General features: G+C 38.7%; 1 protein-coding gene across 2 annotated transcripts; it reads right to left on the reverse strand.

Moving 5' to 3' along the window:
- Nucleotides 1–13314: 13314 nt before the first annotated feature.
- LOC149150970 (FtsJ-like methyltransferase family protein) lies at nt 13315–75955 on the reverse strand. Of its 2 annotated transcripts, none has more exons than XM_089438936.1 (6): nt 75581–75955; nt 75386–75463; nt 74452–74514; nt 74200–74301; nt 14098–14362; nt 13315–14004 (listed from the first exon to the last, which is right to left on the reverse strand). In XM_089438936.1, the coding sequence occupies exons 1-6, from the start codon at nt 75656–75658 to the stop codon at nt 13850–13852; spliced, it is 741 nt and encodes a 246-aa protein (XP_089295062.1). In that variant the 5' UTR covers nt 75659–75955; the 3' UTR covers nt 13315–13849. The 2 variants fall into 2 exon arrangements, with proteins under 2 accessions (XP_089295062.1, XP_089295061.1); XM_089438935.1 differs by having other exon boundaries at nt 75386–75472; nt 75581–75954.
- Nucleotides 75956–144179: the final 68224 nt, after the last annotated feature.

Below are 144179 nucleotides of genomic sequence, written 5' to 3' on the forward strand. Positions count from 1 at the left end.
TCCAGAGAATCCCATACTAGCTCTTGGAAGAATTTAATTTGGTCAAAGAAAAACATTATTTTTTATTAGAAACCCACATGTGCACAAAAGTACAAGTCGGTATGGGCAAGCTAATTCGACCTTCTAAGACATATACATAGGCCACATGTCACATCACTTTGGAGCATCATCACACAAGTCATTCTTTCTTGGATTGGTTCACAAATCTCTAAAATTGCAAGTTCATCTTCACATGTGCGAAGGGGAGGGAGAGGAAATTTTGTTGACCGAGTTTGACTTCTATTTTGGCCCTTTGACCAGCATTGACTTGGCATGCTTTGACTTGGTTTGACTGGATTTGGATCTGTTTTGGGAGGCCAATTTCAGGGATAGTTTGACCAAATTTTTCTGGGTTGTTTGACCAACATTGATCGCAGACCTACAATTAGGGTTTCCACATGTCAAAGGTTAACTTTGACCAAATTTTTATGGGAATTTTTTTTTTTAACCAATTTTCACTAGAGAAAAGAGACCAAATCTTTTGGCATGTTAACCGAATCATTTGTATTGTTGACCATTGATCATTAACAAGTTAGGGTTGTTGCTAATACTGACGACTTTAACCAAATTGCATATTTGACTTATTGACCAAATTTGACTTTTGGGATCATCATTGGATTGGATGCTGGTTAGTTGATTCTTGGATAGTCAAAGGTTTAACTTTGACTCATGGTTGATGAATTTGAACATTGTATCTCTTTGTTGAACATTTGATGACAATCTAATAGAAGAAGAATTTTGAAAGTGTTTTACCCCTTATGGGGTTTCTCCCTGGTCTTCGACCAAATAACATGTCTCTCTTGTTCTTGGATATTTTCTATGGTGCATTGGATTTACCATTATATCTACAATTTCCTGTTGTTACTAGAAGACTGAATTATATTTGATAAATTGATTGTTGTTTGAAGGTGAATTGGAATAAGTGATTGTGTTAAGCATAGAACACTGGAAAATTAACATGGTATTAGAGTTGAGGTGAAGGCAAGCCCAAGGAGATAAGCGACAAGCAATCACCTTTGGAAAGATTTGAAAAAACTTATTTGACTTAGTCAAGATGTCTACCTCTTACTTCAAGGAAGGAGAGAGGCTCAATGACTCATCAATTTTTGCTACTTGGAAGATCAAGTTGGAAGTGACCTGGGATGAGAACGATGTCTTGGAATATGTGGAAGCAAAAGTACCTGAGCCTCCATAAAATGTGTATGTTGTTATCAAGGCGAAATACAAGAAAGGTGAGCTCAAAGATAAGAAGAATATTGTTGATTCATTGAAACATCATTTGGTTATTTATATTCAAAATTGAAGAAGTCCAAGGAAATGTATGATAAGCTAGTTGGGATGTATGAGGTCATCAATTTGAACCATATTCTCACCTTGAAAAATCAAATCAAGGACATAAAGATGAACAAAGGAGAGATTGTGCAATCATACTTCACATCACAACTCAGGGATCAATTGTTGTTTGCTAGAGAATCTGCTTGATAGAGAGCTGGTACCCGTTGCACTTCAAGGTCTTCCTCCAATTTGGGAGAAACTGATTACTAATATAAGCAACAATTACAAATTCCCGACATTTAATGTGTTGGTTGGAAAGTCCACTCAAGAAGAGACCATGATGATTTCTAGAGGGGGATTCAAAAGCATGAAGAAGGAGAACCTTTGCATTTGTTACTCAAGACAACAAGATGAAAGGAAGAGGAAGACCATCTAATTCAAGAAAGTATGCCCATGAATCAAAAGACTCCAATAGAAGAGTAAGGTGAATTGGATGTTTCAATTGCCACAAGTATGGTCACTATGCCCAAGATTGTCAGGAAAAGGGAGATGCTCCAAGGTCCAACTACAACAATAATTGTGGCTACAACAAGAAGTTCAATATTAGAAGAAGGAAAGATGATTTCAATAGAAGAGATGCTCTTGATGATCATGAAGGTCATCGTCCTCAAAAGAGATCAAGAAATTCAAGGTATGGAAATAATGCAACTGCTACTCAATCTGAATATTTTCTTATTTCTACTCTTTCTAGTTCCTCACCCCCAAATTCGTATGATAGTTGGTTGGTATATAGTGGGGCCTCTAGACACTTCACTAGGTATTGTGAAATCCTCTCAAACCTAGTTGAGAGTGAGACTAATTTGAAGATAATTCTTAGGGACAATTCTACTTATCATGTGAACGATTTTGGTTCTATTTCATTTCATTTGGACTGGTGAAATCGTACATCTACATGATGTTATGTATGTTTTGGGATTGATATGTATGTTTTGGGATTGAAGAATAATCTTGTATCTATATCTACCTTGGAAGACAAAGGGATGAGAGTTGCCTTCATAAAAGGTAAGGTCCTCACCTAGCCTAAGGAATCTCACATGAAGGATGCATTTACTTTGGAATAAAGAATGGAAGGAATCTATATAGTCAATGGAAGAACAATCCAAGTATTAGTACATGATAGGAATCATAAGTGATCTATGGCACCGAAATTTTTCCCATCTTTACTATGAAGTCTTGCCTAAAGTAAGAAGGATTGTTTCTAGAATGCGTGAGGTTTAAGCTAATCATGATGGGATATTTCTGAGATGTGACAGTGGAAATAATTGAAGGGACCATTCGCTTCTAGTAGGAGCAGGACTAGTGATATTCTACAACTCATACATTCTGACTTATGTGGACCCATGCCAATGAAATCTCTTGGTGGCTATCTATAATATATAACCTTTATGGATGATTTCTCACGAAAGACATGGATATTCTTCTTAAAGCACAAGGATGAGGCATTTGATATGTTCAAGGACTTCAAGGCACTAATAGAGAATCAAATGGGGAAGAGAATCAAGGTCTTCAGGTCTAATAATGGTGGAGAATTCACTTTGAATGAGTTCGTTGACTTTTGCAAGAAAGTTGGGATCAAAAAGGAAACCATCATACGTTACAATCCTCAACAAAATGGAGTGGTTGAAGAGAATAGTACCATCATGGAAGTTTCCCGAGTCATTCTGCATGATCAAAAGTTATCGAAGTTTTGATGGGATGAAGCTACAAACACTGTGTTGAAATATGTAACTAGGTTTGATCTTCATAATGACATATGCAATCATGATTTTACGTATTTGATATAAAAAGAAAAATAAATTTATTTTCATTCTTGAGGCATGGGTTTCATGCTCAAGGTTATTTCATTTATAGTTCAAGCACCCATTGAGTGCTTTTGGGATTTGTCATTGAGTCAACAAGTCAATCGAGTCATTGTCATTTATGGAAGACCCATTTTGGCATCATGTATAAAGTAAAAGAAATGTATAGTAAAGTCAAAGTGTCACAAGACCTCCTCCAAGACAAGTCAACCTTCAAAAGAGATGTCGACCTACTAGAAGGGACAAGTTGACTTCAAGACATGGCTATTTGACCATCGTAGAAGACTATAAATAAGTAGCATTCATCCTCATTTGAACACACTAATCAAGTTCGATCAAGATAAGACAAGAAGACCTAAGAAGGGAGCGAAAGACAAAAAGAAGAAATCACACCAAAATTTGAAGTCTCCGGGCTACAATTCCTTCCACACGTGCAAAAGATTAGGGCTTCATTTTGTTGTAGGTAGACCGAATTGAAGTCACTCCAAGAAGTTAAGTTTTGAAGTAATTTCTAACTAGAGTACAAGTTGAATTGTTGGAGAAGGAACTTTTGTCCAAGTGAAGAAGAAAAGAGATCATCTTCACCATACTCTTGTCACACATGCGAATTAGGGTTGTTGTAGGATGGCCGAGAATCACAGTCGAAAGTACAAGTCTGAAATTGATGTCGAAGAGGAAGCAAGTAGTTATTGAAGGCTAGTTTGACTGAAGTTGACTTTGTGGAAGAGAAGTTCATCAAGGAAAGGTTTGACTTGGTCTTGGAGGGGTCTTGGTTAAGGGTCATAGATCTTGGAATTTTTCATTTGAAGTTCTATAAGAAGAGAAGAGTTCTTATGGATTTTCCTCTCAAGAGGAGAGGTTTTGGCCCTGGCTAATAGCCTATATCTTGTGTCATCTTGTCTCATTTTTCTTTATTGTTTGGTAGTTGTTTGATAAGAACACTGATTATAATCAAATGAAAGAAGAAACTAATCAAGTTAAATAAAAATATATCACAAGAAGTTAGCAAAGTAAGAGAAATCTCCTAATATGTTGCCCCTAGATTTCTCAACATGGTATCAAAGCTAAGGTGACAAAACAAGGAAAGGAAGCTTGAAGAAGGACCATCAAAAGGAATATCAAGAAATTCAAGACACCAAAGAGCACACCAAACCATCAAGAAGGATCTAAGGAGCATGAAGGAAGATCATACCATCTAGAAGCAACATCAAGAAGAAGACCACAAAGACTCCAATTTCAAGAAGGACCGTACCTCCAAAGGACTACACAATAGAAGCATACTGAAGTTTCCATATTCTACACTTCTACATCCCAAGGAAGCTAAAAGAAGCATGTTCATCATCACAAAAGGAATCAAGGTGGTCTCCCTGTCTTTGAAGAAAGGATCACATCACAAATTTGAAGAAAGACGTCTCTAGAAGAAGAAGTATTGTCATCAAAATCAAGAAAGGCATCAAGTTGAAGATATTATCATTAAAGAAGCATCTTCAGTTGAAAAGTAAGTACGATTATATCTATGTCTGATTCTACTATCAAAATGGCTTTCATTCTGCAAGGAAAGCAATAAATTGGTTGGGTCATCAAATTTCCTTGCATGGAAGAAGAGGACGGATTTGATCCTCATAGAGAATGAATTTAATGGACATGTTAAGGGTTCAATTGCCAAACCACCACAAGAAGAATCTCATGCTCTATCGAAATGTATGAAAGGGGAAATAAGGGCTCAAAGAATCCTTATAGAATCAATCAAGGATTTTGTCATCCCTTATGTAGCAAAGTTAGAGAAATCAAAAGAAATATATGATAAGATGGTAGAATTGTTCTCAGTAAGCATTGTAAGAGAAGTTATATCTTTGAGAACCGATTTATACAAGATGAAGGTATCAAAGGAAGAAGGGGTAGTCTCATACCTTATGAGGGTATCACAAATAAGATACCAACTACAAGAGTTAAGGGAAATAATGTCCAACAAAGAAATGACCATCGTTGTGCTCAATGCACTACCTGATGAATGGGGCAACTTTGTATCAAGCATCTATGGAAAGAAGGAAGTCACTCCATTCAGTGAACTTTGGTCATTATGTAAGATTGAAGAAACTAGGTTAAAGGAAAAAATGATGTGGGATCAAATGAACAAGTTCAAGCATTTGCTGCCATGGCTAGGAGAAAAGGAAAGTTTGGGAAGTTTGGTCCTCAGAAAAAGAAGAAGATCGATATGTCAAAGATCCAATTCTATGGATGTTAAGAATATGGGCATTTCAAGAGAGATTGTCCTAAACTCAAGAAGAGAAAAGAAAGGAATGAAGCCCACATCAATGAAGAAGTAGAAGAACCTGATAAGAAGAAATCCAAAAAGGACGGGACAGATCTTCATTATTAAGGTCTTTCATGTACATAGCAAGGAGAATTAGGAGGTGACAAGACCTCTATTATGGTTAATAGATTGCAGTCATGATTAGAAGAATTGTAAGTATGATAGAATGCATCGTATTAGAAGATGACGTCATATTGGAAGCATACGAATGAAGAAGATAAGAGCTCATGGCATCATTATAGAAGCTTGAAAGGATAGTTGAAGTAGAAGTATACATGGTTGTAGAAGCCATCATGATAGAAAGGAAGTAGCTCATGGTAACCTCATTGAAAGCATGAAAAATAGAAATAGTAGTATATATGGTTGGAAGAAAGTCATCTAGCATGATAGAAGATAGAAAGGTCATCATACATCATCATTGTTAAGGAGCATTTGCAGAATGAGGATCATCGAGATCCTTCACTAGAATCTTTATAAGAAGATTCACCTCTACTTGGAAGAAGCAAGTGTCTCGTTGATAGTCTACATTCCACCTTGTGTGGGATCCATTGTTTAGAAGGATGATGGTATGGTGACAAAGGAGTGCAGCATGTCAAGATGGTTGAAGTACTTTCAAGCAAGGAAAGGAAGTTGTCAAAGGAAGTCTAGATGACCAAAAGGAGAAAAGAGGTATGTATATATTTGATAGATTAAGTCATGTCATCATATAGTTGTTGATAGCATGGTTGAATGCTCTATCTCATGAGCATGATCGAAGAAGAAGGATCTCTTCCTTTGGAAAGATGCATGAAGGCATATGCCTTGAACTAGTTCACATATTGACAAGATGAAATCAACATATTATAACATCATATGGAATATGAGGTGGTTGACAAGATGAAGGAATTATGTATAGAAATTATTGGTGAAACAATATGAGAAGAGTTCGTGAAAGATGCAACTATAGTCACGTAAGATAAGATAAGAGATCAACATCTGATAACTTGAAGAATTAGCTATAACGTCCCCATAGAGAAGATATGAAGAACTTGATAAAGTTTGTAAAGGAAGGAGACCCTTGACATTTAAAGTCTTGGAGATGTGTTTATGAATGTGCAAGATGTTGATGTTGCAAGCAAGCAGATGTCATGATGAAAGGCCATCATAAAAGGTAACTTTGATTTGATGTTCATTTTGATTTTTGAACATCATCTGGTTGGGTTAATACAAGGCTACCGAAAGAGAGTTGTAGATATCACCTACAACTAGTACTCATGAGAATGGATGGAAGATCCTGAAAGAAACATGACTTGAAAGAGGTAGTTGTATGAAGAAAAGCCAAATGTGGACTAGAAGATCGTTTTCCAATGAATATGACATGAATATTGGTTCAACACTATGGTTCTTTGAAAAGAAATTGATGATTGGTAGATGCCCTACGAAGAAGATCTAAAAAGATGAAGGCTCCATGATGAAGAAGTTGAAGTTCATGACATCAAAAGAAGGAGCCCTACTAGCAACTGATAATATCATGATCACCATCAAAGAGAAAATAGTGGAATCAAGTCCCTAATTCAAAGAGGGTTTGGGCAAATCCCTGGTTAAGAGAGAGCTTGAGTATATTCCTTTATAGGAATGAGTATATCCTCCCTAGTGGAGAGGGAGAGATAGACATATCATTCTTATCTTCATGTTATGAAGAAAGAATCGAGGATTGGGTAAGCATCTAAGATTGATTATGATACTCTTTCAGGATGTGGTAGGGCATCCAATAGGAGTAGTTGAAGAGGAAATTCCTTGAGGATGTGTTATTCCAAGATATGAATTGTTCTAAAAGGACATACCTTTTGAACACTCGGGTGGGGTATGTGCTTTGAGAGACAATGATGATGGTGTCTATCAATGATTGATCTCGCCAACATTGTGCGTTGATATTGTGCAGATAGAGTTGTTAGTCAAGGTCTTGTTATGTGACAATGTTGGTTGGTATAATGAGCTGCTTTGGTAGAGGTTGATAAGATAGCTTATGATATCGTTTACCAATCCGACTCTTCTTATGAGAATTCTTCAGTTTGAGAATGTCCAAGTACCATATATGAATTATGAATACCTCCCTAGTTAAGAGGGAGCATTGAAATATGTAACTAGGTTTGGTCTTCATAATGACATATGTAATCATGATTTTATGTATTTGATGTAAAGATAAAAATAAATTTATTGTCATTCTTGAGGCATGGATTTCATGCTCAAGTTTATTTCATTTATAGGTCAAGCACTCATCGAGTACTTCTAGGGATTGTCATTGAGTCAACAAGTCAATTGAGTTATTGTCATGTATGGAAGACCCATTTGGGAATCATCTATAAAGTCAAAGAAATGTATTGTAAAGTCAAAGTGTCACAAGACCTCCTCCAAGACAAGTCAACCTTCAAAAGAGATGTCGGCCTACTAGAAGGGACAAGTCGGCTTCAAGACAGGGTTATTCAACCACCATAGAAGACTATAAATAAGTAGCACTCGACCTCATTTGAAGACACCAATCAAGTTCGATCAAGATAAGACAAGAAAACCTAAGGGAATGAAAAACAAAAAGAAGAAATAACACTAAAATATGAAGTCTCTGGGCTACAATTCCTTCCACACGTGCGAAATATTAGGGCTTCATTTTGTTGCAGGTAGATCGAATTGCAATCACTCCAAGAAGTTAAGTTTTGAAGTAATATTTATCTAGAATACAAGCCAAATTGTTGGAGAAAGAACTGTTGTCCAAGCAAAGAAGAAAAGAGACCATCTTCACCATATTCTTGTCACACATGCGGGTTTCTACAAGAGGGCCAATAATCACAGTCAAAAGTACAAGTCTGAAATTGATGTCGAAGAGAAAGCAAGTAGTTGTTGAAGGCTAGTTTGACTGAAGTTGACTTTGTGGAAGAGAAGTTCATCAAGGAAAGGTTTGACTTGGTCTTGGAGGAGCCTTGGTCAAGGGTCATAGGTCTTGGAATTCGTCATTTGAAGTTATATAAGAAGACAAGAGTTCTTGTGGGTTTTCCTCTCAAGAGGAGAGGATTTGGCCCTAGCTGATAGCCTATATCTTTTATCCTCTTGTCTTATTGTTCGTTATTATTTGGTAGTTGTTTAATAATAAGAACACTAATTATAATCAAATGAAAGAAGAAGTTGATCAAGTTAAGTAAAAATACATCACAAGTAGTTATCAAAGTAAGAGAAATCACCTAATTTGTTGCCCCTATATTTCTCAACACACTGCAGTCTATGCTAAAAACAAGACCCCTCATCAAGCCTTGGGTGACAAGAATCGCGAAAAAAAATTCACAGGTGTGAAGCCCGATGTTGGGCATTGAAGGATCTTTGGCTACCCCGTGTACTTTCATGAGCCGAATGACAAGAGGAACAAGTTGGAAGCCACTAGAAAGAAAGGTACGTTTGTTAGATATTGTGAAATTTCTAAAGCTTTTAGAATATATGTGTTTGGTCAAAGGAATATCAAGTTTCAATGAAGATGTTGCCCTTAGAAAAGCAAGAGGCATTCATCCTCCTTTTGTTGAGAAGGATGATGACATAGACCTACTAGATGGTCCTTCTACGCCTGAACCTAAGACAGATGTTGTTGATGATCCCTTGGATCCTCCTCCATGTGATCCTCCTACCAGAAAGAGACCATTATGGCTACGTGATACTTTACAAGATGTTGAAATACATGTCGTTGCCAGAGGAACCTTTAGAGAAAGTAAGAAGCCATGTTGATACTAGGCTTATGTCGTAGTTATTAGAATCAATGTAACATGCTGAGCCTCCCACCTTTGAAGAAGCAATGACAAATCGAGTTTGGAAAGATGTTATGGTCGAAGAATATGAATCTATTAAGAAAAATGATGTGTGGGAAGTGGTTCTGAGACCCAAAGGGAAGTCTATTGTGATTTCTAAATGGTTGTATAAGATCAAGCATGGAGCAAACGAAAGCATCGAAAAATATAAGGTGAGATTTGTGGCTAGAGGTTTCTCCCATAAAGAGGGAGAAGATTATGATGACATATTTGCATTAGTTGCCCATTACACTATCATTAGTTCTATTGTGGTTCTCGCTGCTAGCCAAGGATGGACTCTTCATCAGATGGATGTGAAGACCACATTTCTTCATGGCATACGCTAGGAAAAAGTATATGATGAGCAACCACAGGAATTTGAAGTACAGGATAAGAAGACTCATGTGTGTCGGTTGAAGAAGACTCTATGGATTGAAGCAAGCCCCTAGGGCTTGGTATGCCCGTATTGATAGCTACTTGATGAAGCTTGGATTCACAAGAAGCAATGTCGACCCAAACTTCTACTTCAAAGTTGTACAAGTTATGCCCCTGGTTTTTGTTCTATGTGTTGATGACTTATTCTTGTCAGGTGGTGAGCCTCTAATGCTTGAGTGTATGAGGGAGTTGGCCTCTGAAATTGAAATGAGAAACCTCAGCTTGATGCACTATTTCCTAGGCTTAGAGATGTAGCAGAGACCTAGTGAGATTTTTCTTTTACGAGGAAAATATGTGGTGAAATTGTTGGAAAGGTTTGAAATGGTAGAATGCAAGTCCATGGCCACACCGATGGAGATGAACGTCAAGAAACTAGTGGAGAAGTTGCAAGACCTGACTTGGCAAATACCTCTGAGTATTGATAGTTGATTGGGGCGTTAATGTTCCTTGTGAACACTCAACCGAACATATGTTTTGTTGTCAACACTTTAAGCCAATTTATCACTGAGCCTCTACATGCACACTGGGTCATTGTTAAGCGTGTATTGAGATATTCACATGGGACTATTAATCTTGTTCTAAGATATATTGTCAGAGATGTGAGACTTCACGGTTACTCCGATATTGACTGGGCTGAAAATGTTATTGACGGGAAGAGCACATCTGGTTGTTGTTTTAGTTTGGGTTCTACCATGATATCTTGGATGAGCAAGAAATAGAAGTATGTTGCTTTAAGCAAGACTGAGGCATAATACATTGTTGCTAGCATGGCTAGTTGTGAGGCAATATAGTTGAGGAAGCTCTTTGGAGAGTTGTTTAAGCAGTTTCTGGACACAACAGTGATATATTGCGACAACAAGAGTGAGATTTGTCTGACAGATATTCTTGTGTTCCACGACAAGTCCAAGCATATTGAAATTAGGGATCACTATATTCGAGACATGGTGCATAGAGTTATAAGACTCCACATTTCGACTGATGAGCATAAAGGGAAGGAAAGTTCTTGATCTTTAAAGAGCAACTTGGACTAATGGATATGACCCTCCCAAGTAAGGGTCACGGTTAATCAAGGACACTAAGTTATGCTCTTCCCCCTGTTTGAGCTCACAGGGAGAGGAATTGAGTCGAAGAGATCCTCGGGTTGAAGATCTCTGGACAATAGGATAGGATGTGATCAAGTCATTGTAGGGTGTGTGTGATCCTTGTCATTTATGACAAGTGGGTATCTCCCCCTACCATCGAGTCTGGGATTTGACAAAGTATACCCCAATTGGCATCCTACCCACAAGTTGGGTTTGTTGCAATTGTTCCTCCCTATATGGCCATGTTGCAATTGTTCCTCCCTATATGGCCAATGGGTGATGTGACTTGGGTCTGTGTGTGATCCTTACCATTTATGGTAAGTGTGTATCTCCCCCAAGCTGATGGATGCAGGTGTTCTACCACTTGACTCTTGAGGGTCATGATGGGAAGATCAGCGAACAATAGGATAGAGTGTGATCCTTACCTATCATGGTAAGTGTACTCGCCTATTGTCATAGGTCAATAAGATAGAGTGTGATCCTTACCTTCCAAGATAAGTAGTATCTCGCTTATTGTCCTTGGATATAGGGTGCAAGTCGGAGCTCCCCTGTGATGATTCTTCTTATTTAGATTCAAGAATGTTTAGTAAATGAGCATAGATGAACAAAGACGAGATATGATGTGATGATGATGATAAGACATTTGAGATGGGAATTAATATTTCATAATGTGATTTATGCGGAAAAATATCTCATAATTTATGATGCAATCGGAAATTTCTCTCTAGTTGAGAGGGAGTGTTAGTTTGACAACTCAAGGATAAATTCCCTCCATTGGGAAGCCTTCCTCATCCAGAGAAGTCCCTACTAGCCCTTTGAAGAATTTAATTTAGTTAAGGAAAAACATTATTTTTTATGAGAAACCCACATGGTCACAAAAGTACAAGTCAGCCTGGGCAAGCTAATTTGACCCCCTAAGACACATAAATAGACCACATGTCACATCACTTTCGAGCATCATCACACAAGTCATTTTTCTCTTGGATTGGTTCGTACAGCGCTGAAATTGCAGGTTCATCTTCACACATGTGAAGGAAAGAGGAAATTGAGATGACCAAGTTTGACTTATGTTTTGGCACCTTTGACCAGTGTTGACTTAGCCTGTTTTGACTTGGTTTCACTGGATTTGGATATGTTTTGGGAGGCCAAGTTCAGAGATAGTTTGACCAAACTTTTTTGGGTTGTTTGACTACCGTTGACTACAAACCTACAACTAGGGTTTCTGCAAGTCAAAGGTTAACTTTGAACGAATTTGTATGAGCATAATTTTGATTGTTTTGACCCACCTTAACTAGAGAAAAGAGTTCGCATCTTTTGGCAGGTTGACTGAATCTTTTGGAGGATTGTTAACCATTGATCGTTGACTGGTTAGGTCTATTGTTTTTGTTGTTGACTTTGACCATAATTGCAAATTTGAATTGTTGACCAAATCTAATTTTTGGGCTCATCGTTGGATTGGATATTGCTTAGTTGATTCTTGGATTGTTGAAGGTTTGGTTTTGACTCAATGTTGATGAATTGGAGCATTGTATAACTTTGTTGAATATTTGATGACAATCTAATAGAAGAAAAATTTTGAAAGGGTTTCCCCCTTGTGGGGTTTATCCTTGGTCTTCGACCAAATATTGTGTCTCTCTTGTTCTTAGTTGTCTTCTATTGTGCGTTGGATTTACTGCTTTATCTAAAATTGCTTATTGTTACTGGGAAGATTGAATTATATTGGATATATTGATTGTTGATTGAAAGCGAATTGAAATAAGTGATTGTGTTAAGCATAGAACACTGGAAAATTAACAGCTTCTAGTTTTTGTTGAAAATTAATTATGTTGTCAAATAACATTTTTTCTGAAGTAATCAAAATAAATGATGTAACACAAAATGTTGTAGATGCACTGAACAGACAGATAGACATACACAAAAGACATTACACAACTTGTGGTACAAAAAGTATCGATTTTGATGTATCATTTTTATTTGCCATCCACCGCATCATATATTCCAGTGTTTTCTCCATATTTATGTGTCAATGTGTTTATCTGATGTTGTTGTTGCTTTATATGTTTAAAATTTTGAAATAAATGAATATATTTTGTATTTTTTAATGTTTGCGATGGTTTTCTGATTTTTGCATATTTTTTCATCAATGTTTTCAAGAAGATGTTTTCTGGACCCTCACCGATTTTTTGCCAATACCAATGTTATCAACATTGTGACAAACTACAACACAGCTTGTCAGGTTGTTTTCATGACTCTTTTCACAAGACATTAGTCTTTGCTTTGATAGAATTATAGGGTTGATTGTATTAGTGCCCACAGTAACTGCCTTTTATTGTTTCCTGAATCTTGACTCAAGGTGGTGTTGTTCCAAATAGAGAAACCCTCATCCAAAATCCATATAGAATATAGATACGCAATATACTTGGTGAGAAGGGAGAAATGCATTCAACCTTACCCATCTTGCATATTTTATACATAATAGAATCAGGAAATCACAATTTTAAAACTGATTGAAAAGTCGGGATAAAATCGAGACAAATTAAATAAAATATCAGACGATGGAAAAAACAAAAGTCAATTTTAACCCAACATAATCCCTTCAACCCAGGATATACCCATGCTCACGTAGTGTTTGTTCCTATTGATCTACTCCAAAAGACGCAATTTTTAAACTTTCATGAAAGTTTGAACCCATCTGTGTCATCCCATTGCTACATCTGTGAAGCAAGCAACTGGCATAGTTTTCAAAGCACAATTCATAGAAATGCTTTGCTAACAAAAAAAGACAGGTGAAACAGGTGAAAATTGGCAGACAATTGATGCCCGTCTCCAGAAAACCTTACTCCCACATGCATTATACTGCAAATATTTCATGCAAAATCTCAAGTACTTAACCATTCAACTCAAGACACTTTGACTTGTTGGGCGTATTGTACTTCTATGAGCAGGTAGGCAAGGAGCATATAAATGAAATGTAACTCTTCAATAATACATGGTCCTCTTTCCATGTCACTGACTTCAAAAACCTACTATCAATATCATTCATCAATTTCCTTGTGGAACACTAAAAGTTCTGTTGCGTGGAAGAGGTCGTCTAAAATCTTGACAAATCAAGTAGATCTCTCGGGAGGAAGAACGTGTTGCTTTAGGCCTTAACCAAGATATTTTTCTAAAATGTCTTTTGCAAATTTTGGGAAATCCTGCATAAATTTACAAGGAATTAAGCACAGTCACTAATGCAAATGAAAATTTATCAAAATGCACATTATTTCTAGAAATATGAGAGCAAATACCTTGGCTTTCTTCGCATTCAAGAAACTTGATGACAAGATTTCCCCGTGACTGAAGCATGCCCTCACAAGCATCACATTGCACATGACCATGTGCTGTTTCATCTTTTAAAGTACTGGATGCAATATTTGCATCTTCCAAATCGATTTCACCCAACGCCAAGGTAAGTGCACGAGTCCCCAGTTCACAGGATAAAGCTGTATCCTTTGTGTGTATTCCAGAAACTGGAGGACACATATCTGATAAAATTACTGAATAACCTTTTCCCTGCAAATATAGAAAAATTAAAACAACACTTTTAGTTCATTCGCTAATGGAATCATGAACGACATTCAGAGATTATGTGCAGTTTTGATAAGGAAGTAACGTTGAAAGGGTGATAACCTAAAAATAAAGAAAATTCATCAGTGTCAATTTCCCAAATTTGGTTTGAACTAACTACAGATTGTAAAATAAACTACCGAGTATTTGCTCAAATTTGGTCATTCTTGACTGAAGTGAAGCCTACTTTCTCTAATATCCAACCTGTCAAAAACATGTACATTCCACTACTTGCATTCATTTGCTCTTGGAATTTCCCATTCATAAATCCAAATGTCCATGTCTTACCTCTCTAGTAGGAAAACCACTGTTACTGTCCCGCCTTCATCAACTTATGGCTGAAAAACATGAGGGCAAACAGTTTGAACTTTGGTATTGCAGGATTAGCATGGTTGCAAACCTACTCAGGCATGACATGTATATCAGGATCTATTTGGCTGCTCACCCAATCTAGTAATGTTGTGGCACCAATGGCAAGTAGGAAGACGAACTGAGTCAGAAATGAGGAACACTACACTTTAGGTGGGCCAATACAATCCAACAAATGCCTTCTTGCCAAGAAAATGATCTTAATAAAGGTCATTGCATAGTAGGGGAAATCATTATGATAGTTCAACTCAAAAGCTTGCATTAGCTGTTCATAAATATCAAACAGATTAACATGGAAGAAAATCATTGCAGCTAGAAGAGGGGTGTTGGACTCCTGTACTCCTTGTTACCCCTCATAGTACATGAGAGGCTTCAGCATTTTCCAGTTGCAGTTACCAGGTACATCATGGTGGCACAAGTAACTCAGTGTTTAGATTCAGTGAGGGGTTATTTTACCTTGCATTACCCTTATGGTAATTTAAAATTTTATTTACCAACCACTTCCTCAGCTGTGGGCATGTTGTCTAAAGGAAAATGATTAGTGAAAAATGTATGTTTCTACCCCTAGAGGCTATCGTAAGTGTATTGATAGATGGATTCAAAGCAATGTTGCACGAAGCAGGGACGTTTTTTGGAAGCGAAGCGTCAGAAGCGTCATTTTCCAAAAATTTAGGAAGCGAAGCATCTCGGAAGCATCTACTATATATATATATATATATATATAGATATATATATTTGCATTTATATTAAAAAAACATCCAAAATACCAAATTAGTTGTATAAGATATGAAAACATGCATATTTGTACATAAATCAAGATAGATATGGCATCCATTGTACATCAATGATTAATTATTTGAGCATCAACCATCTAGAATCTAGATTCTTCTCCTCTTGTCTAGCCTTTGCCTCTACCTCGATTGTCTAGGGATATTAGTCAACATTGCCCAATTTTGATCAAACTGCCTAATCCAAGTCTTAAAATATGGTAGAAAAAGCTTAACATGCTTGATCAATGATTTGGACTTGATTGAAAGGTAATTTTTCGCTAAGGCCATGACAAAGGAGTTCAACAATTAACACCACCAACACTAGGGTACATATAAGGCTTGGTGCTCTTTATTAAATGCCAATCACATACCCTCATACATGATATAATCTAATGAAATGCCACAATCCCATTGATCCTGAATTCCTGAAAACTGTTAAGTCTGCTGAATTTTGAATAGGATATGAAATTCTATTTTCTCCATATGAAGTCCAATGAGGCTAGAACCACTCTCAAACATCCCGAGTCATTTCATGGTAATGTTAAAAATTTAAGCAAAAGTGACATTCTCTTTTATCTTTCATTTTCATCCTTTACTTTAAGAATTTAACATTACCATGAGGGAGCATCTAGGAAGCATCTAAGGAGATCAAGGGAGCACCTTGGGAGTGTATGGGAAGCCCCAACCCAACTTAAGTCAAAGAAAACATGTTTAAAAATTTGGAAATCGGGCCCCTGCAAAAACACACAACTCCCTCCGGATCCGCCTGCGATTTGTGCCCGAGCCTCCACGGATCCGCGGATTGGGCCCACACGGTTCCGGATTTCTAAGAATCACCTCAAAAAAGTGAAACCGCAGATCCGATTTTCAGATCCGTAGTTCCACCAAAGGATCGCCCAAGGATCCATATGGAATGTGGTTCTGGCATTGGATCCTTTGGGGGGGAGGGAGATGGGGAAGGATCGCAAAACATTGATTCTAAGACTACGGAGTTATTGTGATCGTATTTAGTGTCATTATTTTATTGGACATAAGGATCATTCATTTATATGGTTTGCCATATTTCGGGGATGGGGTGTTGATCATAGATGATTGTTAATGGTATAATTCCAGAACACGGTTCCTAGGTTTTTATCATGGTTGTGTATCTTTTGGAGATCTAGTATAAGCGCAATATATACTTTGGAGTTTCATGACATCTCCGACACTTTATTGTGATGTTGAGAATCCCCTTTCATGGAGCGCTACCCTTGATGCTCACTTCAAGGATGATTTAACTATTCGCTCATTTTTCAATAGACCACGTGGAGGCTCTCTCCTAGAGAGCTTTTGTCTTTGGGTGTTGTTTAACGTTCACATTTAGTTTGTTTGATCATTATTGGAGGGGGTTTCATTAGCGTGCTCTTATGGTTAGCACATATGTCATTGCACATTATCATTTCACAGATATTTTATCAATTAGATAGGGTTGTCCCCTCCCTTTAAGAGTTTGTCGAGTCTTTTATAACTTAGCATCATGACTTACATTATTTTATCGAAGGATTGCTTTGCCATCACATTGGATATCCCACTTATCTTTATAGAGGAGATTAGATGCACTTAAGTGGAGGAGCACTCACTTTGACCCTTTGATTTCTCTCACACATATGGATGCAACCTAAGAATGCACACTTTTATAATAATTATACTTGTTTTATTCATTTTTGGGGGAATTTTTTAGGAGAATCCATGGGAAGGATTAATTTACGGTTTATTGGACTTGTTGACTCATTCCCCTTGCTTGAGTTGAGGAGGGCATTTGAGTTTAGGGTACACTTCTTATCAGTGAAGCACGACCTTATAAGACCCTTCGAGACTCGCGAGTCTTGACAAGTCATATGTCAAAACGAGTCACTCTCATAGAACCCGCGCATAAGACCCTTACCCATGCTAACTCGCATAAGACTCGTGTTTGTTGAAGAATCTAGGGCAAAGTAGCGTAGTGATGATTCTTCGTAACTTGATAACTAATTGTGGAGTCTTTTTACTTTTCTTGTTAGCTTATGCTTCTTCTTCTTATTATTAGTGCATATGTGTGTACTTCATCAAACTGCTACCAAAGCAAAATAACAAGAACACAAATTTTGGCTCTCTGCCAGGGACAAAACCTCTCCACTCTTGAGAGGAAAACCCTTGGTAAGTTTTCTCTTATTGAAGCTTCTTATTTGAACAATTGCCAAACCTTAGACCCTTGACTAGGATATCCCCAAGCACAAGTCAAATCCTTCCTCTTTCTACACTATAACTTCTAGCACATGGACTTCTGTCTTCCAACGCTTTGATCTTCTTTCAGCACTTCGCTCTTCCTTCTATAGCAAGTAGATCTTCTAGGAGAGATACCCCTTACTTAGTGATATCCTTCACCTAAGGATATTCACTCTTTTTCTAGATCATCCGAGTTCCTTTTGATGTATGGTAGTAGGCTGAGTGTGACAGCACTGCAGCCCTAATCTTCGCACGTGTGAAGGTACTTGTTGTAGATATAGGGCTCCTTCTAACTTCACTTGAGGTCCTTCTCTCTACGCTTGGATAGGAGGCCTAGTAAGCCTAGTTTGAAGCCCAAACAATGATATATGTGAGACTGTTATATTACTGCTATTGTGACTGCAGAGATGGCTTTGTTCCTCGCACGTGTGACTGGTTTTCACCTTAAAAATAGTTCCTTTGGCTTCTTCTCCTTCACTGCACGAGAGGCTCCTCAAACCTGTCTTCTCTCCACTTTTACTCGACTATCCTTCTTCGCTAATTTCAGAGCTTGATGAAGCGTTGTATGAGGAGTGGGCAGCCTCTATTCACCTTTTATTTGTTATGCAGCTGCTTGGAGACTTCGCTGACGCTAGGAGAGGATTTGACTTGCCTTGGAGGTGTTCCCATGACCTTGTATGTTGACTTACATGATGTAACATGCCTTTAAAGGGTCTCATCATAATTACATTTTGACTTTGACTCTCTAGAAGCACTTCAAAATGTGCTTGACCTATTTTCAATTAGCAAGAAACTCATTGACAAATAATATCAAAATAATTTCTCTTTTCTTGAATAAGTACAAATATCAAAATTACATTTATGAAGACCAAACCTAGTTACATTTCCTTCAACACTCCCTCTTAACTAGGGAGGTATTCATACAACATTACAAGGTGTTTGGCAATTTTCAATCTTGAAGAATTCACATAAGAGAAATCGGATTTGCAATCCATTTGTTATAGCATCATATTCATCAGCATTGTCATAGTGCAAGGCCTTGACTAACAGCTCCATCTCTTTACGAGACCATGAGCTACAATGTTGGCGAGACCAATGATTTATAGACACCTTCATCATTGTCTCTCAAGGTACATACCCACCCGGGTGTTCTCCGAGTATGACCTTCTAGGACTATTCTTATCTTGGGTTCCCAGCCCTCAAAGAATATCGGTCCTCTTGCCTACTCTTATCTTGGATGCCCTACACATCCTCAAAGAGTACCAGATGCCAGATGATTACCTAATCCTCCCATTCTTTCTTCCCAAATGAAGACAAGAATGTTGTGTCTATCTTGTGTCTACATTTCCATTCATGGCCTTCATCTAGACTTACAATTGTTAGTCCTGGTCTAGTGCATGACCCATGAAATGGAAAACACAATTGTCACTCCTTTGTAATCAGGGGTGATTCAAAACTCCCTCTTGATCAGGGACCTATCAGAGCTCCCTCTTAACTGGGGACTCTTTCCTTCATCAACAGCTTCTTCTTTGTGGGTCCTTCAGCTGCTTGATCTCCTTCCTTTCTTGATGTCATGAAGTCTTTGTTCGAACTTCTTCTAGGTAGGGCACAATCCATTGATCACTTTCCTTCTTGGTTCGTCATGACATTGCTTTGTGGAAAGTGACTATCAAGTTTTTTCTTGTCATCTTGGCTACTCTTTTGTCATCTTGTCCATGCTTTGGAATACTCTTCTCATGGATGCTTCATTGTACTTGCTTGATTACATGTTTTGACCTAGCAGACCATCATGACTTCATCCTGATATTGTTTCAACATTGTCTTTTCTTTTGTTGGATGGCTTCATCACGACATCTCTGTAGAGTAGAATTAGTTATCTACACCTTTATATCTCCAAGTCCTTCATAGGTGTCAAGGGTCCTTTCTTCCTTTATCAGAGTTGTCCTGCCTTCTTTTGGGAGATATCTTCAAGGCATTTTGTTAGATAGTGATCATGGTTTTCTTCACATGCTTGATCTCTTTCTTCATTTTCTTTTTCTCATATAGATAGGTCAACCATCTAATGCTTCTTGTGAGATCATTCCTTCATTGCTTGTTTTCTGGACTTGTCAGTGTTTCTTCTTGCTTCTTAGTCAGCAATCTTATGCTCCTTATGTGAACATATTCTTTTGTTTGACCTTCATTGCATCGTGGTACATGCCTTCGAGCATTTTCTTGGTGAAAGAGATTTATTCATGCTTGATCATGTTATATAACTATACCCATGACTCAATAATATACAAATGATAACATGACTTAAACTTTGATGCATACATACCTCATCTTGATTCTCCTTTGATCATCCTTTGGTGTGGCCCTTCTTGCTTCATCTTAGCTTGCCTGCATATCATTCTTTTCTTGAAACCCATGAATGGGATTCCCAATGAGACATCTGCTTTGGTCCATGAACCTTCTTTTGAAGATTCCATCATAGGATCTTAAAGATCCTTGCCTTGCAAATGTTTCCTTTCTTTTGATGATGTAGGTCTTCTAAGATTCTTATTATGATCAATTTTCTTTCATCATGTATGAGGTCCTATACTAGGTATGCTTCTTCTACATGAATATCTTGAGCTATATCTGCCATGCTCCTATATTCTAGAAGATATTTCTACTTATGCATTTTTGTTCTTATCATAAATGCTACATCTTCATGAGTATCTAGAACTCTATGTACATCATGTTGCTAGATTCTAGAGGATGTTTCTAGCCATGCAATTTTAATTTATTCCTACATGCTCCTATCTACTCAAAACTTTGAAAGAAGTCTAGAAGTAAAGAGTTTGACCTAGTCATAGTAGAGATCTGGAGGATCTTCCTTCTTTTGCTTCTTTCCTTCTTCTTTCATCTCTTGAGTTTTGTGAGCTTCTTCCCTCTTTCTTTTGATGTTGTTGTCCTTTTTAACCTTAGGACAGACATTTTTGTAATTTCCATATTCTTGGCATCCAAAACATTGGATCTTGGACATGTCTTTGTTGTTTGTTCTTCATGGACCAAACTTGCCAAATTTACCCTGTCTTTTGGCCATGGTAGCAAATGCTTGCTCCTTTGATCCCACATTTTCTTTTGCCTTAAGTCTGGTTTCCTCTGTTCTACATAGACACCACATTTCACTGAGAGTGGTTGCTTCCTTCTTGGCATATATGCTACATGTGAAGTTTCCCCACTCCTCAGGTAAGCATTGAGTACTACAATTGTCATCTCTCTATCAGACATGACTTCCCCAAGCACTTGAAGTTGATCTCTCATTTCAGATATTTTCATCAAGTAGGGAGCTATTCCTTCCTTTCTTATCTTCATCTTGTATAATTCGTTCCTCAGAGATATTACTTCTTCGGTTGTGGATACCGAGAATAGCTCTACTAGCTTATCATAAATTTCTTTTGATATCTCAAACTTGGAGACATAATGAATGAGAGTCTTTGATTGATTTTATAAGAATCCTTTGAGCTCTTGTCTCATCCTTATTGTACTTGGCTAAGGCTTGAGTCTGTTCCTTAGCAGGGATAGTGATATTCCCTTTGACATGCTCTAGGAGTTCTTATCGTAAATGCTACATCTTCATGAGTATCTAGAACTCTATGTACATCATGTTGCTAGATTCTAGAGGATGTTTCTAGCCATGCAATTTTAATTTATTCCTACATGCTCCTATCTACTCAAAACTTTGAAAGAAGTCTAGAAGTAAAGAGTTTGACCTAGCCATAGTAGAGATCCGAAGGATATTCCTTCTTTTCCTTCTTCTTTCATCTCTAGAGTTTTGTGAGCTTCTTCCCTCTTTCTTTTGATGTTTTTGTCCTTTTTAATCTTAGGACAAACCCTTTTGTAATGTCCATATTCTTGGCATCTAAAACATTGGATCTTGGATATGTCTTTGTTGTTTGTTCTTTGTGAACCAAACTTGCCAAATTTACCCTTTCTTTTGGCCATGGTAGCAAATGCTTGCTCCTTTGATCCCACATCTTCTTTTGCCTTAAGTCTGGTTTCCTATGTTCTACATAAAGACCACATTTCACTGAGATTGGTTGCTTCCTTTTTGGCATATATGCTAGATGTGAAGTTTTCCCACTCCTCAGGTAGAGCATTGAGTACTACAGTTGTCATCTCTCTATCAGACATGACTTCCCAAGCTCTTGAAGTTGATCTCTCATTTCAGATATTTTCATGAAGTAGGGAGCTATTCCTTCCTTTGTTATCTCCATCTTGTATAATTCATTCCTCAGAGATATTACTTCTCCGGTTGTGGCTACCGAGAATAGCTCTACTAGCTTATCATAAATTTCTTTTGATATCTCAAGCTTGGAGACATAAGGAATGAGAGTCTTTGATTGATTCTATTAGAATCCTTTGAGCTCTTGTCTCATCCTTATTGTACTTGGCTAAAGCTTGAGTCTGTTCCTTAGCAGGGATAGCGATATTCCCTTTGACATGCCCTAGGAGTTCATTCTCCTTGAGTAGTAGATCAGTCCTCTTCTTCCATGCAAGAAAGTTATTGGTACCTACCAATTTATCACTTTCTTTGCAAAAAGACATTGATGTATATTTAGAAGGGGACATGTACTTACTTTATAGATTTTGAAATGTAATGGAATTGCTTCCTCCTTGAAGGCTTGATGGCTTGTCTTCCCTGGATCCTGATGCTCTTCAAGTTGTATGGTCCAAGTGGACTTGCTTGATGAGATTTGCTTGAAGACTTGTAGCTTGATGTAGGTCCTACTTCAATCTATTCTTCTTTGTAGGTGCCTTTATGTAAGGCTCTTCTTCTAGCTTTGTAGACCTCCTTGGTGAATGATGGATTGTAGACCCTTCTTGTCCTTGAAGTGATTGAGACTTCTAGGCTTGATGCTTCAACTTTATAGATGCTTATTTTCTTGAGTGTACTTGAGTTTCCCTTTTCCTTGATGTGTCACCTTTGCTCTGATACCATGTTGAAGAATCTAGGGCAAAGTAGTGTAGTGATGATTCTTCGTTACTTGATAACAATTTGTGGAGTCTTTTTACTTTTCTTGTTAGCTTATGCTTCTTCTTCTTATTATTAGTGCATATGTGTGTACTTCATCAAACTGCTACCAAAACAAAATAACAAGAACACAAAGTTTGGCTCTCTGCAAGGGACAAAACCCCTCCATTCTTGACAGGAAAACCCTTGGTAAGTTTTCTCTTTTTGAAGCTTCTTATTTGAACAACTGCCAAACCCTAGACCCTTGACTAGGATATCCCCAAGCACAAGTCAAATCCTTCCTCTTTCTACACTATAACTTCCAGCACATGGACTTCTGTCTTCCGACACTTTGACCTTCTTCCGGCACTTCGTTCTTCCTTCTATAGCAAGTAGATCTTCTAGGAGAGATACCCTTTACTTAGTGATATCTTCACCTAAGGATATTCACTCTTTTTCTAGATCATCAGAGTTCCTTTTGATGTATGGTAGTAGGCTGAGTGTGACAGCTCTACAGCCCTAATCTTCGCACGTGTGAGGGTACTTGCTGTAGATATAGGGCTCCTTCTAACTTCGCTTGAGGTCCTTCTCTCTACGCTTGGATAGGAGGCCTAGTAAGCCTAGTTTGAAGCCCAAACAATGATACATGTGAGACTGTTATATCACTATTGTTGTGACTGCGGAGATGGCTTTGTTCCTCGCACGTGCCACTGGTTTTCACCTTAAAAACAGTTCCTTTGACTGCGGCTTTGACTTCTTCTCCTTCACTGCACTAGAGGCTCCTCAAACTTGTCTTCTCTCCACTTTTACTCGGCTATCCTTCTTCGCTAATTTCAAAGCTTGATGATGCATTGTATGAGGAGTGGACAGCCTCTATTCACCTTTTATTCGTTATGCAGTTGCTTGGAGACTTCGTTGATGCTAGGAGAGGATTTGACTTGCCTTGGAGGTGTTCCCATGACCTTGTATGTTGACTTACATGATGTAACATGCCCTTAAAGGGTCTCATCATAATTACATTTTGACTTTGACTCTCTAGAAGCACTTCAAAATGTGCTTGACATATTTTCAATGAGCAAGAAACTCATTGACAAATAATATCAAAATAATTTCTCTTTTCTTGAATAGGCACAAATATCAAAATTACATTTATGAAGATCAAACCTAGTTACATTTCCTTCAACAGTGTTGACTTGACTTGCATATGACTCGTATCAAACTCATATAAGACTCGTCCCTGGGAACAAATTTCGAATTTTTTTATTTTTATTTTTATTTTTTCCGATTTTTTTCTGTATTCTGCCGAGTCTTATATGAGTCTTATACGAGTTGTTCTCGATTCTTATATGAGTCGACGAGTCTTATACAAGTACGATTCATGCAACATTCCTTCTTATGATGCTAAAGAGGGTGCACCACTTGTTTGGGCTCATATTCATTGAGATGTATACATGTGACCACTTTATTACTATTTTATGCATTATTGACCACATCTACTCAAATCAGTTGAGAAATATTGTTTGTTTATGCATTCCTAGATTAGATCTAGGGTTTTTGCTCAGATATTATTATTTCTTATTGGAGTTTTGAGCCAAAGAACATTATAGAAACAAGGTTCCTCCACTTATAATTGTTGTTGAAGGAATACATAGTAATCTCTTGGTATAGTTGTTTTATTGCTATTGGTGCTTTGTGGATGTTTAATTGTACTGCACTCCTAGATGGATTTCTTCCATATCTTTATGCTCTCTTGTGCTAAGGAGGTTATCTTGATGATTTCTATGGATGCTAAATCGGGTAATACAACTCTCTTTATTTGGTACTTTCCATTGGATATTTTTATGTTGATGTATGTTCCTCTATGTTTGATTGCATGCATGAATAAACAATCCTTGATAAATGCAAAACCAATAGTTTTTGGAGATCATCTTCACTAGTGATCTCACTTGTTAATTTTCTTAAGCATAGGACAGGAAGGAAAGATTGGATTTGAACTTAAAATCTGTAATTTTTCCATCATTATTTCTTCATTAAGACATACTCCCATTAGTCCTCCATGTTAATTTGTCCACTTCTCTATGCTATATCACTTACTTTAGCCCAATTCAATTCCTCAATAAGCAATCTTTTCAATAACAATTACTTCTTCCAGTAATCTACAGCAATTGAAGATAGAAAAGTAAACACAATGACAATAAGAGACAATCAAGAGCATTAACAAGAGACACCAATTTGGTCAAAGACCAGGGTAAAACGCCACAAGGGGAAAAACCCTTTGAAAATTCTTCTTCTATTATATTGTCTTCAAATGTTTAGCAGAGAGTACAATGAGTCAAATCCATAAACAAGAGTCAAATTCAAGGATTTGACTTATCCAACAAATCAACCATCCAAGATCCAATAAGCTAATGATGAAAAAGTCAAATCTGGTCAACTGTCATAAAGTTTGGAAATTTGGTCAACAGCAGCCAACGTGCCCTAACCAATCCACAATTTTGTGGTCAAAGTGCTCCAACCATACTCAATCAAAGGTAAAACAGTGCAACCTCAAGTGTTGGTCAAATAGAAGCAAAAACAATCCAAAATCATGCAGTCAAACCCAATCAACAGAGAGAGATCCTGCGGTCAACGCAGGTCAAAGTGCTCCAATCACCTCGGTTTCTATGCCAAATAATGAGGCATAGTGAGACAAAGATACCCCAGAAAAATCGAACAAGAAAGATGCCAAATGACCCTTGGTCAACACTGGTCAAAGTGTAGACGAACTTCAGATTTTCGGCCACCTGAAATTGTCATTCCTCCTACTCACACGTGTGAATAAAATATTTGCCTTAGACCTGTACGAACCAAATCAGATTGAGAGAGAGAAGATGAGATAATTTTTTTGATGTCCAAATGAGGTTGAGGTCACTTGTATTTATATGTGTTGGAGGAGGGGTCATTTAGCTTCTAAGCCAACTTGAACAAATGTGCCATTGTGGGCTTGATTTCAAAAGTACACTTGTCCTTATCCAAATTCAATGCTTCAAAGGTCAATTTTGGTCCTCATGGAAAGAGAAATCTAGTCCAATGATTGGAATTTGTCACTAAGTTGCCAAATTAACACTCCCTCTCAGCTAGTGAGAAATTCCAACTGCATCATGTGATCATCACAAATATCTCATCATCAAATCATGTTCCATCTCTAATCATCTCAACTCAACTCTATCTGTTGAAACATTCTTGAATCTAAAGAAGAAGAATCATAGGGGAGCTACAACTACCACCCTCTATCGAGCAATAGGCGAGATACAACTTACCAAGCAAGGATCACAACCATCCCATTGTGCAATCAATGGGTGAGATACCACTTGCTATAAGAGGTAAGGATCACATCCATCCTATTGCCTACCAATCTTCCCAGCAATGACCCTTAAGAGTCATGTGGTAGAACACCTGCATCATAATCCGAGCTTAGGTGAGATACCTGATTTACCAAAGGGATCACACGCCCCAAGCCTCCTCAACCCATTGGCCAGATGGGGAGGGACAATCCCAACAAGCCCGGCTTGTGGGTATGATGCCAACTGGGGTATACTCTACTAGACCAAGATAGGGGGAGATACCCAACTTGTCATAAAGGACAAGGATCACACACACCCTATGGGTGACAATAGGGGAGATACCCAACCTACTATAAGAGTAGGGATCACACACACCTATTCTCCAGAGATCCCTCAACCCTAGGAGCTCTCAATACTCCATTCCCACCTTGGGAGCTCTACCAAGGGGGAAGATCTATGCTTAGTGTTCTTTATCAGTGAAGACCCTTATCCAAAGGGGTCAAATCCATCAGTCCAAGTTGTTCTCTAAAGACCAAGAACTTCCCTTTTGGCAAAGTCTTCATGAGAATATCTGCTATTTGCTCATCTGTCGATATGTGGTGGAGTCTCACAGCTTCTCTCTGCACCATGTCTCGAATGTAATGATACTTGATCTCTATATGCTTGGACTTGTATGAAATACGACATTTTTATTAATTTGGCAGCTCAGTGACAAATTCCAACCATGGGACTAGATTCCTCTTTTCAAGAGGACCAATTTTGACTATTGAAGCACTCATTTTGGTTAAGGGAAAGTGTACTTATGAAGAAAAGCCCACATATGCACATTTGACAAGTCGGCCCTAACAACAAATTGGACACCCTTGGAAACCTAGAAATACAAGTGACCTCAAGCTCATTTGGACATCACCAAGCATATTCTTCTTCTCTTCTTCATTGATTGGTTTGCACAGGTTTTGTTGAGAATTCAATAGGGCAATGAATATGTTAATTCTCTTTAACTTGATAACTGTTTGTGTTTCCTTTTTCTTTATTAGCTTTGTTCCTTGTTATTATAACATTAGATACATCAAACAGCGACCAAAACAATAAGAACAGTGACATAGTATATAGTATATAGTCTGCAAGCCAGGGCTAAAACCCCTCCTCTTGAGGGGAAAATCCTTAAATCTCTTCTCTTCTTATAGATCCTTCAATTGACGAATACCAAAACAATAAGAACAGTGACATAGTATATAGTCTGCAAGCCAGGGCCAAAACCCCTCCTCTTGAGGGGAAAACCCTTAAATCTCTTCTCTTCTTATAGATCTTTCAATTGACGAATACCATGACCTAGTGACTCAGACAAATACCCTCCAAGATCAAGATTGACTCGGCTCCTACTGCAAGAACTCCGACCTCCTACTACAAATCTGAAATTTTGACTGCCCAACAACTGTTACAACCACTGTTGCCCCACTAGAAGACTTTGATCTTCTTCTTAGAGCCTCTTCTTCCCTTCGCTTGCCTTTCCTTGAGACTTAGGGCTAGAGATATACCCTAAGTGACCTTCGCTTGACTTCTTTCTTCTCCTCCTTCCAAGATCGAACTAGAGATGACCCTTGTGCAGAAACCCTAGCTTCGTCTTGCAAGTGGGAGAGAGAACTAGCCCAAACACTTTGACTTCCTTCAACCTCCTCTTCGTCCTCTCCTTCAACCTTTTCTTCGTCCTCTTCTTCGCATAAAATGAGAGATGAGTGAGTGATCCTTTGGAGGATGACTTCCTCCCTTTATATAGGCCTCTTCAAGGGTAGACGTAGCTCTTCATTTAGGCCGACTTGATCTTGGAGGGCATTTCGACACTTAAATGACAAAAATAATTTTTCTTTACAAGATGCAATGTTACCATTGGGGTCTTCAATATATGACAATGACTCTTAAACCTAGGACAAACCCTAGAATCACTCAATGGGTACTTGACTTATAAAATAAAAGAACTTGAGCATGAAACCCATGCTCCAATAATAATAATTTCTTTTCATTTTATAATTTACAAGAATACATTTCATACTTATGAAGACCGAACCTAGTTACACATTTTTCGACAAGTCTGAGGCTGGATCGAGGAAATTGTTTCGCACAGGTCTGAGATTATAAGGTTCGAAGCTCACATGTGTTTATAAGGTTTTGGGTCACAGTGGCAGGCTTGTCAAAGGCAATTTTCGACTATAGCCGCATGTTTGCAAGCTCAAGGTAGCGACTGGAAGCTCTCAATTGCACGCATACCTCTTCCTCCCTACTATTGGAAATTGGGGCTAGAATTTGACATTTGACTGCAGTTGACTGCAGACAGGAAAAGTTGTCTCTGATCTATATTGATGCCAGAAACATATTTTTGAATGTTGTTGGGATCATTTTTGTTGGATGATATTGTATTGGGCTCATTGTATTCTTTGTTGAACATTTTATGACAATCTAATAGAAGAAGAATTTCAACAAGTTTTCCTCCTTGTGGCGATTTTCCCTGGTCTTTGATCAAACCTAGTGTCTCTTGTTGATGTGTTGATTGTCTCCTTTGTCATTGCATTTACTATTCTATCTTCAATTACTGTTGATGATCGGAAACATTAATTCTTATTGAAAAGATTGCTAATTGAAGAATTGAATTGGGCTACAGTAATTGAAACAGCATAGAACAATCTGAAAATTAACATGTTATCAGAGCTAAGGTGAAGGACAAGCCCAAAAGGAGACAAGCATTGAAGCAATCATCTTTGGAAAGTTGAAGGAGCCTATCTAGTCAAGTCAAGATGTTTTCCTCTTTCTTTAAGGAACATGAGAAGTTGGGTGACTCATCTAACTTTGTTGCATGGAAAATCGGGTTGGAGATCATAGTTGATAACAATGATGTTTTGGAATATATTTAAGGAAAAGTACCTGAGCCTCTAGAGAATGCTTCTGCTACCGCCAAGAACAAGTACAAGAAAGGTGAGTTAAAAGCAAAGCAAATTATAGTTGATGGTTTACAAGATAGTTTACTTGCATATGTTGGAAATTTGAGGAAGTCTAAGGACATGTATGATAAGATAGTTGGCATGTATGAAGTCAACAATTTGAATGAAATCATCTCCTTGAAAGATCAACTCAAAGATATGAATATGAACAAAGGAGAGTCTGTGCAATCCTACATTATGAGGATATCTCATCTTAGAGATCAATTGCAAAGAGTTGGAGAAATTGTGCCTGATAAGGAATTGGTGATTGTTACTCTTAGAGGTCTCCCTCCTATTTGGGAAACCTTCATTACCACTATAAGCAACAACAATGTTTTTCCGTCATTTGATGAGATTGTTGGAAAGCTCACTCAAGAAGAATCAAGGATGGTTTCTAGAGGCAGGATACAAAAGCATGAAGAAGGAGAGCTTGTTGCATTCATCACTCATGACAAGAAGAAGAAGAAGAAAGGAAAAGGAGGTCCATCAAATTCAAGAAAGCCTCCTCCTCGAACTTCAAATAGAAGGTTTGGAAGATCCAAGGAATCATTGCACATTGAATGCTTCAATTGTCATAAGAGAGGCCACTATGCTCGAGATTGCCCCGAGAAGAACAATGGTCCACACTACAACACTAGAAGCAACAACAACAGGTTTGATGATCGAAGAAGAAGAGATGACCAAAGGAATGATCGCAATGGAAGAGATGAAAGAAGAAGAGATGCTCCAAGTGATCATGAAGAAGATCGTCGTCCTCAAAAGAAGTCAAGATTCTCCAAGTATGAAAGTAATGTTGCCAAACAATTTGAATACATTTTTATTTCTGCCCATACTAGTTCCTCTCCTCCGGATTTGTGGAATAGTTGGTTTGCTGATAGTGGGGTCACTCATCATTTCTTTGGGTATAAGGATGTTCTCTCTAATTTGGTAGAGAGGGAGTCAAATTTGAAAATTATTCTTGGAGACAACTCCACTCATCTCGTCAAAGGCTTTGGGTCCGTCAAATTTCTTTTAGATTTCGAGGAATCTATTTTGCTCCATGATGTGATGTATGTGCCAAGATTGAAGAAGAATTTGGCACCAATATCCGCTTTGGAAAGACAAAGGGATGAGGGTTGCCTTCATCAAGGGAAAGGTTCTTGTTTAACCTGTTGGATCACCTATGAGAGATGCATTCACATCGGAATCGAGATTGGAAGGACTCTATAGAGTCACTGGTAGACCTCTTCTAGCATTGGTCCATGATATTAATCATCTAAGCAAGCTATGGCACCAAAGACTGGCCCATCTAGATTATGATTCTCTTCCAAAATTGAAGAAAATGGTCTTTGGTATTTCCGATGTCAAACCCAACATGATGGAGTATGTCAAGGTTGTGCCAATGGAAAGAAGACAAGGGGACCATTCCCCTCTAGCGAGAACAAGTCAAATGACATCCTCCATTTCATTCATCCTGACATATGTGGTCTAATGCCCATGCATTCTATTGGTGGCCATCTCTACTACATCACCTTCATTGATGATTTCTCAAGAAAGACGTGGATATATTATTTGAAGCACAAGGATGAAACCTTTGAAATGTTCAAGGAGTTCAAAGCTTTGGTCGAAAATCAAACAAGGAAGAAAATCAAGATATTCAGGTCTCACAATGGTGGAGAGTACAATATCAAAGGAGTTCATTGATTTTTGCAAGAAGGAAGGTATCAAGAAAGACGATTGTGCCCTATACTCTCGAACAAAATGGAGTAGCTGAAAGAAAGAATAGGTCTATTGTAGAAGCCACTCGTGCCATGCTCCATGATCAAAAGTTGTCGAAGTTCCTTTGGGGAGAAGCAACAAATGTTGTCGTATATGTTCAAAACAGGGTACCTCATGAAGCATTGCACAACAAGACCCCTGAAGAAGTGTTCACAAGTGTCAAGCCCGATGTTAGCCACTCTTGTATCTTTGGTGGCCTCATATATTTCCATGTGCCGAAGGATAAAAGAAACAAGCTAGAAGCTACGGGAAGAAAAGGTACGTTTGTTGGATATTGTGAAAATTCTAAAGCATTTAGAATATATATTCTTGGTCAAAGGAAGGTTGAAATTAGCAAGGATGTAACGTTCAATGAAGATGTTTCCCTTGGGAAAGCAAGGGACCTTCCTCTGCCTCCTCCTCTTGAGAAGAGGAATGATGATATGGATATTTTAGATGGTCCTTCCGTGCCCAAATCCGAGATAGACATTGTTGATGATCCCATGGAGCCTATGGATCCCTTAGATCCTCCTCCAAGTGATCCTCTTACTAGGAAGAGGCCACTTTGGCTTCGTGACACATTACAGGATGATGAGAGACGAGTTCTTGTCCAAAGATCATTTAGAGAAAGGAAGAAGTAATGTAGGTGCCAGGGAAATGTTGTAGCCAGGAGCACTCTGATTCAAGCCGAACCTCCCACCTTTGAAGAAGTCATGAAAGAACAAGTTGGAAGGATGCTATAGCCGAAGAATATGAATCAAATATGAAGAATGACATATTGGATGTTGTGCCAAGATCGAAGGGGAAATCCACAATTACTTCAAAGTTGTTATTCAAGATCAAACATGGAGTTGATGGCAGCATTGAGAAATACAAAGCAAGGTTTGTGGCCCTAGGATTCTCCCAAAATAGGGAGAAGATTATGAAAATATATTTGCGCCTGTGGCTCGACATAAAACCATTCGTTCGATAGTTTCTCTTGCCCAAAGTCAAGGATGGACCCTTCATTAGATGGACATGAAGACAGCATTCCTCCATGGTATGTTACAATAAGAAGTGTACGTTGAACAACCATAGGGATTTGAAGTAGAGGATCGAAAGACACATGTTTGCAAGTTGAAGGCATTGTATGGCTTGAAGCAAGCCCCCAAAGCATGGTGAGCCCACATCGACAGTTATTTGGTGCAGTTGGGATTCACAAGAAGCAATGTCGATCCCAACCTCTACTTCAAGGTAGTCCAAGGTATGCCATTGATTTTGGTTTTATATGTTGACGATCTATTCTTCACAAGTAGTGAGCCCCAGATGATCAAGTGTAAGAAGAAGTTAGCCTCTGAATTCAAGATAAAGGACCTTGGACTCATACACTACTTTCTAGGACTTGAGGTGTGGCAAAGGCGCGGTGAGATTTTCCTTTCACAAGGAAAATATGTCGTGAAGTTGTTGGATGTTGAGAAATCTTGGGGCAGTAAGTGTAGGTGATTTCTCTTCTTTGATAAATGTTTGTGGAGTATTTTTACTTTTCTTGTTTAGCTTCTTTCATTTGATTATTATTATTATTCTCTTCATCAAACAGCTACCAAACCATAAAGAATAATAAGACAAGGACACAAGATATAGGCGATCAGCCAGGGCCAAAACCTCTCCAATCTGAGAGGAAAACCCACAAGAAATCTTTTTCTTATTTCTTATAGAATCTTCAATTGACAAATTCCAAGACCGAGACCCTTGACAAAGACTTCTAGTCAAAGACACCTCCAAGACCAAGTCCAATTTCTTTCTTGTAAGAGTTTCTTCTCACAATGTCAACCCAAGTCAAACTTGTCCTTTAACTTTCGGACCTGCAATGAAGGCTGTAACTTCGGCCCTCCAAGTCTGCAATTCTCTACTGTCTGCAACTATTGCAATTCTCGCACGTGTGAGTGAATTATGGTTAGATTGATCCCTTATTCCCTTTGCTTGGTGGTCCCCCTTCTCTTCATCAATTCATCCTTCAAATCAGGTTATAAAGAGCCCATCTTTTACTGTAATTTGTGATCTTTCTGCAATTCTGTGAATCCCTAATTACCTCGCACGTGTGGAGGAGAATAACCCCAAAAACAGACTTGCAAGTGCTTTGATCTTCCTCCATCTATGTATTCTTGTCTTAATTGGAATTAGGTTCTCTTTTTCCTCCTTGATCAAACTCTTTCTTGGTCGACTGAATGCCTCCTTGAGTGAGGAGTCCTCCTTTATATAGGCATTTTGTCCCATTCATTAGGACGACTTGTAGCTATCTCTAGGCCGACTTGATGTTTCATGAGGCCAACTTGATGCTTGCTTCTTTGAAACTTTTGACTTTATTTGACTCAAACAAATTTTCTTTTACAATATGTGATATGCCCAAATTGGTCTTCAATACATAGATATGACAATGATTTATTTGACTTGTAAACTAAATGCCAAGCCCCAGAAGCTCTCAATGGGAGCTTGACCTAAAATAAAATTCCTTGCGCATGAAACCCATGCTTCAAACATAACAAGAACAATTTTATTTTTCTTCTTTACATCAATTACATAAAATCATGATTACATATCTCATTATGAAGAATGAACCTAGTTACACATTTCAACACTCCCTCTTAACTAGGGAGGCATTCATAATTCATACAAGGTATTTGGACATTCTCAATCTAAAGAATTCTCATAAGAAGAGTTGGATTGGTGACTCATCAATATAGCATCATATCAACCAGCATTGTCACATAACAAGGCCTTGACTAACAGCTCTATCTCTCCACAAGATCAGAGCACAATGTTGGCGAGACCAATGATTTATAGACACCTTCATCATTGTCTCTCAAGGAACATACCCCACCCGGGTGTTCACAAGGTATGTCCTCCCAAGACTATTCTTATCTTGGATTCCCAATCCTCAAAGAATATTGGTCCTTTATGACTACTCTTATCTTGGATTCCCTACCACATCCTCAAAGAGTATCGGATGCCAAATGCTTACCCAATCCTCCATTCTTTCTTCCCAAGTGAAGACAAGAATGATGTGTCTATCTCTCCCTCTTAACTAGGGAGGATATACCCATTCCTATGAAGGAATGTACCCATTCCTATAAAAGGAATGTACCCAAGCTCCCTCTTAACCAAGGACTTGTCCAAGCTCCCTCTTAGTTAGGTACTTGCTTTCCAAGTTCTTTCTTAACCAAAAACTTGCCTCTAGGCTCCCTCTTAACTAGGGACCAGTTTTCAGTAGCAGTTATTTCTTCTTTGGTGGAGATCATGGGACCTTCAACTGCTTGTAGAGCTCCTCCATTCGATTTCATGAATTCTATTTTCAATATTATGGAGCCTTCATCTTTTTGGGACTTCTTTGTAGGGCATCAGCCATCCATCACTTTCCTTCTTGAATTATGTCAATCATATCATTCTTCCTTTCATCGGAAAGTGATTCATTAAACCATATCTAGCTTTCCCTCATACAGCTACCTTTTTCACATTATGTATCCTTCAAGATCTTCCATCCTTCCATATGAGTACCAATTGTAGATGACATCCACACCTCTCTTTAGGTAGCGTTGTATTAGCCCATCCAGATATATTTCAAAAACCAGAAATGAGTATCAAATCAAAAATTACCTTTTGTGATGGCCCTTTATCATGACATATGCTTGTTGCAACATCACGATCTTGCATGCATATTGACACATCCCCAAGATATTCAATGTCAAGGGTCTTCTTTCAAGGTCTTCATACCTTTCTTATGGAGATATCATGGCCAATTCTTCTAGTCATCGGATGTTGATTGCCTTTTCTATGTGACCATGATTGCATCTTTCACAATCTCTTCTTTTCTTTATTCACATATTGCTTCCTAGGAAATTCCAATCATAGTTCCTTCATCTTTGTCAACCACCTCATATTTACTATGAGGACATATTATGTTGATTTCATCTAGTCAATATGTGAACCATACCTTCAATGCATCTTTCTGATAAGAAGAAAACCCTTTCTTTCTATCATACTCGTGAGGTAGAGTATCTTTCCCATTTATCTACAACTATATGATGACCTAACTTATCAAACATATGCATACACACCTCTTTCCTTCTTTTAGTCATCTAGGCTTCCTTCAGCAACTTCCTTTCCTTGATTGAGAGTATTTCAACCAGCTTGACATGCTACATTCCTTTGACATCATGTCATCATTCTTTCAAATAGTGAATCCCATCCAAGGTGGTATTCTCAGCGAGACACTTGCTTCTTCCGAGAGATGAATCTTATAATGAAGATTCCAATAGAGGATCCTGATTATCCTCATCTGCAAATGCTCCTTTCCAATGATGATGATGAGTTTTATACTAGATGACTTTCTTCTACTCATAAGTACTACTTATGTTTTTCAATGAGGTTTGTAAGAGCTACTTCCTTTTAATGATGATTGTCATAGACTTCTACTTCAGCTATCTTTCAAGCTTCTCTTGCTTTAATGGTATGTAATAATGATGCCATCTTCTAAATGATGCATCCCGCCATAATGCTTTTCTTCTTGACTATCATGGTCAAGGCCTTTTTCACCCTTCTCTCCATCTTGTTTCTTATAACAAAGGTTTAGCCCATCCATCTTTACTTCTTGTACCTGCAATATTTATTGACAAGCACCCCAAGCAAAGTATACGATACCAAAACATGATGCCAAGATTTCTAGGATTTTCATGCAATCAAGAGATCATCCTAGGGATTCTAAAGTTCAAACCATAGATCAGATTCTATTCCCTCTTTATGTCATGCTAGGGTTTATTCCTTCCCTGGATTTCTAATAAACCTTGGAATTACATTTTCAACCCTAAAACATAAAATTTATACCATAAATACCTTATGGTTGCTTACCTTTGTTGTGACGACTTGCAATTCAGGATGTCATCTTCATTAATGTGAGATATTCTTAATTGTACTCATTTGTTCCTTCGTTCAAGTATTTGATTGCCACAGAACCCTTGATCAATGACCAAACTACTTCACAGGTCTTTATACAAGTGATATCTATAAGCATATCAATTTTTTCTCTCTGGAGATGATATAGTTTCAACATTTGCTTGATGACTAGATTGCTTTAGGTTTGCTTCCTCGGATCTTTCAAACTTCATTACAGTGATCAAATATATATGAGATTGGTGACTGCCACATGTACTCGATCACCACAGGATTTGAACTTGTAAGTAGAGTAGAGTAGTGATGTCACAAAGATCTATGTTATCACAGAGATAGAGAGATATGTGTTTCAAACTTTTAACAGGTTTGAACTTTTTGAATATGTATCTTTGGAGGGTGATATGGTCTTCGAATCTGAATTTTACTGAGATGAATATCAGGTCTACGTATGCCCAGAAGAGGATCAGATCTTGGGATCTTTTTGACACAATAAATTTTGATTGTAGCTTCCTTTTGGAGTTTCCTTTATCAACTTTTTGCTAGGAGACTTTAGCTCTTGAATGGAGACTTCAATTATATTTACCTCAGAATCTTGGATCTGTGGTTGTTGTTGTAGGTTTGACTTCATGGTATGGTGCAAACAATCCAAACTTTCGCTCTTCCTTGCAATGAATTTGGTCTTCAAAAGATCTTGATGGTAGACTTCTCTGGTCTTCAAATCAACGCTTGAGATATTTATACTTCTTCGTTGCTTTTGTTCTGAATATAGTAACTAGGGCTTGAAATAATTGAGCCCAGAATTTGATCAAGTCTTCTAGGAGATGTCTTTGAAATCAGCCTTGAGTAGCTCTTCTTGGGGATTCGATGTTCTCCTTGACGTCTTGTCCTTTCTTTGATTATTCTTTTAGTGCTTTAATCCTTGAGTGTCCTTTACCAAGTTGCCTTTCCTTTCCTTGTCCTTTTAGCTATGTTCAGAAATTTTGGGGCAGTAAGTGTAGGTGATTTCTCTTCTTTGATAATTGTTTGTGGAGTATTTTTACTTTTCTTGTTTAGCTTCTTCTTTCATTTGATTATTATTATTCTCTTCATCAAACAGCTACCAAACCATAAAGAATAATAAGACAAAGGACACAAGATATAGGCGATCAGCAAAGGCCAAAACCTCTCTAATCTGATAGGAAAAACCACATGAAATCTTCTTCTTATAGAATCATCAATTGACGAATTGCAAGACCTAGACCCTTGACAAATACTTCTAGTCAAAGACACCTCCAAGACCAAGTCCAAGTCCAATTTCTTTCTTGTAGAAGTTTCTTCTCACAATGTCAACCCAAGTCAAACTTGTCCTTTAAGCCTTCGAACCTGCAATGAAGACTGTAACTTCGGCCCTCCAAGTCTGCAATTCTCGACCTGTCCGCAACTACTGCAATTCTCGCACGTGTGAGTGAATTATAGTTAGATTGATCTCTTATTCCCTTCGCTTGGTGGTCTCCCTTCTCTTCATCAATTCAGCCTTCAAATTTGATTATAAAGAACCCAATATTTTACTGTAATTTGTGATCTTTTTGCAATTGTGTGAAGCCCTAATTATCTCGCACGGGTGGAGGAGAATAACCCAGAAAACAGACCTGCTAGTGCTTCCATCTTCCTCCATATATGTCTTCTTGTCTTCACTGGAATTAGGCTCTCTTTTTCCTCCTTGATCAAACTCTTTCTTGGTCGAATGAATGCCTCATTGGGTGAGGTCGAGTCCTCCTTTATATGGGCATTATGTCCCATTCATTAGGTTCGCTTGTAGTTGTCTCTAGGCCAACTTGATGCTTGTTTCTTTGACAAGGTCTTGGAGGGTCTTCTGACTCTATTTGACTCAAATAAATTTTCTTTACAATATGTGATATGCCCAAATGGGTCTTCAATACATGACAATGACTTATTTGACTTGTAGACCAAATGTCAAGCCCTAGAAGCTCTCAATGGGAGCTTGACCTAAAATAAAATTCCTTGAGCATGAAACCCATGCCTCAAACATAACAAGAATAATTTTATTTTTCTTCTTTACATCAATTACATAAAATCATGATTACATATGTCATTATGAAGACCGAACCTAGTTACACATTTCAACATTGGAGAGATTTAGAATGGTAGAATGCAAGTCCCTATCCACACTAATGGAAATGAATTTCAAGAAGTTGTGTGGAGAAGTTGCAGGACTTAATTTGGCGAATCCATCCGAGTATAGACAGTTGATTGGGGCTCTGATGTTCTTAGTGAACACCCGTCCAGACATATGCTATGTAGTGAACACGTTGAGTCAATTCATGACCGAGCCTCTCCATGCACATTAGATCGCTGCCAAACACATTTTGAGATACTTGCATTGGATGATCACCCTTGGTCTGAGATATTCTGTCGGAGATGTCCGACTTCATGGATATACTCTAAGTCACCAGGTTCGAGTTCGAGTTCGAGTTCGGCGACCATGAAATTCGAATAAAGTTCGGCAACTAAAATTTTGTCGATAAAATTCGACATATAGAAATTCGAAAAAAAATGTATATTAAACATAGATATGCATATGAGAAATGGTATGGCAGCAAGTCCTGTGAGCAACCATTCATAACTGTTTTTTAAAGATAGATTGGCATAAAAAAATATACAAAAACAGTTTTAAAGAATTTTCATTGTCCAATATGGGTGATACATCATACAACTGGATTCAATCAATAACTCAAACTTATAAAACGAAGTTTAGGCTAAGGTTAAAGATAACAGTGAGCACAACACAAAATGAGATAGGGACGACCTCAGGTATTGGGTGAAGGACATTAATCTAAGTGTGCAGGTTATAGAGGAGGGATGATTGCAAGCAGAAAAATTGCAGCAGGAGAGACCAGCCCCTCACACAGTTGTACAGCAAGTTTTGTTGATGAAAGGACCCCCATGTAGACCATACAAAGAAGCAGCATGGTTTGCAGCAGCAAACAACACTCACACGTGAGGATCACATGTGAGGGAGCAGCCTGACAGGAGCGAACCAGGGAGCAGCATTAGCATATGGGCCATACTGTAGGCAGCATAAGCAGGCCATACAGCAGACTTCCGATAGTCTGTACAGGATGTACAGCAGATCAGCAAGCTGGAGGGTTGTTCTGGGAGTTTCTGAGGGCCATACAGACCATACAGGTGCCCAATAGATTTTTAGAACATTGATGTAGCTTGAATTTTTCCTCAGAAGGCCATTTTCCCAGTAGGGGACCCCTTGTATGCTAAGATATTTAATTAATGAACAGCAGATATGAAGGGCAGAAATTTCTTTGTGTGCATGCATAAGATTGGCTCAATTTGTTTCTGTTGTTCTATATTTTATAAACAAGGTTTCCAAACTCAAATTAAAAAAAAAAGCTAAGAGTTAACACACAACAATGAGCAATTTCCATATGACACATGACACATGAATACAATTATACATCCACTAACACATACAAATATATATTCTTTTGGCAGTTCAATGAAAAACTCTGCATTATAATTTATAAGATACAAAGACAGTTTAAACTTTAAACTTTAAAGTAGCTTGGCAGTTTTAGAAAATTGTTCATGCAAAAACTAAACTAGAAATCTAAAACAGGAACACAAGTTTTATTCTTGATGTTCCTGTTGCCCACTTGTTATATCAAAAAGTTCTATGTCATCAAGAGCAGTATGAGATGTGAATCCGCTAGATGCTTCAGCACCAGATTCATCAGTGAATTCCCTGTCAGTGTTTATGTCACTATCAATGTACAAATCAGCATCATCCATTGTTGCATTTGGAACAGGATCGATCCACGGAGTAGAAGAATTGGATGACTCTTTAGCCACATTCTTCAATGCCAACTGCAAGTTACTACGAACATAAACAAGATCTTCTAATTTTCCAGATGACAGTCTATTTCTTTTTTTGGAATGAATGTGGTCAAAGGAACTCCAATTCCTTTCACATGCTGATGCACTTGTTCCCTGGCTTAAGATACGAATTGCAAAAGTTTGCAATTCTGGTGCCCCTGAACCATAAAATTCCCACCATAGTGCTGGATCACTTCTGCTCCTATCATACTTTGCTGATTTTGTTCCAAATAATCCTTCTTCTAACCTGTATGCTCTCAACTGACTTCTGATCAAACCTGCAATCTGGATCTGGATTTAGCTTCTCGATAGATTGGATAAGTCCATTCATGATTTCTTCGTCCCTATGTCTTGGTAACCCAAACAATCTAGGGTCCAAATAGCATGTTGCTGCGTGTAATGGACTATGCATCATCTTCCATCTATGATCAATTAAATCCCATATCTCCTTGTAATCAGTTTCCACATTATCAAAAGCAGTTGCAATGGCCTCTTTGCAACGATCAAGGCTTTCATAAACAAAACCCATACAAGGTTTGTCACCATCAACCATGCGGAGCACATTAACAATTAGGCCACAAATTTTTAAAACCTTGTTTGCATTTTCCCAAAAGCCATTATTGAGCACTATTTGTTCAACATTTTTCCCCTTAGTTTCTTTTGAGAGGGTAGATCTCTCCCACTCAGTGTTGCAAAAAACAGCTCTTAGACTCGCTTTTTCCTCAACAACTCTTTTCAGAGTAATATAAAAAGTGGCAAACCTTGTATCACAAGGCCTCAACAACTCTTTTGATGCATTCTTCCTGTATATGCTCAAAGTGAGACGATGGTTGATGATGAAGTTTGAAATTGATTTGGCTCTTCGGATTGTTTCATTGACCCAAGGAAATTTGGCTAAGTCATGCAACATTAAATCCAAGCAATGAGCTGCACAAGGGGTCCAATAAATATGCTCATATTTTTCCATAATCAGCTTCCCTGCACCAACACAATTTGATGCATTATCTGTAACAACATGGACAACATTTTCCACCCCAACCTCTTGAATCGCTTCATCCAAAATTCCAAAAATAAATTCTGATGTCTTCACTTGATCCATTGCATTCACTGCCTTCAAGAAAAGTACCCCTTGAGGACAATAAACAAGCACATTGATCAATGGGTGATGACACAAATCTGACCAACACTCACTCAAAATTGTGCATCCTGTAAGCTTCCAGGACTCTTTGATATCAGCCAACTTTTCTGTCACTCTGTCTTTCGCTCTCTTTAGCAAAGTTGTCCTTAAAGCTTCAGATCCAGGAGGAACATAGCCCTTCCCAAAATCAATGGCCTTTTTAATTACATTTTTAAAATATGGACTCCTCGCCACATTAAAGGGAATTGCACATGCATAAAAATACTCAGCAACAGCATCATCAACTTCCTGTTTCTCAACAGGTTTCCAGAATTGATTTAATGTTTTCGGCCCACCTGTTTTTGCTTGAGGAGCTGTAGAACTTGATCCACCAATGTTTGAAATTGAATTAATGGTGTTGGAGGAAGACATGGCAATCTCCCTCTCAATTCGCTGCCTCTTATTCACCCTTTTCTGCTTTTGCATCTGTGAACTGGAATGGTCTTTCTCCACTTTGGCTTTTTGTTCATTAGTGATCTTAGTGCAGGCTTCAACACCACCTCCACTTCCATTGCTAATACCGAGAAGGTGATCCACTGCTCTAGTCAAAGTGCCAGTAAATTTATGTCCACACAGCTGACATGAAAGATTAAAACCATCTTTTTGGATAAAATTCCAAGCTACAGCAGTTGATTTTGGGGGTGCCATTGGAATTTAGAAGTCTGAAATGTCTGGCACTGCAATGTCTGAAATGCCTGCAATTTTTTTTGAAATTACATTTTCGTTAGTTAGAATTTAGAAAAAGGAAAAGTGATTAAAAACACTATGCAGTTTGCTATGGACGTGAATGTGGCTCACAAAAAGGCTGTTATGAGTCATGACCTGCTTCATGTTCATTCTGAAATGGTGTACAAAATTATCAATCATCAAATTATCAATTAGGGTACATGGGCATCTAATGCATGAGAACTCCTTTATTTGGTTGTAAACTTGTAACTTACAGACTACAGTTGTACTGTTGTGTTTCTTGATGGTTCTGATTCTTCTATTTTTCTTGTAATTCTAAAAATATTTTTATATGTTTTTGTACCCTGCCATTTACCCACCGTGTTCAGATTCTGGCTTTTCAAAAATTTGGCAGATCTGTATTTTGATCTGGTAATATAGAGGAAAGGTTGTCTGGTTTTCAATATGAGTAATAAAGAGTGGAAATGAATCGGCACCTTGAGAGTAAGCATTCAATTTGTGCACACATGTTTGCAGACAGGCAATGGTTGTAAACTTGTAAAGCAAATGTTCATGATCAAACTGTGACAGGCTGACAGCAAACATATTGCAAGATTAACAAGTCACTTCTACACAGAAATTATAAAAATGAATGAGATAAATGGCTTCATTGCATATGAATCTATGATTAGGCTGTTACACCCTTAGGATGAACTCAGATTAGAAGTTAGAACTCAGATCATGGATATAAGAAAGGCATTATTATTTATAATTTAATATATTTAAAGATCAGAGCTTACGTGTAGGCTGTAGCCTGTAGCCTACAGTATTTCCGCATGGATGGGGTTTATAGCCAACTATGGATGTCAAAATTAGAGGAACAATTATATACTTGCTTTAGGCTCATCCTCTACATAAGAGTCAAGACCACAGCAAAGATACGACTCAAAGATATAGCCCGAAATGTCTCATAACCTCAGAGAAACCGAACCACCTCAGATAAAGAAATGGCAGCCTATATTTTTGTTTTAAATCGAAAGTTGTCTATGTGATACAAACAGGTCCTGAATTTGAATAAGATCGCAGAAGTCAGAACCATTGGAGGATGACTTATTCACAAGAATAATTTTTAAGCATAACTTTTGTAATGTTTTTACACTGACATACTAGGCCAACAATATCATTTGATTGTGCATAAGATTTACTTTTTGAAATATGGAAGGCCCTATACATAAAGGAAGGGATTAGACTTATTTGAAGATCCGTTATATTTGAAGCACATCGTTTCCATGCAAACCACGTTATAATGATGAATTGCTCAAGGACAAGTATGAGGTTGCCAAAGTCTAAAGTTTTACGATTAAAATGTAAGTTATGTTCCATCAATCTCGTTTGGAATCAAAGGTTTACATTGGCAACATTCTTATAAGTTATAGACCTCAACATACGGTGTGATGCTTTCAAGTTTCAACAGGGATAGACTCAGTAGTGGGAAACTTAAGAAATGTTTTGTTTTGAACGAGTCCTGACTCCTACCTGAAGGCTGTAGACTCACGCGGCACGCCTGCAGTTTTGTCGGCCTGCAGTTTTGCACCCTCGGGCCTCCAGCACTTGCCCGGACTCCGCACCAAAGGCTCTGCCCTTTAGACTGTTAGCCCAGACCAGCGCACCAAAGGCTCTGCCCTTTAGACTGTTAGCCCAGACCAGCCCTTTACGTGTCACTGCAGTTCAAAGCCCTTACGTATCGGTATAAGAATGTTGTGACTCGTGACTGGAGACTGGAGTATGGAGTCTGGTGAGTCTGGACCGCCGGCGCCAATGAAATGAAACCCAAACAATGGAACAATAAAACCCGCGGGCCGCAACCTAACGCGCGAAAAAAAAAAAATAATAATAATAATAAAATAAAAAATAAAATAAAATAAAACCGAATTTAATGGAACAATAGGCGAATTTCATGCGATTTTGTTCGAAAAAAATCGAATTCGACTTGAAATTCGAGTTTGCCATTAAATTCGGCGAACTCGAACGAATATGTTCGTTTGCCATTGAAAATCGCCGAATTTCGAATTTAATGCTTGAAATGCGGCGAATCTGGTGACTAAGGATATACTGATGCTGACTGGGCAGGAAACGTTGTCAACAGGAAGAGTACATTTGGATGTTATTTTAGCCTTGGATCTGCCATGATATCTTGGATGAGCAAGAAGCAGAAGTCCATACCATTGAGTACCGCTGAGGCAGAATACATTTTCACTAGCATGGATAGCTGCAAAGCAGTTTCGTTGAGAAATCTCTTTGGAGAGCTATTTGTTTAGCGCAGGTCCTAAACACTACAGTGATATATTGTGACAACAATAGTGGGATCCATCTAGCAGAGAATCATGTATTTCACGACAAGTCCAAGCACATAGAGATTTGATATCATCACATTCAAGACATGGTGCAGAGAGGAGCTATTAGACTCCATCATATATTGACAAATGAGCAGATTGTAGATATTCTCACCAAGGATTTGATGTGAAAGGCAAGTTCTTGGTCTTCATAGAGCAGCTTGGACTGACAAATGTGACCCCTCCTGATAAAGGGCATCGTTGATCGAGAACATTGAGCATAGCTCTTCCCCCTTGGTTGAGCTCCCAAGGTGGGAATGGAGCATTAAGGGCTCCTAGGGTTGAGGGAACTCTAAACAATAGGTGTGCGTGATCCCTCCTTGTGCAGTAGGTTAGGTATCTCCCCTACTGTTACCCATAGGGTGTGTGTGATCCTTGTCCATTTTGACAAGTCGGATATCTCCCCTTATCTTGGTCTTTGCAGAGTATACCCTAGTTGGCATCATACCCACAAGTTGGCTTGTTGGGATTGTCCCTCCCCATCTGGCCAACGGGTTGAGGAGGCTTGGGGGTGTGTGATCCTTACCTTTGGTAAGTCGGGTATCTCACCCAAGCTCGAATTATGATGCAAGTGTTCTACCACATGACTCTTGAGGGTCATTGTTGGGAAGATCAGTGGGCAATAGGATGGGTTGAGATGTGCTCCCCTATATCACCTATTGCTCAATATGGGGTTGAAGATGTTTAGCTCCCCCATGAGATTCCAAGTTGAGATGTGCTCCCCGATGTAGTTTCAGATTGAGATGTGCTCCTTGATGTAGTTTCAGGTTGAGATGTACTCCCTGATATTGTTTCGGATGTACTCTCCAACGTTATAGAGGGTAGTAGCTAATGCTCCTCAATGATTCTTCTTCTTTAGATTTGAGAATGTTTCAACAAATAGAGTTGAGCAGAGATGGGACATGATATGATGACAAGATACACATGATTATTACATGATGCAGTTGGAATTTCTCCCTAGCTAAGAGGGAGTGTTAATTTGGCAGCTCAGTGACAAATTCCAACCATGGGACTAGATTCCTCTTTTTGAGAGGACCAATTTTGACTATTGAAGCACTCAATTTGGTTAAGGGAAAGTGTACTTATGAAGAGCCCACATATGCACATTTGGACAGGTTGGCCCTAACAGCAAATTGGACACCCTTGGAAGCCTATAAATACAAGTGACCTCAAGCTCATTTGGACATCACCAAGCATCTTATTCTTCTCTTCTTCATTGATTGGTTCGCACAGGTCTGAGGTTGGGTCGAGGAAATTGTTTCGCACAGGTCCAAGATTACAAGGTCCGAAGCTCGCACGTGTTTCTAGGGTTTTGGGTCACAGTCGTAGGCTTGTCAAAGGAAATTTTTTATTGTAGCCACAGGCTTGCAAGCTCAAGGTAGCAAGTGGAAGCTCTCAATCGCACGCATACCTCTTCCTCTCTACAACTGGAAAGTAGGGATAAAATTTGACATTTGACCGTAGTTGACCGCAAACAGGAAAAGTTGTCTCTGATCTATATTAATGCCAGAAACATATTTCTGAATGTTGTTGGGATAATTTTTGCTAGATGATATTGTATTGGGTTCATTGTACTCTCTATTGAACATTTTATGACAATCTAATAGAAGAAGAATTTCAAAGGGTTTTCCTGCTTGTGGGGTTTTTCCTTGGTCTTTGACCAAACCTAGTGTCTCTTGTTGATGTATTGATTGTCTCATTTGTCATTGCATTTATTGTTCTATCTTCAATTACTATTGATGATTGGAAACATTAATTGTTATTGAAAAGATTGCTAATTAAAGAATTGAATTGGACTAAGGTAATTGAAACAACATAAAACAATCTGAAAATTAACAATTTTCTGCCAATCGGATCCCACTTTTGTTGTCCAATATATCACTATAGTGTCCATGACCTGCTCAAACACCTCTCTAAAGAGCTTCCTCAACCAAACCGCCTCACAGCTAGCCATACTAGCGGAAATATACTCTACCTCGGCGGTCCTCAAAGTTACGGACTTTTGTTTCCTACTCATCCAAGATATCATGGCAAATCCAAGGCTAAAACAACATCCTGAAGTGTTATTCCTATGAACCTCGTTTCTTGCCTAGTCAACATCAGCATATCCATGAAGTCTCACATTTCCGGTAGTATATCTCAAACCAAGCGTAATTGTCCCATGCAAATATCTCACAATATGTTTGGCAACAACCCATTGAGCATGGAGGGGCTCGGTCATGAATTGACTCAGTGTGTTTACTACAAAGCATATATCCGGACAGGTGTTCACTAAGAACATCAGAGCCCCAATCAACTGTCTATACTCGGATGGCTTCACCAAATCGAGTCCTGCAACTTCTCTACATAGCTTCTTGAAATTCATTTCCATCAGTGTGGCCAGGGACTTGGAATCTGTCATTCCAAATCTCTCCAACAACTTCACAACTTATTTTCCCTGTGAAAGAAAAATCTCACCGAGACTTTGCCACACCTCAAGGCCTAGAAAGTAGTGTATGAGTCCAAGGTCCTTCATCTCGAATTCAGAGGCCAGCTCCCTCTTACACTCGATCATCAGGGGCTCGCTACCTGTCAAGAATAAATCATCAACATATAGAACCAAAATCAAAGGCATACCTTGGACCACCTTGAAGTATAGGTTGGGATTGGCATTGCTCCTCGTGAATCCAAGCTTTACCAAGTAACTATCTATATGAGTATACCATGTTCTAGGGGCTTGCTTCAAGCCATATAATGCCTTCTTCAACCTGTAAACATGTGTCTTTCAGTCCTTTACTTCAAATCCATGTGGTTGTTCAACATATACTTCTTCTTGTAACATGCCATGAAGGAATGTAGTCTTCATATCCATCTAGTGCAAGATCCATCCTTGACTTGCAGCAAGGGCAACTATTGAATGAATGGTAGTATATTGGGCCACAGGAGCAAAGATATCATAATAATCTTCTCCCTCTTTCTAGAGAATCCTCTTGCCACGAACCTTGCCTTATATTTCTCAATGCTTCCATCATCTCCATGCTTGATCTTGAATAGCCATTTTGAATTCACCATTGATTTCCCCTTTAGTCTCGGAATGACATCCCATACATCATTTTTCATAATTGATTTGTATTATTCGGCAATAGCATCCTCCCAGAATTGTTCTTTCACGGCTTCTTCAAAGGTGGGAGGCTCAGCTTGAATCATATTACTCATTGCTACAACATATCCCTAGTACCTGCATGGCTTCTTGCTTTCTCTAAAGGTTCCACGGGCAGCAGCATGTCTTTCAGCATCTTGTAATGTGTCACGAAGCCAAAGTGGCCTCTTCCTAGCAGGGGGATCACATGGAGGAGGATCCAAGGGGTCCATGGGCTCCATGGGATCATCAACAATGTTTCCCCAAGATTCAGGTATGGAAGGACCTTCTAGAATATCCATATCATCATTTTTCTTCTCAAGAGGAGGAGGCAGAGGAAGGTCCATTACTTTTCCAAGGGCGGCATCTTCATCAAATGTTACATCCCGTCTAATCTCAACCTTCCTTTGACCGAGAAAATATATTCTAAATGATTTAGAATTTTCACAATACCCAACAAACACACCTTTTCTTCTAGTGGCTTCCAACTTGTTCCTATTGTCATTCAGCGCATGGAAATATATGGGGCAGCCAAATATACTGAGATGACTAATGTTGGGTGTGAACCTGTGAATACTTCTTCAGGAGTTTTATTGTCCAATGCTTGATGAGGAACCCTATTTTGAACATATACTGACGTATTTGTTGCTTCACCCCAAAGGAACTTCAGCAACTTTTGATCATGGAGCATAGATCGGGAAGCTTCCACAATAGACCCATTCTTTCTCTCAGCCACTCCATTTTGTTCGGGATTATAGAGCACAATAGTCTCCTTCTTGATACCTTCCTTCTTGCAAAAGTCTATGAACTCATTCGAAATGTACTCTCCACCATTGTCAGACCTGAAGACCTTAATTTTCTTCCTTATTTGATTTTCGATCAAAGCCTTGAAGTCCTTGAACATATCAAAGGCCTCATCCTTATGCTTCAAGTAATATGTCCATGTCTTGAGAAATCATCGATGAAAGTTATGTAGTAGAGATGGCCACCAAGAGAATGCACGAGTATTGAACCACATAGGTCAAAATGAATGAGTTGGAGGATGTCATTAGTTCCCACTGGCACGTCTTAGACATACTCCACCATGTTGGGCTTGAACATCAGGGATCCCAGAGACCAATTTCTTCAATTTCAAAAGAGCTTCATAATGTAGATGTGCCAATCTTCGATGCCACAGCTCACTTTGATGATTAATGTCGTGAACCATTGCTAGAAGAGGTCTTCCAATGACTATATAGTCCTTCCACTCTAGATCCGAATGTAAAGGCATCTTTCATTCATAATTTCTTTGGCCAGGAGAGGACGTTTCCATTGATGAAGGTTACTCTCATTCCTTTGTCTTCCAAGGCAGAAATAAATACCAGGTTCTTCTTTAGTTCCAGAACATACACCACTTCATGAAGAATAATGAATTCCCCAAATGTCAAATCACATTTGACAGAGCCAAAGCCTTTTATAGGATATTCAGAATTGTCTCCAAAAAAAATCTTTAAACTTGTCTCCCTCTCAACCAGGTTTGAGAGGACCTCCTTATACCCGGAGAAATGACGAGAGGCCCCACTATCTACTAGCCAACTATCATATGAATCTGGAGGAGAAGAACTAGAGAGGGTAGAAATAAGAATATACTCAAATTGACTTGTAGCAACATTATTTTATACCTGGAATTTCTTGACTTCTTTTGAGGACAGTGGTCTTGTTACCCACCACCTGTGGGTAGTATATAGAGGAGAGTTTTTTCTCTTGTATGGTCCTCAACCGACAATCAGCAGCTCCTCGCAACCACAAATAGCTCGATGTGCCAACTTTTCTACCACTTGAACCAACGATGTGGTCCCCCGCCCATCTGTTATGAATGTATGTTTCAAGGTAGGCCTTCCGACCCCAAAGTAAGACTTTTCAATGGTATAGTTGAGTAGTTTTCCTTACTTGTCATGGGCACTTTTGGGCATGAATTGGTGGAGGGATTCGACGGAAAGAGTGGGTTAGGTTTGTATTCTTGTCTCCATTGTCTGATTTCGTGGTTACCCTTGTATCCTAGTCCCGTGGGATTTCCTTTATTGGCCATTAGCTTTAGGGCTAGCACTACATGGGGAAATCTCAATTTTGGTTGCGTGATCCCGCTTCCCAAGACAACCTATGTTACTCTCTCTCCACTTATTTGAGTCCCATTCATCTCTTTTCCCTTTAGGGTCCACATGTGTCCACTGGGTCCACATAGGGTTAGCCTCCCCCTCCCCTTCTCCAAACTTTGGGTCGGGCCTGGAACAATGCCCCAAGAGGTTGATGTAGCTAAAAAGAAAGTAAAAAGCATAATTTGGCCACGCCACTCTCAACAGGAAATGTACCACAAAATGATAAAAATGGCCTGGACATACAAATTTAGCACATGGGCATGGCTATCACCCTGGTTCCTATAAGCCCTAGATGTGCCCCCTCCATCATTAAGGAATCCATAATTGTCCCATCCCCTAGTGGGCAATGAACTACCCCACCTCAAGGGGGTATCCACTGCTACATATTACGTGTCATGCTCTCCATCCCCTGGATCCCCAAGCAGTTATAAAGAAAAATCAATCAAAGGTAAAAGGAATATGAAGAAGGGTGGAAAAACAAAGGTCGAGGTAACTCATGTACCACGATTTTCCCCTTCCTACATTCATATACCCAGGTGTGGGCTACCCTTCTTATAGCTACCCAATGTACCTAGACATGTGGTTTGGATGTTTCCCCTGATCCCCACTCCACTCCATCATTATATCATTTGCCACCTACCTCTTAAAGGATGTACTATGGACATGACATCCCCTTTACAGGTTGAAACCACCTAATAGGATCCTTGGTTAACCCCCTTTTGAGCTTAGAGACACTTGTACTTGCCAAAGTCCACTATGGAAGGGCATGCCACTATAAAGTGCCCCATTAATCCCATAACTAATAAGCATTATTACTTAATTATTCTAATGATTTGTTGTATTGAAAGGCAAGGGGACGCAATAGATCTTATGCAGGATTGCAGAGGGTTCTTCAATTAGGGCTTTGTGTCCCTATACGAGGTCCTAGTCCTCCACAGGGCCACATTGGCACTTGTAGGGTGAGCGTTGAGAGCCATGGGCCTCCACCATAGCAAATAGCACTTCATGGATCCCCAACAGTGTTCATTGATTGCTCGTGTTCTACCTTTTGGATGAGGATGATGCAGCGGGTCCACCATGCCCAACTGCCTCCACATTTGCACCATAAACTTGGCAGATGCTCCAGGATGTCTCCCGCTATAGATGGATGGTTTATGTGATCACTCCAGCCCTTACAAATGGTCTACAAGGAAATCTGATCCATTTGAAGACCCATGAGGATGCCCTTGTGCCCCCACACCCACTTGGGAGCACCACAGGTTCTTAATTGGATTACAAGGGAACAACCCTTTGTCTGTTATGCTTGGAGTCCTTTTCTTCATCATGGCACCCCTTGGACCTCACCAGGCCTCCTCAAAGGCCCAACGACTTACTTTGTTGATCATTCAACACTCTTGAGAGGCTTATCTTTACATTATTGAGCTATTTGGTGGGCTTGTCGCCAAAAGTTTTGTTATTTTGCACATTAGTGTATTTTAGGGCCTAAATTAGGCCTAATTAGCTAAATCGAATTATTAGGAAGTGTATAAATAGACGAAAGGTGTTCATTCTCTTATCATCACTCGGATTAGATCATATTCTCTTGTGAGATTTTCGCTATTCTCTTTGGAGGACGAAATTGGATGGATGGATGAATTTTGATGTTTGGATCCCCTCATTTTTGTCTTGGAGCTTCTATATGGGCATATGATGATAATTGGATATACCTGTTCTCACATGTCAGTTCTCTTTTAATGATATTTTATCATTTTCTTATGTCACATGCATGTTGCTAGGGAATTTCGCTATACTAGGCTGAAATTCGCTACTTTTCTTGTGTGAAATGGTGGAAATTTGTCTTTTTATAGCGTTGCATCATGTCATGGGCCATGTTTGAATAAGCGAATGTTCCTAGAGATATTTTTATCTTGCTAATTCATCACATATTGCACATCGAAGTATAAAGACCTTGAGCAATTGTCTCGTGCCCTAATTTCCATGCGAAATTGTTTTAAAGGTCTCCTTGATGAAGTGAAACCATCCCAAACATTGGAATCTTCTTGAATCCATTTCTCCCAAAGGATTAGGCATTGGTCCTCCATAGGTGATCACCCTAAAGCATACTTTTCTCATCTTTCTATATTTCTTTCTAGGTCTAGCCTACATAGGTCACCAAGGGCATCCATTATCTCACAATCTAGCCATCCAAACACCTCAATTTTTGGCCCACAACTACATTGGAGTTTTCTCTAGAGGCCCTTCAAATTTGAAGCAAATCAAACAATGGGATCTCGAAATATTGCAAGCCCTAGCTCGAGGATTGTTTCCTGCCCTAGGTTTCCCTTAGCTAGTGACCTCATTTGGATCATTGCATTCTATTCCAAGAAGATTTGTCCATTGATCCTCTTCTCTTCCACAATTAGGTCAAGCCCCTCCTTGAGTGACCAATCCCTCTTACTTGACCTAATTTTGGGTCCACTTGGTCTCGTGTGGTCCCATAACTTTTCGAAGATAATCTCACAAAGACCATTTGGAAACCAAGTCTTCACAAGGGTTTTTAGGACTAGGTCCCTCCTTTACAAAGCTTATTTGCAAAACCTAGCCCTTGAAACTCCCTTGGCCCTTCTTAGAGAGCCTTACACCTTGCTTCCCAAGCAAGCAAACCATACAATTGAGTCTCTCTCATGAATAGGCCTTAGGAATCACTCCTTATCTCTTCATTGATTCATCTTTCTAGTGATTCCCTTTATATTGGGCATCCTCCCATCGGTGAAAGTCCGTAAAGAGTAGGGAGCTTTAGCTGAGGTGACAGTGGGTTATTGCTCCATTGTTGCCCTTGACCTAGTAGTTGCCCTTTAGGATCCCCTTTTGGGACCCCTGCTAGTTTGAGCAGTAACATTTTGGCGTCATTGTCGGGGACACGAGATTTCTGTTTTGTTCCCCATACGACATATTGACATATCATTATTGGCGACTCCATTGGAAGAACAAAGCCCTAGTTCTTCATTGAACTTTAAGGTCGATGTTTGTAGGGTGAAGCAAGCAATTTTCTAGGCATCTTTAAATTCACCCTGGCGACTCCTACATATTTTACATGTATATCTCAAATAGGGTGTCTTTCTTTGATGATTTTCCTGCTTTGGACATCACCAACGTCCCTGAGCACCCTAATCATGTCGCAGGAAGGATGGTACGTGGGGTGCCCGTGTTTGATGGTGATCCACTCTCCGCAATTGACCATTGATGCAGGAGCACGAGACTTGGAGGGAAAAATATTCAAACTTATTCCAAAAAAACAAAAAAATCTACAAGCAAAGGAGTGGGATCCTTTAGCCATCAAGTTCCATGTCTTCTAGTTAAGCATAGGGATAGAATCTAGGAATAAATCATGATGTAATAAGTGTTGGATTAGTTAAGTTGTAGTGGAGGTTCTAGAGGAGAATACCTCGCAGAACAGATAGGATTAGTTAGCGTAGTGGAGATTCTCGAGGAGAATGCCTCACAGAACTGATAGCAGTAATAAATTTTAGCCTCTGTTTTAGGATCTGGTTGTTAAAACGAACCAGTATATATGTAACTTTTATGCTATTGTAAAGGGATTTTGACCGAGTGGGTTTATCTCGTATTGTTGAAGGAAAAGTTGAACATCTCTATGTATTGGTCGATCCCAGAGGCGTTGTGACCTCCGAAACCTTTTTTATGCATCTGAACACTTGTTTGTCTGTTAAATCTGGTATTTATGCGTATCTTTGGCTTCACACAGCGTTTTTCTTTTAAGTCTTTACAACAGTGGTTCGGCCTGGTTTCCCAGTTAATACTTTGATTGAAGTCAATTTGAATGTGTTTCCTTCATATTGGCGTGCTCTGTTTCCATTTTATGTGTCGTTTAGTCCCGCAAGCTAAATTATGGTTTACACTAAGAACCAACGAAAAACTTAGTCTAAATTGAGAATATGGACTTGAAATCTTATTAAGTGTGGTTGATACCCATATCGGGTCCGCAAGCATTATCGCATCGCAGCGCTTGAGTGGAGAGGGACTGGCCTTTTGAACCGCCGAAATCTGAAGTTGCGACACATTCGGATCCGAAATATTATAGAGGAGGACTTATAGTCTATCGGGTCCGCGAAGCGTTATCACATCGCAAGTTTTAAGCGGAAAGAGCATGGCGAGGGAACGTTGAAGCTGCTGATTGCGATCGCCGATAATACTACAGTGTTATCACATCAAGAAAGGGCCGTTAGCGGAGTGCAATAGTGTTGTTCCATTTCTCGTGGAATCGCCGATAGCGACCCGCCGATAGTGTTATTTCATTTCTTATGGAATAAACCCCGCCGATAGTGTATTTTACGCATATTTGTGTTATTGCCATTCTAAACAGCGTCGATAGTGAATTATGTGATTCCTATGGAATTACAACTCCGATAGTGAGGAAAAGGGGCTTTGTTATGAAAATTGTTCCTGATACAAGGGTTGGGGCGATTAATAGAAAAGGATTGGTGATAGTGGCCAAAAAGGGAAAAATTTATAAAACAGTCAATCTAGAATAGATGACTGATACTCCGATTGGGATTGAAGAAGAGAGTCAGCCAGAATTAGAGGAAATTGTATCAGGGTTTGAACGTTTGTCCATATCGCCTGCACCCAGGCCACCATTAGTGGTATCAGAGCAACCTGTTGACACTGAATTGAATCTCAGAAGCAAGAGAAGGAAATTTAATATGGCTTTCAGAGTTGGAAGAGGACGAGGATGTGGTAGGAGAGGACGGCTAGTTGCAAATGCTGAGGTGATGGAAGTTATGCACCAGATGCAGGCTAGATTAGAAGCATTAACAGCAGGGAGAAATATAGATGATGGGGATGTTAGTGAGCCTAAGGTTGAAGCTGAAGGAGAGGAGGAAACTATAGCAGTTACTCCTGAGATGAGGTTCTTCCAATCAGTGTTGAGATCCACAGCTAGGCCAAAGACTGAGGTTTCAATATATGAAGGAGGATTGAATCCAGAAGAATTGATAGACTAGATTAATGGCATGGAGAAATTCTTTGATTATGAAGAAACAGAAGATGAGAAGAAAGTAAAGTTTGTTGTCACCAAGCTAAAAGGACATGCAGCGCTTTGGTGGGATGGAGTGCAGGCAGAAAGAAAGAGACTTGGCAAGCAACCTATCAAAAATTGGAGTAGGATGGTAGCAAAGCTAAGAGGTAAGTTTCTACCAAGTAATTATCAGCAAACCTTGTTCAGACAGATGCAGAATCTTAGACAGAGGTCTATGACAGTGAAAGAATACACAGAGGAATTCTATAAGGTAAGCATAAGAGCTGGACAAACTCAGGATACAGATGAGAAGGTGGCTAGATATGTGAATGGTCTTAGGATGGACCTTCAAGATGAGATAAGTATACTATCTCCTAAAACAGTAGAAGAAGCTTATCAGATGGTACTGAAAGCTGAAGAAAAACTCATAAGGAAGCAGTCTGCCAGAGGAAGAGGTACTTTCCGAGGAAAAGGAAGTCAAGGTGGTAGAGGAAGATCTACAGCACCTAAAGATGGAGCTAGCAGCAGCTCAAACCAGCATGCACCCACAGGAGGTGATGCAAGTGGCAGAGGGAGTTTTTCTAGAGGAAGAGGAGGCAGAGGAAGAGGAAGAGAAGTAAGATGTTACAGGTGTAACAAACTGGGACACAGAGCTTTTGAGTGCCTAGAGAATGCAGGAACAAGTCAGAGGAATGCAATTGTTGCTCAAGTTGAGGAAGAAGCAGCAGTAGTGACAGAAGAAGAAAATATACCAGAGAGAGGAGAATCTTTGGTAGTCAATAAAGTTTTGCTCAAGCCAGCAAAGGAGATAGTTGAACCATCACAAAGAAAGACTTTGTTCAGAACAGTGTGTAAGGTTCAAGGGAAATGTTGTCAGATGATCATTGATAGTGGCAGCACTGATAATTTGGTCTCTACAGAAGTGGTGGAGAAATTGAAGCTGAAGACAATGAAACATCCAACACCTTACAAGGTGTCATGGTTACAAAAGGAACATCAGTTGTTAGTGAATGAACATTGTGAAGTGGAGTTGCAGTTAGGCAAATATAAGGACAAAATTACTTGTGATGTGATGCCCATGGATGTGTGTCACATATTGCTTGGAAGACCTTGGCAATATGACAGAGGAGCTATGCATGATGGGAAAAGAAACACCTACAAGTTTGGTAAGGATGGTGTCAATCATACATTGCTGCCTATGGGAGAAGAGGATGCATCAGGAAAGAAGACTGATCCAAAAACTCTATTGCTAGGAGGAAAGAAATACTTGCAGCAGATTGAAGAGAATGAGGTAAATTTTGCTGTAATTTGCAAGCCCAAGGTAATAATGACTTCTACTAAAGTTTCTGATTTACCCATTGAAATTCAAGAAATGTTGGACAACTATCGTGATATCATTGTTGATGATTTGCCTAATGAGTTACCATCCATTAGAAGAATTAGCCATCATATAGATTTGATTCCTGGAGCAAATCTACCTAACAAAGCAGCTTACAGAATGACTCCCACAGAAAACGAAGAGGTTAGGAAGCAGGTTTAGGAATTGCTTGAAAAAGCACTGATCAGAGAAAGTTTGAGTCCTTGTGCAGTACCAACAGTGTTGAGTCCAAAGAAAGATGGAGGCTGGAGAATGTGTACTGATTCAAGAGCCATTAATAAAATCACAATCATGTGCAGATTTCCTTTACCTAAAATTGAAGATTTGATGGATTGTTTGAGTGGAGCAAAGTATTTTACAAAACTAGATCTTAAGAGTGGGTATCATCAGATAAGGATAAGAGAAGGGGATGAGTGGAAAATTGCTTTTAAGACAAATGAAGGATTGTATGAGTGGAGAGTAATGCCTTTTGGGTTGTCAAATGCACCAAGTACGTTTATGAGACTCATGAATGAAGTTCTTAAAGAGTTTATTGGTAAATTTGTAATAGTATATATGGACGATATATTAGTTTACAGCGGGTCTAAGGAGGAGCACATGAGACATCTAAATTATGTCTTACGAAGGTTACAGCAAGAGAAATTATTGCTGAATTTGAAGAAATATTCATTCATGAAAGAGGAATTAGTGTATTTGGGTTTTGTTGTTTTTTTTGAAGGATTGAAGATGGATCCAAAGAAGACCAAAGCAATCATGGAGTGGCCTTCACCTAAAAGTGTTTTTGAGGTAAGAAGTTTTCATGGTCTTACTAGTTTTTATAGGAAATTCATAAGGAATTTTAGTAAGATCAATGTTCCTATTATTGAGACCATAAAGAAAGATAAGCAACCAATTAGATGGACTGCTGAAGCAGAAAAGAATTTTCAACTGTTGAAGAAGATCACTGAAAAACCTATTTTGGTTCTACCTGATTTTAGTAAACCTTTCCAAGTAAAATGTGATGCCAGTGGAGAAGCTATTGGAGGTGTTTTAAGTCAAGAAGACAAACCTATAGCTTATTTTAGTGAAAAGCTGAATGATTCAAAGAAGAAGTATTCTTCTTATGATAAAGAGTTTTATGCAGTTATGCAGTCATTGAAGAAGTGGAGACATTATCTAAGGTAAAAGGAGTTCATACTTTATTCAGATAACCATGCACTGCAATATATTATGCAGCAGCCAAAGCTTAACCAGAAACATGCTAAATGGGTAGAGTATCTTCAAGGTTTCTGTTTTGTCTTGAAGCACATAAATGGCCAATCAAACAAAGTTGCAGATGCCTTAAGTAGGAGAAATGTATTACTTCATGTTAAAATTGGCAACTAGGGCCAAACTCCATGTGAGTCATCTTATTTATGGCAGCTGATATTTTTATTGGATCCCTCTCATCGAGAGGTGTAGGATTGATCTAAAGATCATCTGATTTCGATAAGTATTTATGAAGTTATGAATTTATTTATGTTATAAAATAAATTGTCAAGTCAGCCAGAAACTTGAGTAGGCTCAGAAGCCCAATAGACGTGTCTATTCATCATCTACGTTTTTAGTATAAATAAGTGAGAACTTGAAGTCATTTGTACATACATTCTTGATGTGATCTCCTCCTCACCACGTCTTGGGTTTTTGGTGAAGGAGAGACACAAAAGTAGATACGTTGAGCCAAGTATGATGCCCTAGCTTATACGTTGTTCAAGAAGCCCTAACACATCTGAACGCAGTCCTGTAATGGAGTCACCTAGCCGCAGTAAGGGAAGACATTCTTACGTTGTTCATGGAGATCTATACACAGTTCATGATGAGGATTTACACGCTGTCCATGATGGATTACACGTTGTTCATGATGAGGATTCTACGCAGACATGGAGACATTTATACGCTGTCATGTATACGCAGTCATAACGTAGTCATGGAAACTCATGCTAACATATACGCTGTCATACGCAGCAACTCTATACACGATGTACGCATAACATATACACTGTCATACGCAGAATCTCTATACATGATGTATGCGTAACAGACTGATATACGCATCATGGTATATGCACAGCATGGATACTATACATGATATACGTGCAGACATAAAGACCCTAATCCGTTGTCAAAGGTGACTGATATATGCACTATCGTATAAGCACAGCATGGAGACTCTATACATGATATACACATGGAGAATACAACATAAGGCCACTGTCAATGCATGAAGCCGCAGTCAATGCATGACGCTGCAAAGAGCCGCAGTCAAGCAAATTACTATCTTGCTATGACTCCGATGATGAGATAAGGATTCGATGAGGAGATCCTTGGCTTATGTATCATCAACATATTCTTGTGGCAAAGAAGATCTATGAAATCCTTCAGCAGCATTATCATGATCATGGGCAGCATAATGATGAATGAGATCATGAGCAGCATGATGATGAATGAGATCAAGAGCATGAGCAGCATGATGATGAATGAGATCAAGAGCATGAGCAGCATAATGATGCATGATGATATGAGCATGGGCAGCATGATGATGAATGAGATCATGAGCATGGGCAGCTTGATGATGAATAAGACCATGAAAGATGCAGCATGATGAACAGCATGAAGATGAGAGCAGCTCAGTCATCAAGGCTCAACACATGTGACAGTATAGCAAGGTGTCACACGGTAATGTGCAACAAATGAACGAGACGCAGCACTACAATAGGTGAAGCCATCACCTTGGAGAATCAGTTGAAGCAAAATGTTTTCAACTGATCTCATCGTTATAGGAAATGATCTATGCTCAGATCTATATAAGTCAAAGTGTGACTTCTATTGTAAATGTACTCTCTCTCACTTTCTCTGCTAAACTTTGAAGAACATAAAAGAAGAATTGATCAAGGGTTTCCCTACATTGTGGGGTTTGTCCCTGGCTAGCGCCACATCTTGTGTCCTCTTGTCTTGGCTTGTCTTCTGTGATTTATATTCATGTTCTATCTGCAGTTTACTTTAATGTTGATGTGATTGCTGATATGGAAAAGATATTGAGCTAACTATGAAAATTGAAATAAATTGCTCTAGCATAGAACATACCTAAAATTAACACTTCAAGAGAGTCAAATTCAAGTGTTGGGTTTTGATTTTCTTAAAGAATTGTATGAGACAGATTCAGATTTTAAAGAGGCATTTGAAGCTTGTAAGAATCCTGTTTTGATGGATAGAAATAAATGGTCGGATTATTTCTTACAAGATGGACTGTTGTTTAAGAGAAATCAGTTGTGCATACCAAACTATTCTATGAGGGAGAACTTAATCAAAGAGAAACATAGTGGTGGACTTGCAGGACATTTGGGTAAAGAGAAGACTTATGAACAGTTGAACAGATTTTACTTCTGGCTGAAAATGAGGTCTGAAGTGGAAAAGTATGTGAAAACTTGCAAAATATGTCAATATGCAAAGGGAAGAAGCCAAAACACAGGTTTGTATGTTCGATTACCAATTCCAAATAAGCCTTGGGATATGGTAAGTATGGATTTTGTTTTGGGCTTACCAAAGACTCAAAGAGGAAATGATTCAATTTTTGTTGTAGTGGACAGATTTTCAAAAATGGCACATTTTATTCCATGTTATAAAACTAGTGATGCTACTCACATTGCTAATTTTTTTTTCAAGGAGATTGTAAGATTGCATGGGTTTCCTAAGAGTATTGTCTCAGACAGGGATTCCAAATTTGTTGGACATTTCTAGAGAACATTATGGAAGAAGTTAGGAACTAAACTAAGTTTCAGTTCAGCCTATCATCCACAAACTGATGGACAAACTGAAGTTGTGAACAGGAGTTTGGGCAATCTTTTAAGAAGTCTTACTGCAGAAAATCCAAAACAATGGGATCAAGTATTGGCACAAGCTGAATATGCATATAATGACTCACCTAACAGGAGTACAGGGCAGAGTCCATTCCATATAGTTTATGGAATGCATTCAAGAGGAGTATCTGAGTTAAGAAACTTGGGAAACGATGAGATGAGAAGTGCAGAGGGAGAAGATTTTGCTTTAGAAATGCAAGCAATACATGAACAAGTGAAACAACAACTGCAAGATAGCAACATCAAATACAAAAACAGAGCAGACATGAGAAGAAGAAAGGTGAACTTTGAAGTTGGAAACTTGGTTTTAGCACACCTAAGGAAGGAAAGATTTCCAAAGAGGGAGTATAACAAATTGAAGTTCAAGAAAATTTGTCCATGCAGAGTATTAAGGAAATATTCTGCAAATGCATATGAAATTGAATTACCCCCTGATGTTGGAATATCTCCAATTTTCAATGTTGTTGACCTGTACAAATATGAAGGTGAAACTGCAGATGATACAGAAAAGGATCAGGAGACACAGGAAATTGACTGGATAAAACAGTTACCTACAGCAAAGGAATTACAGCCAGAAAGGATTTTGGACAAGAAAGTGTTCAAGAAAACCAGAGGACAGGAGTACTTTCAGTATTTGGTCAAATGGAAGGATCAGCCAATTGCTGAAGCTACTTGGGTAACAGAAAACATGCTACAGAAGCTGGGTAGTTCTGTAGAAGAACTCATGGACAGGAGCCCATGAAGAATTTTGTCCTCAGGAGTCTGATGCAGGAGCATGAGACTTGGAGGGAAAAATCTTCAAACTTATTCCAAAAAAAAAAAAATCTACAAGCAAAGGAGTGGGATCCTTTAGCCATCAATTTCCATGTTTTCTAGTTAAGCATAGGGATAGAATCCAGCAATAAAATCATGATGTAATAAGTGTTGATTAGTTAAGTTGTAGTGGAGGTTCTCGAGGAGAATACCTCGCAAAACAGATAGGATTAGTTAGCGTAGTGGAGCTTCTCGAGGAGAATGCCTCGCGGAACTGATAGCAGTAATAATTTTAGCCTCTGCTTTAGGATCTGGTTGTTAAAACGAACCAGTACATATGTAACTTTTATGCTATTGTAAAGGAATTTTGACCGAGTGGATTTATCTCGTATTGTTGAAGGAAAAGTTGAACATCTCTGTGTATTGGTCGATCTCGAAGGCGTTGTGACCTCCGAAACCTTTTTTATGCATCTAAACACCTATTTGTCTGTTAAATCTGGTATTTATGCGTATCTTTGGCTTCACGCAGCGTTTTTCTTTTAAGTCTTTACAACAGTGGTTCAGCCTGGTTTCCCAGTTAATACTTTGATTGAAGTCAATTTGAATGTGTTTCCTTCATATCGGCGTGCTCTGTTTCCATTTTACGCGTCGTTTAGTCCCGCAAGCTAAATTCTGGTTTACACTAAGAACCAGCGAAAAACTTAGTCTGAATTGAGAATCCGGACTTGAAATCTTATTAAGTGTGGCTGATACCCATATCGGGTCTGCAAGCACTATCGCATCGCAGCGCTTGAGTGGAGAGGGACTGGCCTTTTGAACCGCCGAAATCTGAAGTTGCAACACATTTGGATCCGAAATATTATAGAGGAGGACTTATAGTCTATCGGGTCCGCAAAGCGTTATCGCATCACAAGTTTTAAGTAGAAAGAGCCTGGCGAGGGAACGTTGAAGCCGCTGATTGCGATCGCCGATAATACTACAGTGTTATCGCATCAGGAAAGGGCCGTTAGCAAAGCGCGATAGTGTTGTTCCATTTCTCGTGGAATCACCGATAGCGACCCGCCGATAGTGTTATTCCATTTCTTATGGAATAAACCCCGCCGATAGTGTATTTTACGCATATTTGCGTTATTGCCATTCTAAACAGCGCCGATAGTGAATTACGTGATTCCTATGGAATTACAGCTCCGATAGTGAGGAAAAGGGGCTCTGTTGTGAAAATTGTTCCCGATACAAGGGTTGGGGCGATTAATGGAAAAGGATTGGTGATAGTGGCCAAAAAGGGAAAAAATTATAAAACAGTCAGTCTAGAATAGATGACTGATACTCCAATTGGGATTGAAGAAGAGAGTCAGCCAGAATTAGAGGAAATTGTATTAGGGTTTGAACGTTTGTCCATATCGCATGCACCAAGGCCACCAACCATGTAGAAAGATTTAATGCACATGCTTCAAAAGAGAAAGTGGTTCCCCAAGATGTCCTTATGTCGTTATTCATGGGATCTCTCGGTGGTCATAACTCATGGTTGCATAATCACGAACCTAAGTGCATCTCATCTATTGAGGAGTTCGTTGATGGCTTTCTTGGACATTTTCAAGTATACGCTGCATGAAGCATCCAAGAGGAAGCCTTCATCGAGCATCATCAAGACATTGGGAATCTAAGAAATGAGCACGAAGACGAGTCCTCCCTAGGTCCACATGATGAAAAGGATGATTTTGAAAACACATGTGTTGCAAATGATGAGCCTATGGAAGGTGAAGTTGATACTAACCTTACCTTTCTCAAGGATATTACTCCTGATGACTCTCCTTTTGAGAACCTTGAGGAAGGTGATCCCATTAGCCCCTTGGAAGATGACATTGGAGATTACTTCCACATTGAAAAGGAGAAATGGAAAATTGTTGGTCCTCAATTTGATTGTGCTCCCATTTACGACACTGACAAGGAGGATGAGGCTGAGATTGGTCTTCCCTTTCACTCAAGCATTATTTATGACGACATATCCATCGATACCCTTGGGAAGGACAATTATTATTTTCCCTTGAATGAAGAAAGGCAGTTGGAAGTAATCAATTCTCCTTTTAAGAGAAACCCAATCTTTGATACTAAGGAAATCGATAAGGCTCCCACCTATCCTCAGTATGATTCTATATTCAAATCACTTGAGCCTTTAGATTATGATTTTGGGGAAGAGAAACTCGTTGAATACAATACTTCACCCTCCCTTTTTCCTTTTCCTATCGTTCATCATCTTGAGTCTTCATGAAGTGATTCCCTCACCCCTTGTCATATGACCTCAAGTGACTGTGAGCCCTTTCCCCCTTCTAAGTATAGTGTCAAGGAAGAGCCCCTCATTGATTATACTTTACCTCCTTGGACACACCCTCAAGGTTTTGATCACTCCATGACCTCCCCTCTCCGATGTGACCATCACCTTAAGAAACCTATTTGTTGCACTCCTTCTTTCCCTCACCCTTCATTCCCCTCTCATCACAACCTTGTGACATCTTCAAAGCACAATATTATGAGCAATGATTGTGATAAGAAGTTCTTAAGGATAATCATTCATTCCACCATTGTGTACTTAGAGGAAGGCTCTGCATTTCTAGATTGACTCGTGTTCCTTCTCTTAGGGATTCCTCTTACCTCACATGGAAACCATATTTTCCCACCTCCCGCCCACAGCATCCTCCATGTGTTTGGGTTTGCATTCGCTTTGGGATTTGTTGCATGAGTAATCATATAGGCAGGCATATTTATATTGATTTGATGATATGTTGGTTGCACTGGCTTTATGATTACACTTAATATTAGCTTTGCCATATGCATGTTAGAGTAGCATGAATTACATGCTCCTTTTCTCATTAGAACTAACATCATATGATATTTCTCATGGTAGAGTAGTTGCATTTAGATTAAATTTGCATGTTTTACTTTTCTGTTGATTTTACGGCCTAACACTAAGCATGGGTGATCATAAGACACCACAAAAACATGTTGCCCTGTGTGTTTAGTCTTTGACATGTGCAGGTAGCAGGTCTACGGTAACCAAGAGATTGTTGGTGTTCTCATGACCTCCCGTTCAAGTAGCTTCACCCACTTGTCCGAGAGTTCATGTCCCAGTTCGAGCCAAATGTTACCCACCACTTGTGGGTAGTATATATAGGAGAAAAAAATTCTCCTAGATGGTCCTCAGCGGCAGCCAGCAACCCCTTGCAGCGCCAGATAGCTCGATGTGCCATTTTCTCTGCCACGTGAGCCATCCATGTGGTCCCTCACCCATCTGTTATGAATGTATGTTTGAAGGTGGGCCTCCTGACCCCAAAGGTACAACTTTTCATTGGTATAGTTGAGTAGTTTTCCTTACTTGTCATGGGCACTTTTGGGCATGAATTGGTGGGGGGATTCGGTGGAAAGAGTGGGTTAGGTTTGTATTCTTGTCTCCATTGCCCGAATTTCGTGGTTACCCTTGTATCTTAGTCCCATGGGATCTCCTTTATTGGCCATTAGCTTTAGGGTTGGCACTACATGGGAAATCTCGATTTTGGTTGCGTGGTCCCGCTTCCCGATACCACCTACATTACTCCCTCTCCACTTATTTGAGCCCCATTCATCTCTTTTCCCATTTGGGTCCAAATAGGGTTAGTCTCCCCCTCCCCCTCCACTTCTCCACACTTTGGGTCAACCCTGGAACGATGCCTTGGAGGTTGATGTAGTTAAAAAGAAAGTAAAAAGCATAATTTGGCCACTCTCAACAGGAAATGTACCACAAAATGCAAAAGATGGTCAAGACATACCAATTTAGCACGTGGGCAAAAGCCGAACATGATCTCTACCCCTTATTCATTGTTAGGTCCCTATACTACTAGTGTAACCCCTTATTGTTATTAGTGCAACCCCCTTATTATATTGTTGTGCCCATGTAGTCTCCATATTGTTATTATTGTGCCCCATAGAAGCCCACTATTGTTATTGTTGTGTCCTTACATTAATATTGTTATGTCAGCTCTGATTACATTATGACCCCTTAGACTCCTATATATAGAAAGGAGGTCTTGTCATTTGTATCATCCAAGAATTGTTCATTTGTGTAATGTAAAGGAGTTTGCCCCCTCAAAGACATTGATTTTGAAGGTGTTTATCTATCTTTTCTTCTATTTTGTGAGCTGATTTCATAACATTTGGTATCAGTGCTTTGGATTATAGGGTTTTGCTGCTCCAAACAGGTCATCATGGCATTTTCGCTATAACTTTTTCTCTACGAAGTTTCAGAAGCTAAAAGAAAAACCCATTTGAGACGAAATCGGTCTAAACCTCGGGTCCAAATTTCAGAGCTTGTCTCGCTATATTTTCGGAGATATGATCTGAGGAAGTTAAGGTTTTTGCAAGCTCCAGAATTCCATCTCAAACAGGTCATTGTGGAATTTTCGCTATAATTGTTTTTCAAGAAAGTTTCAGACTCTAAAATTAAAACCCATTTGAGCCGAAAACTGGGTGAAGCTCGAGCCCGAATTTCAGATCTTGTTTCGTTGTATTTTCAAAGATACAGTCCAAGACATTTAGGATTTCTACAGGCTCCCGAATTACATCCCAAACAAGTAACCTTGGGAATATCATCATAACTTTCTATCTGAGTATCAGACTGAAATTTCATAAGTTACAGAAAGAGGACAGCCTGGAATTTTCTGTATTTTAGTTTCAGGTCCGAAGGTCGAAACAGTGACACGTGGCACTTTGTACAAGTTCGCTCTACTAAAAAAGTATATAATCAGGCCATCTTGGGAGATTGGGCATAACTCTTTCTTGGAGAATCTAATCTTGATCAGACTTGCGGGTTTAGAAAGAGAACTCAGAGGGCTACCGCAGGACGCAATTTCAGACCTTGGAGATCCAAAATTACAGAGATATAGCAGATTCAAGATCGAGCTCCTAAGATCAAGAAAAAGCGATATGAGGAAGTTTGATGGCAAGGATCCGGTAAATTGGATACTACAGATGGAGCAATATTTTGATCTACATGGTGTACAATTGTTACAAAAGGTACATATTGCATCTTTATATTTAGAACCGAATCAATTTTTATGGTATAAAGGGCTTTGTTCTCATAAACCACTTGTCACTTGGTCAATTTTCATGGAGGAAATGATAACACATTATGAGGATACAAAGAGTAACACCTTCTTTAGCCAATTGATAAATCTCAAACAAAAGGGTTCAATGTCAGAGCACATTGAGGACATCCAAAAATTGAATATAAGGGTAAATGATATTCCAAAGAAGCAAAGGATTGTTGTCTTCATAGGGACTTTAAAAGATAACATTCAACATGAGGTTTGTCTTTGGAAACCTGATTCATTGGAGAAGGCATTCAAGTTGGCAAGAAAAATTGAAAGCGGAATTATGGAAACAAGGAATCCTACCACTCACAACTATAAATATGGAAGTATTTTTGCTCCTAGCCTTCCACAACCTACGAGGTTTACACGACAACAACTGGAAGAAAAAAGAGAAAAAGGGCTTTGTTACAGTTGTGATAACAAATACACTAAAGGTGTTGAGAAGAAATTATTTTACATAGATTGTGAAGAGGAGGAAGAAAAGGATCAAGAAACGTCAAAAGAAGAGGATATACACCAAGAACCAACCCCAAAGAAAGAAGAAATGAACCTAACCATATCTTGTAAAGCATTGGCAAGAATTATCACTCCTCAAACTCTCAAGATAGAAGGACATATCAAGAAGAAAAAGGTTAAAGAAGTGAAAGATCACATCGAGCATCAAGAAATGAATCCAACCATATATTGTAATGCATTGGCAGGAATTACCACTCCTCAAACTATCAAGATAGAAGGACATATCAAGAAGAAAAAGGTAATAGTGTTGATTGATTCGGGCAGTACCCATAATTTTATTCATTGTAAGATAGTGAAGGAATTGAATTGCTTCCTATATCCAGCACCAGAGTGTCAAGTGATGGTTGCAAATGGAATAACCATAAATTGCTCTGGAAAGTGCCATAATATCAATCTATCCATGGGAGAATATGTTTTGAATAGTCCAATGCTTTCCATTCCAACGAGTGGTACTGATGTTGTACTAGGTGTCCAATGGCTACAATCTTTGGGTACGATAACTTTTAATTTTCAAGAACTCTTCTTGAATTTTTTTCAGAAGGAAAGGAAGTTAAATTAAGGGGTATCGTAGGGAAACCGAGAAAGATAATCAGCTCTAACAGCATTACAAAGCTTCTAAAGGAAGAAAATCGTGGCGTAATTGCACAATTATGTTCGCTAGAGGTTCCCATGTCAAAATCATTTATTTCTCCAGATCTCCAAAAAGCCTTGGACAATAATTCCAAGGTATTTGAGACTCCCAAAGGCATCCCACCTATTTGTGATCATGATCATGCTATTCATTTTCCAGGAAGTGTTCCTCCAAACATCAGGCCTTACAGATATTCCTTTGCACAAAAGAGTGAAATTGAATGTATGGTTGCAGAAATGCTAGAGGCTGGTATAATTCAACCTAGTCAAAGTTCTTTCTCTGCTCTAGTAGTATTGGTGCACAAGAAGGATGGATCATGGCGCATGTGTCTGGATTATAGAGAGCTCAACAAGCTCACTATTAAAGATAAATTTCCCATTCCTCTCATTGATGAATTATTGGATGAATTGCATGGAGAAATTTACTTCAGCAAGTTGGACCTTCATGCAGGATATCATCAAATCAAAATGAAGACTAAAGACATTCCGAAAACAACATTTAGAACTCATGAGGGTCATTATGAATTTTTGGTCATGCCTTTTGGCCTTACCAATGCACCTTCTACATTCCAAGGTTTGATGAATTCCATTTTCAAACCCTTCCTTAGAAAATTTGTGTTAGTATTTTTTGATGATATACTAATCTACAGCAAGTCTTGGAAGGATCATGTTCAACATGTTGATAGATTGCTCATACTATTGGATGAGAAACAATTATATGCAAAAACCTCCAAATATTTCTTTGGAGTACAAGAGGTGGAATACTTGGGTCATATTGTACCTCATGAAGGTGTTAAGGTAGACCCTCAACAACAACAATTTCTCCAACTCTTAAAGGATAACCTCACTTTGGCACAAAATCAAATGAAACAACAGGCAGATCAACATCGCAGCGAAAGAAGTTTTGATATAAGGACTAGGTATTTTTACGAATACAACCATACAAACAAATGTCCCTCAAGCAAGCTAAGAAGGATAATAAATTATCACCAAAGTACTATGGTCCTTACAAGGCACTGCAAAAGATTGGTACTATGGCATACAAATTGGAGCTTCCTTCATCTTCCCGAGTGCCCCCAGTTTTCCATGTTTCATGCTTAAAGAAGTTTATAAGTGACAAGCTCCTAGTTCAAACAATATTGTTGGAACTTGACGAGGAAGGAAAAATCATATTGGAACCTGAAGAAGTCATGGAAACAAGAACCCGACAACTATGAAATCGATCAATTTCAGAGTATCTCATCAAGTGGAAGAACTTACCCGTTGAAGATTCCACATGGGAGGACAAAAATTTTATATAGAAGCATCCAAAACTACTCAAGCGTTGAATACAACACTTTTTGAATGAGAGGGGCATGTTAGGTCCCTATACTACTAGTGTAACCCCTTATTGTTATTAGTGCAACCCCCTTATTATATTGTTGTGCCCATGTAGTCCCCATATTGTTATTATTGTGCCCCATAGAAGCCCACTATTGTTATTGTTATGCCCTTACATTATTATTGTTATGTCGGCTCTGATTACATTATGACCCCTTAGACTCATATATATAGAAAGGAGGTCTTGTCATTTGTATCATCCAAGAATTGTTCATTTGTGTAATGTAAAGGAGGTTGCCCCCTCGAAGAGGCTGATTTTGCAAGCATTTATCTATCTTTTCTTCTATTTTGTGAGCTGGTTTCATAACATTCATGGCCATCACCCTAGTTCCTATGGGCCTTAGATGTACCCACTCCATCATTAAGGAACCCATGATTGTCCCAACCCCTAGTGGGCGATGAACTGCCCCACCTCAAGGGGGTATCCACTACTACATATTACGTGTTATGCTCTCCATCCCCTAGAGCCTCGAGTAGTTATAAAGAAAATCAATCAAAGGTAAAAGGCATATGAAGAAGGGTGGAAAAACAAAGGTCGGAGTAACTCATGAACCACAATTTGCTCCCTTCTACATTCAGATACCCTGGTGTGGGCTTCCCTTCTTATAACTAACTAATGTACCTTGACATGTGGTTTGGATGTTTCCTCTAATCCCCACTCCACTCCATCATTATATCATTTACCGCCTACCTCTTAAAGGATGTACTATGGACATGCCATCCCCTTTACAGGTTGAAACCACCTAATAAATTCCTTGGTTAACCCCCTTTTGAGCTTGGAGACACTTGTACTTGCCAAAGCCCACTATGGAAGGGCATGCCACCATGAAGTGCCCCATTAACCCCCTAACTTGTAAGCATTATTACTTAATTATTATAATGATTTGTTGTATTGGAAGGCAAGGGGACGCATTGGATCTTATGCAAGATTGCAGGTGGGTCTTCATTTAGGGCTTGGTCTCCCTATACGGGGTCTTAGTCCTCCATAGGGCCACATTGGCACTTGTAGGGTGAGCGTTGAGAGCCATGGGCCTCCACCATAGCAAATAGCACTTCATGGATCCCCAACAGTGTTCATTGATTGCTCGTGTTCCACCTTTTGGATGAGGATGATGCACCTGGTCCACCATGCCCAACCGACTCCACAGTTGCACCATACACTTGGCAGATGCTCCAGGATGCCTCCTGCTGCAGATGGATGGTTTATGTCATCACTCCAACCCTTACAGATGGTCTACAGGCATATTTGATCCATTTGGAGACCCATGAGGATGTCCTTGTGCCCCACACCCACTTAGGAGCACCACAGGTTCTTGATTGGATTACAAGAGGCCAACCCCTTGTCCATTATGCTTGGAGTCATTTTCTTCATCATGGCACCCCTTGGACCTCATCAGGCCTCCTCAAAGGCCAAATGACTTACTTTGTTGATCATTCAATCCTCTTGAGAGGCTTATCTTTACATTAGTGAGCTATTTGGTGGGCTTGTCACCAAAAGTTTTGTTATTTTGCACATTATTTTATTTTAGGGGCTAAATTAGGCCTAATTAGCTAAATCGAATTCATTAGGAAATGTATAAATAGATGAAAGGTGATTCATTCTCTCATCATCACTTGGATTGGATCATATTCTCTTGTGATATCTTCGCTATTCTCTTTGGAGGAAGAAATTGGATGGATGGATGAATTTTGATGTTTGGATCTCTTCATTTTTGTCTTGGAGCTTCTATATTGGCATATGATGATGATTGGATATACTTGTTCTCACATGTAAGTTCTCTTTTAATGCTATTTTATCATTTCCTTATGTCACATGCATGTTGCTAGGGAATTTCACTATACTAGGTTGATATTTGTTGCTTTTCTTGTGTGAAATGGTGAAAATGTGTCTGTTTATAGTGTTGAATCATGTCATGGGCCGTGTTTGAATAAGTGAATGTTCCTAGAGATATTTTTATCTTGATAAGTCATCACATATTACACATCGAAGTATAAAGACCTTGATGAAGTGAAACCATCCCAAACATTGGAATCTTCTTGACTCCATTTCTCCCAAAGGATTAGGCATTGTTCCTCCATTGGTGATCACCCTAAAGCATATTTTTCTCACCTTTCTCTCTTTTTTCTAGGTCTAGCCTACATAGGTCACCTAGGGCATCAATTATCCTTCTATTAGAGGTCTGGGTAGCAGGCTTCCTTGAGCTTGATGAACCTCACTTTCCTTTCTTTTTCTTTTCATGAGCAACAAAAGCAGATGGCTCTCCTTCTGCATGCTTTTGACTCCTTCCCCTTGAGATCATCTTGGGTTCTTCTTGAGTGCATTTCCAACTAGCTCATCAAATCACTGGAAATAGTTGTTATTGCTTATGGTGTTAATGAAGGTATCCCAGATAGGAGAGAGAACTCTAAAGGTTACCAACACCAACTCCTTGTCAGGTACAATTTCCCAACTCTCTGCAATTTATCTTTAAGACGAGATATCCTCATGATATAGGATTGCACAAATTCTCCTTTATTCATTTTCATATCTTTGAGTTGATCTTTCAAGGAGATGATTTCATTCAAATTGTTGACCTCATACATGTCGGCTAGCTTATCATACATATCCTTAGACTTCTTCAAATTTCCAACATAGACAAGTAAATGATCTTGCAAACCATCAACAATAATTTTCTTTGCTTTTAACTCACCTTTCTTGTATTTTGTTCTTGGCAGTAACCAGAGCATTTTTGGGGGCTCGGGAACTTTTCCTTGTATGTACTCCAAAACATCATTGTCATCCGATATGATTTCCAACCTAATCTTCCAAGCAGCAAAATTTGATGAGTCTCCCAGCTTCTCAGCTTCCTTGAAGTATGAGGTAGTCATCTTGACCTGTTCAGATAGATTCCTTCAACTTTTCCAAAGATGATTGTTTTAGCTCATCTTCTTTGGGCTTGTCCTTCACCTTAGCTCTGATACCATGTTAATTTTTCCACTACTCTATGCTATATCAATTACTTTAGCCCAATTCAATTCTTCAATAAGCAATCTTTTCAATAACAATTAATTCTTCCAATAATCAACAGTAATTGAAGATAGAACAGTAAATGCAATGACAATAAGAGACAATCAAGAGCATCAACAAGAGACACCAATTTGGTCAAAGACCAAGGAAAAACCCCACAAGGGGGAAAACCCTTTGAAAATTCTTCTTCTATTAGATTGTCTTAAAATGTTCAGCAAAGAGTACAATGAGTCAAATCCATAAACAAGAGTCAAAGTCAAGGCTTTGACTTATCCAACAAATCAACCATCCAAGATCCAATATGCCAATGATGAAAAAGTCAAATCTGGTCAACTTCATAAAGTGCAAATCTGAAAAGTCAACAGCAGTCAACGTGCCCTAACCAGTCCACAATTCTGTGGTCAAAGTGCTCCAATCAGACTCAGTCAAAGGTCAAAAAGTGCAGCCTCAAGTGCTGGTCAAACAGAAGCAAAAACAGTCCAAAAACATGCAGTCAAGCCCAGTCAACGGAGAGATAAATCCTGTGGTCAGATCTGCAGTCAAAGCCTGTGGTCAACGCAGGTCAAAGTGCTCCAATCACCTTTCTGTGCCAAATAATGCAGCCTAGTGAGACAGAGATACCCCAGAAAAATCGAACTAGAAAGATGCCAAATGACCCTTGGTCAACGCTGGTCAAAGTGTAGATGAACTTCAGATTTTTGGCCTCCTGAAATTGTCCTCCTTCCTACTCGCACGTGTGCAGAAAAGAGCTGCCTCAGACCTGTACGAACTAATCAGATTGAGAGAGAGAAGATGAGATGATGTTGTGATGTCCAAATGAGCTTGAGGTCACTTGTATTTATATGCGTTGGAGGAGGGATCATTTAGCTTCTAGGCCGACTTGAACAAATGTGCCATTGTGGGCTTGACTTCAAAAATACACTTTTCCTTATCCAAATTCAGTTGCTTCAAAGGTCAATTTTGGTCCTCTCGGAAAGAGGAATCTAGTCCAACAATTGGAAATTGTCACTGAACTGCCAATTTAACACTCACTTGACCCCATATGCCCTATGTATTATTAGGCATCGGTAACACCTTACAACCACTACAAAATCTATGCAGGAGACTCATTTTATTTCTGCTCTACAAATCTGGAAATCACAGAAACTCACCATATTCCAGATCTGCCCTAAGAACTAGAAGTCTAGATACACTGTTTTTCATACCTAAATCCTAGACTTGAGTTTGAAGCTATAAAACTGCAAGTTGAACCCTCTAACAGCATACTTTAAGACTCAAGAGCAGATTTATATGTCCCTTAGTCTTTCTCTTGGTACTGGAAATTATATTTGAAGAAAGCTGTCACTTATCCATTTGTCTTTCACTTGCTAAATTTGAAAATTCATGATTCATTACAGCCATAAATTCACTGGTTGCTAAGGTTAAAATCAGATCTATAAAAAGACACAAAATCCGTACTTATTGATTTCACAAACAATTCATGAAAGCAGATCCATATGTGTGTAAAAATCTGTCTGCCAAACAGCCAACAGAACCTTGAGATTGTACCTTCATCACTGATCATTTTCAGCCCATAAACACAAGTCATACTTATCATCCCATTTGAATAGGTTGATGTATATAGACCAATATTTCTCGAATAAAAATAAACTAAGTGGATTGTCAACTATACCATTATAAAGAAGTCAATCATCATACACTTGAAGAATATATAGAAATAGGGAAGCCAACCTGGTGGTGATTGCAATTCCTCAGAAAGTGGGGGAAGAGGGTGCAAAGGTGACAATGGTGACTCATTTGTCCTTTCACCTGGTGGAGCCTTTGCACATAGGGTGTGAGATCAAGTGGTGACAATTGGATTCATTGCCAGGGGAAAAGTTCATTTCCTGGAAATCAAGAAGATAATGCTTTGGCAGACTTGATAAGTGTCTCTAAATCTTTATCTAAAACACTCATCTGGTGAGTCCGCGAGATGAAACTTCACATCATAAATACTATACAAGGAGTTCCTCCCAGAAGCTTTCTCCAAGATTTGTTGATCCAGAGAAAGTTTATAGGAAGAGAATCAAGAGATGTTCTCAAGCTCCCTTGAATAAGAATCTTGAAATCCTTGGAAATATAAGAGTTTTATTTGTTGAAAGCTCAGAACAGCCATATGTAAAGAATATTTATTACGCTCCAATCCAAGGATCCCCACATAACATGCCATAGAAGTATAATACGTGGCTTCCAATTTCCAAAATTTGTTGGCAACAATGTAATTAAAATTGAAAATCATTTAGCCAATTATCATGATGAAGTTGGTGAAGTTAGCGTACATCAAGAAATTATTTGCTGTCTTTAGAAGAAGATTTAGAGGCCTTACAGACAACAGTATAAGGAGTCGGCAAGATTTTTGTTGATGTTCAAAAATAAGTTCTTTTTGTCATTTTGTCGTCCTTAGTTTTCCCTATATTTACTCCTAGAAGCCTACCATAGCCATCATTTCACAATCCTATGCTATCATTTGTGCATAAAAACCATATATGAGCTACAGTGGTTACAGGTGGAAAGTTTCAAGGAAATAATGTCCATCTTTCTATATCTTTGTATGTTTATTTATAAAAACAGTTCAAAGTGTCATGGTTGTGGAAACTGACATATTCTGCAGCTGCTCTTCCTTTCTGTAGCCAAATCGCAGGTTATCATATTTCCAGATATGGTCCAGCAAAACTAAAAATTGAGGGATGTGGCAAAAGCCAAGGAGATGGTTTTCCACCTATGGAACGCAGCCAAAAAACATCCATGTCATCATCAAAGCTCGTTCAATGTCCCAGTCAAACAGTCTTAAGCAGTGGATAGAGTAACATGACAGAGCATAAGTTTGTTGGTGCAGTATGATGGATTAGATCCCACAAAATCGAGTTATGCAATCTACAGGAGAGATTCATGCTCTCGTCATGAATCTCTCATATCAGCAACTCGATCCTTATATCCCATGTAATCTGTAATTCAGTTATTTTGTCCTAAAGTAAAGCAGTGGAACCCTCAAACAATTAATGTCTTTTAACTTTACAAATACTTGTGATTCCTTCGATGGAAGCAAGTCTGATAGATGGAAACACTTTGTTTTTAATATAACTCTGTTTACTGGTAATTTATTCTTCTAGCCTAATAGAACTAAATTCCAGTAAGGAAAAATGTTGCACAAGTAATGTACATGCATAACTTTGATGAAAACAATTACAGCTACTTGCTCGTTGCTGAAAATAGCACTACCATCATGAGAACGGTTCAATAAAACTTCACAGATACGCTTCAACTCTGATAATATAGAAGTAGAAAAACCGGGTGTACAGTATAAACAAGTGGATTCTAATCTCAAAAGTATTCAATTAAAAACGCAGTTCATCCAATTCTAAAATATTATCACATTACCTGAGGTGACAATGCTCTAAGTTGTCCGAACTTGAGTTTCATAATATCCCCACATACTGTTTGGACTCGTTCATCACAATGAGATGAAGGCACCTTCACCTTCTGTTCTGAAAACCCCCAATTTTATTCACACACGCATGAGTATCCTCCTATATTTTGCAATAATCAGATCTTATACAAGCTGCATATACTGGACACTGAAAGAACATCATCAGAATGTGCTTGACAAAATGAGAAGTGCCAAAGACGCACCTTTACGTCAACCCCAATAACTGCCCCACCCTTGCTCAAAGGACCCAAGTTCTGGCAAGCAACCTGGATCAGGGATACACAGAGATACAGTTACATCGAATGATACGAGTGAGACCCACCCCACTAGGAGGATACACTAGTCAGAGGAATAGGTTCTTTAATACCTTGAAATGTGAATATGGCATTTGTAATCTAAAGAAACTCTTAAACTCTTTGATAAGTTAGATTCAAATAAAATGTGATTAGCTTAAACCGTTGTCACTAATGTTATTGGGCATTTGGCTAGTTTCGTGTCAGGAGGTGTTTAGTATGAATTCCCCTTGATGAGACACAGTAAACTATGCCAACGGGTTAACAACGAAGGTATCCTTTAAATTTTCCAAATACAAAATTCCTTTGGGAAAAAAGGACTGAAATGAAGTAAAATGAATTCTGGAAAATGTTTCAAATTAAAACACAATAAATCCCTCTGAAGTAAATGAATTCTGCAAAATGTTCAAATTTAAACACACTAAATCCCTTTGAGGTAGACAACGATCTTGTTTAAGATATCACCAAACGCAGTAGTTTCTAATTCAAATGTTTTAACATAATGAATATATTTAACAAAACCAGCGAAGTAAATCAATCCTGAAAAATAGCCTTATTGTGTTTTCGTATGCGAAATGGCCCTAAATCCAGAAAGCAAATAAATTGCAGGAGAAAAAATACAATATGATTGATTCGGCAATGCCTCGGGTGAATGAATTACTTGTCAGTGCAGAGAAAGAACCATAAACTCAAAATTCTAGCCCAAATGAAGGAATACATTGACAGCTCAGCGAAAAAACGGAGTAGACGGCATTCCCAAAGAAAATTACAACAAAATTGCAACGGAGTGAATTACAGCGAAAATTGCAATTCGCATTTGTGTACGTTAAAAAATTGCATGTACCTGTAACCAAGCACCAGGAGCACATCCCAAGTCCAAGATGGACGCCCCAGGCTTTATAATTTTAAACTGTTTCTGTATCTGCAAAAGCTATACGATACCATGGGCACCCTACCCTCAGCCAATTTCAGATATAACCTAAAGGAAAAAGAGTCAAATATAATATGAAGCTAAAATTAAAATTATCTACACAGATACCTTGAAAGCAGATCGAGCTACATAGCCAAGACGCTGAGCCTCCCTGCAGAAGAAGTCGGGAAGTCCTGCCCCACTCATCCTATCTCACACAAACTTCGATGTTATGGTTATTGCTTTGCTCTTGCGTTTTCGATAGGATTCGTTTCACGTATGAGAAAGAGTTTTCAATAGGCAAAACCAGTAGGTTTGCCCGTAGCAAAAGCCAACTCCTTTCCATCCAATATTCATCCCAACTGAGTATAATAATTGGGATCCATTGGTCGCCTTCTTATTATTTCTATTTCAAGGGCAATCGCTGCAATTACCTGTTTCTGCCTTTTACGTCTATATTGATCTATAAAATTGTTTAAAAGGAAATGAAGACTCTGTAATATGTGTGAACTATAGCGTCATTTATGACTCTCGGATGAGTTTAAATCAGAAGCTACATTGCATATTCATAATTACCTAAAGAAGTTTGGGAAGTTCACAATGACCTAAAGAAGGTTGGGAAGAATGATAGTGTATTTTTTGCATTTTTTGAGTAGTGGATTTGGAAAAACATTTCATTTTGAAATGTGATACTTTCAGTGGTACTTTAACATTGGTTGTTTGGTATTATCTTTTCAGTGAGGGCACTATTAGCAGGTTGGGTCAGTTCATCATTAATTTGAATAATAAGATGATTGAATTACAAAAGGCAAAAAGCAGGGAAACTAGTGGTCCCATAGTGATCTGATTTAGAATTTAGTTTGCAGTGCTAAGAACTTCCTCAAATTATAAACAAAATGCTTTCATCGTGCTTAAGGATTCATTAATTTTTGCAAGTGAAATGAAGAGTTTTTATGTTAATTTATGAGCAATTTAACATAAATCAGAAACTGGACAGCAACATAAACATATACAGAACATTATCAAAAACACATTACAATAAGCACATGATAAAGGAGTTCACCCTTCTTGGGCTACCTCTCCTTGGTCCAACGTCTAATGGCTCGAGCCTCTCTATGATGTTCGAAAGTGTAAAAATTTGTGTTTACAATGCTCAAATACTTCTGAAACCTGCTCCAATCAATCCAGAATACTCAAAAATGACTATCTAGCCTCCTTTTGCATCCAATTTATTAAAAAAATTGAAGAAGTTATGATCTCTCCTTGTTTTCCCACTATTTGTTCCACAAAATGCTCCACATTCAACAGGAACCCACAATTTCGCTCCAAAAATCCGTTAACTGAGCGAGAATTTAGTCGTGTGGTGGGCCTTAATCCATCGGCATTGACTCTCTTATCGCAATCGGTGGAGTTCTGCAGGCTTATGGTCTGTGAACAAGGCAGGCAATGTGCGATTGTGATATTGGCAAACCCGACGAGACATTAAATTGCAACCTATATCCTTGTCGCATCCGAGATATCGCAATCGGTGGAAAACCGGTGGTCTTGTATATGGGGGACTTTGTCGTGTTGCGATTTGCGATTGCAATATCACATCGCAACCCAAACCTGTTGGGCCCGATTCTGTAACGCTGACCCGTTTCCCTATTGCGATGTACGATATGCAATTTATTGCATCGAAACCCTATTCTTGTCGGGGGTCGATTCAGTAACACCTCCCTTCACCGATATGTGATTTGCAAAATGCAAGAACCAATGATGGGCTACCACTTGGTGCCTCCCGATTCGCTGATGAAGCCTACCACATCATCCAATCCTGCCATGTGGCCAAGTCAAACCTGAACTTTGACTTGCTATAGCTTCTACATAAGATCTCAGGTTTGAGTGTCGTTCACACCGTTGGAACCAAAATGACGAGCTCTTCGATTTGAAGCTAAGTTTATCAAGATTTTGACACTTTGACTTTTTAGCCTTAATTTTGAGCCCCTGATCACTCCTCCCCACTGGAAGCCTTTTGGACCCCAAAAATATCACTTTCAATTGTTCAGCAACTGAGGGTACAGTTCCCTCACCTTTCCAATCTTGATCCATTAATCACTGAATTGGAACTTGTGATCTCCACGATCCTTGTCTTGTCTTTTTGTGTACTTTCCTTTAACCTTTTCAAATTGTTCTTGCATTTTTCGATGTACCATTTGGAGTCGTTCAATGAACGCTTTGGCCTTGTCCATGTTACTATCAGTAGCACGATCCTTCTTACCAAGATTATACAATACATTATGATGCAAATTGGAAACAAATTCCTCCACTTGATTCCTTTTACTCAAGCTTGATTATACATCTTGAAAGTATGTATTTTTCTGAACATAACTTTCATATAAAACAAAATGATGTTTGAGGAAAGTAATTATACAAACTATAGGCCTAGAAAGTATTTCAACAAACTTGTCACTGATACCTTTCTTATACCTTTTGACCAAGCAGAATCGAAAAAGAAAACCCATCCAATGGAAGTGTCTTTGTCACTACAACTTAAACACTTTATCATTGAAATTTTTTGAATGAAAAGAAATGGGCTTACCACATTGAAAAAAGACCGCGGCCATGGCATAGTCACATACAGCAACTTGAAACTTAAATGAATGTCTCAAGTCTGGAAGTGCAAGTACTGGAGTTATACTGATCTTTTGTTTTAAAGTATCAAATGCCTCTCGTTGTTTGCCTCCCCACTGGAAGACCTTTTGCACAACTGCCAACGAATGCAAATGAACTGCAATAGAAGAAAATTAACAAAATTTATCCTCCAACATTGGGCTGCTCCAAAAAAACCTCTTATCCAAATGACTATATTGAGTCTGCCTATGTAAATTACAAGTAGAGCAAAGGCATTTGCAGCTTCACGGGGATGTATGATTCCTTCACCTATGTCTGCTGGAATGGAGTCAATACCACCACAAACTGTTACAGCTTCAATCTTGGAGAGGTCTAACTTCAACTCACCTTCTCCACGTCCCACACAAACTGCCAAAAAGCCTTTGGGAACCTGAATACACTTGGAAGAACCAATTTCACAGCTCAAGTACATCCAAGAAGTTTTATCCAACATATACTTTGACATCTTCATAAACAAATGTTCTTAACATGCGACATCAAGTATTTTTTTATCATACATGACATGTTCATAATGAAATTTTTTTAAAATGAAATTGTCATCTGAGTAGACTATCCTATCTAGAAATGGCTTCAACACATCTTTCTTCATATGCGTAAAAGTAGTAGGAGCATGGCAAAGACCGAAAAACATAACAAGCCATTCAAACAAACCTTCCCTGGTTTTGAATGTCGTCTTCCATATATCTCCTACAACAACTCTACTTTGATGAAAACCACTTCTTGAATCCCATTCAAGGAAATCCAAAACAAGAGGTGCACCACATGGTAAAGGAGTAGGCCGAATGATCCTTTTAGTCAACGATCCCTAGATTTGTGTCTTAATTTATGTGCTTTCCATCACTGACATCCTGTACATGCCAATGTTAGGAAGAAGACATTTTTGCTACAACTGTAACTCAGGTTGGATTCCCCTCTTGGGAAGTAATCCCTTTGATTCCTGAAACATTTCATCAGATTGGTTAACAGCGTCAACCAAATCAGTTTTCAAATTCAAATTACAACCATCAAACGCTTCATAATCAATATCATTCTTGGGTTTGATCACGAGAAGCATAAAATTCTTGCTCAAATTCACCAGTCTTTTCATTTGCCCTACATTAACAAGCAAAAGATTTGTTTTCTTGTTGTGAGCTCTCACAATATATTCTACTCCATTTTTGAATATGTGATATTTGTTTTCATGTCGATGGAAAATATCTTTTCTATCATAAAGGTATGGGCTGCCCAAAATGATGCCACAGATATCTAATGGCACAACGTCAAGCTCCACTTCATCTATGAATTTTGCAATGATTGCGAATTTCAGTTTACACTTTCTCATAACCTGCAATTGCGCATTGTCACACACCCATCCAAGTGGATACGGTTTATGATGTGGAACAGTTTCCAGATTTAAACTCTAGACAATGCTTTTAGAGATAAGAATGGCTTGAGAGCGGCTATCAAACAACATATCAATTTTGTTATGTTTCGATATCACCCTTATGTGAAATAGTTCTATTCTCCTCTTTTCAGTCGGATTTTCATTATGTGAGTTTGAAGAACTAGTGCTAGCAATGGATTCCTTTCTTTGAAACCCCATGGTTGTGTTTTTTGTTTCATCACCTGATTTGGATCCCAAATCCTCTTCTTGAGTGATTTCAGTTGTCTTTTCTTTTCCTTTGTTGTTGAATTCCTTTGGTTTCATTTTGGGATAAAGTTTCCAACAGTGAGCTTCATTGTGACCCTCTCTGGAACAATGTTTACAGATTGTTTTCTCTCCTTCATTTTTAATGGATGCATTTTTCTTTCCCTTGAAACCCTTTTCTTTCTTTTTACCCTTAAACAACTTTTTACTACCTTCTTCTAGGGTGTTTTTCCCTCTTTCCTCAAGATGAGTGGCTTGCACACACACATCATCTAGATTATTGGGATTAAACATTAAGATAGTATGCCTAAGGTAACTGTGTAAACCCCCTATGTACTTTAGCAAAGTGTCATGTGATTGCAAATCTACACCTAACATCAAAGACCTTTTTCTGAATTCTTGGGTGTAATCTTGCACATTTTGACCTTTAAGCTGTCTAAAGTTCTACCAATTCATGATGGCTTTCTGCATATAAGCTAGAGGGTAGAATTTTCTTTTGATTGCAGCAATGAAATCATTCCAAGAAATAGAGATCTTACCATGTTTTTTAATCTCCTCTTGGGTCTTTGATTCCCACCATACAAGTGTTGCACCCTCCATTCTCAAGGAAGCTAACTGAATCTTTATGTCATCCTCTTGAAGGTTTTGAATCCTGCAATAGACCTCCAACTGACGAATCTAATTATCAAGCTTCTCTGCATTCAATTCACCATTATACATGGGCAACTCGAATTTAACATCAAGTTTAAAAAATGTGATTTACCAGTTCCTTTTGAAGAATGATGATGAGTATGAGTAAGGGTTGTATTAGTGGAATAGTGTGAAGATGCTTGTGAAGAAGAAGATGAAGATGATTGAGGAGAGGGTGGAGGTTTGTCTCCATTCCCATTACCTGCTCCCGAAGAGCCTTCTCCTTTGGGAGGTTTGGAACTTTCTCCTTGTAACCTACTATTCCTCTCTTCATAGAGGACCTTCACCATCTCTGTCATATAGTCTTTCTGAAGGTCTTCTCATCTTCTATCATGTTTGTAGGTTCTCCTTCATGAGACATGTTCTCTGGAGTGTCAACTGCAACTTGAGTCTGAACTAGTGTTGGAGCTTGTGGCAACCTTTCTCTTCTTCCCCTTGACCCAACTTTTGGGCTTCCAACTAGCTTTCCTTCACCTCTTTTGAGTTTCAACCTTGTAAGCATGACATAAAATTACAAACAATTAAATCCTTCTTTCAAAAATTAAAACCTAGTGCTTTGATACCAAATTGATCTGATTTAGAATATTAGTTTGCAGTGTTAAGATCTTCATCAAATTATAAACAAAATGCTTTCATTGTGCTTAAGGATTCATCAATTTTTGCAAGTGAAATGAAGAGGTTTTATGTTAATTTTGGGAGAAATTTAACATAAATCAAAAACTGAACAACAGCATAAACATGTACAAATCATCATCAAAAACACATTACAACAAGCACATGATAAAGGATTTCACCCCTCCTAGACTACGTCTCCTTGGTCCAGCGTCCAATGGCTTGGGCCTCTCTATTATACTCAGAAGTGTAAAAATTTGTGTTTACAATGCTCAAATGCTTCTAAAACCTACTCCAATGAGTCCAGAATACTAAAAAATGACTATCTAGCCTCTTTTTGCATCCAATTTGGTGAAAAAATGAAGAAGTTATGACCTCTCCTTCTTTTCCCACTATTTGTTCCACAAAATGCTCCACATCCAACAAGAACCCACAATTTTTCTCCAAAAATCCGCTAACCAAGCGAGAATTTTGTCGTGTGGTGGGCCTTAATCCTTCGGCACCTACTATCTTATCGCAAATCGCAATCGGCGAAGTTCTGCAGGCTTATGTTTTGTGAACAAGGCAGGCGATGTGCGATTGCGATATTGGCGGACCCGACGGGACATTAAACTGCAACCTATATCCTTGTCGCATATGGGATATCGCAATCGGCATAAAATTGGTGGTCTTGTATATGCGAGACTTTGTTGTGTTGTGATTTGTGATTGCGATATCGCATCGCAACCCAAACCTGTCAGGGCTGATTCTGTAACGCCGACCCGCTTCCCTGTTGCGATGTGTGATATGTGATTTATCGCATCACAACCCTGTTCTTCCCGGGGGCCAATTCTGTAACACCTATACTCATCGATAAGCGATTTGTGAAATGCAAGAACCAATGGAAAACTGCCACTTGGCGCCTCCCGATTCGCTGATGGAGCCTGCCACATCATCCAATCCTGCCATGTGAGCAAGTCAAACCTGAACTTTGACTTGCTCTAACTTCTGCATATGAGCTCAGATTTGAGTGGCGTTCACACCGTTGGAATCATAATGATGAGCTCTTCGATTTGAAGATAAGTTTATCAAGATTCTAACACTTTTATTTTTGAGCCTTAATTTTGAGCACTTGATCACATAGACTATATCTACTCCCGTGGACGTTAATATTTCATTTCATTTCATAATATTATTTACAACCTCAACGCATTTTAAAACTTTATATATATATATATATACATTTTTAAATATATTTCTAATATAATTTTTTAATGAAGTTAAAAATTTAGAGCTTCCATTTGTGGTCGGTGGATGGGTGGCATGGCAGCGATTTCACTTAGCAATTATGAGAAGGGATATGACATGTTTTTTCTACACATAACAAGGCACAAGCCTCTTCTTCATTTCAACATGTAGTGTGATTATAGTTTTTTTGTTGCAATTATAAATTAGCCACTTTGGTTATGTATTGATGTTTACACTTCTACATGTTTTAATAAACGTGAAGGACACTAGGTTGCAAGATGACTTAGTGGAAAATAATCTCACATGTCGATAGTGCAATGGGATAAGGTTCATTAGTTAAGTCACATGAAGATATTTTACTATTTTGTTCTTTTTTGGACTTGTTTCCTCAATGGTCTTTCTTGGATTTCGAGCGCCAACTTTGAATTGCCACTTCTAGTGTCCCTCCTTCTGCTACAAGGGCATGATGATAGGTCTACTCGAGCTTCTCTAGTAATTTCTCTATCTCTCATCTGACTTTTTCCTTGAGCATTGCTTTGTGTCCCCTTAGTTTATTCCCCACCTCTCAATGTCCAGTTTACAAGCATGAAGCATGCACACAATCTTAGTTGGCTATGAGTCTTTCAAAGGAAGAATTACTAGTTCTCAAATTCAATTCCATTCTTTATCCCTAACTATGTCTCACCAATGGGCATGCCATATGAGGGGTGTTGCACACTACACATTGTGAGGTGGCTCGAGGGCCCATTTTTTAACAAAGCCATTTGCTTGTCATTATCGAGAGCAAACTCTGATATTCATCAATAGGGTGCTCAACAACGTTGAATAGGAAATCGCAAGGGGGAGGGGTTGCCTCTCAGATTCTGACATTGCCATGAACATTGCAGTATGGATCTCAAACATGATAAACATGCAAGGAAGACAAAACCATTGTCTTCAAACTATTGATTTATATTGGCACATGAAATCATTGTTAGGGAGAGTATTGCTAGATAGAAACAATGTCAAGGATGAAATTTTGTCCGTGATGGTTGAGCTCTAACTTTAGATGAAAAATTGGAGTTGTAGATTGGGGAAGATAGAGGCACATTAGGGAGCTAGATTTTAGTCCAAACGCAGGGAGTCCACATCAATGAAGCAAGGATCCAATAAAGGTGGTTCTTTTAGGTTCTACATATTTCAAGGCAGTTTTAGTTTATATTTAGTCTTTCTATCTACTCAAGTTATCACACTTAAAGTCATTAGTTTTGGATAAATTTGTTTGCCTATTTTGGTTTTATTCTAAAGGACTAAGGCATTGTCATTGGATTGGTTTCTAATAAGAGACCAGGGCATACCTAAACTATCAACCATATAATTTTTTCTTAAATAATAAATGAAATTTTAATTAAAAAGAAAACTCCCATAAAATTAAATTAATTAAAACATTGCATAACTAAAATTAAAGTAGTTAAATTTAAAAATTAAATCATATATTTTATCTTTAATTATTTTCCATATTTTGTTGCGCTGAGAGACACACTACAACCCAGTGTGGGGGAGATGTTGTAGTGTCCATAAATTAATGTAAACATTTAAATGTTGAATCAATATGGGTGAGATGTTATAATGTCCATAAAATTAGATTAAATAATAGTAATAATAAAACATAATCTCAGATTAGATGTTTCTATGATTCATGATATAATGATTAAGATCTTCTGGAAAATCGCATGGAGTATTATTAGTCGACGCGTTCCGAACCTCAATCTAGGTTCATCATCAGGACCAGGGTGAGGAGCAAGATCAACAAATTGCTAAAATATATCTCAAAAATGCAACGGTCAGTATCCAACGTTCAAAAGAATAACTAATATTAAGGGATAAAAAATAATTTAGTCAATAGTTACTTTTGACTTCTTTTTTTAAAATTAATTCCAACTAATTTATAATATAAAAAAAATGATCATCATAATTTATATTATTTTATTCTATAAATAAACTATATTAGTTTTAATTTATTTAAAATTAATCTTAAGAAAATAAGAAATTATTACAAATTATTATTAATAAAAAGTTAATAAAAATATATAATAATATCTTAATAATAATAATAATATCACTATTTACTTAAATGTGATATGAATAGTTTTTTATTCTATAAATAAACTATATTAGTTTTAATTGATTTAAAATTAAAGAAAATAAGAAATTGTTACAAATTATTATTAATAAAAAGTTAATAAAAATATGTAATAATATCTTAATAATAATAATATCACTATTTACTTAAATGTGATATGAATGAAATATAAACTTGTTATTATTTTATTAACGAGTATTATACAAAACAAATAAGTAAAAAAAAACATTAATATAATAAAATAAAAACAAAACAAAACAATTAAAGGCCAAAGAACATGACACCACTAACCAATATAGAGGCACGAACGTGGGGTTAAGAACAAAGGGAAGGGACCCACGAACTGCTTAACATCCATCCATCATCCCTGTTAAGAGTCATATTCCTCTTCTCAATTTCAATGGCTTCTTTTAATTTCTGGTGATGGAAATGGTCAACCCTTGCAAGGACCTTAGAATCCTCTAAGAAAATATGGCGCTTCGTTAAGTCAGCTTGTTTTGCTAGAGCAAAGGAGCAGGTCCTACAGTGCCTAAGGTTCGTTATGTGCCCCTGAGACCTTTGTGAAATGGAACGCCCTGTCTCTCCAATATAGGGGGTTCCACAAGAACAAGAAATTAAATAAACACCTTTCATGCAATTTGGATCAATAGGGTCTTTGAGAGATCTTAAAGAGCTACGAATGGTTTTTAAAGGTCTAAAGGTGGAGCCAACCGATTGCTTCCTCGTAATCCTAGCGATCTTGTCAGTTGTCCCTCGGATAAAGGGAAGCTAGACACTAGAGGCGATCTTAACTTCTTTCTTAGTTCTAGGTCCTTGACTAGCTTTTAAAAAGGCTTGGAAACCTTGGAACTTATTATAACCATTCTTCTTGAAGACATTTAAGAGATGGGTCTTCTCAACCATCAATCTGATTCCATTAAATTTACCATAGAATGTGAGGTTAATGGTAGCTTACCCTTCCTTGATGTTCTTATCTCTAAAAAAGATGATGGTTCTTTCTCCCACCTGGTATTTCGTAAGAACACCCATAGTGAGCAGTATCTTCATGCTAAATCTCATCATTTTCCAGCCCAAAAACTAGGTGTTCTCAACATTCTAACTACTAGGGCATTAAGGGTTTTTGATGAAGAACATCTGATGGATGAGAAGACCCATCTCTTAAATGTCTTCAAGAAGAACAATTATAATAAGTTATGAGGTTTCCGAGCCTTTTTAAAAGTTATTCAGGGACCTAGAACTAAGAAAGAAGTTAAGATAGCCTCTAGTGTCCAACTTCCCTTTATCCAAGGGACAACTAACAAGATTGCTAGGATTTTGAGGAAGCAATCAATTGGCTCCACCTTTAGACCTTTAAAAACCATTTGTAGCTCTTTAAGATCTGTCAAAGACCCTATTGATCCAAAATGCATGAAAGGTGTTTATTTAATTCCTTGTTCTTGTGGAACCCCCTACATTGGAGAGATAGGGTGTTCCATTTCACAAAGGATTCAGGAGCACGCAGCGGACCTTAGGCACTGTAGGACCCGCTCCTCTACTCTAGCAGAACATGTTGAATTAACGAAGCACCATATTTGCTTAGAGGATTCTAAGGTCCTTGCGAGGGTTGACCATTTCCATCACCGGAAATTAAGAGAAGCCATTGAAATTGAAAAGAGGAATAAGACTCTTAACAGGGATGATGGATGGAAGTTAAGCAGTTCATGGGTCCCTTCTCTTTGTTCTTAACCCCGTGTTCCTGCCTCTATATTGGTTAGTGGTGTCATGTTCTTTGGCTTTTAATTGTTTTTATTTTATTATATTAGTGATTTTTATTTTTTTTGTATTATATAATACTCATGCAAGTTTCTCTTCCATTCATATCACATTTAAGTAAATAGTGATATTATTATTATTATTACTAAGAAAATATTATTATATATTTTTATTAACTTTTTATTAATAATAATTTGTAATAATTTCCTATTTTCTTTAATTTTAAATCAATTAAAATTATTATAGTTTATTTATAGAATAAAAACCCATTCATATCACATTTAAGTAAATAGCGATATTATTATTATTATTATTATTATTATATATTTTTATTAATAATAATTTGTAATAATTTCCTATTTTCTTAAGATTAATTTTAAATCAATTAAAACTAATATAGTTTATTTATAGAATAAAATAATAGAAATTATGATGGTCAATTTTTTTATATTATAAATTAGTTGGAATTAATTTAAAAAAAGTCAAAAGTAACTATTGACTAAATTAATTTTTATCCCTTAACATTAGTTATTCTTTTGAACATTGGATATTGACCATTGCATCTTTGAGATATATTTTAGCAATTTGTTGATCTTGCTCCTCAGCCTGGTCCTGATGATGAACCTAGATTGAGGTTCGAAACGCGTCGACCAATAATTCTCCATGTGATTTTCCGGAAGATCTTAATCATAATAAAATAGAATGTTAGCTCAATTAAAAAAGTAATAATAATAAATCAATTCAATTCATTTTGATTTATTGTAATTTTGTTTTTATTAATATTTTTTAAATGAAAATGAGAAGATTTGATATTCAAATCTATGCTTGATCGCAGTTGCTACTCGTGAAATAGTTATATTGATTCATCTAGTTGCATATCCTCAAGAGAGGAGCTTCCATAGATTACAAAATAGCTATAATGAAAGTTGACTATTGCTAACAGAGTACATACATAAAGTTTGCAAAACAGAATGAGAAGCAAAATACATTTATAGAGGGAAAACATCAAAGAGTTGATGGGGGGAGCTAGTTGAGATCTGACAGGACTCTGCTCATTTGTCGACGAAGGTTATTGCTACTGATAGTCTGAATATCATTGCCCTGACAATGTACCATTAGTTCTTCAAGTTGTTTCCTGAGAGCATCAATTTCATCTTCTTATTGAGCTAATTTCATTTTCAAGGATTGGACTTCTTCAAGGAGGTTTGTGGATGTAGTCACTTGTTGATGTAACTTCCAATTGATTTCCATTGTCTCCAAGTGAAGAGATTTGATTTGTTGAGCACAGGTGTTGCAGTCCGAGGTACCCACTACTAGAGGAATTTTATCTTTGTTAACCCACATGTTCATACTTTTGACTGGATATATCTCTTTTCCTTCTTGCATGGTGTGCAAAAGGAATTGGAGTGCATTAAGAGAGTGATAAGAGAAAGATGCCAGAGCCAAATTTACCCAGGGAAAGATGAAAGTGACCCAAAAGAAGACAGCCCAAGCCTAGAAGAAGAGAACCAAGTTGAGTTCACCAAAAATTATAAAGTTTACCCAAAGAAAACAAAATTTAGAGATACTTAGTCCCAAAAGGCATCAAAACCACCTGAGAACACAGGCGAACAAATGAAAGAAGTAGAGGGACCCAAGCTCAAAGTTGACTCCATGAATGGAGGGGACACCACATAAATCCACATCAGGAAAGATGCATGAAATAGGAAAGTACCAGGAAAAGGAGAAAAGTAATGCAAATTGGAAAATTTCCAGCATAACAGGGTGACCTGTAAGAAGAAATTATATCCGACAAAGTTGAAATGAAAATAACACACTGGGACAAATGTGGAGCCCAAACAAGTGTAGAGGGAAGAACCACTTTTGAAATTCCCCCAACATCTAATGAAGTCATTGCCCTGTAAGAAAATTTCGCCACCACAGAGGACCCACGGAGCACCCTATGATAAACTGCTCAGAGCACCAACCATAGTGACAAAACCTAAGATGGTAAGGAATTAGCAGGCGAAGGGCGAGATAGCAATCTGAGTCTGATAATTTAACAAGTTTGGAGTTAATCCCACATGTGGGACTGCACCCTGCTCCATTAATCTTCATAATTGCAGTAGCCTTTGAATCCATCAATATTTGAAATGCGAGGTTTGTACCAGGATTAAAATGTTATCGCTTCCAAAGGCTTTGAGCGTATGAATAGATGGGGTTTAATTGAAATGCATGGGACACTTTGATCATGAGAGCCTTGATACCCTGACACGTGCTCCCCCAAATTTTTACCATAGTTCTTAAAGTTGGAGGTGAGTCATGGGGAAAAAAATTGCCTTTTAGCCTTAGTCATGAAACATGAATTAGAGGGGAGGGTCATGGGATATTTTTCCAGCCATGACTACCATTAATTTTCATTTCTCCAACTTTGAGGAGACAAGCTAGATTAGCTTGTTTATCAACCTCAGAGTTTTAGCACCTAAGGATATGAATGGGGGATATAGAGGGGAAAATTTCAAGGACTTTGGAGATTCTTAGAAGTGATATTTTGAGATGATTTTCTTTTGGCCAAGTGTCCTTGTATAGATGTTGGATAGTTAGGAGAGAGTAGCCCCTTATTATCAACTTCTAAATATGCAAATATTTTGCTAGGATTAGGGCTAGGAGAAGGTCATACATCTCAACTTCATTATTAGTTCTTTGTCCCAGTCCCCATGAATCACTGATAACCAATTTTTCTTCAGGGTTTTGAAGAACCCCTCCCTCTCTTGGCACCCCTGTTAATAAGATTACAAACAATTTTTTCGAGGAAAAATTACAATATTTGTATCACATTAAACTAAATTTAAACCATCCTAGATCCATCTTAACTCAGAATCTATAAAGTGTCGAGAGAGATCAAACCTCTCATGGTGAAAAACTCTTTTTTCAATGAAAAACTTGAGGAAATGTTTGCACCTTGAGAGATTTTATCCCTCTCGGCACATGATCTAGGTTAGTTCTATATATATATTGCAGAGTATCATTGAAATTCAATTCAATTTGTTGTTGGGCTATTTTTTTAATATGGCCATCACAAATAGAGACAAGTATCTTTCACTTTCTTATCAAATTTATTAAAAAGAATAAAGTTATGAAATTTTAGACCATGTCTATCTGTTTGCAGGAAGGAGTTTCCACTTACAGGTCTTATGAGGCGAGATTGAAGGATATATTGAACATGGACTAGACAAATTATTAAGGGCATGAATATGCATGTGAAATCAAATAGGATATGTTGATTTTGACAATGGCACAAGTCCTCTTGCAACGACGCCATCGACTATAAGTTTAGCTGGTAGTTTTATGGATAGAATTAAGTTATTTAGTACTGTTAGACTCACACCTCATTTAGATCATTATTAACTGATTTCCTTTTCCTCAACTAGAATCAATTAAGTGCTCTCTTTACTTTGACACTTGAGTGTTGTATTTCTATTTTGTGCAAATGTGCATAGGTTTATACTTCGACAAAATGCATTTCTATTTGGACTGATGGAGTTTTGTGGGAGTTTACGATTACATAGAAAAATATATCATTTATAATTTTGGTTGGTTCAATATTGTATTTCTGTATTATACTTTGACACAACTAGTGTTATATTTTTAGATGGAGAGAATGGATTTAATTTTATATTTTGAGGGAGATGTATATTTAGTATGGCAAAAAGAGTTTTGCATAAGATTAAGATTGAATGCAATATTTTTTTAGCTTTAGTCAAAAATATATTTTAGATGGCGAGAATGGATTTAATTTTATATTTTGAGGGAGATGTATATTTATTATGGTTAAAAGAGTTTTGCATAATATTAAAGATTGAATGCAATATTTTTTAACTTTAGTAGAAAATATATTTGTATTATGGTTAAAAGAGTATTGTGACAAATTAAGATTGAATGGAATATTTTTTTACATGGAATATCTATTTGGATTAAAGAAATGTATTTGTGTTTGGACTCATGGATTTATCATAAAATCTAGAGAAAAATAGAAACCCAAAAAATCAAATTAACACATCTAGTTAATAACCGAAAAACTCTTCACACTCGAGAGTAAAATTTCAAAAATATAAAATAAAATGAATAACATACAACATGGGTAATAACTTGAAGAAACCTCATCTTTGAAGGCAATGTAACAAAGTGAGCAGACTTGTTCTTCCCAAGATTAACCAGGAACACATGCATCCTTAAAGCTACAAAGTCTTTGTGTCATGTGCAGTTACTCACTTTACTGAATCAGATAGGAAAATTGTCCGGTTTTGATATTTGTGGTAGAAATTAAGGTTTACTTTGGCTTAGTTAAATGTGGTGTAGTCTTTTTTGGCACATAATTATGATTTTTAGCTTTTAAATTTTTGTTGCAATGAAGGAAAAACCATGGGTTGTCAAAACCTTTAGCCCAAAAACCACCAACATTAAATTGATTATTTTACCAAATTTTATTTTAATTATTATTTTTTTCATTTTTATTTTTGTTAATGTAATTTGACCGAGTCAAAATGTTTACATAACATAACATAACATTTCATAACATAATATCTCTTCCATAATGGCTTCTGATTCATATTCGTAACTATGATATTTTAAAACTTATAATTAACCAGCTAAATCCATCTTAACTTTGGATCTATCAAGTGTCAAGGGGAATCAAACCTCTTAAGGTGCAAACCTCTCTTAGAGTGAACAAGCTCTAAAAAGATATATGATCCCTCTCCAAGTTTATGGATCTATGCTGATTTAATTATTAATTATAATTATAATTATTTATTTTATTTCATTTATTTATTTTTATTTTTATGTAATTTGATAGAGTCAAAATGTTTTAATTTATTATTATTATTATGTTACTTTTATTTGTGTGCAATTTGATCGAGTCAAAATGTTTACATAACATAACACGACACGACATGGCAAGACATGACAACATTTTTTCCATACTGGGCTGGAGAGCATCTCTCCATGCAGTAAACATGAAATAACTTAATAAATTTAATTAATAAGCGTATAATTAAAAATAAAATATCTGTAAATATAGAAATGTGAGATATATTTTAATTGAGTTTAGCTTTGGCCGTTGAGTGGAATTGTTGTAATCCTTCTCACCTAGATTCAACTCTCATAGTTTCACATGTTGTAGCTCAAGAATAGAGTAGCCATGTTGCACTCTTGAGTCTATATTGCGGTCTCCAATGTCTAGCTTGTTGGGAAAAAGGAACGAAAGAAAAGAACATGTCAAATAAATATGTCACATATATATGTGTGTGTGTGTGTGTAACTATATGTGTTATCATGGTTATGGAAAACAAGCATAGATCCATCTTAACTCTAATCTGTCAAAGGTGGTGAGAGATTGGGTCTCTCAACATATAAATGTAATATACCTAGCCAACATATGTGGCATATATGAATTATTAACATGAAGTATATTGTTAACTTATTGTTGGTGAGTTGATCCCAAGAATTTGTTAGGGTTTTGTGCGCTCGTGATCTATGTAACTAAGCCAAGGAGGTTCTTGCCCATTCATCTCAGTTGTTAATACGAAGGAGATGAGTTGAATTGGAAAAAAAAACAGGTAGTTCTTGGTCTCATGAATGCATGTAGAGTGAAAAACAATCACAGTGGGGTGATTAGACCAAAGTTACAGTGATAGTGAGGCTTTGTACTCATTGTTAACAAGAAAGTGACCCACTTCTAATTCTACCAAAATTCCATCTAGAGCCTAAACGCACAAGGTACTTACGACTTGCTAGCAATAATATTGAATCTGAATCAAAAGCGTTGAACCGAGAGGAGGAGGCCCAAAGAAGATTAGAATGTGTTGTAGCACTGTGGTTTGGTGAGAATTTCTTAGCGTACTATTACTTACTTTTAATAGTTGCTTGGAATATTTATACGAGTACGCACTCTCTTACCTTAACCCTTGCACTGCTAATTAAATATGTGTGCATTTTGAATGATAAAATTTGTTGCATTCTGCTTCCTGTGTCTAGATTCTTAGATATTGGAAACACAAAAGTAAAATATTTATTCATAATTACTCTATATATATATACCTTGTTGTAAACTCCAACCTTTGTAGGGTAAATTACATGAATAGGCACACAATGTGTTATTTTCATTTGGCTTGCAAGGGATACTATTTTATATATATGGGTTGCAAAGGCCAAATTAATAGTAAGGTTATTGACCTTTAATAATATATCACCAATGCATTATGATAATAAAATAGGCATATCATTGCTATGTTAATGCATTCGAGTTTTAAGTTCACAAAAAAAAGAAAAAAAATGTGGTTTACTTAATGTGTAAGATTATGCATTTTCATACCAATAGGCTTGCTCCCATAATACTTAAGCATGCATATGAATTTTTGTGTAAAAGATAAATAACCATGTAATTTTCATATATGGATATTTCACTAAAATTCTTGAAAGAATATCTATTTACATAACATTTGACTTCTTGAAAAAGTAACATGTGTTTGCATGTTCTAATTGTGTTAAAGTTAAGGATATTCTTGCATACACCCATGGTAAAATTAAAACTGATTAAAAGAATGCACAAAATTATCATTTGCATAAAATATTAACCATGTTATTTTATAAACACTGCATAGTAAAAGATAATTTAGTTGTACTAATTCTTTGGAAAGAAAAATATATGAGTTCTTGTTCATTAAACAATAATAATCACGATTATTTTCTTGGAAACTTGCTTATGAATCATGTGCATATAGTAAAAAACTCATGTTGGTTTTCAAAAAAGGTTATGTGTTTGTATGCGTAGAAGGATTATCTATTGTGTTAAAAGAAGACATGTTCCACGCACAAAAAGGTTTAAGAAGTCATGCTAAGAAATATGCACAAATATAATTATTTCTTTGAGAGCAAATAAGCTTATCTGCATGCATAAAATAGAAATACTATGTTTGATATTTCTTGAAAAAAAATATGTTATTTGCTTGCACGAAAATAAATAAATAATAAAATAATAAATAAATAAATAAATAAAATAAAATAAAATAAAAATAAAAATAAAAAGTTGTGTTTGATCTCTTGAAAGGAGATATGACCTTTGCACCCATGAGAAATACACCTATAATGTTGGATTCTTTGAAAACAAGCATGTATGGAGAATGTATAATTATTAAGGTAGACCTTGGAAGAGAAACAAAGTAATCACATGCAATAAGTGCATTGCATATATCAGTGCGCAAGAAATAATAACTAACACATTAGTTTTCTTTTAAAATGGGGCATGTATTTGTGTGTACAATTGACTTTATAAATATCTTTATCTTGGGAAATATGCTTTTGGAAAAAGGAACTTGCATTTGCATGCATAATAGTAACAATAATAATATTTATTGTATTGGAAAGATTACTTAGTTACATGCGCAAAGAAGAAGTTGAGGGGCTCACTTTCTTGAATAAGTTTTATGTAATTACAACTACGGAAAAACAAAGCTAAGAGGCTAGTATCCTTTAAATGAAAATGGTCGATTACAGTGGTGTTCCTTAGGAAAAGAGCATGTGCTTGTTCGAGAAGAATCATAGTAATGTGGTATTTATTTTGACATGCTTTGCTAATTATTTTCTTATAATTAATGCTTGAGTAGTATTGTTAGAAGAAGCATGTTGCATTTCATGTATGCACATGAATAATGTTGAGGAATCACTATTAAGGTTGATTAGTGGTTGATTAATATTTTATCTAATCACGATATCAAAGTTTGATGACAAAAATAATGGCAAGAAAGGATGGTGACTACTGCAAAGGATAGATTATGTATAACACTGTGGCCGGTAAAGAACTAATGGTCCATGCTGATGAGCACAAGCTGCAGGGTGGTCCACTGATGGAACCACGAGGCCACAAAGTTATAAATATTGAAGATTTGTGGGTAAATGATATCATGATGATTGTAATAGCTTTTAACTAGATATGTTGTATTTTATTTTTCTTGTAAGATTTGATGACAATGGTTAAGAGATGGACTCCCTTATAAGACATTAAGTGAGGGGTGAAGAACCTCACGAGCATTTAATAATAAAATTAAACGTTTATTGGTTTTCACCCTATGGGGTTTCCACGGTATATCGATGTCTAATGTTTCCTGTTGTGCTACTTTTATGATGTGGATTCCTTGCATGAGTTGATGTTTATAATATCAAGTATGTGATTAACTAATCCAGTTAAAGGAATCATGAAAATGATGCAAGGTTACATCAGAAAGTTTATGTCAATATGCTACAACAGTGGTTGTTAATGGTTATGTAACTTACATTTTCTACTAAAGTTATTGTATGTAATGATGAAGATTATATCTAGTGGTTAATGAGAAATTTGGAATAGTAATTTGGATAGTTACCCGTGGGTAAATTATGTAAAAAAATTCTAATCCTATGCATTTCCATGCGAGGTTATCAGGGGATGTTACAAGTGGTAATAGAGCTAAAAGTTGTAGCACTGGTACCTTTGGGAATTGTTAAGAAGAAAAAAAATAGAGGTATGCTACTAGTGGGCATCAACTCGGGTATGATTCTAACAATATACATATTGATATATGCACTAGACTACGTTTGACATGAGATGCGTGATTCATGTTTATAACCACATTGAGGAGTAGTAAGTAATAAAGTCTGCTGCAAAACTGTGTTCATGACATTTGAATTATATTGAGAATAAAAGACAATAAGGCCTTTCTTGCACCTATGAAAAATCTTGAGCACTCACTAGTGGAAGTGAGAATTGACTACCAATCTTTGCATAAATGACAATATTACTGATACATTTAACGAACATGACTAAAGTTACAATGCATTACTTATAATGAATGAATGCATGAATGTAAAAGATGGGGAATGTCCTTGAAGAGGACAATAGAGTGTTTTAAATAGGATATTGAAAGAACCCCTTTAGATGTTAAAAATAAACAATGAGTCAAGTAGTGAGACTTGATTGTAATAGCTAACTGTTGATTGAATCTTGCAATAGCTACATTAAGATTATTAGTAGCACTGATTAGTTAGTGTTGCATTGTTACAGGTCTATTTGGGCACATCACTCCCAACATTCAGATCAGTACTATTAGGGCTCATCAAACCTAATTCAGTTGTTACATGCCCTAGACAAGTCATCACATTGAATGCTTCCTTCCATGAAAGTTTCCTAGCCTGAAGCCTTGCTGAAATGCCTCCTTGGGACACCAACGCAACCTTGGTCAGGGGTAACTGTGCTGCAGAGCAGGAAGGCCCATTCTGGCCTGCACTGCAGTGCACTTAGGCCCTCTTTGACCTGCGCTGGGCGAGATTGAGTGAAATTTGCATAGGGTTATGGGAATATTCCTTGATTCTAGATGATTCTAGGATCCCATCTCTTATCTCCTCCTATGAACTCAAAATTGGATAGGCTAAGGATCCATTAACCTCCTATCCTCTCATCCCTTGCTCCATGGAAACTAACTCCAAGTTTGGAATGCCATTCAATACCCTCATTTATGACAAAACCACCTCCATTTCCTATAAATTGAGCACTCATCATAGTGATCAAGGGGCTATAATTTGAAGTTTGTAAAGAAATTCTGTTGGTTTGAGAATTGAGTTCATGTTTAGCAATGTTATGCTGCTGGATTGGTGTGCTTTTGATGTGGCGAGGGTTAAACTGAAGCTGGAGGAGTGGCATGGGATCGAACTGTATTGGGTGATACTCTTCCTTCTACATTAATAAAGAGTTTATTCCTTTTCTCATATTATTGTTCATATCTATGATGATTATGTGTTTCAATGTCTTCGATTCCATTGGTTTATAATAGATAGATCATGTATGCTTTGATCGTTTCTTGTTTCTGTTTCTCTTGATACAGGTATCTTTTGAGCGGATTTAGTTCAAGTGGGAGCAACGAGAGCAATTCAAAAGAGATCGAGGAAGCAAAGACTACAAGTAAGCTCCTTCATCTCATCTATCTACTATAGGAAAAGGTTAAACTACTTTCTTTCTGTTGTTCTAGGTGTAGCTACCCACCTAGGGAAAATGTGTTTATCCGTAGATGAAAATTCCATATAACAAATTGGCGACCATACTGGGGAATGATTGTCATTCTTGGTGGCTTACCCTCATCATATTGCACCCTAGTAGACTTTGCTTGACTTTCAGTCTTTTTGAAGTGTTTTTAGTAAAAAATTGTGCTCGAATGTCTCTTGATTTGACTCTCTGGCACCAGCGCAGTGTTGGTCTTGACACAATGCATTATAGAGCAACCCCTAGCTTAGAGACAGTGCACTGTCTCCCACTCTGGCCTGCGCTGATCTTTCTTAGGCTAAAAAACCCACCTTTGGTTTGATTTTTCCAAAGTTACTTTTGATGTTGTTTGCTGAAAGATCAATGATTCTTGTGGTTCTGAAATCAAGTTGTATTTATCCTCCTAGCCCTACTTTGGCCTTGATTGTTTAGTGTTTCTTAAATGATTTCTTTATCATTATCAATTCATTGTCAAAGTTAGCTTATAGTCGATTAATCTTTTCTGAAAAGGAAGTGTCGTAAAGTCTTCATTTATTTCAAAAAGGAACTGTCATAAAGTCTTCGTTTCTTGCAAAAAGTATTGATTGATTGTTTGTGCATTTAGTTTCCTTTTGTTCATCTAAACATTAAGGGAAACAAAAAGAAAAACATGCATTATGCATTTAGAGGTTTGTTTGTGCTTGTAGGAATACTATAGGGAAAGTTGCACTAGATGTGCTCTATGCTCTTTGATTAAAGATTTTGATTGCTTTATCCCTTGTAGTTAAGGTTTTCATTGTTCAAATCAAATGAAAAGAATGTTTCTCATCATACTTTCATTCTAGGAATTTCAAAGACATCACGTGGTGAACCTGAAATACAAACTCCTAAACAAGATCAACTTAAAAGTTATCTCAATTAACCTAATGGAACATTGTAACTTAACGCATAACATTTAGAGGTTCTACAGTAAAGTCATGTTTCGGTGTCGTAAAACATAGCAACTGTCGTTAATTGTCTGTGATACATTCCGAGTGTGATACCTCATTCCATGTACGTAAGTATATTGTAGCTCATCCACGTACCTTCGGGTACATAGGGCTGTGTTATAGTACGAAAAGTATAAAGGAATGCTCTCACTGTGTGGTTTCGCATTAGACAACGCTAACACAGATTGGGCCTCCACATACGTTCGTGTATATATGGGAGGACTACATTACATTTCTATCCATCCTTAGGTAACTGAGTCGACCGCCTTATACACTGTGATACACCAAATACGACATGTGGGGAGATTGCCTGCACGTATGTTAAGTACTTGGTTTACTGAGGCAGTATATTGTAGTTCACAGTTACTTGGTAATCTTTTTTCCTAGATTATCCCTCTTTTGTTTTGTTATGTTATTTTGATTAAAATAAAATTAATTGACACGAATAACATCCTGCAAGTCACTCCTTAGTTGATCTTAGGTTGAGACATATGGCAACAACTTCGGAGTCCACCGATCAAGGAATTCCTTTTGATGGGAATCCTAGTCCTTTTCCTCCTTTCGGAAATATTAGTGCTCCTTATATGGCTACATTGTCCCTTCCGAGACTTACCATCGGCTTGCCAGTATGGTTGTTCTCAACCTCCTTGGCCCTGCAACTGAATATTCCTACAACTGGACAAAATCAACCTCCATTTGATCCTAAAGTTGACCCTTTACCTTCTTCGTTGGTTGTTTCTTCCTCCCCTTCTTCCTCTTCGCCTAGTGAAAGTATTGACACTAGTAACCAGGTGGATAAGAAGAAGAAGAAAGGGAAGAAGAAGAAGAAGAAGAAGAAAATTTAGTAGGGGGGCAACCAAGAAACCATTGCTTCGAATGCAACTTCTGATGAGAAACCATCCGATAAGCCTCACAAACTTCGATATCCTTGCAAACTTTGTACGGGAAACCATATTCTTCGAAATTGTTTGGTATTCCTCAGAGCTTAGAAGAATGGTCTTCTCGTTGAAATCATCATGTGTCATCAACTTCTGGAGATCATGCTAGTGACACACCATCAAATAGTTGTATTAAAGTTCACAGAAAGAAGGGTAAAGTTAAGTTTCCCTGTAGGTTATGCGAAGGGAATCACCCCATTCACCTTTGTCCCTATCTGGATGAAGCCCAAAAAGTGTTGGATAACCGTCTTGCTTCTCCGCAACGACTTCCATCTGGTTACAGGAGACTCTCCCTTAATCCTTCACTAGTTGATGAAGTGACTGACCCAAATCAATCATCGGTCAAACCCACTCTCTCTGAATGTGAATCCCATGAGTCTATACCTAACCAATCATAGGTTGAGGAAACAATTGACCCGATTTCACCTTCAGTTAATCGTACCTTTCTTGTAGAGAGTGAGTATGATACCACTCAGGTTCTTTTCGTTTCTTCAGATTCCAATGAGCTTGGAGGCAACCCTCATGTTCCATTAAGACAAGAGGAAAATCATCCTGTTCTCGTAACTCAAGGGGGTAATTCTCCCGTTCTTACAGTACCCCCTCCAAGTAGTCTAGTCACTTCCTTTGATTGGAATCGACTGGCAAGATGTCGTCTTCCTTCTTATGTACCTTTCCAGATCATAGTACAAGTTTATAATATGATTGTATCTGACACTATTATAGATGAAGGTGCATCTGTGAGTATCCTTTCCTCCACTGCTTGGCAAGCACTCGGTTCGCCACCACTTGTGCCTGTTACCCAGAATCTGTTGGCTTTTAACAGAGGAACCAGTCAACCATTAGGGATCCTTCCTCAGTTGCCTATTACTTTGGGAGGAAAAATCGTTTATCTCAATGTGATGGTAGTCCCAGGCCCTTTAGATTACAATTTACTTCTTGGGTGCGACTATTTTTATGACATGGGAGCTATTGTTTCAACACTCTTTCGAGTGATGTGTTTCCCACATGAAGGCATAATTTTCACCATTGACCAACTTTCATTTCTCGGTCCAAATATGGCTTCCATTCAACCATCTTCCCTAAATGGTCCTTTTGTCCCAATGGTATCTTCCCTGCCACGAGTCAATTATGTGGCAACCCATTCCATGCCTACATCAACTGATGATTAATACCGTGATGTTGTGCACTATGTACTGGGGGCATTGGCACCAGATATCTCTAATGGATTCCTTGGTACGTATCCCTTCCAGGGCATTGTTCTCCCATCTGATGAGAACCTCTTAGAATTCATGACCTCTTATGGGTCGTGATCAAGGAATCATGAGGATAGTTCCTTGTCTTGTGTCAAGCGAGTTAAAAAATGAAACAAGGAATATGAGGATGGTTCCTGGTCTTGTGTCAACCTCGTTAAAAAATGAAACAAAGGGAATGAGCATAGTTCCTTGTCTTGTGTCAAGCTCGTTAAAAAATGAAACAGGTCCCAGAGCATAGTTCCTTGTCTTGTGTCAAGCTTGTTAAAAAATGAAACAAGGAATCTGAGCAGAGTTCCTTGTCTTGTGTCAAGCTCATTAAAAAATGAAACAAGGTTCCCTGGAGCAAAGTTCCAATTCGAGTCTTTGATTAGATCTCGTAAAATCCCAATCGAGTCTTTCACTTGATCTCGTAAATGAACCTTCATTCCATCCACCTGATAGCCACGAGTAGTCTACTTAGGTGAATATAATGAAGCTTGGGGGGCATGCACCTAGAATCGATTCATCAAGCTGGGGGCATGTAAACCAATTCTAAGCATAGTTTTTTGTTTCAAGCTTGTGTATAAATGAAACTGAATCCAAGCATAGTTCCCTGTGGTTCAAGCTTGTGTCAAAATGAACCCATCTCCATTTTAAACCTCGTGATTGCCATTCTATCAGCCTCTTCTGTCAGATGAACCTTGGTTTTTCTCCGTCCATCATCACTATTTGCTTGGCCGATCATATGCTTTCACTTGGTTGTTTTTACGCTTTTTGAGGAATAGTTGCAATGAGTGGTCTTATTAGCTAGCCTCTTCACATAAATCAACATGTTTTGAGAAGTTCCAACATCATCGAAACTAGTTGCTATCCAAGACACTACTTGTTCCTCTAAGTGGAGTCCTCTTTAAGCTCTTTTCAGACTCTCGAAATATGAAAAGATTGGCGAGCGCTTGTCCTTTTCAGCTCGTAAACGGATTGGAAATGACATCTACTCAGTATAAGTTTAACCCTTTTCCAGACTGAGATAGACTATTTATGAAAAAGGAATATGTTGATCGAACATGGTCAATAGGTTCTTGTATTATTTTACGCTTTTTTGGACTTGAGAGACAAACTTACGAAAAAGAACTTGTGGATTTTTCTTTGTGTCCCTTTTCAAACTTTTAAACATGAAAAGGACTGAGTTCTCATTATCGTTAAACTTGTTAAAACATCAAATAGCGACAAACTTGTCCATCTTGACAAGACCGAGTTTCACCTTTGCTAAGCTCGTTAAAACATCACATAATGATGGATTCACCCGAAGGGTAGAATTATACTACAAGCATATGTTATCCTCCTCAAGCTTGTTAAAAAATAAAGAGGTACTAGTCAACAATGACTGAGGAAAATGGGAAAAGGGATAAATCACTTTATGGTAGCAAGTCGCTCTTGAACATGACACTTTCACTTCATCTCTGTGACTATTTGGGTTGGGTTATCTGCTTGATGGTTATCATACCTATGGCCTATCACACCATCCATTACTTTGGTTTTGGATCAATGCTGCCAATTCATTCAATGTCATCGACATGTTCAAGAGAAGTCACTCAGTAAACTTCATCCTTTGCAATACTCATAAACCTTCATTTCCATGACCGCCATTCCTGAACCTTGTGTCGTCAGTGAAATTCTATCTTCAAAATCATTACACTCATTTCGTGTCATTGATGGCGGATATGTCAAGGCCCTCCTGCGACGAGTCACTTCTTGTTGACATCAGCGCATTATCCAAGAAGTTGACTTAGAAACACCCTTCCAGTACCTTGAGGCTTGCATACATCAATGGCAAGTTTCTCGCTTCAGGTGATAGGTTGACATCACTGGCCTTCAACCAAAAGACTTTGTATGGTGTTTGACATTAAAACATCTATTCACATCATGCAGAATGTACTGTAGTACCTTGAGAATCATTATCATTATCGGTGATTTCTCTCACATCTATTAATGGCTCACATCATTGGCTAGTAATCAGACAGTGTCTTCCCATGTTTGACTTCAGATCACATTTTCACATGGTTAGACTCGTACTTGAGCGAACGATTGGACGAGATATCATACCTCAGATCTAGTTTCATCTATCCGGGCTATGATTTCAGGAGAGTACTAAATCATCTGTACAATGGATTTACACAGATGGTCATCCTACCATGGGTCTATATTTGTATACGACTATCTATGTACATGTAATGAAAAGTTTATATGTTGAGTATGGGTATGCCTTCCCTCAAAAATTCATGAAAAATTCAAAATATCATGATATTATGTATTGTAAACGATGCAGGTAACCATGCGCTTCAGATCCTCTCTGTCACATCGTAAAGTATATCACTCGAAATTATCATTTTTGACTTCATGCTTTAGGGGGAAACTTTTAGAGGTCTATTTGGGCACATCACTCTTGACATTCAGATTGGTACTATTAGGGCTCATCAAACCCTAATTCAGTTGTTACATGCCCTAAACAAGTCATCACACTGAATGCTTCCTTCCATGAAAGTTTCTTGGCCTGAAACCTTGCTAAAATGCCTCCTTGGGACACCAGCGCAACCTTGGTCAAGGGTAACTGCGCTGCAGAGCAGGCATGCCCATTTTGGCCTTACTGCAGTGCACTGACCTGCGCTGGGTGATATTGAGCGAAATTTGCATAGGGTTATGGGAATATTCCTTGATTCTAGATGATTTGAGAAGGATCCCATCTCTTATCTCCTCCTATGAGCTCGAAATTGGATAGGCTAAGGATCCATTAACCTCCTATCCTCTCATCCCTTGCTCCATGGAAACTAACTCCAAGTTTGGAAGGTCATTCAATACCCTCATTTATGACAAAACCACCTCCATTTCCTATAAATTGAGCACTCATCATAGTGATCAAGGGGCTAGAATATGAAGTTTGTAAGGAAATTCTGTTGGTTTGAGAATTGAGTTCATGTTAAGCAATGTTATGCTGCTGGATTGGTGTGATTTTGATGTGGCGAGGGTTGGAATGAAGCTGGAGGGGCAGCACAGGATCGAACTGTATTGGTTGATATTCTTCCTTCTACATTAATAAAGAGTTTATTCCTTTTCTCATATTATTGTTCATATCTATGATGATTATGTGTTTCAATGTCTTCGATTCCATTGGTTTATAATAGATAGATCATGTATGCTTTGATCATTTCTTGTTTCTATTTCTCTTGATACAGGTACCTTTTGAGCGGATTTAGTTCAAGTGGGAGCAATGGGAGTGATTCAAAAGAGATAAAGGAAGCGAAAGACGACAAGTAAGCTCCTTTATCTCATCTATCTACTATAGGAAAAGGTTAAACTACTTTCTTTCTGTTGTTCTAGGTGTAGCTACCCACCTAGGGAAAATGTGTTTATCCGTAGATGCAAATTCCATATAACATGCATGACTAACTATTAAAACTTATATGCATTAACTGGTTTTCATTTAAGCTTATTGCAAGTTGTAAACAAGTGTTTATGGTAGTTACTTCATGTATCGGTTTGTTGGTAACAATACACTGTGGGGATTGGAAATGTTTGGATTGTTACCCTAACTGTTATTGACATATACACATTAATGAATATTCATATATACTTTTATGCATGGAACTAAAATGATTGCGAAAGTGAATACTTGTTTAAAAAATGCATATTTATGACTAATGTTTCTAATGGGATTAAGCAGGGGTAGCTTAATGGCAACAAGAAAACCTGTGAAGGTAAAACGTTGCAATCTAAATTGAAACCGTAAAGGAGAAAGTATAATGTTATGATATGCATGATTATGTTATTTCAAAATCAGAATGTATACCACCTATATGTCAGTTATGTTTCATGTCCATCTACATATTGTGGACCCATGCTCAGGGTCAAATATGAATGCGTGATGTACATAAATGTTTATTTTGTTTTAATGATAATGTGCATATGGTTTACTATGTAAATTAATGTGGGAGAGAGTGTTAAAGGATAATTTCACATGCCAAACAATTGTGGATAGTTTTGAAAAGTCAGGAGGCCTTGGGTTGATGGCGGTTGCCTGCCCGGAGGGGTTGATAATGCTTGCCTACCTGGATTTACTCTCCCTAGAGATAAATGATCTCCATAAGGGAAAAGGGTTGGCCAAGATGGTGAGAGGGGAAAAATCCTGAGGCAACTTTGTTGATTTTGGAGCCTGTTGGAGGAGGCCCAAAAATTCCTCATATAGGGGATGTTGTTGGAGGAATAGTAAAGATGTTGCCACGAGGAATCCTATATTGAACCCTACGTGGTCATTGGAATTCTTGAGTTGGTTGGCCAGTGGAATTCCAGACTATACCTGGTATGGTCTCTGTCAGAGAACTGTCTAGATGTGACAATGACTCGTTCTGGTTGTGGAAACCAATTCCCATTAGTTGGGAGGAATATTCTTTTGCCTACTGTAGTTCTCATAGTAGAACAAATTAACTAATCAGTTATGTGTTGTGTTAAAAATGATTTTTCTATATAATTGTGTAAATATTTTATGTACATCTTCACAGAAAAATAAGCCTAGTGCTCGATAAGGAATTATTGGAAGTGTAGTTCCTTTATTGTATTTCCAATCTTATGAATGTATTAGCAGGGGCTAAGACAATATGCACTTGGTGCAGTTATTGATTATTTTGATGATTAGAGAGCTAGGTGCTCTCTAAGTACTTTTAGAAGTACTGACACTGTGCACTAGTTGCAGTGATTTATCATTTTGATGATTAGAGGGTTGGTGCTCTCTAAGCACTTATGGAAGTACTGTGGTTAAAATATTACTTGGCATTGTATGAATAATTGATAGTTAAGAGTATTTGATTTGATTGAAAATGTTGTCACTAATGTGATTATGTTGACTTTGTTGATCATATATTACAGGGTGCTTGTCATGGAAGCTGTGAAACCACCTGCAATTGAAATTATTGCAAGTTAACCACGATTGTCAAGAGAAATTGGTAAGTAATGGTAAGTTGGTATAGATATTTTGTTATGTTTCTATGAAATTGAGTAACGACTAATTGATGGAAAGAAGAAATTGAATATTTTTGTAGTTACAATGCTTATGACTTTTGATAAAATGTTATTTTTTTCGTCTGTAAGTATTTCTTGGAAATTAAATTCCGCATTTGAAGGCAAAGTATTCCCTTTTGAGTGGTTTATATTGTTCTATAATGGTTAATAATTAATGATAAATAGCGAGGACAATATTTACTTCAAGTGGGGGAATATGTAATATACCTAGCCAACATACGTGGCATATATGATTTATTAACATGAAATAAATTGTTAACTTATTGTCGGTTTTGATCCCAAGAATTCGTTAGGGTTTTGTGCAATTGTGATTTATGTAACTAATTCAAGGAGGCTCTTGCCCATTCGTCTCAGTTGTTAATACGAAGGAGATGAGTTGAATTGGAAAAAAAAAAAGTTAGTTCCTGGTATCATGAATGCATGTAGAGTGAAAATCACAGTGGGGTGATTAGACCAAAGTTACGATGATAGTGAGTTTCTATACCCATTGTTAACAATGAAATGACCCACCTCTAACTCTGCCAAATTCCACGCTGGAGCTTGAACAAACAAGGTACTTACAACTTGCTAGCAATTGAATATGAAAGAAAAGAGTTGAACAGAGAGGAGGAGGCGTTGGGGTTTGTTTCCTCCTTGGGAGCCGAGAGCATATTAGAACGTGTTGTAGCACTATGGTTTGGTGAGAATTTCTGAGCGTACTGGTACTTCATTTTAATAGTTGCTTGGAATATTTTACAAGTACACACTCTCTTACCTTAACCCTTGCACTGTTAATTAAATATGCATGCATTTTGAATGATAGATTTTGTTGCATTCTGCTTCCCGTGTCTTGAGGTATGATGGTGAAAAATAGATTCTTATAGATTGGAAACACAAAGGTAAAATATTTATTCATAATTACTCTGAATACACACACACCGGGTTGCATACTCCAACCTTGGTAGGGTAAATTACATGAATAGGCACACAATGTGTTATTCTCATTTGGTTTGCAAGGGATACTACTTTATGTATATGGCATAGCAACGGTCAAATTAATAGTAAGATTATTGACCTTTAATAATATATCACCAATGCATTATGATAATAAAATAGGCATAGCATTGCAATGATTAATACATTTGAGTTTTAAGTTCACAAAAAATAGAGAAAAAAGTGGTTTACTTAATGTTTAAGATTATGTGTTTTCATACGAATAGACTTGCTCCCATAATACTTAAGCATGCATATGAATTTTTGTGTAAACGATAAATAACCATGTAATTTTCTTGAAAGAGAATATGTGGTTATTTCACTAAAATTCTTGAGAGAATATCTATTTACATAACTTTTGACTTCTTGAAAAAGTAACATGTGTTTGCATGCTCTTTTTTTTTTTACGAAATCCGGTGCTATTTATATTTCAAAAAAGAAAAGGAGGCAAAGCTCCAGGAGTACAGACTTAGAGCTTGAATGGAATGATTGCTCTTTGACAATTTTGTTACAGTGTGCTAATCTCCAGAGGTTTTTAACCTGAGGATGATTGTTACAAGTATAGATCCGGACAAATTGGAAGAGGAGAAAGCCGGCTTTGCACAACATCTTAATCTGAATTTAAAGGCCGACCCGTCGCGCACAAGTATCCTCTGGTAGCTTGGAAAGCCTATGGGAGTTCGCTCTTGAATTGATAAGAGTCTCCAGCATATAGTTTTCCATGGAAACGTGGATATGAAAGCGGCAGATTTGAAGGGCGATAGAACCAACGGCGAACAACACTTGAGTCCAGGTCATTGCAGCCAGCAATTGAAATGGATAAGGATCAGAAGCACACAGTGAGACTTCTCGGGATTCGTTAGAGAGAACAGGAAGCAAAAGGCAAGAGGAAATGGGAGGACAAGGGAACAAAAACATACAGCAGAAGAGGGGAATCAGATCAGAATTGCAGTGGATATGAACAGGGGGCTCCTTAAAAGGTCGAACAGAAGATGATCTTAAAAGGAAGAGCATTAGTCAAAAAGAGGATCAGGGTAGATATTGAAATGAAACTTTGTTGTTGCAGAGAAAATTCCCTTTGGTTCTGGAGCAAGCTTGACTGGCGAACTTGTCTGCTTCTCGATTTAAAGTGCGTAGGACATGAAAGAGTTTAATCTCCCCAAATTGGCTGATCATGCTTTGACATCTACTGATGATTCGCTGAATATGAATATTTGAAGGCAACCTCTTGCTAATAATGAGACTTATGATGATAGCAGAGTCCCCAAAGATCCAAGCTTTCTTAATGACAAGGTTTCGAAGTTGGAGTAGGCTTTGATAGAGAGCCAAGGCCTCAGCTCTATTATTGGAGAAATTTCCCAGATCCCACTCAAAAGAAATGAGGGGTTCTCCTTTAGGTGAATAGATGATTCCCCCTACTCCCGCAGCTCCCGGATTAGACTTGGAGGCGCCATCGAAGAAGATGATATGAGTGTTGTTGTTGGAGATCCATTCAGTGAATTCACCCTGCTTTAGTCTTATTTTCCAATTATGATCAGAGGTATTGGAGTAGCTATTGGAGTTGAATGTTGGAGATAGGTTGCTACACTTATCTATCAAGTTCTTGATGAAATCTCTCTCTTCGCTGCAGAAGCTAGCCATGTCGATTTTCTTAGAATTATTGGCAGCTATGGATTCTATAGCCAGACTTTTGGCTTTATTGCAAAGAAGTCTGGTTAAGGTCTCCTGGCCTCTGAAAACTTTGCGGTTTCTTGCGATCCAAAGTTTCCATAAGAGAGCGTAAGGGAGGGCGTCCCATACCCTCTTGACAATGCTATTTTTCTTATTTGGCCATGGATAGCTTTTCTTCCAGATGCTTAGGGCTTCGCCAATGGACTGTTGAGGATTCCATGTGAGAGGGATACAGGGGACTATACCTTTCCAGCAAGAAATAGCGAAAGGGCATGAAATAAAAAGATGTTGCATGGTCTCTTCAGCTTCAAGACAGTTCGGACATTGAGAAGGGCCCAAGATGCCTCTCTTTTGCAGGTTTTCAAAGGTGAGAGTCTTCCCTTTTAAAAGGGTCCAAATGAAGAATTTAACCTTGGGAATGGCTTCAGCTTTCCATGTTGCTTTCCAATACGTCCATGGGGAAGAGGGGAGATCCCTATTGCACAGAAAATTATAACCTGCCTGAATTGTATAGCTTGAGCCCGTGGGATCCCAGCGGTGACCGTCAGCTCCATTTTTAGATAGAGGTGCGATGCTGTGAAGATGGTTCTAGAGGTTATTAAAGGAATCTTTGAGTTGATCAGGGATAGGAGGGAAGCTCCAACCTATCCATGCCTGCGTTTTTGCATCCCAATGAGATATTTGATTTAAGTAGTATAGTCCCCTGCTTTGGAAGTAGCGAATGATTGGTTCCATGCCTGTGTAGCTGCTGATGGGTTTATTTCCCATAATCTTATCGCTTGCAATGCTGAATTTGTTCCCACTAGTGGGAACTATTGAGACATTTTGAGCCATAAAAGAAATGGCTTTTTTACAAAGTCTCCATATACCTGTGCTGTTCCTTTTCGGGATTTCACTAACTAACACTTGTTGCCTTGGAGCATTAAGATATTTGATCTCAATGACTCTTTTCCACCCTACTGGCTGCTCCTCTAACAGTCTCCAAATAAGCTTGCCAGCGAAGGCTAAGTTAGTGAACAAGGGAGATCTGATTCCAAGCCCGCCTTTTTCCTTGTTCTGAATAACTTGTTTCCAGCTGACCAGGTTAAATTTTTTCTTATCGTTCTTTCCTCCCTGCCATAAGAAATATCTAAGAATACTTTCCATTTTGTGATGAAAAGAAGTGGGTGCCTCAGCTAAGGAGAACTGATATAAAGGAAGTGAAGACAACCCAGAATTAAGGAGCACCATTCGGCCGGATGGGTTGAGCCAGAAGGATCCCCAGTTGTGGACTTTTTTTTTTTTAATTTATCAAGAATTTTGTCCTAGATTTCGGCTCTAGCACGACCCATGCTTACTGGCATACCCAAGTAGCTGAAGTGGTCCCATTTTAGCTTGCATGGCACTCCAAAGATGATGGATAGATTTTGAAGAGTTTGGGCTGAAGAGCCGTGGATGCTGCTCTTGAGATGGTTAATCATTCCTCCAGAATATCTCATATACTTGTCAAGAAGGAGCTTGTATCTTTGGGCAATTATTGTAGAAGCTCCTCCGATCAGTAGGGTATCATCAGCAAATTGAGAGTGGTTGCTATTTTTCACTCTGTCTTCAAATTTATTTCGGTGATGAGGCCTGCTTGTATCTTATGGTCCAGGACACAGTTGAAAGATTCAACCATTAAAATGAATAAGTAGGGAGAAAGAGGGAAACCTTGCCTCAATCCTCTTGAGGATTTGAAAGCAGGCCCGGGTCTTCCATTGATGAGAGGGGCAATACAAGGTCCAGATATGAAATTTTTTATGAGGTTAATGAAGGAGGAAGAGAAGCCCATTTTTTGAAGAGTAGCAAGGAGAAAGGAGTGCCGGACTCTGTCAAAGGCATTAGCCAAGTCTAGTTTCAAAATGAAGCCCTTTTCTTTTCTAGAGAGACTTGAGTGAATGGCTTCCTGGACAAGTAAGATAGAGTCGGAAATATGTCTGTTGGCCATAAAACCGCCTTGATTTTCAGAAATAAGGCTTGGCAAGAGAGGCTTTAAGCGAGAAGCAAGGATCTTCATGAAAATTTTATATGAAGAGTTGCATAGTGAAATAGGACGGAAGCGGGAGAAGGTAGAGGGGCGACTCTCTTTAGGGATGAGAGCAAGATGGGTTGAATTTGTGAAGCCTCCCATTTTATTTTTCCTTTGTATCCATTTGTTAGGGTCCCACCCTAACCCCCTTATTTATGTTATGGGATCACGTCATAGTCAAGAGTCAATAAAGCCCATATTAATATTTGTAAGTGGTTAACCCGCAATTAATGACGGGGCCACAGTTAGTTGCAAATGGGCGGTAGTATTAGATAGATGGTATTAATAAAACCCACGATATTGGCCCGTGGTATTGCATGTATGAGTCATATATAAAGGATAGAGACTCCCTGCGAGGAGTATCGTGTCTTGTTTTGTAATCGAGCTCTGCTCTATTGGAGGTTTCCCCCTCGAAGAGGCCTGTGAACATTTCTCTCTGAAGAATAAAATCATTGCTATTCTGTGCTCTGGGTATATTTTCTTCGCATATTTTGTGTTCTCGGTATCTTCTCTTCGCAAATTCTATGTTTGGGTATTACTTTGCAGGTTAAGAGCATAACAAGTGGTATCAGAGCACTTTCCAGGGCTCGGTGGGATCTCCAAATTTTAGCAAATTTTTTTTGGCTAGAGACGTGTTCCGGCGTCTTTAAACCACAGGATTTGTCGTTAAGCGCATAAACCTGCGGATTTGGAAAGGCATGCACGCAGGAAATACAAGAGGTGGTCACGTCTGTTGGACTCCCTTGTAACCCCTGTGGGTACCCCTTCGAGTAGTAGCGCATTAGACAGAACCGCGCACGGACTGTCTTCCACGTACCCTCTGGGTATATAGGAAGCCCCCTAGCTCCCTTGAAACCTCGCCATAGATAAACCTTCGGCCGTCTTGTGGCTACAGTACACCGAGAACAGCACTCGTAGAGATTACTCGCCCGTACGATAGGGTAGTCGGGTTGTACGGCTAAGGGTACGGTCGATCCTCCTTAGTTAGAGCCCTGAAACATTGGGCCGAGTACTACTGTCAGACCCTTATGTATATTGCGATCTGTAGCACCTGACACTCCTCAAGACCATAGTTCCCTTTCTATCGGGGGATCACACATCACCTATTCCAGATCAGCAAGTGCAGCAACAACTGACATCAGTCTCGCAGCTCCATCAGATCAGCATCAACAGTTGTTCCACCATTCAGATCTCTCAGATCCACCAGATCGGAGTAGTTGTGAAGGGTTCCTGTCCCTGGATATAATTTTCGCAGGACTTTTGGCGACATTGACATTCTGAGGATTTGGCGACTGCAGTATTGATCAGGAAGGAGTAAAACTCCGTTAGGAGTTTTCCAAAAATAAAAAAACAAAAAAAAATTTGAGATCTTCCGTGGTGCTTATTGGTGACCTAGCCCATCAGAATCAGGATGACGAGCTGAGCAAGGTGGTACCATTCAATTTCTTAGTAAAATTTTTTTAGGCGGTCCCAATTTTTTTCCGCAGGTTGGTGTATGGTAGAAACTCGCGCTCAAGCGATGGCCAATGAAAGGATCGACAAAATTGAAGACCATGTGCACTCCCTCCAAACTGCGGTGAAGAATATCGAACTTGAGCTTAAATGAATAAGTAACCAGATACATGATGCACTCCCAAAGGGCAAGGAGCCAGCCCACGAGGAGGCGTATAATGGCCATGAATACCATGAGGGTGAGTCTAGCCACTCTCAGCACGTCTGGCACACCCATCCACCACCTACTCAGCGACCTCCCAAGTTGGATATGCATAAATTTGACGGTTCTCACACGTCCGCATGGCTAGCACAAATGGAGCAGTATTTCCAATTGAATCATATCATAGATGAGGGGACTAAGCTTATGGTGGGCACCATGTACTTGGACAATGAACGATGGCAATGGAAGGAATGGCATCAGCATTGCAATGGACATTTTCAGAATTGGGCCCAATTTGCCAAAACTCTTCGCAGTCACTTTGAACAGGAAGACTCTTTTTTGGGGCGTCTCACTAAGCTCCGACAGACGGGTACAGTGGAGGAATATATTACTACTTTTGAAGCCTTAGCCTTCCGCACTAGGGGTCTCACAGATGAGTTCTACATGGAATGCTTTATCAGCGGTCTTAAAGAAGCCATCAAAGCTCAGGTTCTACTCCACCACCCTCCCACATGGACAGAGGCTTGCCAGGTAGCCCGTAAGGTGGAACGTGCATTAACAGCCCAATCCAGCCGCCCCAACTTCCCCGCTAAAGGTCGTCCCTCACAAGCTCCCAATACGACTCAGACACTTAAGATTCAAAAGGTGTCACCTGCAGAAATGGCCGAAAGAAGGAAGCAAGGACTATGTTACTACTGTGATGAAAAATATTCCCCGGGTCATAAATGCAAAGAGCACAAGTTTTTTCAAATAGATGCCACTGACTACAGCTCCACCGAGGAAGATCCACCACTTGAGGAACCGGAGGAGATCGAAGAACATAACCAAAAGGAAATTGTATCTGATGAACCAATTATTTCGCTAAATGCATTGGCAGGAATTTCTTCCCCTCAAACTCTCAAAATCAGGGGTTTTCTTAAACATCGCCCAGTAGTAGTCTTGATTGATAGTGGAAGTACCCATAATTTCATCCATCAAAAGATCGCTGAAGTAGCACATTGTTTCGTCTGGGCAGTTTCTAACTTCCAAGTCCAGATTGCAGATGGGGGCACAATGAAATGTGAAGGTCGCTGTGAAAATGTCAAAATTCAAATGGGGGATTATCAATTGAAAACCCACATGTTTGCAATACACATGGGGGGTTGCGACATTGTCCTAGGCGCGGAATGGCTCCGCACTCTTGGGCCAATCACAATGGATTTCCAGGAGTTATATATGAGTTTTAAGCAGAACAACTCCACACATACCCTCTGTGGACTACAGGCGGGAGCCCCCTCTATCATCAGCTCGCATAGGATGGAAAAATTGTTAAAAAAGGGCCATCATGGAGTGGTAGCTCAATTCAATGCCATCCAGGTAGTAGACACCATGTCTCCGCCAATTCATCCTGAGATGCAACAAATTTTAAATAAACATCGGACGGTCTTTGACAAGCCTCATGAGCTTCCACCCTTGTGAGGGGAACATGATCATAACATCACATTGGTTCTAGGGGCCCAACCCCCAAATGTGCGGCCATACAGATATTCGTTCACCCAAAAGAATGAAATAGAAAAAATCATCAAGGAATTGTTGGAAGCAGGTGTCATTCGTCCCAGCATTAGTCCTTATTCATCCCCAGTGGTCATGGTCCTCAAGAAAGATGGGGAGTGGCTGATGTGTCCCGACTTCAGGGCCCTCAATAAGTTAACAGTCAAAGATAAATTTCCCATCCTAGTGGTTGACGATTTGCTGGACGAACTCAATGGGGCTCAATTCTTCACTAAGTTGGATCTTCGCTCAGGCTACCACCAAATTCGCATGAAGGAAGTCGACATTCCCAAGACAGCTTTCAGAACTCGTGAAGGCCATTATGAGTTCCTGGTCATGCCATTTGGTCTCTGTAATGCCCCCTCTACTTTTCAGAGCCTTATGAATCACCTCCTCGAACCATATCTCAGAAAATTTGTCCTTGTCTTCTTCGATGACATCCTCATCTATAGTGGCACTTGGGCGGCACATCTTCAGCATGTAGATCTACTCTTGCAACTGCTCCGCACGCATAAATTATTTGTCAAGATGTCTAAGTGTTCGTTTGGCATGGAAGAAGTTGAGTATTTAGGCCACATTGTGGGGCGTGAAGGTGTCAAGGTGGACCCCAAAAAGATCCAGGCAATGCAAGAATGGCCTCAACCTAAGACCTTGAAAAGCTTGAGAGGATTTTTGGGTCTCACAGGCTATTATCGTAAATTTTTCTGCAACTATGGCCGCATAGTGAAGCCCCTAACGCAACTCCTAAAGAAAAATTCCTTCTTCTGGAACGAGGAAGCACAACAGGCATTTACCGCTCTCAAACCGCCATGTGTTCCACTCCTGTCTTAGCACTACCGGACTTCACCAAATCATTTGTCATTGAATGTGATGCTTCGGGAAAAGGTATTGGAGCAGTCTTAATGCAGGAAGGGCGACCATTGGCCTTCACCAGCCAACAACTAAGTGGGAGGAATCTGGGCCAATCTACCTACGAGAAGGAAATGATGGCCATCTTACATGCAGTCGAGACCTGGCGACCTTACTTGTTGGGGCGACGTTTCCAAATCCGCACAGATCATCACAGTCTTAAATATTTTTTGGAGCAACGCCTATCTTCCCCACAACAAAATAAATGGTTAGCCAAAATGTTGGGATATGATTATGAGATCATTTACAAGAAAGGGAAAGACAACAGGGTAGCAGATGCATTGTCGCGCCAATTTGAGGAGGAAAGTACTCTGCTCGCAATTTCCCTCCCCATTCCCGACTGGATTGAAGAGGCTCGCAGGGAATGGTTTTCACATCCCAGGCTCTCCCAACTCATTTCTCAATTGCAGGTAGATCCTAATTCCAGCAAGGGCTACTCGTGGCAGAATGATATTCTTCGCTACAAGGACAGAGTCATAATATCTTCAACATCCACCCTCAAAAGTCGCATTTTGGCATAATTGCACTCATCTCCCATTGCAGGACATTCGGGCTTTCAGAAGACGTACGCTCGCACCAGAAGATCATTATTTTGGGCCGGCATGAAACAAGACATCCTTACTTTCGTAGCAGAATGTGACGTCTGTCAACTCCACAAAGGGGAAATCGTCAACACACCAGGCACATTACAACCATTGCCCATTCCAGCGTCAATTTGGACGGAGGTCTCCATGGATTTCATTACAGGTCTTCCAAAGTCTGGGAACAAGTCAGTCATCATGGTGGTTGTGGACCGACTGTCGAAGTATGCTCATTTCTGTGCCCTACCCCAACCATTTACACCAACTTTGGTTGCTCAAACTTTCATGGATCAGATCTTCAAATTGCATGGCATGCCCACTTCTATTGTGTCCGACCACGACCCAATCTTCACCAGTAATTTTTGGCAGGAGCTCTTCAGAATACAAGGCACTCAACTCAAACTCAGTACTTCATATCATCCGCAAACAGATGGTCAAACAAAAGCCGTCAACAAATGTCTAGAAACCTACCTTAGGTGTTTCACTTCAGAAAAGCAACACCTTTGGGTATAGTGGTTACCTCTGGCGGAGTGGTGGTATAACACCAACTATCATGCCACCACCAAAATGACTCCCTATGAAGTAGTCTATGGACAACTTCCGCCTTCCCCTACTTCTTATCTCACGGGGTGCTCCAAAGTACAAGCCGTGGATCAACTCCTACAACACCGCGCAACCATGCTTGCCCATCTGCGCGAGAATCTTCATCAAGCTCAGAACCGTATGAAGCAACAGGCTGACCAACATCGCTCAGAGCGCCAATTTCAAGAAGGGGATCAGGTCTTTTTGAGGCTGCAACCATATAAGCAAACATCACTCAAAGACAAGGGTTGTCAAAAGCTCTCTCCAAAATTCTACGGACCATACCAAGTACTTCAGCGCATTGGAGAAGTGGCTTACAAGTTGGCTTTGCCACCTACAACAATAATCCACCCAGTTTTCCATGTATCGTGCCTCAAGAAAGTGATTGGGAACAATTGCCAAGTTCAAACCAGTCTACCTGAATTGGACGAAGAAGGGTCAATCTGGATTCAACCTGAACAGGTTCTAGACACACGAGACAAGCACCTGCGCGGCCGCATGATTAAGGAGGTCCTCGTCAAATGGAAAGACACCTCTCCGGAAGATGCAACTTGGGAACCAGCCACTATTCTTCAGCAGTTTCCACAGCTTCAGCCTTGAGGACAAGGCTAGTCTTAAGGGGGAGGGCATGTTAGGGTCCCACCTTAACCTCCTTATTTATGTCATGGGATCACGTCATAGTCAAGAGTCAATAAAGCCCATATTAATATTTGTAAGTGGTTAACCCGCAATTAATGACGGGACCACAGTTAGTTGCAAATGGGCGGTAGTATTAGATAGATGGTAAATGGGCGGTAGTATTAGATAGATGGTATTAATAAAACCCACGATATTGGCCCGTGGTATTGCATGTATGAGTCATACATAAAGGATAGAGACTCCCTGCGAGGAGTATCGTGTCTTGTTTTGTAATCGAGCTCTGCTCTATTGGAGGTTGCCCCCTCGAAGAGGCCTGTGAACATTTCTCTCTGAATAATAAAATCATTGCTATTCTGTGCTCTGGGTATATTTTCTTCGCATATTCTGTGTTCTCGGTATCTTTTCTTCGCAAATTCTATGTTTGGGTATTACTTTGTAGGTTAAGAGCATAACACCATTTGTAATACTTGATGAGGTCCTTTTTGATAGTTTCCCAGAATTCCCTGTAGAAGCAGATTGGGAAACCATCCGGGCCTGGAGCTTTGTCAGGCTGGAGGCACCAGATTGCTCCCAATATTTATTCCTCTTTAATTTCTTCGTTCAGTATTTTATTGGCTTCAACTGATATTTTATTTGGCATATGCTGTAAGAAATCAATGTAATTCTCCTCTTCCCCTTTTTCTGTCAGGATCTCTCTAAAGTGAGCTGTAGCCGCGTTTTTAATGGAGGCTTGATCATTATGCTGGTTGCCTGCGTTGTCTATAATAGCTGTTAGCTGTTATGTTATTCCGAATTTGTCTGACAGTTGCTTGCTTGTGGAAGAAGGATGTATTCCTATCCCTGCTTTTCAGCCAAACCTGTATTGATTTTATGCGCCATTTTCTTCCTCTTCTCTTCTGATGCTGTAGAGATGACTGTAGAGATCCTCTTCTTGACTTTTACTTGCTTGAGTGTATTCTTGGTTTTCCATAGCATGGTGTAAATTTTCAATTTTAGCCTTAACTTCCAACTTCTGTGCTTTTGGTTCTTTATATTGGGATTTTGCTCAGTTTTTGAGAGCGAGTCTGACATTTTTTAATTTACTTTCCCATATATAGCTGGGTGAGTCTTCTATATGCTGGCGCCAAGTATGCTAGACTAGAGATTTGACAGTCGGATTATGATTCCATAAGGGACTATATTTAAAAGGGATATGCCCCAGGGGATGGTGGGATTCAAAAACTAAAATAGTGGGATAATGATATGATATAGTGAAGGGGAGAATAGAAGCATGGACTGCAGCAAAAGATGAGAGAAAAGAAACATTTACCAATATTCGATCCAGCCTTTCCATTATATTATTTTTGCCAAGCCTGCGGTTGCTCCAGGTAAACTTTCTGTTCTTTGGGACAATATCTACAAGATCTGCGAGCTGCATAACGTGCTCCAACTGAATTCTGAAGGGGTCAGGGTTGAAGCAGCCGCCACGCTTTTCATTAGCGTGGAGGATAAGGTTTAAGTCACCGCCAACGATAATATTGTTGTTCTCTTCATCTGCAATGATGTTGCTGAGAGAAGACCAGCAAGCCTCCTTATCTCTGTAATGAATCGGGACGTAGACATTGAAAATGATTAGCTGATAACTGCTCATCTTATTCTACAAAGTAGTCTTTATCCAATGACGTTCCACTGTTTCTGCTATCTTGATCCAATTGTCTTGGAGCCAGAGAGTGGCGATTCCCCCTGAGGCCCCTCTAGATTCGCATACACTTCCTTGATAAAATTTGTGCTTCTCAATAACTTGATTCATCTCTGCCTGTCCCAGCTTTGTTTCTTGGAGTAGAACTATCTCAGGTCTTTCTTGCTTTAAGAGGTCTTTTAAGGCGTTTGTTTTAGAGGGGTGCCCCAATCCCCTGCTGTTCCAGGAAAGCGTTTTCATCATTTCAAAGGAGTGCGAGGAGGTGCTCTTCCTCCAAGATCTTTGTTTGTTGAGTCCTTGTTTATCTGTCCTTGTATATAGGACTCTATAGGATTCTGCAGACCCAAAGCTATGTCTTTTTGTGCATTTTCGTCTCTATGTTGTTTAGTCGATTTTCGTCCAGGCTTCTTTTGGTTTTCAGGAATGGATCCATGCTCTTTGGAGCTGCTTCTAGTGGTTCTGGGAGGAGGGGGATCAGAAGGGAGGGAAGAGGAAATGGACAAGGGGAGGGAAGGCTCTGAAGGAGATTGAATCTTAGGGGAAGGGGGATCCTCGGGTTGGGAAAGGAGGTGAAAGGGATTGGAAGAAGGAGAGGAGGAGAGGGGATCAGGCCGGCTAAGAAGGGGAGGAAGGGAAGAGGAGGGGGGTGGAGAAGGGGGGGAGGGGTTGGAAGGGGGAGTGGGAAGGGGACGCAAGGAGAGCCCAACATCAAGAGGAGGGATGGGGTTAGGGGTTGTCTTTTTTTTTTTTTAACTGCTTCCCATTGTTCTTCTTGTGGATAACTATCAACATTAAGAAGTTTAGGACAACGATTTTCAAAATGGCCATATTCGTGACATACCTTACACTTGAAGGGAATCTGCTCGTAGTCTCGCTGCTGAATGTGAGTCCAGTCATCCACCTTTAGCTTGATGGCTTCTGGCAAGCCTTTCGCCAAATCAACTTCAACGCAAATGCGAGCACAGGCCTGCATGTTATCTTTAGGTTCGCTCCGGTCAATATATTTCCCAACAGCATTCCCTATGGCGCGCACTGACTCATCTCCCTAGCAGTGCAGGGGGAGATGTGGAAGGTGGACCCAAATAGGCACTGCATTAGGGATATCCAGCTCCGGATCAAAGTCTGGAGTCCACTTGTTGAGGTACAGTCCTCTGGAGTCCATGAAATAAGGGCCATTTCGAAATATTAAATCCTTATCTTCCTTGGTTTCGAAATGGAAAGTAAAATATCCTTTTCCACAAAATCTAATAGAGATTTTCCCTTGAGTTTTGTCTGACCAGTTCCTTTCTACCCACCTTTGGATAGTTTTAGGAGAGGGCCATAGGCCTGTAAACTGCCCAATAAGACCTCTTTCAGCTAAGGCAAGCGCAGCTAGACGAGGCAAGGTTGGAGGCAAAAAGACTTCCTGCAATCCTTCCAATTTTTTAACAAACTTCGATACAGAGGGGCGATTTCGCTGAGGCAGAAGAGAACGCACAAGATCAGAGAAGGCTTGTTGAAAGGCATCCTCCGGTGGCGCCTCGGGAGGGGCCATAGCAGGCTAGGAGCAGACTCAGAAGGACTGGCGAAAGAGGCAGCTTGTAGCAAACGAAAAAATCCCAGCAGCATAAAACTGCCAGGCGGGAGCCAACAGAAGGGCGCAGAACTGAAGGAAGGAGGGTGCAGGGGCACCGGATGCCTAGCAGCAGAGTTGCCAGGTTGGATCGAGCTAAAACTCAGGGCCGAAGGGAGGGAGCAGAGGCACCAGCGCGTGGGATGCTAAATCACTATCTCTTAGATGTTATTTTTGAGTATGTGTTTGCATGTTCTAATTGTGTTAAAGTTAAGGATATTTTTGCATACAAGCATGGTAAAAGTAAAATTGATTAGACTGGTCTTCAGTAAAAGAATGCACAAAATTATCATTTGCATAAAATATTAGCCATGCTATATTATGAACACTGTACAATAAAAGATAAATTATTCGTACTAATTCTTTAGAAAGAAAATATATGGGTTCTTGTTCATTAAACAATAATAACCAAGATTATTTTCTTGGAAACTTGCTTATGAATCATGTGCATATAGAAAAGAATCCATGTTAGTTTTCAGAAAAGGTTGTGTGTTTGTATGCGTAGAAGGAATGCCAATTGTGTTAAAAGAACACATGTTTCATGCACAAAAGGATTTAAGAAGTCATGCTATTTTTCATAAAGAATGCATGTGAACTTTGTTTGAGCTTATTTTATTAGATTTTCTTGATAAGAAATATGCACAAATAGAATTATTTCTTTGAGAGAAAATAAGTTTATCTGCATGCATAAAATAGAAATACTATGTTTGATATTTCTTGAAAATAAATATGTTATTTTCTTGCACTAATTTTTTTTAGAAATATTGTGTTTGATCTCTTGAAAGGAGATATGATCTTTACACCCATGAGATTTACACCTATAATGTTGGATTCTTTGAAAGAAGTATGCATGGAGAGTGTATAATTATTATGTTAGACCTTGGAAGAGAAACAAAGTAATCACATGCAATAAGTGCATTAGCTTTCCTTTGGAAAAATGCATATATCCGCACGCAAGAAATAATAACTAACATATTAGTTTTATTTTAGAACAGGGCATGTATTTGCGTGTACAATAGACTTTGTAAATAACTCTATCTTGGGAAATATGCTTTTGGAAAAAGGGACTTGCATTTGCATGCATAATAGTAATAATAATATCTATTGTATTGGAAATATTACTTAGTTACATGTGCAAAGAAGAAGCTGAGGGGCTGACTTTCTTGAATAAGTTTGATGTAATTACATGTACGGAAACACAAAGCTAAGAGGCTAGTACCCTTTAAATGAAAATGAATGATTACAGTGGTATTCCTTAGAAAAAGAGCATGTGCTTGTTCGAGAAGAATCATAGTAATGTGGTATTTATTTTAACATGCTTTGCTAATTATTTCTTTATAATTAATGCTTGAGTAGTATTGTTAGAAGTCTAAGCATGTTGCATTTCATGTATGAACACAAATAGATGTTGAAGAATCACTATTAAGATTGATTAGAGGTTGATTAATATTTTGTCTAATCATGATATCAAAGTTTGGTGACGAAAATAATGGCACGAAAGGACGGTGACTTGTGTAAAGGATAGATTATGTATAACATTATGGCAGGTAAAGAACTAATGGTCCATGTTGATCAATGCACACTGCAAGATGGTCCACTGATGGAACCACGAGGGCACAAAGTTATAAATATTTAAGATTTGTGGGTCAATGATATCATAATCATTGTAATATCTTTTAACTAGATATGTTGTATTTAATTTTTCTTGTAAGAGTTTATGACAATGGTTAAGGGATGGACTCCCTTATAAGCCATTGAGTGAGGGGTGAACACCCTCAAGAGCATTTACTAATAAAATTAAACATTTGTTGGTTTTCATCCTACGGGGTTTTCAAGGTATATCGGTGTCTAATGTTTCCTATTTGCTAATTTATGATGTGGATTCCTTGCATGTGATCCAAGTGGCTCCAGAAATAGAAGCGGCCTTGAAGAAACTCAAAAATCAAAGTCATCTCATTGAAGTGAAACTAGGACTAGATTGTAGTACTCGTCATATTGATTCCAACAGCCTGAATGACACTCAAATCCAAGTTCATATGCTCAAGATATTCGCAGTCAAAGTTCTGGTCAAACTAGGCCAAGTGGCAGTCACTAATGAGGCAACAATTTGGCAAAGGGTTGGTGCACGAAATGCGGCAAGTAGAACATGAATGCATGAACATGCTCGGTTGAGTGGTCGGAATCGACTCTAAGGATTGGCAGTAGCAGCGAAAGAAATTGGAACATGCAATAGTATGTTGGTAAAGCACTTCAGGAGTAGGGCCATTGTGGGACACTGGTACCCAATAGTGTCCATTGATTTCCATGAGCATGATATGATCAGTATGATCATTTTGAGGCAGGTGTATGCCTTGGGTTTTGTATCTTCCGATGCGAGGAATCCTTGCCAAGGGATGGCTCGCCTGGGTTAGGGGATTCCGGGGAACTTGGAAGGTGAGTGACTACACGGAAGGGGGTGACCAGATTTTCCCAAGGGACTATGTAGCAGAGAAGGGAAGGTTGCAAATATATTGGTTTTGGTCATTAGCATTGCCAGATGGAATCAGATGCACATTGGGAGTGTGCCCTGGAACAATGAGCCGGTAACTATTCACTGAGTGGACAAGTGGCGCGGGATTGTAGCGCTGGACATTGGATGCATTTTGACTTTGGAAGTGGATTCTGGACTTCCTGGGAAGGAGGAGAATCCTGGTATTACTTTGAGGGTGGAGGTGTGATCCTCCAGATTCCCTTATTGATTGATATGGGCATTGTATCCTTTTATTTGATGGTTTAGCAAATGTGCATATGCATATATGTGGTTATTGTAAATACCGTAATGAGCTATGTAATAGCTCTAGTATGTGATATGGTTGTTATCTTGTCATGTTGTCATGATGTTTTGATTTTGAGCAGGTCATTCGTTGTAAATATTGCAATGAGGTGTGTTATAAATCTCCACGGGAAGTATGTTTTGTTTTCAGCAGTCATGTTGGTTATAGGTGTCATTGAACACTGAAGACGGTGTTCCCCCCAAGGGGGAGGGTTCTATAACAACCTTGGTTAAAAAAATCATGTAAAATATATAAGACCATGGTTGATGGGACACACATTCCAAGTTGAATGTTGGGCAAGACATCCTAGGGGGTGTTCATTTTGTTGTTTATGGCTAAGGAAATTGACAAAGGCAATGACTAAGGCTTTGGAAAGGAAAAATGGAATTTTTGACACATTTATTTATGAAAATAATGGAAATTAGGAGAAAAATGAGGTGAAAGGTCACATGTTGCATGTGAGGAGGAAAATGAAGGAAAATAATGGAATATCAAGAAAATAGAGGCCTCAATGATAAAAAGGCTTTTGAGGATCAGTGAGAAAGCTTGGTCAGTTGAGTTTGGAGCTCTCTCATTATTCTCTCTTTCTCTCCCCCATACTCTTGGAAAGTTAGAGTTTTCTTGGAGCATTTTGGCATTGGATCAATAAAGGCAAAGAAGGCAAGAAGAAGCAAAGATTAAGCAGGGAAAGGTAGGATCAAGCAGCTACAACAGGATTCATTGCAGGTATCGACTTGGATGTGTATTTTCCTTGTTAGATTTGGCATGCATGGTATTGCATGTGGTTCTTTTCTATCATGGCATGGGTTTTTCCAGGTGTAATAATGTTTTCAGCCTAGCCTTTTCATTTTCCGATAGCCATGGTGTGACGGGGTTCTCATGTTTTGGTTGAGCTGGATCGCCGGATGGATTCGAAGTTGAGAAAACCCTCATAAATTTATGAATGAACAACCTTTGCAAATTCCTAAATTTTCTTTCCAATTTAAAAGATAAAAAAAATCTCCCACAAAATATTTTAAAGCACTTTCTTCAATATACTTTAATATCTCCAACATTAAAGTATCTTGTGAATGGAAAGACATGGAGCCAATTTTCCTCGAAGCAAGATATTTGCCAAAATAATTATACGCGACCTGCAAGAATAATATATTATAAGGGAACAAGTTTGGTTTATTAGTATGTTTAAATGTATGTTTTTAGAATTATAAATCTGTATTATGTTAGATAAAGTTTTAGGTGGTAAGGAATTAATAATTTAGTTAAACATTAAAGTATCCCGTGAATGGAAAGACATGGAGCCAATTTTCCTCGAAGCAAGATATTTGCCAAAATAATTATACGCGACCTACAAGAATAGTATATTATAAGGGAACAAGTTTGGTTTATTAGTATGTTTAAATGTATGTTTTTAGAATTATAAATCTGTATTATGTTAGATAAAGTTTTAGGTGGTAAGGAATTAATAATTTAGTTAAAGAATATATTTCATCCACCTTATAGACAAAGGGAATTAGCAAAAAAAATAAAATAAAATTTTAAATAAGTATTTGTTTATATCTTAAATGGCAAAGAAATAAATTATGAAGTTAATGAGAAAATTCTTGAGATGAAGTGTAAGAAGGAAATTCAATAGAAACTCTATAACAAGGCCATGAGAAGAATTATGCACATATTGACAAGAAGAATACCAACTGGAATAAGGGTAGATCTATAAGAGAAGAGATCCAGTGGGAACTTGATGAGATAAGAAAATTTTTAGGATGCACAATGACAATTACGCAAGTGATGGATAAATCCCTAGGGTTCAACATGCCCTCATGTAGGTGGATTAAGCATGACAAAAGACAAACAAGGATGATCGAGTGTATGTGTGCCATTGGATAAGCAAAATATGTATAGTGACCATGGAATTTTAATTTTTTATTGATGATTTAAAGAATGATTATACCACCAATAATATCTTAACAATGAATTTCACTAAAATTTCCTTGAGCAAGGAATAATACATGATGAAATATTATGGCTCGAGATGATGAGGCTAATTTAAATTTAATGATGTACTTAAAATGAATATACCTATGGTGTAAATGGTCAACTTTATAGTTGGAAAAAGTGGGAATGGTTATCCAAAAAGTAATTAGTAACTTGATGAAACATGACACTAATAAGATTGGTGAGATAACCTAGATCCTAGGGAGACGTTGAATAATCTTATTTCATAGTTGGTATTCATTGTTTATATAAGGAAATGGAATTGTTTCATGATAATAATGATTATAGTGTATTATTGTTCTATATTTTAAGATGATTCTCATATTTATGATGTTGAGTATAACGTTACATGAGGTTTCGTGATATAATGGTAGGAGGATAATGATGCACATGTGGTTCTTATAGTGATGATGTATCCTTATGATGATGATGATGATATGCATAGGCATTATGATGTTATGTCGAGGTATATTGACATATTCATTTACTACGTGATGATAGGTATTTAATGTTGAATACTCATGATGGATATGATATGCATAACATGGCATAGGAATTATGATGCTATAATATGAGATTTATTGACATGTGGTTCATTTATTATGTGAAGTCATGATATGTCTTTGATGCAAATATGTTGATGTTATAACTTATGATGGTATTTCATGAGGTGAAGCATATGATAGTTTCTTACAAATTTATGACATGCATGAGTATGCAGTTTGCTATTTTGCGATTAACAATAATGAATGTTCTCATGATGACATGCAAGACTTGGCATGTGGATTATTTTCTATGATACTAAGATGGTATAGTTACTCCACAAATGGGCCGAGAAGGCCGGTTTATTTGATGATCTCGTGCGAGCCCATACGCACGAGGGAGAATAAGTAACACCATATGGGATAGGGACAAACTCAATCAACACTACATATGCCAGTGGTTCCTTTGTCTTGTATAACTCTTGAGGAGGCCAAGTACATGATATTGAAGGCTAGGTGCCTAGTATTGTATTGGGATACTGAAGTCTGGTAGGGGTGTAAGGACTTCGGTGCCTGGGGTTGTGCACCTTAGTGAGTTGTGGAGGGAGTGGGCCAACCTTGCGAGATGCCCGGAGACATTGAGCACTGTACTAGATGCCTGCCTTGGGGCAGATGAGGTTTGAGTCAGGCGCGAGCCTTGGACTAGGATACAGACCAAGGAGGCTTATGCCTGATTCCAAAAGTGGAAAAAAGGACAGAGATTCCTTGGGATTTCCTGGGTGTTGTGAAACTTTTGATGCCTGCTGGTTATACTAGTTTAGCAGAGGGTGTCGAGACTGTTACATGAAGTAATAAATAAATAAAAAATGTAATGTCCCTTAATAAAAATAATAAATAATAAACAACAAATAAAAAAATAGTAATAGTAAATAAATAATAAATTAATAAATTAATTACATGCTCTAAATAAATAAGAATAAACTAAAAATTAGTAAAGCTATCAAAAAATAAAAACAAAAGAAATAAAACAAGAAAGTAGTAAAAATCAGTAAAGCTATAAAAAGGTTAAAAAAAAAAAAAACAAGAAAGCAGTAAAAATCAGTAAAGCTATCAAAAAGTAAAAACAAAAGAATAAAACAAGAAAGCAGTAAAGTTGCATGTTGACACATGGAGTGTGTGCATGTGGTTCCCCTTCCAATGTTTGCTCTATTTAATAGATGGGGAGGAAGATGAGAGGCATTCCATCATTCCATGATTCCATCATCCATTCTCTTGGGAGAATAGTGTTATGAGACAAAGGATCCCTGGCAGTAGTACGTTGATTGAGGGCTCGGGGGTGGCCAATTGTAGCAAGATTTTGTGCAACTGAGCCTACAGTTGGGTGGAGAGTCATCCCCAAGACTTTGTTGCAGTTAGCAGAATTCAACTAGCGTTCAACTAGCGTTCCCCAGGTAAGTTGTCTCTACTCATATTTTTTGAAATTTAATGTTAATTAGTTGATAAATTATGTGTTGATTATAAATCACATGATTAATCTAATTAATTACATGTTTTTATTTCGGGGCTGTTACATAATAATGTTTTCAGCCTAGCCTTTTCATTTCCCGATAGTCATGGTGTGACGGGGTTCTCACATTTTGGTTGAGCTGGATTGCCGAATGGATTCGAAGCTGAGCGGGGTGGATCTCCAAATGATAGAGCACATGGCCAAGTGGTCCCTAAATCGGGTTGTGGATCACGATAAATCCACTGGCCTAGTGACCCCCAAGCCAGACTGTGGGTTACGGTATAGCCAATATTGTGTTACCTCGATGGGCCTAGGAATCCTTGTCAGTAAATGGTAGGATTTATGGTAAATCCAAGAGGTGGATAGCTCTCTGTTGGGCCTAGTAATCCTGGGTTTGGGATATGAGGTAAAGCCTAGAGAGTATGTCTTGGTTTAGGGCATAGTGATATGGGTTTGGATTATGGTAAACCCTGAGAGACTAGGAGACATGAAAATTTCTCACGGTGTAGGTGGAGAAATCCGGTGGCATCCATGCTTGTTTGGCCTAGTGACCGGGTGGAGATCATGGTAAATCATGTTATGATGTGTTCATTGTGTTGGCTTAGTGATCCGAGATGGATTACGATAAATCCTGGCTTCTGTTGATGAGGGTGAGGTGGTTTAGCCTCAGTATGCCTGACGAGTGCCATGGGATCTGATGGCTTAGCTCTTATCATTAATGGCTCATTCTTCTCTTTTATCATCAATCTTCTTATTTCTGCTGCCCTCAACTCTTCATGGTTCATCCATGAGGCCATGACCATTAGTTTCAGGTCCCCTAGCCTGGCATTGGGGTCCCACACATTCATGTATGTGAGGGCCATGTTATGTAGGTAGAATTCTGCCATCTTTGCCTTATCCTCTGATGTGCTTTGGTCACACAGATCCATAAACTGCCTGTAATCTTGGAAAGGCATTGTGCCTCTTTGTGCCAAAGTCTTTATCTGGAATTGTAATCATTGGTCCTTGAGATAGAGGCCATAGGATTTTGCTAGTGTTATACATTGCAATGCCTCCATGGATAAGTTGGCCATGCATGCCAGCTGGGTCTCTTTCTCTTGCAGTTTCCTCCTTAGCAATTCATTTTCAGTTTCAAGGTGGCTTCTTGTAATTGCTTCCCTGTGTATGATAGCACTCAACTCTCTGCCCATTTCTCTGAGTTTGTTTTCCATATGGCCAATATCCTCAACTCGTTGGATTTGGCTATTTGCATCCACCTATGTGTTCTTATTCTCTCTTTCTCTAATTCAAAAGAATAGTGGAATTGCAAATTTTTGTGGAATTATCCTTCCTCAGTTGTCAAGTAGATTGTAGTAGGAGGCAAGACTAGGTTGGGGATCAAGTTCTTATAGCTTTGTTTCTTCCTCCTTTACGTGTGGTTGTCCTTCCATCCTTTCCTCAAGCTTTTGGGTCTCTTGTAGGTTTGACAGTGTCTCCTGTAGAACTCTCTGAGCCTCCTCTAGGACTGTTTTTGGGTCATGTAGTTCTACCTTTTCTTTCCATGTGGGTGATCTAGGAGTCCCCCTTTCATATGTGATAGGTGCCTTGGAAGGGGATTCTTTCCCTTTGGCAGAGGGTGAATCTTCAATTGTAATTGGCACTTTTGAAGAGGGCTGAGGTTTGTCTGTTTTGATTCTTGTGCTCTTCCTAGCCCTGAAATACATGGAGGCCTGCCTTTTCCTCTTTTGCTTTGGCTTGATTGGTGTACTGAGGGCAATGAGGGCAACTGCTGCCTCCATTTCCAGAGTCTCAAGGGACCCTTCTCCTTGTTCTACCTTTTCTGCCTCTTTTTCTCCTCCTTCTGTCTCTTTTTCTGTCTCTTTTTGCTCTGTTTCTTCAGCTTTCTCATCCTCTATTTCAGTTCCTTCCTCCTTCTGTTGGGTCCCTATAATACTAGTGATTACCTCACTACTATTGTAGTTGCATCCCTTATTAATATTGTTGTGCCCCTATTGTCCCCATATTGTTATTACTGTGCCCCATAGAATCCCTCTATTGTTAGTTTTGTGGCTTTATATTATTATTGTTAGGTTGGCTGGGTTATATTGTGACTCCTTAGACTCCTATATATAGAAAGGAGGTTTTGTCATTTGAATTATCCAAGAATTGTTCATTTATGTAATGTAAAGGAGGTTTCCCCCTCGAAGAGGTTGAATTTTAAGGCGTTGATCTATCTTTTCTATCTTTTTCTTGAGATGGTTTCATAACATTTGGTATCAGAGCTCGATATTGCCTCTAATGTATCTCTATACATTCAAATCATCCAGTTCTGAAATTGTGACCTGCAGTAGCCTTTTGTGTCCTCTTTCCAATGCCACCAGTCTGATCCAAATTGGATTCTCCAAGGAAGAGTTATGCGAAATCTCCCATAGTGACCTTCTTACAAAATTTCAATCTGATGCTCAGAGAGAAAGTTATGACGATTTTCCCCAGGTCACCTGTTTGGAATGTAATTCAGGAGTCTGTTTAGAGCAGCGAAATCCTAGAATCCATTTCCTGAAGCATCACATTCCACAATAAAGGTTTTTGTGAAGTCTAGTGTAGCTAAGACCGGTGCTTGGCACATTGCCTCTTTAAGATATTCGAAGGCCTTTGTTGCTTCTGGAGTCCATGAAAATGCATCTTTCTTCAATAATGTTGTTAGAGGTGCTGCTATTCTCCCATAATTCTTAACAAACTTGCGATAATACCCTGTCAACCCGAGAAATCCTCACAGATGCTTTATGGATGTGGGGATTTTCCATTCCTTAATGGCTTGAATTTTGCTAGGGTCTACCTTAACTCCTTCATGAGATACAATATGACCCAGATATTCCACCTCTTGTACTCCAAAGAAACATTTGGATCTTTTTGCATATAATTGTTTCTCCTCCAATAGTTGCTGCACCCTGTCAACATGTTCAACATGATCCTTCCAAGACTTGCTGTAGATTAGTATATCATCAAAAAATACTAACACAAACTTTCTAAGGAATGGTTTGAAAATGGAATTCATCAAACCTTGAAATATTGAAGGTGCATTGGTAAGGCCAAAAGGCATGACCAAAAATTGTTAATGACCCTCATGAGTTCTAAATGCTGTTTTCTGAATGTCTTCAGTCTTCATTCTGATTTGATGATATCTTGAACGAAGATCCAACTTGGTGAAGTAAATTGATCCATGCAATTCATCCAGTAATTCATCAATGACAGGAATGGGAAACTTATCTTTAATAGTGAGCTTGTTGAGCTCCCTATAATCCGGACACATGCGCCATGATCAAGAAGGCTAGTCCCTACACCTGCGGTACCCAAAATCCTTCTTGTGCACCAATACTACTGGAGCAGAGAAAGAACTTTGACTCGATTGAATTATACCAGCCTCTAGCATTTCTGAAACCATACGTTCAATTTCACTCTTTTGGGCATAGGGATATCTGTATGGCCTGATGTTTGGAGGAACACTTCCTGGAATCAGATGAATAACATGATCATGATAGCCTTAAATACCTTTTAGAACAAAGATTATCCTCTGAAGAGCAACAAAAGTGGGTCACAAAGATGTTGGGTTATGACTTTGAAAGCATCTACAAAAAAGGGAAGCAAAATGTGGTCGCAGATGCACTCTCAAGAAAGGATGAGGATGTGGAAGCATTGTTGTGTGCCATTTCTATTATCCAACCAGATTGGATAAACGAAGCAAGGGAGGAATGGAAGAATGACGAAGAAGTTTGGGCACTTATTCAAAAGTTACAATAGGATTCTAGTACGTCTGATACATTTAGCTAGCAAAATGATTCGTTATGGTACAAAGATCGCTTATACCTCTGTAAGAATTCCCAGCTAAAACAAAAGATTCTTATGGAATTGCACACTTCTCCCTTAGGAGGGCACTCAAGATTTTTAAAAACTTACCACATGGTTAAGAAGGATTTTTTTTGGGATGGACTTAAATCAGATATTCAAAAGTTTTTGGCAGAATGTTTGGTTTGCCAACAAAATAAAGTTGAAACAATTAAGACACCGGGTCTATTACAACCTTTATCCATTCCAAGCCAACGTTGGGAGGAGGTTTCAATGGATTTTATCACAGGTTTACCCAGGTCTGAGGGAAAGAGTGTCATCATGGTGGTAGTTGACAGACTTACCAAGTATGCACACTTTTGTGCATTATCACATCCATTTAAAGCCAGTACAATTTCTACTGCATTTATGGAAACAGTTCAAAAGGTACATGGAAACCCAAAGATTATTGTAAGTGACAGAGATCCCATTTTCACTGGAAATTTTTGGACAGAATTATCTTCTTGTCTTGGTACTCAGTTAGCTCATAGCTCATCTTATCATCCTCAATCTGATGGGCAAACTGAGATAGTAAACAAATGTTTGGAAGGATATCTTTGCTGCTTTGTATCTGATAAACAGAGACAATGGGTCAAATGGTTGCCTTTGGCTGAATGGTGGTGTAACACTTCCTTCCATACAACAACAAAAATGACCCCATTTATGGAACTTTATGGATATCAGCCACCATCCATCACATCATATTTAAGAGAAAATTCTAAGGTTCAAGCAATAGAACATCACATCGAACATCAACAACAAGTCCTCCAAATCTTAAAGGATAACCTCGTGTTGGCATAGAATAGAATGAAACAACAGGCAGATCAACATCGCAACGAAAGAAGTTTTGATGTAGGTGATTGGGTATTCCTACGGCTACAACCATATAAGCAAATGTCTCTCAAGCAAGCTAAGAAGGATAATAAATTATCACCAAAGTATTATGGTCCATACAAGGTGTTGCAAAAGATTGGTACTATGCATACAAATTGGAGCTTCCCGCAGCTTCTCGATTGCACCTAGTTTTACATGTTTCATGTTTAAAGAAGGTTATAGGCGAAAAGCTCCCAGTTCAAACAATATTGCCAGAACTTGACGAGGAAGGAAAAATTATATTGGAACCAGAAGCAGTCACAGAAACAAGAACTCGACAACTACGAAATCGATCAATTTCAGAGTATCTTATCAAGTGGAAGAACTTATCCACTAAAGATTCCATGCGGGAGGATGAAAATTTTATACAGAAGCATCCAGAACTACTCAAGCGTTGAGGACAACACTTTTTTGAAGGAGAGGGGCATGTTGGGTCCCTATAATACTAGTGATTACCCCACTACTATTGTAGTTGCATCCCTTATTAATATTGTTGTGCCCCTATTGTCCCATATTGTTATTACTGTGCCCCATAGAATCCCTCTATTGTTATTTTTGTGGCTTTATATTATTATTGTTAGGTCGGCTGGGTTATATTGTGACTCCTTAGACTCCTATATATAGAAAAGAGGTTTTTTCATTTGAATCATCCAAGAATTGTTCATTTATGTAATGTAAAGGAGGTTGCCCCCTTGAAGAGGCTAAATTTTAAGGCGTTGATCTATCTTTTCTATCTTTTTCTTGAGCTGGTTTCATAACACCTTCCTTCCTTGTTTTGCTAAGTCACCAGTGGCTTCACCTTCTCTCCCTTGCTGCTCTTCCTCCTTATTTCCAGTAGGACTGACATCATAGGTTAGGGCCTTTGTGTCATCCTCAGTTGTCATGTTTCGGAAGACTTCCCATGCTATAGGGAGTGTAAATGTATGGAGGGTTATTTCCACTAGGATTTTGATTAACCCATGGTGAGCTAGCTGATTTGAATTCCCTGCTTGCACCTTAGTGCTGGAGTCAATGAGGGATTGCATGAGGAAGTAGGGGATATTGAGCTTCCAAGGTGCTGGAGTGTCCATGCCATACCTTAATTCATGGAGGATTATAAAATGATAACCATAGACATTGTTGTACCTCCCCTCACAGGAAATGTATTTAATATTTGGTAGCTAACCTCATCCCAAGGATATGGTATGCTAGCCCTTCTAATGCCATTTTTATCCTCTGCAGGGGTTTCATTGTTTTGGAAAATGTTTTTCTTGGCAGCCTGGCTAATTGGTTTCTCATCTTTACTCCAAGGTAGCCCAAGAGGAAGGGTAGTGACTCTACTGATAGATTCAGGGGTTATCTTCATGGAAAGACCTCTAAAGGTGACAGTGGCATGAGTTCTTGTGTGGGGTACCAGAGAGAGAGCAAACTCTTGGGCAATCTCCTCATCAAACCCTTAGAATTTCTCAAAGAAATTCATCCAATTTGCCCTTGTGAAGATATCCACCACTTGTGGACGTGCATGGAGCGTGGAGTTGGTGGGCTCCTTTCTCATAAACCCTCTTGTCATTTTGTTTATACCTTTTTTGGGAAACCAAATGTGGAGATGGAGACAACAATTTTTTAGAAAAACAGAGAAACAGAGGAGACTGTGTTTTTTTTTTTAAATAAGCAGAAATTTTTAATGGATTTTCTCCTCCTAAAGACTTTATTTCCCCCTCAAATCGAAACCACTTCTTGCATATATTGGTATTCAATTGGGGCATGCATGGAGCCTACCTCCTCAGACCGAAAATCATGCTAAAATTCGTGTTTTCTCCCTTCAAAACAACTCACTGCCCCTCTTGTAGAAGCCTGCTGTCCCTCCTGTAGAATTCCTGTAGGTGCTCCTGTAGAACCTGTAAGTGCTCCTGTAGAAAATGTCGAGAGCAGGAATATGGGAGAGATCAATGGAGGACGATGGTTACGAGGTTGTGGGGGCACAAGGAGACTGTTGTAGCTGAGTTACGAGGAGAGAATGAAGGAAAAGGTGGTGAGAGTGCTCGGGGAGGAGTACTTATTACCCTTTATGGATATTTCTGGTGATGGGGGGTGAGCTGGCAAAGTATATGTTGGCCATATTCAAACCGTTGGTCCCCACCTACCTTGTCATCATGGCCCCTCCTCGTAATCATCCCTCATGATTGCATCGGAGTTCACACTTCCTCCACTACCTATCCTTGACATCTTTCTTGAGTTGACTGTGCGCACGTGTGGGTGACATCTCGGATGAGTGGAGTCAACTAGATGAAGGTGGCCAAGTTAACTGGCCACCTTTCCCTCATTCAACCTCAACCATCGTTGCTTTTGCATGCCTTCTAATTACACAAATGCAAACAGAGGAGCGGGTTAGTTACTTACCTGTGACCCGAATGTATTTGCTGTGAGGTGTTGTGGCTCTCCCTTTGTTGCATGCCTTTGTTTCTTTTGATGCATGCTATCTGCTTATTAATGTGTGGCTGTGTCTTGTGCGGGTTCTTCTGTGGCTGGGTCTGAGCTTCAGGTGCCTTCTCAACCTTCATGTGTGCATTTCCTGGTGTTGGTGCTGGGTTTTGATGGGATCAACTGCTACAGGAATTCCTACATGAGCTCCTGTAGCTGTTTCTCCCCTTGAAACTTTAGCTTCTTTTTGTGCTTGGAGCTATGAGGATGATGCCATAGGTGTAGATAGAGATGGATAGGTAGTAGGTAGGCTTTAGGTGAGGTGGATGGTGTTGCTTCCTCTCTTATTTTTTGTTTTTTGTTTTTCTTTTCCTGAAAAACTGTTTTTTCCTGTGTTTTTATTGGAAATGAAGAAAAATGATGCTTGGGGTGTGATGCAGGCTTGGAAATGATGGCAAGGAGGTTTGAAGACTGTAGGAGGGTTTGTAAGTTCTTTATGAAGCTTCCATGTCCCTCAAATTTCCTTTTATATCCATTTCTGGCTGTCTGTAATTCCTACGGGAGCCTCCTGTAGAAAACACAATTTTTGAAAAAGAAGCACAGTGGGGTGAAAGAAATGCCAAAAATGATGGAGAAAAGTGTGGAGAAGGTAGGATAGGTGCTGGTGTGGATGTCAGGGTTCCCTTGGCACCTTATTCTGCTTCCTGTAGTCCTCCTGCGACCTGCAATGCAAATGTAAATTCACTTTTTTTTTTTTTTTTGAAAACAACTAGGGCGCCTCTAGGAGGTTTTCACCCTAATTGCCTGCCCTGGGTGCCTCCAAGGGAGGTTTTCACCCAGGGATATTATTTTTTCTCTTTTTTTTTGACATCACTAGGCCGCCTCAGAAGAGGTTTTTCAACCCAATGATGGGACTCAAGCGCCTCATGAAGGTTTTCACTTGAGTCCTTATTTTTTTTATTTCTCTTTTTTCTTTTTCTTTAGTGAGTGGGTGAAGTGGAGGCTAAGACATGCTCCACTACCATAACTATATTATTCAAATCTTCAATGAACTATCGCTTGGAGAGGGGTTTCTTGTAGACTTTCAACCGATTTCCATTGACAAGCATGGGGTTGGCTTCATCATCAATGGTTTTGATCGGAACTGAACCGTTGTCATTGCATTTCTCCACAGTGTAGGGTCCCAACCATATTGTCCTTAGCTTGCCTTTGAAATATTTGTATATTGAATCATAGAGTAGTGCCCAATCTTCCTCTTGGAATTGCTTCTCCTTGATATTTTTGTCATGCCATATATTTCTCTGAAGCTGAACTACCTCTGTATGGAGAAGGGCCTGCAATCTATGTTTATCCAATCCATTGAGCTGAAGTAATCTTTCTTTCTGTGCATGGCTGAGGTCTAGGTCCAACTGAGCTGTGATCTTAGGGTATTGAATTCAAATTCTATTGACAGCAAAGCTTTCTTCCCATAGACCAGCTCATAGGGTGTGAACCCTGTGGTGGTCTTCCATGTTGTGTTGTAGGCCCAAGTGGCCTCAACTAATCTGTTCGCCCAGTCTTTTCTACTGCTGCTCACTACCTTTGTCAGGATCCCTTCCAATGCTCTGTTAGTGACCTCCACCTGTCCATTGGCTTGTGGATGGTAAGGGGCCGAAGTCCTGTGCTTGATTATATGATGTGTAAGCAGGTCTTCAATCAAATTGGAAGTGAACTGACTACCTTGATCTGTGACCAACTCTCTTGGATACCCAAACTTGTAGAATATGTTTTCTCTCAAAAACTTAGCTACTTTTTCCTCTGTCACTGCTTTGATTGCTTTTGTCTCTGCCCACTTTGTCAGGTAATCGGTGCACACAATGATGTATTGTTTATACTTTGAAGGAGGGCTGATAGGACCCACAAAGTCCATGCCCCACTTCTCAAATGGCTCAAAGGTCACTTGAGGTTGCATGGGCATCTCATCCTTTGGAGTAGGTTTCCCCATCCTCTGACACTGATCACACTGGTTGGTATATCTCCTCACATCCTGATGAAGAGTGGGCCAGTAGTAGCCTACTTGCAATATCTTGAAGGCAGTTCTTTTTGCTGCAAAATGACCTCCACAAGGCCCGTCATGATAGGTCAGGAGGATATCAAAGACTTCCTCCTCCCTGACACATCTTCTCAAGATCTGATCTGGGCCAAGTTTGAAGAGATTGCCCCCAATCCAGGTGAAAGGGGCACTTTTCCTTACTATCTTTCTCTTCTCTTTTGAGGACAGGTGTGGTGGGAATTGTGCTGAAACCAAGTAGTTTGCTATATCAGCAAACCATGGAGAGAGTACTGAGATAGCAAAAAAAATTTCATCTAGCATTTGGTCATCCACCATTCCTTCTTCACCTGCAGGCAAATTTACTCTAGACAAAAAGTCAACAACAACATTTTCTTTACTAGGCTTATCAATAATGGTCAAATCAAACTGCTGCAGTAAAAGCAACCATCTAATAATACGAGCATTTACATCTGGTTTGTTCATTAAATATCTAATTGCAGCATGATCATTGTGCACAAAGGTTTGATAGCCTGTGATATAACGTCTGAATTTTTTTAAGGAATGCATGACAGCTAGGAGTTCCTTCTCGGTCACTGTATAGTTTAACTCTACCTTTGACAAGTTTTTGTTTATAAAGTATATGGCATAAGGTAAATTTTCATCAATTTGTCCTAAAGCTGCTCCTATTGCTTTGTTCGAGGCATCTGTGTGAATGTGGAAAGGTAGGGCCCAGTTTGGGCCTCTCAAAATTGGGGCAGTCACGAGCTTGCTCTTCAAGGTATCTAGGGCTTCTTGACAATTTTCCGACCATATGAACTCGACATCTTTGCCTAAGAGGCCAAACAAAGGAGAGGCTAGCTTGCTGAAATCTTTAATGAATCTCCTGTAATACCCAGCTAAGCCTAGGAAACTTTTGACATCTCTCACCTTTTGAGGAGGTGGGACCCTTTGGATGATGGCAATTTTGTTGGGGTCCACCTGCAGTCCCTGCTGAGATATTGCATGACCTAACACTGTCCCTTCAATCATCAAAAATTCACATTTTTCCAGACTGAGGGATAGGTTCATCTCAATACACTTGTCTAGAACTTTTCCTAGGTTAGATAAAGCTTCTTGAAAGTCAAATCCATAAGGAGTAAAGTCATCCATGTGTATCTCTACTGCATCATGAACTAATTCAGAGAATATACTTAATACCACTCTTTGGAAAGTGGCTGGAGCGTTACAAAAACCAAAAGGAAGGACCCGATATGCAAAGGTACCCCAAGGACAAGTGAAAGTGGTCTTATCTTGGTCTTCTAGGCTGATTTGAATCTGATTGTACCCGCTAAACCCATCTAGGAAAGAGAAAAACTTTTTCCCTACTAGACCATCTAACACTTGATCTATGAAAGGTAAAGGAAAATGGTCCTTTTTAGTGGCTTTGTTCAATTCCCAATAGTCGACACAGATTCTCCACTTACCATTTTTCTTTGGCACTAGCACCAAAGGAGAGACCCATTCACTGTCAGAGATGGGATAGATGAATCCTGCATCAAGCAATTTCTGCAGTTCTTCCTTAACAATATCTTTAAGTGTTGGATTCATCCTCCTTTGAGGCTGCTTGACTGGCTTGCAATCCTCCTTGATGTATATATGATGAATACATACTAAAGGGTGCACTCCCTTCATCTCCTTATAACTCCAGGCGAAGGCATCTAGGTGTTTTCTCAGTAGGCTACATATTTCATTTTACTGGGAAATGAATAGGGATGGATTGATTTTCAAGGTTCTTTCTGGGTCGAACTCTATATTCTTAACATGGAGAGAAGTGGAGTTGGTCGCACAGAGATCAGTTGAGGGGTTGTTTTTGGTTTCTCTTACTATGTCCTCTAATGGTGATACACTGGGAGGTGGATTCTGAATTAGATTTTCAATCATATCATCCTCATCTTGCTGTTTCCCCCCCATGGTGATTTCTAATGCACAAAGCGGTGCAGAATAGACTTCATCCTCATCTTCCTCCTCCAACCAGAGAGGTAGATCATGTTCTAGCAAGGGTTGGGCAAAAGGATATAGGATTATCTGCTTGGACATATGCCAATTCTTTATGGTCATGTTCCCAGCTCGATAGCTGATGTAGGCATCGGCGGTAGCCAACCACGGTCTTCCCAGAATGAGAGGATACCCAGTGAGCTTTGCCTTTGGCTGGAGAACTAAGAAATCAATAGGGTACTCCCAAGAATCAATGGAGACCATCACATCTTCCACAATCCCCTCAGGGGTCACGGTGGAGCGTCCTGCTAGCTATAGCAGGTCGTGGTCTTCCTCAAGGAGCCTTGGAGGTTTAAGTTTGAGCATTGTGTCCTTTATCATCACATTAATGGTAGATCCTAGATCACTCAAGGTATGTGGGATCATGGTGCCATTGATGTGGACATCAACTACTGGGCTTGCAGGGTCCAGATATTTTGGACAGATTACCTGCCCTAACATCAGGTTAGACAGTTGTCCTATGACATTGATGGTTGGGGCATCTTTCTTGCGCCTTCCTGGATGCCTAAAACACTTCTCTTTGATCAACCTATTGTAGATAGGCACATCTTTTATGGCTTGGAGAAGTGGTATCTTCACACATAAATGTTTCAATTCTCCCAAGAATTCAGTTTCTTCTGGGGTAGGTTGGACCATCACAGATAGTCTCTCAAGAAAGGGTGGAATTACTTTAGGTTCACTTTCCTCTTTATCTTCCTCAACCTCCCTGGGTGGAGGCTGGCTATTTGGGAGAACTTTCCCAGATCGTAAGTTAATTTCCTGAATCTCCACAACATAAGTTGGGCATGATGGTTCCCCAATATACACTTGTTGAGCCTGTCTGTTGTTCGGGTTCGGATTCAACTGGGCAGGCATTTGGGGTTGCTTTGGTGGAGTAGGAGGCAACGATTGTGGTTAGGCAGGTGGTGGAGGCAAAAGAGCGGGAAGAGAGTTGTATTAGGGCCTCCACCCCTGATGAGGTGCATTCCACTGAGGTTGTGGCTGAGCATAGGATTGAAATGAATGGGTGGCTAGTTGGGCATGATATTGAGATGTGAAGGACCAAGGAGGAGGCGTGGACCAGGAAGGATGAGCAGGAGGGCCCCAAGAAGGTATGGAAGTGAATTGGTTGGGGATGTAGTATGCCTGAGATGTCCTTTGCATCCCCCGCTGGTATGGTCTAGGTCCATGTGGCCTCCTTTGGTTTATGTAATAGAGCTGTTCAGTGACTCCCTTAGCCCCTTGATATACAACTTTAAGTCTGGGTAAGGAAGGGAACTTATCTGTAGAATGATTTTCTTCACAGATTGAACAAACCTCTATAGAGTTCAATGGCATTCATTCCTAGGATGCCTCCTGGTGCATCTAGGGCAAAAAATGGTCAAAGCCCTCTCTACTTCCTCTTGTTTCGTTTTGATATGTAAGGTATCCATTTGCATGGCAAGAGTCTGCAGCATCTCACTCTTGAAGTCTTCCAACATGTTTCCAATTTCTCCTTTAATGGATGAGTTAGAGGAAGAGGTACTGGCTATGGGTTGACTCCCTTTACCTTTCTTTTTGGCTGCTCTAGAATGGTTTCTAGAAACAGTCTTTATGTCCTCATAGGATAGTTGGTAGATGTATTCCCTGGCCAGTAGATGGAGGGTGTCTAAAAGATCTTCCCGGATTCCCCTGAGCAGGACCAGCTTCAGAGACTCAGGGTCGAGTGTACACCCGACCCTTTTGTAACTGAGCTGGAACCTCTCTTCATAGTCCTCCAAGGACTCATCACTTCCTATGGTCATTTAGAAAATTTCTTCTTTAGTATCTTTTGACCTACAATAGTCTCGATACTTGTTGTTAAAGGCTTGCTGCATCTGAGCCCAAGTTGTGATGCTATTTCCAGGTAATCCCATGAACTAGCGTAGTGTTGCATCCTTGAGAGTAGAAGGGAACAGTTTCAACTTTTGCTCGTCTTCTGCATAGTCATAGGTTTGACAGATAACAACAAACTTAAACAAAAAGGTGTCAGGATCTTCTGTAGTCAGACCATGGAAATGAGGTAGGGCGGAAGGGCTTATATTCTTCATTTTGGTGTCCCCATTGGTCTCCCGAATGGGAAAGGTACCCTCTATTCTCTCTTTATTCCCCCTAGCATTTTTGTTTTCAACCATTGGCTCCACAAGAATGTTTTCTTCTTCTTCTTCCCTTATAGGTTCTTCAAATATGTCTTACTGTTCACCTAAGGGTTCTTCTTGATTGCAGCCACCGAAGAAGAGAGAAGGCTGGTTGTGTGAAGCAGTGGGGGTGTTGGGCAAAAATTTTCCTGAGTTATCTCTATTCCTACGAGGCATGAAAGGAAATATTTTTTTGGTTGGTTTTTTTTTGTTTCTTTTTCCCCACACTAGTAGTACCTGCAGAAACTGAAATTGATTGAACAAAACAAATTGCAATTGGCTGAAATGAACTTGCTGAATAGAAATTTGCAGAATTGAAGAGGAAAGCAAGGAAATGCAGAACTAAAAGTAGAGAAATGACTAGCCTACTTTTGCTGAAATAAACTATTAGCAGAATTAGCATTAGAAAATAGAAGAAAGCAGTATTCACAGAATACTCTAACACTTCCCCGAAAACGGCGCCAAAAAGTGGTGAGCACCAGTATTGCAGCAATAATGCTGCAACTCCTGGGCTGCCTACTTTACTCTTATCAACTCGGTGTTCGTAACAAACTTGGAAGCATCGGTGTTCTATGCACAAGTTCTAGTTCTTACTGCAGGTCGTCACTTGGTCAGCCAACGCAAGATCACTAGGAGCTCAAGCCAAATACTATGGATTCTAGAAGGAGATCTATATGTGATCAAAGGAGAGAAATATTACTCTAGAGATGCTACTCTAACTGCAGAAAGGAGAAAGACTGAAATGTAAAGCAAACCTAGTAAACCCTAATTAACCAACTAATCCTACTTTTGCAGAAAGCACTATGAAAACCACGAAAGGAATGCCATTACCTACTCAAGGAAGTAAACAACATCTAACTGAGCTATTTCTGGAAGTGAATAAGCAAAAAAACATCTTTTTGGATTTTTATGTGAATTTGACATGCATGTAATTTATTGTGTGTGAATGTAGTAGCAAATAGGTGGCGTCGGAGGGTGGCTTTGGGACTTGAGAGGATGTAGGATGGTGTGGATGGGTCCTAGGAGGTCTTAGGTGGCCTTTTGAAGGCTTTTCCCACACTCGTCCTTCAAAAGAAAGCCTATGGGAAAATCTACAGGAAGACACAGGAAATCTACAGGAGGAAAACAGGGCAACTACAGGAGGCCTACAAGAGGCCTATAGGAGGAGGTCGAGAGCAGTTTTCACTGTTTTGAGGGTGTGAGAGTGGGTTAAAAAGGTGGATGAAGGTTGGAATGAGGTGTTAGGGCACCTAAGGTCTACCATGAATCACTAGGAGAGAGGAAGATGATTGGGTTTGCTCAAGGAGAGAGGAAGAAGTTCTTTGGAAAATGCAGGAAACTAAGGCAGAATTTAGGTGAGGTTTGGGCGACCTGTAGGGAATGGATCAGGTGGAGGATGTGATGATTGATAAGCTGGCCTACTGTAAGAAGAGATTTTTTGCATAAAAACTGACAGTCAACCAAGGAAATCAAGCAACAAGTGAAATGAGTGCATTTAGGAAAACAAAGTTTTGCATAGAAATGGTCTACACTATGATCTATGAAAAGGAAATGCTGAGAAATGCTGCAAGAAGGGAAAGCATGAAAGAAGACTATTTCAAATAAAGAAGTGAGCATGATGAAGAAGATATGAAGCAAAGCAGAACTAGACTATTAACATACTAAAAAGCTGCAAACACTAGAAGTCCTATGAAGGAGGAAAATCTATGTTTTTGGGGCAGCAAGAGGATCTTTGCCTCAAATCATGGTCCCAAAGGGAGGAAGAGAGGCCAAGGCACTGTTTCTAGCCTTTTGAATCTTCTCTTTATCACTGCTTAACCTACTGCAAAAAGTAAAAATGGAAGCAAACTACTGAATCATCAAAAGCAACCTATTCTTAACCATAAAAGAAATACATCTAACAACAACCTAATCTACAAACTAAAATAAAACATACAAATACAAGTAAAGAGGAGCTTGGATTCTTGGATTGGGCCCTAACCCAAGAGCTTCAACCCTCTGAGGTAATTCAGTGCTAGCTCAAAAAGGACTCCATCTTTATTTCCAAAAGAATAACAAGATTACATGAAATTGTCACAAAATAATAAGCTCGAAGTTGAGCAGAGTTTACATAAGAAAAAATCCAACAAAAATCCGACCCTAGTGAGGCCCTAGGCCTCTCTACTTATACAAATGAATCTACCAATAGCTTCCTTAAAGTCAAGGAGGCTTGGCTCCCAAAACTCGAGATAATCATCAGTCATCCTCGACTTGCTCAGCTGCCTTCTAGTGCATGATTCAACTGCTTGTACTTCGAGTTGAATGAAGGGGAATTCGAAGTGAGGAGTAATAAATGAGGGGGATTCCCTCCTATAAGTCCTCTTCTTTATCCAATTCGAGTTATTGTTGCCATTTGACCATTGGATCCTTGACTTTGACCTCAAAATTCATCAATAATCTGCATTAAACACATGTTAGACCACATGGCATCATAACTAACTCAACTCACTCCATAAGCATAAATATAATCAGAAAATCATACAATAAGCTAAGAGAATGGTTGATTTGACTAGGTTAGGAGGTAAAATGAGCCCATAGAATTACCCTTTTATGAGGCTCATCAATGCCTTGGTTGGTTCTTTTGGCTTGAGTCCCACATTCATGCTTGGAATATGGCACGGGGGTGAATGGTTGAAGAGAGATTTGGCTCAACCATTATATGGTCAGGTGGAATGTGGTAGTCCCATCTTCGGTTGGTTTATTGCATTCATTAATGACAAATTCATTCTCTTGATTTTCGTGTGCAAATGTATTGATGTATATGTGGATTTTGATGGTTGATATGTTTATGGTAATTTTGTTCCTATTATACTGGTTATATGTATATTTAATGACAACAGTTATGTATGGCTCTCAGCATGTTTTTACTTGTACTTGAATGGATAATGTGCCTATGGCCTAATAGATGATAATGCAACAAATTATATGAGGGAATAATGGTTCATAGCGATTCTCAAATAAGTATGAGATCCCTACACTTAATTCTGTTGTTTACACCTGTAGGTTACATGTTGATGATATGTTTGACGAAATGCTTGACATGGCTAGTTGGGGTCTGATGAAGGTCTTGTTCGAATTATTGATTTTTCATCATTATTTCCCTGTACGTTTACTGATTTCAAGCTACCACTCCATTCTGGGCAGTGGCCTGGACTTTGGGCCTGAAAAAGTGGCTTAAATCCCGAGGTCGTTGGCACAAAACTAGCAACTTTGGTCTCTAGTCATTGGTAGGCAAGCCTGTGAGAGCGACTTTGGGTTGTTGGTCGCTCCCTTTCCCATAGCATGAGAGCAACTATGACCTAAGAGATCCATAACAACAGTGGGACCCAGGGACAGGCTGTCTGAGTGAATGACTTGTTTCCTGAGGGTTCTGTTGATGATGTGAACATGTTAGTTAGTTACTGTTATGGATATCATGATTTATGTTTGAGTTGATATGTTGTGAAGTTGTATCATGCTAACTTGGATTGATTGTGTAGAAAAGATCGCCTCCCCTGAGATACACTAAGGTACGAGTTTTCTTATGTCATATATTTGGTACTTGATTGTTTGATTATGTTGTCTAGATGATTTATTTAACATGGTATGGTTGCAAGTTGATTGAATGTTTGATGAATTGCATAATATGAGTACGTGTTCAAATGATCTTGTTTTAATATTGTCGTACTTATACATATTTTTTGAGACAGTTGATATGTACTTGAGTGTAGTAGGTGACAGTTGTAGCGTTATGTATAATGACTATGAGTTGACTATGGATTAGGACATGATTGTTAGTCTCGGTAAAGGTCTATTTCAAATTGATAGATATTATTGTCTCGATATTTGGAACATGTGGTTGACATGTGTGAGAAGTTGCAGGAAACATGCTTGGTATTAGCATGGCAAGGTAATAGTTGACGTGTTTACATAACTAAGCCTTGATTGCAACAAGGTAAAAAGGTAAAAGATGTTGAAAATAGCAACAAGAAATGATAAAAATGGAAATGCTAAAAAAAGCATTGCTATAAATAGCATTTCAGGATATACTCCAATTTTAATTAGTCCCTGAATTAAAATTGAGAATTAAAATTCGAATTTAGTCTTACTAGCTATTTGAAAAATAATTGATTAATTCATCTTGAGTTAATTAGTTGGAGAAAATCAAACATGAAGTCTATGTGAAGACATGCAACAGTTATCCCTTAATTAAGGAGATAAGGATGAGTTGTAATTAGTTAGCGCAGTTAACTGAGTTAAGTCCAGCTAAATTAGTTCCAAACAGTTGGAGGAACTAATTGTGAGTTCAGTCAGTTAATGCATGCATGCATGTAACTAGTGTTCTCCAGATAACTGAATATTCTCTCATAAATAACCAATGCATGCGAGTTTAGAGAAAGACCCAGTTGAGATTAAAGATAGGGACATTGTACTATTAGTTGGAGGATTTTTCCTATAAAGGAAACTCATCCATGTAGAAGGAATCAACTCCTTCAGGATTGCACAGTTATTTCAGAGGTCAGAGCAGTGTGTGAGGTGAGAATCACAGGTGGTAGCTGGAGGACCCAGGAGAAATTGCGCAAGGAAATAGGAGGCTTGGAGGACTGAAGGAAGGCATATGTGTTGTCTATTCTGTCTATGAGCAGCAGTGAGGGATTGTATTGAGAGTTGGATAGCTTGTGAGCTAAAGCTTTGTGTAATCCTGAGATATTTCCACTTGTATGATAATACAAACAACGAGGTTTTTAGTTGAGGCTTTCCCCAGAGTATTCTTCTGTGTTTCATGTGTGATTGAATCTTCTTCTCTGTTATATGTGTTCTATTTGATCTTGCTCAAAATTGATTAAGCTTCCGCAAGTTTGATTGTAGAAGTAGATTAAGTATTTTGCTTTAGTACATTGCATAATCAGTTTAATCTACAATTTCTCTACAAGATGTGTAGAGAGCATAATTTCTTTATGGTATCAGAGCAAGGTTTTGTAGGAAAAGTTCTATAGTTTATCGGAGCAAAGGTTATCATAGCTGTGAATAGTTTACTGAGAAGAATTCGAAGTTTGAAGTTTAGGGTTGCAGGTGCAAACCGAATTCACAAGATGGGACATTATGCAACTAGTTTCTCATCGAAGAAATCCAAGAAGGGATCCTCAGAAGGATATGAAGGTGAGGCATGGGCATCTCAATTCGAATCGGATTTAACCCTCATCGCATGCATGGTTTTATCGATGATGGGTTGTGGTTGGTTTCTTGGCAGTGGAGCCTCATTCCACATGACTGACGATAAGAATTTATTCAGTACCTTGGAGGGGAAAGACCTCAAGATACTCATAGAGATGGGTGACGATGAAAGGTATAGTGTTTCAGGAGTGGGCACAGTTGCTTTTCAGAGGGAGCATGGAGCTTCTATCACCTTGACAGATGTGAAGTATGTGCCTGGACTGAAGAATAACTTGGTATGGATCGCGATGGTAGAGGACACAGGCTATGATGTAGTCTTCAGTAAGGGAAAGGTTTTCCTTAGACACATCACCATGAGGCAAGTGAAGCAGATCATTTCATGAGTCAAGAACCTGTATACTCTTGAGGTTCAAGATGCATGCAAAGCCTTGAGGAGCAAGGAAAATGTTGGAGACTTGGTGGTTGAGAGGGAGAGTACATTACCTCTCAACATGCAGTGCCAAGAGAAGTCTTAGAAAATTGTGGAGGAGCCACAATTGGTGAAGCAGCTTCAGGAGGTTGTGGAGCAACCACAA

The sequence above is a fragment of the Pinus tabuliformis genome, chromosome 9, assembly GCF_031772625.1.
Source record: "Pinus tabuliformis cultivar Carrire ecotype Pingquan chromosome 9, CPIR1, whole genome shotgun sequence".
In the NCBI taxonomy this organism is placed as follows: Eukaryota; Viridiplantae; Streptophyta; class Pinopsida; order Pinales; family Pinaceae; genus Pinus; species Pinus tabuliformis.

Coding starts and splice junctions, on each gene's coding strand:
- LOC149150970 (XM_089438935.1), bottom strand. CDS start 75,658: ATGAGTGGGGCAGGACTTCCCGACTTCTTCTGCAGGGAGGCTCAGCGT. Junction 14,363..74,199: donor TTAGAGCATTGTCACCTCAG/GTAATGTGATAA, acceptor CTATATTTGCAG/GGAAAAGGTTATTCAGTAAT. Junction 14,005..14,097: donor TGAATGCGAAGAAAGCCAAG/GTATTTGCTCTC, acceptor AAATTTATGCAG/GATTTCCCAAAATTTGCAAA.